Source organism: Scyliorhinus torazame, chromosome 1 (assembly GCF_047496885.1).
Source record: "Scyliorhinus torazame isolate Kashiwa2021f chromosome 1, sScyTor2.1, whole genome shotgun sequence".
Lineage (NCBI taxonomy): Eukaryota > Metazoa > Chordata > Chondrichthyes > Carcharhiniformes > Scyliorhinidae > Scyliorhinus > Scyliorhinus torazame.
In genome coordinates, this window is record NC_092707.1 from 214,649,292 (window position 1) to 214,793,470 (window position 144,179).

General features: G+C 51.3%; 1 protein-coding gene across 3 annotated transcripts; it reads left to right on the plus strand.

Annotated features, from left to right (window-relative positions):
• The first annotated feature begins 29,727 nt into the window (after positions 1–29,727).
• On the plus strand, positions 29,728–101,376 carry LOC140430103 (cornifelin homolog B-like). Of its 3 annotated transcripts, none has more exons than XM_072517628.1 (5): positions 29,728–29,851; positions 37,588–37,712; positions 72,279–72,415; positions 88,025–88,122; positions 101,266–101,376. In XM_072517628.1, coding segments are annotated over exons 2-5 (339 nt in total). In that variant the 5' UTR covers positions 29,728–29,851; positions 37,588–37,609; the 3' UTR covers positions 101,267–101,376. The 3 variants fall into 3 exon arrangements, with proteins under 3 accessions (XP_072373729.1, XP_072373734.1, XP_072373723.1); XM_072517633.1 differs by having other exon boundaries at positions 29,738–29,851; positions 37,558–37,712; XM_072517622.1 differs by lacking the exon at positions 29,728–29,851 and adding an exon at positions 29,900–29,976.
• The last annotated feature ends 42,803 nt before the right edge of the window (positions 101,377–144,179 follow it).

Genomic DNA, 144,179 nt, shown 5'->3' on the forward strand with positions numbered 1-144,179 from the left:
ATAGGTTTGTTAGTGGGGGAGCATTTTGGAGATAGTGACCACAATTCTGTGACTTTCACTTTAGTAATGGAGAGGGTACGTGAAACAGGGCAAGGTTTACAATTGGGGGAAGGGTAAATACGATGTTGTCAGACAAGAATTGAAGTGCATAAGTTGGGAACATAGGCTGGCAGGGAAGGACACAAGTGAAATGTGGAACTTGTTCAAGGAACAGGTGCTACGTGTCCTTGATATGTCTGTCCCTGTCAGGCAGGGAAGAGATGGTCGAGTGAGGGAACCATGGTTGACAAGAGAGGTTGAATGTCTTGTTAAGAGGAAAAAGGTGACTTATGTAAGGCTGAGGAAACAAGGTTCAGACAGGGCATTGGAGGGATACAAGATAGCCAGGAGGGAACTGAAGAAAGGGATTAGGAGAGCTAAGAGAGGGCATGAACAATCTTTGGCGGGTAGGATCAAGGAAAACCGCAAGGCCTTTTACACATATGTGAGAAATATGAGAATGACTAGAGCGAGGGTAGGTCCGATCAAGGACAGTAGCGGGAGATTGTGTATTGAGTCTGAAGAGATAGGAGAGGTCTTGAACGAGTACTTTTCTTCTGTATTCACAAATGAGAGGGGCGATATTGTTGGAGAGGACAGTGTGAAACAGATTGGTAAGCTCGAGGAAATACTTGTTAGGAAGGAAGATGTGTTGGGCATTTTGAAAAACTTGAGGATAGACAAGTCCCCCGGGCCTGACGGGATATATCCAAGGATTCTATGGGAAGCAAGAGATGAAATTGCAGAGCCGTTGGCAATGATCTTTTCGTCCTCACTGTCAACAGGGGTGGTACCAGGGGATTGGAGAGTGGCGAATGTCGTGCCCCTGTTCAAAAAAGGGACTAGGGATAACCCTGGGAATTACAGGCCAGTTAGTCTTACTTCGGTGGTAGGCAAAGTAATGGAAAGGGTACTGAAGGATAGGATTTCTGAGCATCTGGAAAGACACTGCTTGATTAGGGATAGTCAGCACGGATTTGTGAGGGGTAGGTCTTGCCTTACAAATCTTATTGAATTCTTTGAGGTGGTGACCAAGCATGTGGATGAAGGTAGAGCAGTGGATGTAGTGTACATGGATTTTAGTAAGGCATTTGATAAAGTTCCCCATGGTAGGCTTATGCAGAAAGTAAGGCGGCATGGGATAGTGGGAAATTTGGCCAGTTGGATAACGAACTGGCTAACCTATAGAAGTCAGAGAGTGGTGGTGGATGGCAAATATTCAGCCTGGATCCCAGTTACCAGTGGCGTACCGCAGGGATCAGTTCTGGGTCCTCTGCTGTTTGTGATTTTCATTAATGACTTGGATGAGGGAGTTGAAGGGTGGGTCAGTAAATTTGCAGACGATACGAAGATTGGTGGAGTTGTGGATAGTAAGGAGGGCTGTTGTCGGCTGCAAAGAGACATAGATAGGATGCAGAGCTGGGCTGAGAAGTGGCAGATGGAGTTTAACCCTGAAAAGTGTGAGGTTGTCCATTTTGGAAGGACAAATATGAATGCGGAATACAGGGTTAACGGTAGAGTTCTTGGCAATGTGGAGGAGCAGAGAGATCTTGGGGTCTATGTTCATACATCTTTGAAAGTTGCCACTCAAGTGGATAGAGCTGTGAAGAAGGCCTATGGTGTGCTCGCGTTCATTAACAGAGGGATTGAATTTAAGAGCCGTGAGGTGATGATGCAGCTGTACATAACTTTGGTACGGCCACATTTGGAGTACTGTGTACAGTTCTGGTCGCCTCATTTTAGGAAGGATGTGGAAGCTTTGGAAAAGGTGCAAAGAAGATTTACCAGGATGTTGCCTGGAATGGAGAGTAGGTCTTACGAGGAAAGGTTGAGGGTGCTAGGCCTTTTCTCATTAGAACGGAGAAGGATGAGGGGCGACTTGATAGAGGTTTATAAGATGATCAGGGGAATAGATAGAGTAGATAGTCAGAGACTTTTTCCCCGGGTGGAACAAACCATTAGAAGGGGACATAAATTTAAGGTGAAAGGTGGAAGATATAGGAGGGATATCAGAGGTAGGTTCTTTACCCAGAGAGTAGTGGGGGCATGGAATGCACTGCCTGTGGAATTAGTTGAGTCGGAAACATTAGGGACCTTCAAGCAGCTATTGGATAGGTATATGGATTACAGTAAAATGATAGTGTAGATTTATTTGTTCTCAAGGGCAGCACGGTAGCATTGTGGATAGCACAATTGTTTCACAGCTCCAGGGTCCCAGGTTCGATTCCGGTTTGGGTCACTGTCTGTGCGGAGTCTGCACGTCCTCCCCGTGTCTGCGTGGGTTTCCTCCGGGTGCTCCGGTTTCCTCCCACAGTCCAAAGATGTGCGGGTTAGGTGAATTGGCCAATGATAAATTGCCCTTAATGTCCAAATTGCCCTTGGTGTTGGGTGGAAGTGTTGAGTTTGGGTAGGGTGCTCTTTCCAAGAGCTGGTGCAGACACAAAGGGCCGAATGGCCTCCTTCTGCACTGTAAATTCAATGTTAATCTATGATTAATCTAGGACAAAGGTTCGGCACAACATCGTGGGCCGAAGGGCCTGTTCTGTGCTGTATTTTTCTATGTTCTATGTTCTATGCTGCTTAATATTCTGGTCTCGGCCTAATTATGAAAACACATTGTCCTCCGAAAGATAACAAAATGTGTACTCGAGTTGTTTTTAGCCAAGGGCAAGAACATACGTCCTACGTATTTCATCTTACGTACTTTCCAAGGTCTATTTAATATAAACATGCCTGTTTATTTCAAGCTGTTATTTCAGACTATAAAACATGCTGTCTTCAATCAAATCTCAGAGTGCAGCATACTGGCTTTGCAGCTGGAACACTCGCTCTCCGCAAATATATTTGTGTAAATAAATTTCCTTAAATCGAACCTCGAGGGATTTGTCTTTATTATAATTTCCACAACAGTATGTAAAGAGAAAAAAATTAATAAATACTAATGTAGGCCCTTACAGTCCGAAACGGGGGAATTCATAACAGGAAACAAAGAAATGGCTGAGGAGCTAAATTCGCACTTTACATGAATAATGTTACGGAAGTTCTGAGAAACACAGGTTTTAGTGAGGAGCTGAAGGAAATTAGTATTAGTAAAAAACTGGTTTGGGGCAGTTAATGGGATTGAAGGCAGGTAAATCTCCAGGGCCTGATAATCCTCATCCCAGAGTACTTAAGGAAGTGGCCCCAGAAATAGTAGATCCATTGGTGGTCATTTTCCAAAATTCTTTGGACACCAGAATGGTTCCTACAGACTAGAGGATAGCGAATGTAACCCTGCCATTCAAAAAGGGAACTAGAGAGAAAACAGGGAACAATAGATCAGTGAGCCTAACATTGGCAGTTGGAAAATTGCTGGAGTCAATTATCAAGGATTTTATAGCACAGCATTTGGAAAGCAATGGTATAATCAGACATAGTCAGCATGGATGTATGAAAGGAAAATCATGTTTGACAAAATACTAGAATTCTTTGAAGATTTAACTGGTAGAGTTGACCAGGGATGGAGATGATTTATTTAGATTTTCAGAAGGCTTTCAACAAGGTCTCACAAAGCAGATTAATATGTGAAGTTAAAGCGCACGGGATTGAGGGATTGAGATGGATAAAAAGCTGGTTAGCAGACAGGAAGTAAAAAGTTGGAATAAATGGATCTTTTTCCGATTGGCAGGCAGTGACTAGTGGGGTACCGCAAGGATTCTTGCTAGGACCCCAAATGTTCACATTATATATTCATGATTTTGACGAGGGAACTGAAACTCCAGATTTGGAGATTCATAGAATTTACAGTGCAGAAGGAGGCCATTCGGCCCGTCGAGTCTGCACCGGCTCTTGGAAAGAGCACCCCACCCAAGGTTGACATCTCCACCCTATCCCCATAACCCAGCAACCCCACCCAACACTAAGAGCAATTTTGGACACTAAGGGCAATTTATCATGGCCAATCCACCTAACCTGCACATCTTTGGACTGTGGGAGGAAACCGGAGCACCCAGAGGACACCCACGCACACAAGGGGAGGATGTGCAGACTCCGCACAGACAGTGACCCAAGCCGGAATCGAACCTGGGACCCTGGAGCTGTGAAGCAATTGTGCTATCCACAATGCTACCGTGCTGCCTAGATGATACGTAGTTGGTTGGGAGAGTGAGTTGTGAGGAGGATGCAGAGATGCTTCAGCAGGATTTTGACTGGCTGAGTGAGTGGGCACATCCATGGCAGATGCAGTACAATGTGGATAAATGTGACGTTTTGCTTCGGTAACAAAAATAGGAAGGTAGATTATTATTTGAATGGGTCTAAGTTGAGAGAGGTGAATACTCAGTGAGAACCTGGTGTCCTCGTGCATCAGTCGCTGAAAGAAAGCTTGCAGGTACAGCAGACAATAAAGACGGCAAATGGTATGTTGGCCTTCGTAGCGAGAGGATTTGAGTTTAGGAATATAGATGTTCTACTGCAGTCGTATAGGCCATTGGTGAGGCCATACCTGGAATAGTGTGTGCAGTTTTGGTGTCCTTGTCTGAGGAAGGATGTTCTTGCTATGGAGGAAGTACAGCGAAGATTTAACAGGCTGATTCCTGGGATGGCGGATTGTGATATGAGGAGAGACTAAATCAGTTAGGATTATATTCATTGGAGTTGAGAAGAGTGAGAGGCGATCTCATAGCAACTTATAAAATTGTAACAGGATTAGACAGGGTAGATTCGGAAAGAATTTCCCGATGGTGGGGGAGTCCAGAACTAGGGGTCATAGTTTGAGGATAAGGGGTAAACCTTTTAGGGCTGAGGTGAGGAGAAATCTCTTCACCCAGAGAGTGATGAATCTGTGGAATTCGCTACCACAAAGTAGTTGAGGCCAAAACGTTGTGTCATTTCAAGAAAGAATTGGATGTAGCTCATGGGGCTAAAGGGATCAATGGATTTGGGGGGAAGGCAGGATGAGGGTATTGAACTTGACGATCAGCCATGATCATAATGAATGGTGGAGCAGGCTCGAAGGGCCGAATGGCCTCCTCCTGCTTCTAATTGCTATGTTTCTCTATGTAACACAACAGAATAATCCAGTCAGTCTCATTCACAATGTATCCTTAATGAACAACCCAGTCAGTCTCGTTCTCACTCTATTCCAATAAATTAACAGTCAGCCTCATTCTCACTCTATCCCTTTAGAACAATCCAGTCACACTTGTTCTCACTTTCTCCCTATAGAATAATCCAGCCAGCCTCAGTCTCACTCTATCCCTACAGAATAATCCCGTCTTTCTCATTCTCACTGTGCATAAAGAATAATCTAGTCAGTCTCATTTTCTCTCTTTCCCGCTGCAGTCTGTGTGGCGTAGGTACACCCACAGTGCTGTTAGGGAGGGCGTTCCAGGATTTCGACCCAGCGACAGTGAAGGAACGGCGATTATTTGCAAGTCAGAATGGTGTGTTTCTGGGAGGATAATATCTGCTGTTCTTGTCCTTCTAGATGGCAGTGGTTGTGGGTTTGGAAGATGTTGCCAAAGAAACCTTTGTGTGTTCCTGCAGTGTATCTTGTAGATGGTACACAAGGTTGCTACTGTTCGTTGGTGGTGGAGGGTTTGAATGTTTGTGGAAGGAGTACCAATAAAGTGGGCTGTTTTTCCTGGATGGTATCAAACATCTTGAGTGTTGTTGCAGCTGCACTTATCCAGGCAAATGGAGAGTATTCCATCACAATCCTGACTTGTGCCTTGTAGATAATGGACTGGTTTTGGAGTGTCAGGAGGTGAGTCACTGACTTCCACAGCCCCTGATCTGCTATTGTAGCCACAATATTTATATAGCTAGTGTTTCAATGATGGTAATGCCATTGAATTTCAACAGGTGATGGTTTGATTCTCTCTTATTGGAGATGGCCACTGCCTGGTACTTGTGTGGTGTAATTGTTACTTGCCACTTGTCAGCCTGAGCCTGGGTATTGTCCAGTTCTTGCTGTATTTGGCCTGCAATTTTGCCCATGTTCTGCTCTTAATAAAGTTAGTTTACGGCAATGATATTGGTCATCCTGCAACATGAAAACAAGACAGGGGATATGTCTGAAATAACAAAGGTGGAAACTTACTTTTCTTCTGCCGAGCCCAGGTCTTACAACTGGAGAGGAATACACTGAGGATGGAGGCTTGGCACTCCCAAATTTAGGCCTTCTCAGCCAGTTGTTGTTGTTTCTCATCCTGGCACTCAGCTCAAAGGTTCACCTAAAGGCTTGCTGTCAATGATAGAGAAGATTAAAAGGGGTTCCCAAGAGGCCAGTGTCAGAAAACTGCAGGACACCTCGGGCTGGAGATTTTTAGGGTGTATTGAGGGAGACCAATGGGGATTTATAAATTCAGACAAAGATTTTGAATTTTATGTTTAAGGAAGTCAGTGAGGACCAAGGATGATGGAGGAAACATGGTTTGAAGTTTGAAATTATTTGAAATGTCTGAGTTTGGAGGCGGGGGGGGACGACGACCCTTGAGCCTTGAAAGGAGACGAGTGAGAAGAGCCTTTATCAACAAAAGAAAATTTCCAAACGAGTCAGAAAATGTTGAACGTTCTAATGAAGAGTCATATTAGACTTAAAACGGTAACTCTGTTTCTGCATCCACAGATGCTGCCAGACCTGCGCCGTTTTTCCAGCACTTTCTGTCTTTATTTCATATTTCCAGCAGCCGTAGCACTTAGAACATAGAACATAGAACATAGAACAATACAGCGCAGTACAGGCCCTTCGGCCCTCGATGTTGCACCGAAACAAAAGCCACCTAACCTACACTATACCATTATCATCCATTTGTTTATCCAATAAACTTTTAAATGCCCTCAATGTTGGCGAGTTCACTACTGTAGCAGGTAGGGCATTCCACGGCCTCACTACTCTTTGCGTAAAGAACCTACCTCTGACCTCTGTCCTATATCTATTACCCCTCAGTTTAAAGTTATGTCCCCTCGTGCCAGCCATTTCCATCCGCGGGAGAAGGCTCTCACTGTCCACCCTATCCAACACCCTGATCATTTTGTATGCCTCTATTAAGTCTCCTCTTAACCTTCTTCTCTCCAACGAAAACAACCTCAAGTCCATCAGCCTTTCCTCATAAGATTTTCCCTCCATACCAGGCAACATCCTGGTAAATCTCCTCTGCACCCGCTCCAAAGCCTCCACGTCCTTCCTATAATGCGGTGACCAGAACTGTACGCAATACTCCAAATGCGGCCGTACCAGAGTTCTGTACAGCTGCAACATGACCTCCTGACTCCGGAACTCAATCCCTCTACCAATAATGGCCAACACTCCATAGGCCTTCTTCACCACCCTATCAACCTGGGTGGCAACTTTCAGGGATCTATGTACATGGACACCTAGATCCCTCTGCTCATCCACACTTCCAAGAACTTTACCATTAGCCAAATATTCCGCATTCCTGTTATTCCTTCCAAAGTGAATCACCTCACACTTCTCTACATTAAACTCCATTTGCCACCTCTCAGCCCAGCTCTGCAGCTTATCTATATCCCTCTGTAACCGGCTACTTCCTTCCACGCTATCGACAACACCACCGACTTTAGTATCGTCTGCAAATTTACTCACCCACCCTTCTGCGCCTTCCTCTAGGTCATTGATAAAAATGACAAACAGCAACGGCCCCAGAACAGATCCTTGTGGTACTCCACTTGTGACTGAACTCCATTCTGAACATTTCCCATCAACCGTCACCCTCTGTCTTCTTTCAGCTAGCCAATTTCTGATCCACATCTCTAAATCACCCTCAATCCCCAGCCTCCGTATTTTCTGCAATAGCCTACCGTGGGGAACCTTATCAAACGCTTTGCTGAAATCCATATACACCACATCAACTGCTCTACCCTTGTCTACCTGTTCAGTCACCTTCTCAAAGAACTCGATAAGGTTTGTGAGGCATGACCTACCCTTCACAAAGCCATGCTGACTATCCCTGATCATATTATTCCTATCTAGATGATTATAAATCTTGTCTCTTATAATCCCCTCCAAGACTTTACCCACTACAGACGTGAGGCTCACCGGTCTATAGTTGCCGGGGTTGTCTCTGCTCCCCTTTTTGAACAAAGGGACGACATTTGCTATCCTCCAGTCCTCTGGCACTATTCCTGTAGCCAATGATGACATAAAAATCAAAGCCAATGGTCCAGCAATCTCTTCCCTGGCCTCCCAGAGAATCCTAGGATAAATCCCATCAGGTCCCGGGTACTTTTCAGCCTGTCCAGAATTGCCAACACCTCTTCCCTACGTACCTCAATGCCATCTAATCTATTTACCTGGAACTCAGCATTCTCCTCCACAACATTATCTTTTTCCTGAGTGAATACTGACAAAAAATATTCATTTAGTATCTCGCCTATCTCTTCAGACTCTACACACAACTTCCCATCCCTGTCCTTGACTGGTCCTGCTCTTTCCCTAGTCATTCGCTTATTCCTGACATACCTACAGAAAGCTTTTGGGTTTTCCTTGATCCTTCCTGCCAAATACTTCTCATGTCCCCTCCTTGCTCGTCTTAGCTCTCTCTTTAGATCCTTCCTCGCTACCTTGTAACTATCCATCGCCCCAACTGAAACTTCACACCTCACCTTCACATAGGCCTCCTTCTTCCTCTTAACAAGAGATTCCACTTCTTTGGTAAACCACGGTTCCCTCGCTCGGCACCTTCCTCCCTGCCTGACCGGTACATACTTATCAAGAACACGCAGTAGCTGATCCTTGAACAAGCTCCACTTATCCAGTGTGTCCAACACTTGCAGCCTACTTCTCCACCTTATCCCCCCCAAGTCACGTCTAATGGCATCATAATTTCCCTTCCCCCAGCTATAACTCTTGCCCTGCGGTGTATACTTATCCCTTTCCATCCTTAACGTAAACGTCACCGAATTGTGGTCACTGTCCCCAAAGTGCTCACCTACCTCCAAATCCAACACCTGGCCTGGTTCATTACCCAAAACCAAATCCAATGTGGCCTCGCCTCTTGTTGGCCTGTCAACAAACTGTGTCAGGAAACCCTCCTGCACACACTGTACAAAAAACGACCCATCTAATGTACTCGAACTATATCTTTTCCAGTCAATATTTGGAAAGTTAAAGTCTCCCATAATAACTACCCTGTTACTTTCGCTCTTATCCAGGATCATCCTCGCCATCCTTTCCTCTACATCCCTAGAACTATTTGGAGGCCGATAGAAAACTCCCAACAGGGTGACCTCTCCTTTCCTGTTTCTAACCTCAGCCCATACTACCTCGGAAGATGAGTCCCCATCTAGCATCCTCTCCGCCACCGTAATACTGCTCTTGACTAGCAGCGCCACACCTCCCCCTCTTTTGCCTCCTTCTCTGAGCTTACTAAAACACCTAAACCCCGGAACCTGCAACATCCATTCCTGTCCCTGCTCTATCCATGTCTCCGAAATGGCCACAACATCGAATTCCCAGGTACCAACCCATGCTGCCAGTTCCCCTACCTTATTTCGTATACTCCTGGCATTGAAGTAGACACACTTCAAACCACCTACCTGAACACTGGCCCCCTCCTGCGACGTCAAATCTGAGCTCCTGACCTCTATACTCTCATTCTCCCTTACCCTAAAACTACAATCCAGGTTCCCATGCCCCTGCTGCATTAGTTTAAACGCCCCCAAAGAGCACTAACAAATCTCCCCCCTAGGATATTTGTGCCCCGCAGGTTCAGATGTAGACCATCCTGTCTGTAGAGGTCCCACCTTCCCCAGAAAGAGCCCCAGTTATCCAGAAATCTGAATCCCTCCCGCCTGCACCATCCCTGTAGCCACGTGTTTAATTGCTCTCTCTCCCTATTCCTCATCTCACTATCACGTGGCACGGGCAACAACCCAGAGATAACAACTCTGTTTGGTCTAGTTCTGAGCTTCCATCCTAGCTCCCTGAAAGCCTGCCTGACATCCTTATCCCCTTTCCTACCTATGTCGTTAGTGCCAATGTGGACCACGACTTGGGGTTGCTCCCCCTCCCCCTTAAGGACCCGGAAAACACGATCCGAGACATCACGTACCCTTGCACCTGGGAGGCAACATACCAAACGTGAGTCTCTCACGCTCCCACAAAATCTCCTATCTGTGCCCCTGACTATCGAGTCCCCAATTACTAATGCTCTGCTCCTCTCCCCCCTTCCCTTCTGAGCAACAGGGACAGACTCCGTGCCAGAGGCCCGTACCCCATGGCTTACCCCTGGTAAGTCGTCCCCCCCACAAGTATCCAAAGCGGTATACTTGTTTCTCAGGGGAACGACCGCAGGGGATCCCTGCACTGACTGCTTTTTCCCAGTCCCTCTTACAGTTACCCATCTATCTCCAATCTTTGGTGTAACTAATTCCCTGAAGCTGCTATCTATGACCCCCTCTGCCTCCCGAATGATCCGAAGTTCTTCCAACTCCAGCTCCAGTTCCCTAACTCGGTCTTGGAGGAGCTGGAGATGGCAGCACTTCCTGCAGGTAAAATCAGCAGGGACACTAACGGCATCCCTCACCTCAAACATCCTGCAGGAGGAACATTGCACTCCCTTCCCTGCCATCCCTCTAACTTTCTACCAAGATCTGGCTAACAACTAAATTTAAAAAAATTTTATATATTAAAAAAAAATATTAATAACAATAATAAAATATGGTACTTACCTCACACCAAAGGGTTTTATTATTAGGTTAGAGGAGGAGGGCGGGTGGGAGACACTACACGTGTCGTGTCTCGGGTTTCCTCTCCACCAGAATTTATTGGTGAGGGTCTTCCCAGAAGCCCGCGGGTCGACTTCCTGTTCCCGCCTAAAACACTAAAATTTAAAAAATTTGCTTTTATTTCAGCAGAAAATGTTATTACTCAGCATTATTTGAAGTTAAAGTTAAACCACAGCAAGAGGACACAGGGGCTACAAACAGAAGATTAATTCAGGACTGATGTCAGGAAGCACTCTAAATGTGAGAAATTACCAGAATGGGCCCAGGTAGAGTCTTTGCTCAGTGCATTTTTGCGATCTCTGATGGAAAGTTCATTTAAATTTCAAATCTGGTTTTGGAGAGAGGCTAGATGGGTGGGTGGGGGTGTAAGGGAACAGGATTCTACAATTTACCATCGGTTCTATATTGAGAGAGGCTGTGCTGATCAATGGAGCTTGGTATCAAATGACGGCAATGACAGGTTATTAAAATGGGCCAATTCTGAAAAGTGATTGTTGAAATCTGGTTTGGAGGGTGAGGTTAAGCAATCGGTCACACATTTCCATCTTTCCCACTGTGTGGTAAGATCATCATCCGCCTTCACCACACAGTGAAATGAGGAAACCAAGCAACTGAATGGCTGTTAATTGCTAAATCTGCAGAACAGGATGAATGTTTCCACAGAAGCTCCCAGCAGAGCAGACAAAGCTAGGAATGCGTTTAGAGAGGTATGCCCCACCATCCCCTAGTACCCAGCAGAAACAGACAAGGCCAATTTAAATGTAAGAAATATGGCCTCACTGTCGAGTCCTGGTGCCCAGGATTGTACTGTTGGAGGTTATATTGCAGACGGAACTGTGCAGTTAGGTAATTGCCGACTCTAGTTGGAGGCACTGCTGATGGTATGATCATAGGATTATCTAACTACATGACAACTCATGATATCTGACCATGTAGTATCACATCTGATCACATGGCTTCTGGAAAATCTATTTACTCAGATTGCGTGAAACTTGTCAAAACCTGAAATCTTTCAGGCAGCTTGGTTGCTGTCTGCTTCCTCCTGACTTACAGATGTCAGGAGAGTGGTGCAGTTGGGTTCAGGACAGACCGGAGCCTGCCTCGAGTACGTTCATGGCCTAAAATGGGCCTGAGGCAGAACTATACTTTTCTCTGTTGGTGGGTTAAAAACTTGCCCATTTGGAAAGTCAAGTCTAGCAGACAGATTTGCCACCACTCCTATCTTTCTAACACTAACACATTAGAAGGTCAGACTGGAATTAATCATTCGTGCCCATGGTTTATAGAATTACATCAGAATCATGACAGGAAAAGGAGCCATCAGCGCAAGCAGCCCAATGCTGGGGGTCATCCTGCACATGAGCAATATCTTCATCCAATGTTGTTTCCTATCTCTTTATCCTCCATCTAACCTGCTCTTAAATGTTGACATGTGGGGAGTCATTCTCCGACCCCCCGCCGGGTCGGAGAATGGCCGTTGGCCGCCGTGAATCCCGCCCCCGCCCCCGCCGAAGTCTCCGGTACCGGAGATTGGGCGGGGGCGGGAATCCGGCCGCGCCGGTTGGCGGGACCCCTCGCTGGATTCTCCGGCCCGGATGGGCCGAAGTCCCGCCCAGAAATTGCCTGTCCCACCGGCGTAAATCAAACCTGGTATTTACCGGCGGGACCAGGCGGCGTGGGCGGGCTCCGGGGTCCTGGGGGGGGGGGCGCAGGGCGACCTGACCCCGGGGGGTGCCCCCACGGTGGCCTGGCCCGCGATCGGGGCCCACCGATCCGCGGGCGGGCCTGTGCCATGGGGGCACTCTTTCCCTTCCGCCTCCGCCACGATCTCCACCATGGCGGAGGCGGAAGAGACTCTCCCCACTGCGCATGCGCGGGAAACTGACAGCGGCCGCTGACGCTCCCGCGCATGCGCCAGCTGGCGGTGAAACAAACGCCATTTCCGCCAGCTGGCGGGGCGGAAATCCCTCCGGCGTCGGCCTAGCCCCTCAATGTTGGGGCTAGGCCGCCAAAGATGCGGAGCATTCCGCACCTTTGGGCCGGCGCGATGCCCGTCTGATTGGCGCCGGCTTTGGCGCCAGTCGGCGGACATCCCGCCTTTGGGGGAGAATTTCGCCCCAGGTCTCTGCTTCAGTCACTCACTCCAATTGTACATTTCATAACTTCCTAACTCTCTGTTTATCGAAAGACGTTTCTCCTACACATCTTCCAAAATGTCTATTGTTAAATCTTATATTTATATCCCCCTAACCGCCAGAAGAAGCCTGTTTTTATTCAATCTGTTCTATTCCTGTACAATGTTAGGAAATTATTTCAATTCATCCTTTAATCTCTTATGATGCAGAGAACAGGCCCAATGATATCTGCCTTTGAGAAAACAAAATCTGGAAACTAGTATCCAAATGCCTGGAAACAAAACTAGAAACTACTGGATATACTGCACAGGTCAGGTAACCTTTGTTCTATCTCCAGTGTGTTTTGGTCTTATTTGACATTGTCAAAACCTGTTGTACGTTATTTGAGTGAAATTTCCCAGAGTCATCACAGATGAAATCAGAATCAGAGCTGTATTGACTGTCCTGCTTCTGTCCTAACATTCACGGAACACATCATCACAAGGCTATAACTGGAAAATTACAATGAGTACGGGTTTAAAATGATAGATGGAAGTTAAGATGGATAAAGAGGATTGAATGACATGGATAACATGGGTGAAACAACACAAATTCTGGGGATTGAATAAGGGGGATAATGGTGATGTATTGTGGGAAACTGGGGATTGAATGAGCTGAGTAATGGGGATGGTGGGTAAGGAATACACTAACAATGAAAGGTCAGGAGCTTAATGGTGTGGAAAGTTAAATGAATAATAGAGGTTGAAGGTGTGATGATATTGGGGTTGGATTATAGAACAAAGAACAGTGCAGCACAGGAACAGGCCCTTCGGCCCTCCAAGCCTGTGCCGACCATGCTGCCCATCTAAACTAAACTCTTCTGCACTTCCGGGGTCCATATCCCTCTATTCCCATCCTATTCATGTATTTGTCAAGATGCCCCTTAAACGCAACTATCGGCCCTGCTTCCACCACCTCCTCCGGCAGCGAGTTCCAGGCACCCACTACCCTCTGTGTAAAAATCTTGCCTCGTACATCTCCTCTAAACCTTGCCCCTCGCACCTGAACCCTATGCTCCCTAGTAATTGACCCCTCTACCCTGGGGAAAAGCCTCTGACTATCCACTCTGTCTATGCCCCTCATAATTTTGTAGACCTCTATCAGGTCGCCCCTCAACCTCCATCGTTCCAGTGAGAACAAACCGAGTTTATTCAACCTCTCCTCATAGCTAATGCCCTCCATACCAGGCAACATCCTGGTAAATCTCTTCTGCACCCTCTCTAAAGCCTCCACATCCTTCTGGTAGTGTGGCGACCAGAATTGAACACTATACTCCAAGTGTGGCCTAACTAAGGTTCTAGACAGCTGCAACATGACTTGCCAATTTTTATACTCAATACCCTGGCCAATGAAAGCAAGCATGCTGTATGCCTTCTTGACTACCTTCTCCACCTGTGTTGCCCCTTTCAGTGACCTGTGGTCCTGTACACCTAGATCTCGCTGACTGTCAATACTCTTGAGGGTTCTACCATTCACTGTATATTCATTACCTGCATTAGACCTTCCAAAATGCATTACCTCATATTTGTCCGGATTAAATTCCATCTGCCATCTCTCCACCCAAGTCTCCAAACGATCTAAATCCTGCTGTATCCTCTGACAGTCCTCATCGCTATCCGCAATTCCACCAACCTTTGTGTCGTCTGCTAACTTACTAATCAGACCAGTTACATTTTCCTCCAAATCATTTATATATACTACGAACAGCAAAGGACCCAGCACTGATCCCTCCGGAACACCACTAGTCACAGCCCTCCAATCAGAAAAGCACCCTTCCATTGCTACTCTCTGCCTTCTATGACCTAGCCAGTTCTGTATCCATCTTGTCAGCTCACCCCTGATCCCGTGTGACTTCACCTTTTGTACCAGTCTGCCATGAGGGACCTTGTCAAAGGCCTTACTGAAATCCATATAGACAACATCCACTGCCCTACCTGCATCAGTCATCTTTGTGACCTTCTCAAAAAACTCGATCAAGTTAGTGAGACACGACCTCCCCTTCACAAAACCGTGCTGCATCTTGCTAATACGTCCATATGCTTCCAAATGGGAGTAGATCCTGTCTCGAATAATTGTCTCCAGTAATTTCCCTACCACTGACGTAAGGCCCACCGGCCTGTAGTTCCCTGGATTATCCTAGCTACCCTTCTTAAACAAAGGAACAACATTGGCTATTTTCCACTCGTCCGGGACATCACCTGAAGACAGCGAGGATCCAAAGATTTCTGTCAAGGCCTCAGCAATTTCCTCTCTAGCCTCCTTCAGTATTCGGGGGTACATCCCATCAGGCCCGGCGGACTTATCTTCCTTAATATTTTTCAAGATGCCCAACACCTCTTTTTGGATCTCAATGTGACCCAGGCTATCTACACACCCTTCTCCAGACTCAACATCCACCAATTCCTTCTCTTTGGTGAATACTGATGAAAAGTATTCATCTAGTACCTTGCCCATTTCCTCTGGCTCCACACATAGATTCCCTCGCCTGCCCTTCAGTGGGCCAACCCTTTCCCTGGCTACCCTCTTGCTTTTTATGTACGTGTAAAAAGCCTTGGGATTTTCCTTTACCCTATTTGGCAATGACTTTTCGTGACCCCTTTTAGTCCTCCTGACTCCTTGTTAAGTTCTTTCCTACTTTCCTTATATTCCACACAGGATTCGTCTGTTCCCAGCCATCTAGCCCTGACAAATGCCTCCTTTTCCTTTTTGACGAGGCATACAATATCTCTCGTTATCCAAGGTTCCCGAAATTTACCGCATTTATCCTTCCTCAGGAACATGCCGGTCCTGAATTCCTTTCAACTGGCATTTGAAAGCCTCCCACATGTCAGATGTTAATTTACCCTCAAACATCCGCCCCCAATCTAGGTTCTTCAGTTCCTGCCTAATATTGCTATAATTAGCCTTCCCCCAATTTAGCACATTCACCCTAGGACCACTCTTATCCTTGTCCACCAGCACTTTAAAATTTACTGAATTGTGGTCACTGTTCCCGAAATGCTCCCCTACTGAAACTCATTCCCCAATACCAGGTCCAGGATAGACCCTTCCCTCGTTGGACTATCAACACATTGTTTTAAGAAGCTCTCCTGGAGGCTCCTTACAAACTCTGCCCCGTCCAAGCCCCTAGCACTGAGTGAGATCCAGTCAATATTGGGGAAGTTAAAATCTCCCATCACAACAACCCTGTTCCTTTTACTCCTTTCCAAAATCTGTCAACCTATCAGCTCCTCTATCTCCTGCTGGCTGTTGGGTGGCCTGTAGTAAACCCCCAACATTGTGACTGCACCCATCTTATTCCTGATCTCTACCCATATAGCCTCGCTGCCCTCTGAGGTGTCCTCCCGCAGTACAGCTGTGATATTCTCCCTCACCAGTAGCGCAACTCCTCCACCCTTTTACATCCTCCTCTATCCCGCCTGAAACATCTAAATCCTGGAACGTTTAGCTGCCAATCCTGTCCTTCCCTCTACCAGGTCTCTGTAATGGCAACAACATCATAGTTCCAAGTACTAATCCAAGCTCTAAGTTCATCTGCCTTACCTGTTATACTTTTTGCATTAAAACATATGCACTTCAGGCCACCAGTCCCGCTGTTTTCTGCAACATCTCCCTGTCTGCTCTTCCTCAGAGCCATACTGGCCCTATTCCCTAGTGCTCCCTCAATTTTGTCACCTTCTGACCTATTGCTCCGGTACCCACCCCCCTGCCATACTAGTTTAAACCCTCCCGTGTGACACTAGCAAATCTCGCGGCCAGGATATTTATGCCTCTCCAGTTTAGATACAACCCGTCCTTCTTATACAGGTCACACCTGCCCCGGAAGAGCTCCCAGTGGTCAAGATAACGGAAACCCTCCCTCCCACACCAGCTGTTTAGCCACGTGTTTAGCTGCTCTATCTTCCTATTTCTAGCCTCACTGGCACGTGGCACAGGGAGTAATCCTGAAATTACAACCCCAGAGGTCCTGTCTTTTAACTTTCTGCCTATCTCCCTGAACTCCTGCTGCAGGACCTCATGCCCCTTCCTGCCTATGTTGTTAGTACCAATATGTACAACGACCTCTGCCTGTTTGCCCTCCCCCTTCAGGATGCCACTACCCGTTCGGAGACATTCTGGACCCTAGCACCTGACATATGCCTTCTTGACTATCTTCTCCTCCTGTGTTGCCCCTTTCAGTGACCTGTGGACCTGTACACCTAGATCTCTCTGACTGTCAATACTCTTGAGGGTTCTACCATTCACTGTATGTTCCCTACCTGCACTAGACCTTCCAAAATACATTACCTCACATTTGTCTGGATTAAATTCCATCTGCCATCTCTCCACCCAAGTCTCCAAACGATCTAAATCTTGCTATAGCCTCTGACACCCCTCATCGCTATCCGCAATTCCACCAACCTTTGTGTCGTCCGCAAACTTACTAATCCGACCAGTTACAATTTCCTCCAAATCATTTATATATACTACGAACAGCAAAGGTCCCAGCACGGATCCCTGCAGAATGCCACTAGTCACAGCCCTCCAATCGTAAAGCACCCTTTCACTGCTACTCTCTGCCTTCTGTGACCGAGCCAGTTCTGTATCCATCTTGCCAGCTCACCCCTGATCCCGTGTGACTTCAATATGCATTGGAGATTAGGCATGAATATTGAGGGTAGATGATGTGATGGATATTGAGGGTGGATGATGTGATGGATATTGGGGACGAATGGTGTGATGGATATTGAGGGTGCGTGATTTAAAAAAAAAATTCATTTAGAGTATCCAATTCTTTTTTTCCAATAAAGGGCAATTTAGCATGGCAAATTCACCTACCCTGCACATCTTTTTGGACTGTGAGAGTGAGATTCATGCAGGCACGGGGAGAATGTGTAAAGTCTACATGGACACCGACCTGAGAACGGGATCGAACCCGGGTTCTCGGCGCTGTGAGGCAGCAGTGCTAACCACTGCACCACCATGCCAGCACGCCCGGAGGGTGGATGATGTGATGTTTATTGGGGATGGATAATGAGATGGATATTGGGGATGGATAATGAGATGGATATTGGGAATGGATATTGAGATGGATATTGGGAATGGATGTTGTGATGGATATTAGGGATGGATGATGTGATGAATGATGTGATGGATATTGGGAATGGATGTTGTGATGTATATTGGGGAGTACTTGAAAGTGCATGGTAAAATAGGGCTGAGTCAGCACAACTTCATCAAGGTGAAGTCATGCCTGACAAATCTGTTGGAATTCTTTGAGGAGATAACGAGGGAGTGAGACAAGGGAGAGCCAGTGGACGTGATCCATTTGGATTTCCAGAATGTGCCGTATAGGAAGTTGCTAAATAAGATAAGAGCCCATGGTGTTAGGGGCAAGGTATTGGCATGGATAGAGGTTTGGCTGACTGGCAGAAGGCAGAGAGTGGGGATAAAGAGACCTTTTTCAGTATGAGAAGAAGGAATGTCCAGAACCCAGCAGGCTTGGGGCAAGCCCAGACATGTGGGTGTGGTTGGCCGGGCCCCTCTGGCACCGCTCACATTTGTCCTCCACCTCCGGGAAGAACCTGCTCATTCGGGTTCTGGTCAGGTGTGCTCTGTGCACCACTTTGAGCTGCATTAGGCTTAGGCTTGCACAGGAGGAGGTGGAGTTCGCCCTGCTCAATGCTTCGCTCCCGAGTCCCCACCCCACCTCTGTCTCCAATTCGTCCTCCCATTTTGTCTGGTCTCGTCCAGTGGTGTTCGAGCTCTGTCCAGTAGCTGTCCGTATATTTTCTCGCTGCTTGTGCCTATCAGGTCTTCTAGTAGTGTGCTTTCTGGGGCCCCAGGGTACCCCACTGTCTCTTTGCGGAGGAAGTGTTTTATTTGGAGGTGTCTCAATTCCTGTCCTTTTGCTAGTTTCCACTTCCTCGTCAGTTTGACCAGTGTCCCCGACCGTCAATGTGCCCCCGTCCCGCCTCCATCTTTTGAAGGTGGTATCTAGCATGGCTGGGGGGAATCTGTGATTGCGCAGATGGGAGCCATGGGGGACATTTTGGTTATCCCGACGTGTTGTCTCAACTGGGTCCATGTTCTCAGCGTGGCCGCTACCACTGGGCTCATTGTGTATCTTGCTGAGGAGGATGGGAGTGCCTCTGTAGCCAGGGCTCCTTTACAGGAGGCCTCCTCCATCTGTACCCAATCTGTGTTCAGGTTCTTGTACCCATCCCCTCACTCTTTCTGCCGTTGCTGCCCAGTGGTAGTATTGTAGGTTCGAGAAAGCCAAACCCCCTTTGATTTTCCTTCTTTTCAGTATCGGTTTGGGAATTCTCGGGTTCTTACCCCCCACACAAACGCCATGATTAGACTGTCTACGGCTTGGAAAAAGACCATGGGGATGAAGATCATCGATCATAGATCATCGAATTTACAGTGCAGAAGGAGGCCATTTGGCCCATTGAGTCTGCACCGGCCCTTACAAAGAGCGCCCTACTCAAGCCCTCATATCTACCCTATCCCCGTAACTCCCACTTAACCTTTTTGGATACTAAGGGCAATTTATCATGGCCAATCCACCTAACCTGCTCATCTTTGGACTGTGGGAGGAAACCGGAGCACCTGGAGGAAACTCACGCAGACATGGGGAGAACGCGCAGACTCCGCACAGACAGTGACCCAGCCGGGAATCAAACCTGGGACCCTGGAACTGTGAAGCAACTGTGTTAACCACTATGCTACCATGCTGCCTACAGCACAGATCGGGTGGATCTAAATAGGAAGAGGAACCTTGGCAGTACGTTCATCTTGATCATCTGCACTCTCCCCGCCAGGGACAGTGGGAGTGAGCCCCACCGTTGAAAGTCTTTTCTTACTTCCTCCACCAGGCTGGTCAGGTTCCACTTGTGGATCTGTGTCCAGTCTCTGGCTATTGTCCCTCCACTTTGTGTTCACTGGAAATGCCTAATTTTTGCCCAGGCTGGGTTTGTAGCCCGAGAAGCTTCCAAACTCTTTCAGCATTTGCAGTATTGCCTTCAGTCCCTCCTGTGGCTTTGAAACTCTGTGCTCTCTGTCTCCTCTCCGGATTCAAGGGGCAGCCCTGTCTTGTTCCTCTCTGTAGCTGGAAGTATTCAGAGCTGGTGGTGTTAGTTCGGACACTCGCTTTGGGAGCGTTGTGCAGGAGCCTCACCCAAGCGGTGAACCCCGCTCCTAGTCCAGACCGTTCCAGTACCTCGAGGATATAGATCCATTCGACTCTATCGAAGGCCTTTTCTGCGTCCAGGGAGATGGTCACCTCTAGAGTTTTCTCCCCGGGGGGGGGACGGGACCGTGTCACCCGTGGAATACAATGTGGAAAAGTGTGAGGTCATGTACTTTGATGGGAAGAATAGAGACATAGACTATTTTCTAAATTGGGGAACGGCTTTCGAAATCTAAACCACAAAGGGACTTAGGAATCCTGGTTCAGGATTCTCTTAAGGTTAACGTGCAGGTTCAGTTGACAGTTAGGAAGGCAAATGCAATGTTAGCATTCATTTCAAGGGGGCTTGAATACAAGAGCAGGGATGTACTGCTGAGACTGTGGAAGGCTCTGGTCAGATCCTATTGTGCACAGGTTTGGGCCCCATATCGAAGGAAAAAGTGCTTGCCTTGGAATGGGTCCATAAGAGGTTCACAATTAAGGGGGCGATTCTCCGATATGGCGGCAAAGTGTTTGCGCTGTCGTGAACGCCGTTGCGTTTCACGACGGCATGAACAGGGCCCGGGCACGACCTATTCTGGCCCCCATAGGGGGCCAACACGGCGCTGGAGCGGTTCACGGCGTAAAATGGGCGCCGCGCCAACCCACGAATGCGCAGTTGGGCCGCGCCATCCTTCGCATGCGCGGGGAACTTCTTACGCGCGCCAGCCCCGATTCAATATGGCGTGGGTGTTTGGGGGCCGGCCGTGGCGGAATGTAGGCCCGGGGGGAGAGGCCGAGCCACCAATCGGTGGGCCCCGCTCGCGGGCCATACCCCATCGGAGGCTCCCCCCGGTGAAGGAGCCCCCCTCCCCCCCCCCCCCCCCCCCCCCACAGGCCGCCTCCCGAGCATTCCCGCAGAGTTCCCGCCAGCAGCGACCATGGGTGGACGGCGCCGGCGGGACCCTGTCGTGTCGGAGCGACCGCTCGGCCCATCCGGGCCGGAGAATCGCCGCTCACCGTTTGCGGCTCTGGTTTCGGGGGGTGGGAGAATCGCTTGCGGGGGTCGAGGCGGCATGATGCGATTCGCACGGCTCCCCGGTGATTCTCCCACCTGGCCGGGGGCGGCGGGGGCGGGGGGGGGGGGGGGGGGGAATACCGCCCAATGATCCTTGGAATGAAGTTGTCATATGAGAAGCAGTTGAGGACTCTGAGTCTGTACTCATTGGAATTTAGAAGAATGGGGGGGTGGATCTTATTGAGGCTGACAGGATACTGGGAGGCCTAGATATGGACATGGAGAGCATGTTTCCACTAGTGGGAGAAACTAGAACCCGGGGGCACAGCCTCCGACTGAAGGGGCGATCCTTTAAAACAGAGATGAGGAGGAATTTCTTCAGCCAGTGGGTGCTGAGTCTATGGAACTAATTTCCGTAGAAGACTGTGGAAGACAGTCACTGAGTGTCTTTAAGACATAGATAGGTAGGTTCTTGATTAATAAGGGGATCAGGGGTTATGGGGAGAAGGCAGGAGAATGGAGATGAGAAACATGTCAACCGTGATTCAATGGCAGAGCAGACTCGATGGGCCGAGTGGCCTAATTTTGCTCCCATATCGTATGGTTTTATGGATAAAGGGGTGGATAATGTGATGGATATTGTGGATTTATAATGAGATTTGACAATGTGATGTGCTGCGATTACAGGGTATGGGAGCACCTGGATACTAATGTGATCCAGGGAAACACATCTGCAGTCAGTGTCATATCGATCTTAATTTTGATTTATTTCAATTACCGCACGTCAAGGGCAGACTGGTCATGGTCCATGCAGCTACCAACAAAATATGCAGGACAAAGAATCGTCAGAATGAGGATCTAGGCAGCAAATTAAGAAGCAAAACCTCAACAATCATTATCTGTAGATAATTACCTGAGTCACATGCAGAGGATAAATCTCCGATTCGAGATGAATGCCTGGCTCAAAGGCTGGTGTGGGAGAATGGGTTCTGGTTCTTGGGGCACAAACACCAATGCTGGGGAAAGTGGGATCTTTGCCGTTAGGACAGTCTGCACCTCAACCATGTCAGGGCTGATGCTCTAGAGAACCACATAACTCGAGAAGTACAGAGAGTTTTAACCTGAATAGTGGGGGCAAGGGGGTCACATTTGGAAAGATGAGGAGATGTGGGAAACCAAAGAGTGCAGACAGAGCGAGACAAGGCAAAAGAGAAACGTATTATTATGAAGAATGATAAACAAACCATGATCGGAAGGAATAGAGAGTATACATCTAACAATTAATCAACAGATGAGATTAGAGATAATAAAAATAATAGAAGGATAAAACAAAAAGCTCTGTTTCTGAATTCATGTAGCATTTGAAACAAAATAGATGAATTGAGCGCGCACATTGAAATAAATACGTATAGGGTAGCACGGTGGCGCAGTGGTTAGCACTGCTTTCTCACGGCGCCGAGGTCCCAGGTTCGATCCCAGCTCTGGGTCACTGTTCGTGTGGAGTTTGCATATTCTCCCCCTGTTTGCGTGGATTTCGCCCCCACAACCCAAAGATGTGCAGGCTAGGTGGATTGGCCACGCTAAATTGCCCCTTAATTGGAAAAAATGAATTGGGTAATCTAAATTATTAAAAAAATAAAAAATAAGTATGAATTGATAGTCACTACAGAGACAAGACTGCTAGAGAATATGGATTAGGACCTGAATATTGAAGGGTACAAGATCTTTAGGAAGGATGTACAGGTTAGATGGAATGGCCATTCTAAATTGCCCCTGAGTTTCCAAAGGTTAGGTGTGGTTACGGGGTAGGGCAGGGGAGTGAGTCTAGGTAGGGTTCCCTTTCGAGGGCCGGTGCAGACTCAGTGAGCCGATTGGCCTCCTTCTGCACGGTAGGGATTCTATGATTCAATGACAGGAAGCGAGGAAAAGGTGGAGAGGTGGCTTTGTTAGTTAACAATGGTATTAGCACAATAGTAATGTAGGATTGGTTTGAGTAGAGATGAGAAATGGTAACGGCAAGATGATACTTGTGGGAGTGATGTACAAACCTCCTAATTGTAACTGCACGGTAGGGTGGAGCATAAAGGAAGAAATAATTTCAGATTGTCAGGCACTATGATAATCATGGGCGATTTTAATCTATAGTGGTAAAGTCAGATGGGCAAAGGTAACCAAGATGAGGAGTTCATTGAATCTTTTCAGGATCATTGCTTTGGACAGTGCGTTCTGGAGCCAACCAGAGAGCAGGCTGGTAGCAGTTACCATAATAGGATTGCATTTTACATTCAGTTTGAGAGAGACAGGAGTGGGTCTGAGACTATGGGCGGACTTCTCTGTTTCCTGACGCCGATATCGTAATCGGCAATCAGGAAGAGAATCGACTCCGACGCCCAAATCGGGGTGGTGTCAGTTTGACACCGATCAGCCATGCTCCGTCTTCTGAAATGGTGTAATCCTGTCGCGTTGTTGCAATGGCATTGGTGCGTCATCAGCCGTCCCTGCCGCGATGCTCTGCCTCCAATGGGCTGAGTTCCTGACCGCGCAGGACACGTGTGTTCTCAGCAGATGGGAACCCGGTGTGGCGGCTGCGGACTGTGTCCAGTGCCGCAACACTCGGCCAGGATCCTTCCTGAGGGCTGGGGCGACTGGTGAGGGTGGCCTGTGGGGTTGCAGGTGGCGGGCCGGATCCGCATACGGCCGGCGCCATGTTGTACGACGTGACCGCTGCATGTCATCGCCGTGCGCACACGCCAATCTCAGGCTGTTTTTGGTGCGGGAGACGGGAGTTTCACCCGGCGCCGCTGCTAGCCCCTCACCGGTCCTGAAATCGGTGAGGGGTCAGTGCCAATTGTTCGGTCGTTGAACTCCCGCGAATTCGCCATTCCAGCCGGCACTTAGCCGCTGAAACGGAGAATCCAGCCCTTTGTTTTTAAATTTAAATAAGGGCAATTATGAGGGCATGAAATTTGAACTGGCTAAAGCGAATTGGCAAATTATATTAATGGATAGACTAATCGAGTTTCAGTCGCAAACATTTACGGGGATATTTCAGAATGCACAGAGTAAGAAAAAGTCGAATGGATGGGTCCACAATCCATGGTGAACTAGAAAGGTTAATAACAGTAACAAACTTAAAGAAAAAGCTTATAATTGTGTAAAGACAGTTGGCAGGTCAGAAGATTGGACAGAATATAAGGAACAGAAAAGGATGACTAAAGATTAATAAAGAAGAAAAAATTAAGGTACAAGAGAAAGTTAGCCAGAAATATAAAAACAGGGAGTAAGAGTTTCTATACATATTTTTAACAGAAATTAGTTGACAAAGTGATATGGATATTTAGATGGATGGGGAAATGGATATTGTGGATTGATGATGAGGTGGATATTGGGAAAAGATGAGCGGATGGATATTGGAGATAGATAAGGTGATGGATACTGAGGATGGATTGTGAGATGGATATTGGGGATGGATGGCAAGATGGATATTGGGGATGGATATTGGGACGGATAATGAGATGGATATTGAGGATGGATTGTGAAATGGATATTGGGCATGGATGATGAGATGGATATTAAGGGTGGATGGTTTGATGCATATAATAGAAATGGATATTGGGGATGGATAATTAGATGGAAATTTTGAAGAGATGGTTTGATGGTTATTAGGGATGAATTGTGAGATGCATATTGGGGATGAATGGTGAGATGGATATTAGTGGTGGATGATATGATGAATATTAGGAATGGATAGTGAGATGGATATAATGGATGGATAATGGGATGGTTATTGGGCATTGATACTGAGATGGATAGTGGAGATGGATGGTGTGATGGATATTGAGGATGGATGATATGGTGTATTTTGGGGATGAATAATTGAACGGATATCGGGGATGGATAATGTGATGTATATTGGGGGTGGATGATGGGATAGATATTGGGGATGGATGATTTGATGGATATGAGGGTTGGATACTGAGATGGACATTTGGTATGGATGGTGTGATGGATTTTGCGGATAGATGTTAGATGTTAAGCTGGATATTGGGATGGATGGTGTGCATGCCGGATGTGATGGATACTGGGGATATACGGTGAGACTGCGTCATGAAATGTTGCTCTGTTAGTTTTTTCAATTGATTAGCTGGTTATATTTGAATGGGTTGAATAATTTACTAACAAGGCTTCATTTATTTCCAAAGTTAATATGCAAGTAAGGTAAATTACTTGCAACCAAATAAATGTATTTGTTGTACGTTATGTCTCATTTCAGTTCTTGATCTCAATCTTGATCCCCTAAGTACGTTAATGATTTGATAAATTTTGTACCTCTCTCCTTCTGTGTTACGTCGCCACTCCTACAAAATAGAATAAACCTTATAAAAGAAGAAACTAATAAGAAACCTCGTCAGTTAATTAGTCATAATCGAATTGGCTGAAAACTGGCACCTGTGATGCTGAGATCTCTGGAGGAGACCAAGATGGATCATCCACTCAGCACTTCTAGTTCAAGATTGTTGCAAATGACTTGGACGGGATTCTCCGGTCTCTGATGCCGAAATTGCGTTCGGCGATCAGCCGGAGAATCCATGTTGGCACCGAAATCGGGGGGGCGGCGCCACTTTTACAATGCTCTAGGTGTACGCCGCACACTGTCGGGACGGTCTCAGGACGTCACCTGAGACCCTCACCCTGATGCTCTGCTCCCGATGGGCTGAGTTCCCGACGGTGTCAGTCGCGTGTGGTATTTATTTTTGGGATCTCGGCGTGGCGGCTGCGGACTAAGTCCAGCGGCGTCACACGGGGGGGGAGCTGATCCGCGGGCAGGGGGGCTTTGGCGGGGGCTGGGGGCACTGTTGGGGGGTGGTCCAGGGGTGGCGGGCGTGGCCAAAGGGGGTCACTATTTGGCAGGCCAGGTCCACGCGCGGACGGTGCCATGTTGCATGCCGCGGCCGTTGCAGGCTGTCGCCGTGCGCATGCGCGGCCACGGACCCGGCAATTCTCTGGCCCTATCCATAGCTATATCCGGGGTCTCCACGCTGCGTGCCTGATAGCCCCCCCCACCAGACAGAGGATAGGTGGTCATTTTGCACCGTTTGTTCAGTCGTAAAATGCCACTGCTCCCCGCCGGCGTCAGCACTTAGTCTCAAAATATGAGAATCCAGCCCCTTTTCTTTTGCCCTGTGTGGTAATACCAGGTATTGCGGTACTTGAGAGGTGGATGACCACTGGTTAGACCCAGGAGTCTACCATTGGCTGATGTACATAGCTCCGCCCGGAGAGGCAGAGAAAAGAACCGATGCCGTCCCAGCAGCCTTCACTTTCTGTATCGAAGCTGCTGGGCAAGAGTTCTAGCAGATTAAAGCCTATTAGTTATGCCTCACCTTGTCTTGAGAGTAATTGATTGCGCATCAATTTAATCTGCTACAACTTCAGTTGAAAGGATGGATCTCCGTATCAAACCGGAGTGCCTTCAGCTCAGCCCCCACGCGGACAGCTCTGCTGCTATCTTCAAACATTGGCTGGCGTGCTTTAAGGGCTACCGCGACACGGCCGTAGGCACCCCCATGGAAGGACAAAAGATGCATCTCCTACGCTCACGGGTCAGCCCTGGGATCTACCCTCTTATCGAGGAGGTGGAGAATTATGAGGCCACGATCGAGCTGCTAGAAGGAAATTATATCCACCCTGTGAACCAGGTCTACGCTCGTCACCTGCTGGCGACTAGGAGGCAAAGCCCCGAGGAAACGTTGGAAGACTTCTACCCGGCGCTGCTGGTGCTGGGCCGAAACTGTGGCTGCCCGCCAGTTTCGGGGAACGAGCACACAGAACTTTTGATCAGGGATGCTTTCGTGGCAGGTATGACCTCCCCCGCTATCAGCTGAAGGCTCCTAGAAATGGACACTCTGGGACTTGCAGAGGCACGGGCCCTGGCGGGGTCCATGGACATAATAAAAAACGTGTTGTCCTTTGCTCCCGATCGCGCGGCGGCCCCCTGGGCTGCGTGGCACCCCGTAGCGGCAGCCCCTCAGACCTTTCCCCAGACCCCGCAAGCCTGTGCGGCGAGATGGCCCGCTAACACCGCCGGACACCGCAGTTTCTTCTGCGGGCAGGCGAATCATCCCCGCCCGCGCTGCCCGGCCCGCACCGCCACCTGCAAAGGGTGCGGCAAGAAGGGCCACTATGTGGGGATCTGCCAGGCCCGCGCCGTGGCAGCCGTCTCCAGCGACTATCGGCAACCCCCCTTTCAGGACCCGACCGCCCAGCGCTCACCGCCACCCCCCTATCCTAAGGCCATGTGCGACCCGCGGGCGTTTGCCCCCCGGACACCACGCTGGACGGGTGGGTGCCGCCATTTTGTCCCTCGCCGCCGCCATCTTCTTCATCCCCGGACACCATGTGCGACCCATGGGTGACGCCATCTTGGATGGGGCTCCAGGCCCCCATCACAGCCGACTACATGCTGCCCGACCAGAACTCTCCATTACTGCAGCTGGCCTCGGTGACTCTGGACCAGAGTCGGCCCCGAACGCTTGCAAAAGCTACAACGACGATCTCCATCAACGGCAACGAGTCGTCGTGCCTGATCGACTCTGGGAGCACGGAAAGCTTCGTCCACCCCGACACGGTAAGGCGCTGTTCTCTTGTCACCCATCCTGTAAATCAAAGGATCTCCCTGGCCTCCGGGTCACACGCAGTGGAGATAAAGGGGTTCTGCCTCGCGAACCTCACTGTCCAAGGCAGGGAATTCCGTAATTTCCGCCTGTACGTTCTGCCGCACCTCTGCAGAGCCACCCTCCTTGGGCTGGATTTCCAGTGCCATCTGCAAAGCTTGACTTTTAAATTCGGCGGCCCTATACACGTACTTCCTGAACGTGATTGACGAGTACTCCCAGTTCCCATTCGCCATCCCCTGCCCCGACATGACCGCAACCACCGTCATCAAGGCCCTGCATAGCATCTTTACACTGTTCGGGTTCCCCGCTTACATACACAGTGATAGGGGGTCCTCCTTTATGAGCAACGAACTGCATCAATTCCTGCTCAGCAAGGGCATCGCCTCGAGCAGGACGACAAGTTACAACCCCCGGGGAAACGGGCAGGTAGAGAGAGAGAACGGAACGGTCTGGAAGACTGTTCTTCTGGCCATACGGTCCAGGAATCTCCCAGTCTCCCGCTGGCAGGAAGTCCTCCCGGTGGCCCTCCACGCCATCCGGTCACTGCTCTGTACAATCACGAACGTCTCCTTGTTTTCCCAGGAAGTCCTCCTCCGGGACTTCGCTCCCAACCTGGCTAGCGACACCCGGACCCATCCTGCTTCGGAAACATGTGAGGGCGCACAAGTCGGACCCGTTGGTCGAGAGGGTCCACCTGCTGCATGCCAACTCCCAGTACGCCTACGTAGCGTTCCCCGACGGACGCCAAGACGCGGTCTCCCTTCGGGACCTGGCGCCCGCCGGAGCCCCACGTGCACCCGCACCATTGCCCCCACCCCCACCCTCCCCACAGCACCTAACTGGAGGGTCAGTACCCCCGCCGCCCCTGCCTAGGCCCGAACACACACCGACACCCCCTACAGGCGCCTTCTCCCCCTGTCCATCTTTCGTCCCAACAGCGCCGCCTAGGGGTGACGAAGCTGCCTGGGAGGACGACGCCACGTTCCCGGAGTCGCAACTCAGCCAGTGCTTCTCCTCTATTGTCTCCATATAGCCCAGCAATTGTTTTTTACTGCGATAATTATTTTGGTTGAACCTGCCTCCACCGCACTCTCAAGCAGTGCATTCCACATCCTAACCAACCGGCTTTTCCGCGTGTCTCCATTGTTTCTTATGCCAATCACCTTAAATCTGTGCCCTCTGGTTCTTACTCCTTCCACCAATGGGAGCAGTTTCTCCCTGTCTACTCTGTCCACACCCTTCATGATTTTGAACAGCTCTATTCAGTACTCTCTCAACCTTCTCTTCTCCGAGGAAAACTCTCCCAACTTCTCCAAGATATCTACATAATTGAAGTTCTTCATCGTTGGAACATTCTCGTGAATATTTTCTTCACCATCTCTGGGTCTTATTCAGAGTCTCACCCAGGTTTCACTCTCGGATTCTTTTAAAAAAAAAAATTTTATGGGATCTGTTTACGGGGTCGTTTGGCTGGGCCAGCATTTATTGCCTGTCTCTAACTGCCCTCCATTTCAGAGGGCACTTGAGAGTTGCTGTGGGTCTGGAGTCACATGTAGGCCAGACAGGGAGGATGGCAGATTTCCTTCCCGAAGGGACATTCGTGAACCAGGTGGTTTTTTTTAGAACCGTTGACAATAGTTTCATGGTCACCATTAACTTTTAATTCCGAATTTTTATTTTTAATTCCAGATTTCACCCCGATTTGAACCCAGGACCCCAGATCTTGCCCTGGTCTCTGGAATATTAGTCCACTGTGCCACTGCCTCCCCTCAGAGTCTCACACTGGGTTTCACTCGGAGTCTCACTTGGGGTCTCACTCGTGGATTCAGTCTGACTGCTGTTTTCTGTGCTATGACCCTCTGAATGCAGTGGGAACAGACACAATTCTTGCTCAATCCCAGGCTGGGAGTCAGTTGGCAACATTTGTGAGTCGGATAGTTAGTGTGGGTTGTGGACTCTTGCATCAGTCAGAATCGTTCTTCCCACTTCCACTTTCTGATAGTTACAACAACTTCATCACAAATTTCTGGCTCATCAAAATAAACCCTGCGTCTGACAAGTGAGTGATTTACTTTGTTTCGCATTTTAAGGATCTGTCATTTAAATTTATTTCTGGGTAATATTACAGTTTACGTATTTCTGAATGCCTTCCCTTCATCATCTACATACAAAGGATTCAACCAGGTACTTTGTAAATGGTGAGAAGCTGGGAACAGTGATGATCTAAATAGACTGGGAGGGGGGGGAGGGGGCTCTGGGTACATCGATCATTAAAATGTTATGAAGAGGTACAGAAAATAATTAGAATGTTAGTGGAACACTGACCTTGGATTGAGGACTAGAATAGAGAGCAGTGAGAGTCATGCTTCACCACACAAAACCCTGTTTAGACCACACCTGGAGTTACTGTGATGCAGCCCTGGGTGCTCACACACACCAAAAGGAGAGAATGTGATGTATATTTACTAGATTTACCAGAGATACCTGCACTGTAAGAATTTAATTATGAGGAGAGATTTCACAAACTAGGTTTGTATTCCCAGGAATTTAGAAGGTTTAAGGGCGATTTGATCAACGTTTTCAAGATGTTAATGGACTGACAGCTAGAGAATGTATTACTGCTGGTTTGGGAGTCCAGACAAGGGACATGGTCTTAAAATTAAAGCCAGACTTTTCAGGAGTGAAATTGGGAACTGTTACAGACAAAGGGTTATCCAAGTTTGAACCTGCCTTCAACAAGTAGCAATTGGTGAGCATTTAATGTATTGTGTGCAGTTCTGGAATCCACATTACAGGAGGGATGTGGTCGCACTGGAAAGGGTGCAGAGGGGATTTACCAGGATGTTGCCTGGGCTGGAGAGTGTTAGTTATGAAGAGAGATGGGATAGACTTGGATTGTTTTCCTTGGAGCAAAGGAGGCTGAGGGGGGACATGATGGAGAGGTAAAAAATTATGAGGGGCATAGAAACGTTTCTTCTTGGTGGAAGGATCAATGACCGAGGGCATAGATTTAAGGTAAGGGGCAAGAGGTTTAGAGGGGATGCGAGGAAAAACCTTTTTACCCAGAGGGTGGTGGGTGTTTGGAACTTGCTGCCTGGTGGAGGCAGGGACCCTCATAACATTTAAGATGCACTTAGATGTGCAGTTGCAATCCAAGGCATACAAGGCTATGGATCAAATGCAGGAAAATGGGATTGGAATAGTTATGTGGTAGTTTTTGACCGGTGCAGACTGGATGGACGAAAGGGCCTTTCTGTTCTGTAGACCTCTATGGTGCTAGATTTTAAATCCAAGATTGATAGAATCTCTTTACCCAAAGATATTAAGGATTATAGGGCGCAGGAGAGTTCATATGTAGTTAGTTCACAGATCAGCCAAGATCTCATTGAATGGCAGATCAGGCTTGAGGAGCTGAATGAACTGTGTTCCTAAAAGACACTGAACCTTCGCTGGGATCAGCTTCTCCAGGATTATCACTAAGCGGTTAGACCACAGAGAGCATCGTGGCTGACCCCAGCCCTTTGTGCCCCTCTTGTGTCAAAATGTGAGTTCATTGAGGGAGAAATATTCGCGAATCTATACTTGCAGCTATTATGGAGTACAAACATGATATTGACCATCAGTCCTACTTTAGTAGTTCTAGCATCAATTACTGCTCCTTCCGACCAAACCTGATTGGTACACCAGGATGGAGCCAATCTGAGAAACCAAGGAAAGTTGGATACAAGCCTTGTTCTCACTTTACAGCAGAATCGGGATTAAAGGTTCCACTATTTATTTGTACTGCTGCTCCTATTCACTGAGAATATTTCTCCACTTTCCCTAGTCTAAGGTGTCATGGGAGGCTTGTCAAAATCAGCTGTCGTTGTGTAGCTTCCCTGCAGGAGATGCTCTGCAGCCTGTCAGCTGGTTTTAAGCAAGGCGCAAGTGCTGCAGGGGGTCGTGGCCAATTGATGCTTCAGATGAAAATAGACCCACTGATGTTGATGTGCGGGCTTGCTAGCAACTGTTGCTGGAGCAAGAGCCTCACACTCGCTTAATTCCTAATCAGTGGTTAGCAACATTTAAATGTGGGGTGGAATTCTCTGGTCCTCAGCCGCGTGATTCTCGGTGGTGTGCTGTTTGCTGGCGGCAGGATTCTATACTCCCGCCGTTTGTCAATGAGATTTCTCACTGACGCCACGCTACTGGGAAACCCACACGCGGACAGGGGTGCGTTGGCGGCGGGAAAAGTGAATAGCAATGGCTGGAGAATTCAGGCTTGAATTAAGAGGTCTATGTAAGAAGCACTTCTTCACACAAAGGAATCTAGAACTCTCTCCCCCCAAAAGCTGTGAATGTGGACAAATAAAAACGTCCAAAATTGATAGACTTTTGTTCCATAGAAGGAGACCACTCAACTCATCGAGTCTGCATTTACCCTTGGGGTGGTAAGGTTGTTAATTGATTTTTGTTGGTAAGGGTGTTAAGGGTTGTGTTGCGAGAGTGGGTACAATTCTGCTTCCCATTCCTGAGTAGAATGGGCAAAGTTCAGAGACAGAGCAATCCTGATCTAGCTGAATGGCAGGACAAGTTGGAGGGGCTTGAATGGCCCTTCTGCTCCTATATCAAAAGGAGTGAAATATTTGGTTGACTTGCTATAGTTAGAATGCATGTAAAATTGGGAGTTATTCAGCAATCATAATGCATTAAGTTAATGAATATAATGGAGGTCCAGTTGATTGAAGTGTGGCCGTGTCCTGTATTCGGAGCCTTCGTCATTCTCTCAATGTTATAATCCTGCTTTTGTGGCTCTTCTCTGTATTATTATTTTACGACCAATGTCCCAGCCTCAAGTAACATCTAGGGTAGATGATGTGGATACTATCCCATGGTTGATAGAATCATAGGATTCCGGAGGAAACCCACACAGACACTATGCAAGCTCCACACCCGAGGCCAGAATTGAACCCGAGTCCCTGGCGCTGTGAGGCAGTAGTGCTAACCACTGTGCCACCGTGCCACCCACTGTTGGTGGGATCTTGCTGTGCTTCCTACATTACAACAATGCCTACGCTTCAAAATTGCATCAGTGGCTGTAAAACACTTTGGAACATTCTGCTGTTGTGTAAAGAGTTATAGAAATGTAATTGTTCATTTCAATTTTAGGAGGTTTGTGGTTAAAACTATTGCGAAAAGTTCAAACAGTCCTTGTTGAATTCTGGTAACTGGTCAGTTTTAATTTGCAACATCTGGTGATTGATTGCAGAATGTTTTGCAATGTTCCTTTTTTTTCTATAATTCAGGATTTTAATTTTTTTTTACATGCAAATAGGTCATTATCCTTAATTTGAATCTAATTTACGGGTAGGCACCTGATTCACTGGCCTCCTGGGAAGGTCCAGCCCCCCCCCCCCCCCACCCCCCCATCTGGGGGGCTCGCTGGCATGAATTGGCGCAGGTCCTACAAACACATACCTGGCGGCTTGCACTCTGATGGGTAGCAAGGGGCTGAGTGCCATCCCGATAATTGTCTCCACGATGTCGGGAGGGAGGGGGGTCATTCATGAAATGTGGAAATTGTGGAGGGGAGGGTGGGGGGCTTGTGCTGGGCTGAAGTGGCTCAGGTTTTTTCCTGAGTTGGAGGTTTGACTGGTCTTCCCAAAATTAATCCCTTCATAAATGCTTAGAATGCGAGCATTTGCAGGTAATTAAGTCTTTACAGATCCAGAGATAGGGGTAACCCCAGGTTAAAGAGGTGTGAATTGTCTCAAGCCAGGACAGTTGGTAGGATTTCGCAAGCCCAAGCCAGATGGTTGGGGATGAATGTAATGCAACATGAATCCCAGGTCCCAGTTGAGGCCGCACTCATGTGTGTGGAACGTGGCTATAAGTTTCTGCTCGGCGATTCTGCGTTGTCGCGCGTCCTGAAGGCCGCCTTGGAGAACGCTTACCCGGAGATCAGAGGCTGAATGCCCTTGACTGCAGTGTTGAAGAAGATGTCATAGTTTCTCCGCTCCGGGAAAGTACTGGATGACGAAGGGTACTCTGTCGGTTGTGTCCCGTGTTTGTCTTCTGAGGAGGTCGGTGCGGCTTTTTGCTGTGGCGCGTTGGAACTGTCGACAGATCGATGAGTCGAGCGCCATATCCCATTCGTACGAGGGCATCTTTCAGCGTCTGTAGATGTCTGTTACGTTTCTCCTTGTCTGAGCAGATCCTGTGTATACGGAGGGCTTGTCCATCGGGGATGGCTTCTTTAATGTGTTTAGGGTGGAAGCTAGAGAAGTGGAGCATCAAAGAACAAAGAACAAAGAAATGTACAGCACAGGAACAGGCCCTTCGGCCCTCCAAGCCCGTGCCGACCATGCTGCCCGACTAAACTACAATCTTCTACACTTCCTGGGTCCGTATCCCTCTATTCCCATCCTATTCATGTATTTGTCAAGATGCCCCTTAAATGTCACTATCGTCCCTGCTTCCACCACCTCCTCCGGTAGCGAGTTCCAGGCACCCACTACCCTCTGCGTAAAAAACTTGCCTCGTACATCTACTCTAAACCTTGCCCCTCTCACCTTAAACCTATGCCCCCTAGTAATTGACCCCTCTACCCTGGGGAAAAGCCTCTGACTATCCACTCTGTCTATGCCCCTCATAATTTTGTATACCTCTATCAGGTCTCCCCTCAACCTCCTTCGTTCCAGTGAGAACAAACCGAGTTTATTCAACCGCTCCTCATAGCTAATGCCCTCCATACCAGGCAACATTCTGGTAAATCTCTGCTGCACCCTCTCTAAAGCCTCCACATCCTTCTGGTAGTGTGGCGACCAGAATTGAACACTATACTCCGTGAGGTTATCCGTGGGTTTGCGGTAAAGCGAAGTGCTGAGGTGACTGTCCTTGATGGAGATGAGTGTGTCCAAGAATGCAACTGATTTTGGAGAGTAGTCCATGGTGAATCTGATGGTGGGATGGAACTTATTGATGTCATCGTGTAGTCGTTTCAGTGATTCTTCGCCGTGGGTCCAAAGGAAAAACATGTCATCGATGTATCTGGTGTATAACGTCGGTTCAAGGTCCTGTGCGGTGAGGAGGTCTTGTTCAAACTTGTGCATGAAGAATATGCCAACATCTTGGCAGGAATGTTCCCTTCCAGTCGGGGAACACTTCAGCAGTCAAGGGCATTCAGCCTCTGATCTCCAAGGCGGCCTTCAGGATGCGCGACAACGCAGAATCGCCGAGCAGAAACTTATAGCCACTTTCCACACACATGAGTGCAGCCTCAACCGGGACCTGGGATTCATGTCGCATTACATTCATCCCCCACCATCTGGCCTGGGCTTGCGAAATCCTACCAACTGTCCTGGCTTGAGACAATTCACACCTCTTTAACCTGGGGTTACCCCTATCTCTGGATCTGTAAAGACTTAATTACCTGCAAATGCTCGCATTCTAAGCATTGTCTTGCATCTTTGAATTTGTCTATATTTTTGTTTGTTTTATATATAAATGTTTTGGACTTGAATATGGGGGGGCATGATTGGGAAATTTGTAGATGACACAAAAATTGACCATGTAGTGAATGGTGTAGAGGATAGCTGTAAGCTCCAAAATGATATAGATGGGTTGGTGGAAGGGCGATCAAGTGGCAGATGGAGCTCGACATGGATAAGTGTGAGGTAATGCATTTAGGACAGTCAAACAGTACAAGTGAATACAAAATAAACGGGATTATACTGAGAGGGGTAAATAAAATGAGGACACTTATCCCTAAAGAGAGCAGTACAAGTAGATAAGGTTATAAAGAAGGCATATGGAATGCTCTCCTTCATTGACAGAGGTATAGAATCCAATAGTAGGGCTATAATGATGGAGCAGTATGAGACACTGGTGAGGCCACAACTGGGGTATTGTGTGCAGTTCTGATCACCACATTACAGGAAGGATGCAATTGCTCTGGAGAAAATGCAGAGAAGATTTACTAGAATGTTGCCAGGGCTGGAGAATTGTGGCTATGAGGAGAGACTGCATAGGTTGGGATTATTTTCCTTGGAACAGAGAAGGCTGAGGGGTGACATGATTGTGAGGGGTAGAGATAGAGTAATAATAATCTTCATTAGTTTCACAAGTAGGCTTATATTAACACTGCAATGAGGTTACTGTGAAAAGCCCCTAGTCACCACACTACGGCGCCTATTCGGGTACACTGATGGAGAATTAAGAATGTCCAATTCACCTAACAGCTCGTCTTTCGGGACTTGTTGGAGGAAACTGGAGCACCCGGAGGAAATCCACGCAGACACGGGGAGAACGTGCAGTCTCCGCACAGACACAAGTGGGAATCGACTCCGGGTCCCTGGCGCTGTGAAGACAGGAGGACCCTGTTTCCCTCGGCAGAGTTCAAAAACCAGGGGTTATAGATTCAAAATAAGTGGCAGAAGGATTAGAGTGGACATGAGGAAAAGCTTTTTTGCACAGAGAGTATTGGGAGTCTGGAATTCACTGCCCGAGTTGGTGGTGGAGGCAGAGACTCTAAACTCTTTTTAAAAGTACCTGGATCTGCACCTTAAGTGCTGTAAGTTACAGGTGGAGGAAGATGGGATTAGAAAGGGCACCTGGATGTCTTTGGGTCGGCATGGACACGATGAGCTGAATGGCCCCTTTCTGTACTGCATCATTTCTATGGTTCTCTGCTCCAGGGATGACAGCCCCAGGATCGCCACCCTCTCCTCAGAACCCTAGCTTCATGTCCCTGGTGAATGTACACTGCCCACGTTCTAATGCCTTGGGCTGGATTCTCCAAAAATGGCGTTTCGCACCAGACTTTCCTTAAAAAAATTAAGAGCTATTCACCTACCTGCAGGGTCTGGCAGGGCGTCTGCACTTCCGGTTCTAAGTCCGCACATGCGCACGCGGCGGCCTCCAGCAGCCGTGCTGAACGTGATGGCGGACTCAGCCGGCGGACCTGGACCAACAAAGAAGGTCCCAATGATCTGCCCCGCGCCGCTCCATCTAACCCGCCCCATCGCCGCCCCGGCCGCACATAAGGCCCCCCCAGTACTTGATCCCCCCCCCGCCCCTCCACCAGGGCGGCCGCAGGCGGAGTCCGCAGCCGCCGAGCGAGAGTCCCGACCGGCCAGACGTGGTTAGACCCACACCGCCGGGAATTCGGCCGGTCGAGACCGGAGTATCGCTGGGAGGGCCTCTGGCAATGGCCCCCCAGCCGCGTCGCGTAAATCGCGTATGAGCGATTCTCCAAATTGCGGGAGTGCCGCTGGCCCCGATTCGGGCGTAAAAGTGGATTCTCCGTCCCCACCCAAATGCGATTTTGGCGAGGGGCTGTGGAGAATCCAGGCCCCGGTCTATAATGCAGCTACAGAAACCGTACACTAAATCTAACTGTGCCTAACCAGTGTTTTGTACTCTATGCCCTTATTTCTAAAGCTCATCAGAAATATTGACTAATGTTTTTCATGGGGAGAGCAGATTCCTCAGATCACTCGTGAGTTGGCCGACTTTACAGTTCTGGCCTGATTGCTGATGCCTCTGATTGGGCAGAGCGTCAGGAATCAGTCCAGACCAGCCTGAGCACCATTAGGGGCTACCTTGCACTTGTTCTACACAATCTCTGACTCCAACATGTAACTCTCTTTTACAATAATAATAATACAGTTTATTGTTCACTTTGTCCTGTTTAATCAAATCTTGCAGTTTGAAAAGAACCTGAGGCTCTTGCTTTCCCATCAGTGCCGGCCATTCACCCTGTGTTTTTTGCATTTATTTTTGCAGCCCAGATATTCTCTCTGCTCTTTCCCACAGATACCTTGAGGTGTCAGCAGGAATGAGTATAGTCACCCAACAACCCGTTACTGAGCAGCGTCCTAAGATAGGATCTGGATCATGGAGCACGGGACTCTTCAGCCTGGCTGACAATGTACCAATTTGTAAGTATTGTAACCGAGGAAGCCAAGAGTAAGGGTCAGTGTGGAGGAAGGGGGTATGTGGAGATTTACCATGCGGTTCAAGTGCAGTCTCACATACACTTTAAAACTCGGTAGAAATTTGACTTACACTTCTCGGATGCGAAGTAAGAATCTTTTATTGCCTCTACTGATTACAATTGAGAGAAATTTAAATCTATTCTCAGTAAATCCTTGCCTGCAAAGCACTTAAAGAGAAGTAATTTATAAAACAATTTTAACTTTCAAAAATAATACAGAAATGGTTTCTTGCTTAAGGCAAAGACCGCTTGCGCAGACTTCAAGAGTTTTAGAAGGGAAAATATGAAAATAAGGATAGCGAAGTCAAGTAAAAGTATAGATTGATCCGGATAGAAAATTGCTTCCTGAACTTCTATGTTTAAGGAGAATGTTATCAGTCTGACTCCATATATTCGGATATGTTGCATTTGTAGATTTTTGTGTGTGTTGGAATGTGATATGTCCTCTTAATCAATTCTAGTTTTTGCTGGTTTATTGCTGACTGTGCTTCTATCTGAATTCTGAGCAACGGTGTGTTCATGTAGTCATGGCGACCTTGGGTATGCTGCCAATTTGCTATTTAAAACAATGGTCAGTTTATGATCTCAGTAAAAATGTTGCATAAGCTCTAGCTAGTTTCTTTGAATGTTCCAGATCCTGTGTTTTGCCACTGCAAATTCTGTAAGCTGTGTATTTGTAATCTAAATTATGCTTGAAGCTATATGATGAAATTCATCTTAAAATGGATTTTAAACTGGGCTTTAGTTTTTACATTGAAATGGCTAAATCAATTACCCTTTTACCTATTAGAAATGGACAGTTTCCTCCAGGATAGGAGAAACAGCTGAGGTGAGGGCAACGGTGAGGAGCAGGGTGGGGGAGCAAAGGTGATAATGAAGGTCAGGGCAAGGGTCGGGGCATAGGTCAGGGTGGGGTCAAGGGTCAGGTGAGAGCAAACATAAGAACATAATGGTGTAACGGTGGTGTCGAGGACATAGGCTGAGGTGCGGGAGCAAGGTGAGAAACTGAAGGGAGTGGAAGAGGCCTTATCACAACACAGTGATCAACTCACCTCGATGGGTGAGGAGCTGCAGAGGGTGGGCAATAAGGGTCTGCGAGCCAAAGTGGAGGACTTGGAAAACAGACCTAGTGTGGTGAACCACTGTAATAGGAGATGTAAGGTAGGACCTGCACTACAGGTTCGCCGGTAGCTTCCTGCCGGCTGGCTCCGCCCACGGAGAACTGTATAAATATGCATGACCTCCAGTGCCCTGCCATTTCCCCAGCTGCAGCAGGAGGCCACGCATCTGACTGTAATAAAGCCACAGTTGTACCCAACTTTAGTCTTTGTGCAATTGATCGTGCATCAATTTATTACAGTCAGACTTTCCACAGAATGGATATCCGAATTAAACCCGATCGCCTGCAGCTGGATCCGCACTCGCCCGACGCCAGAAAAGACTTTACTCACTGGCTAGCATGTTTCGAGGCCTATATCAACGCGGTGGACCCCGTGCCAACGGAGGCTCAGAAGATAAACGTCCTGTACTCCAGACTGAGCTCCAGCATGTTCCCGTTGATCCAAGAATTACACAAAAGCAATGGAACTCCTTAAGGAATACTACGCTCAGAAGGCGAACACGCTCTTCTTCAGGCATGTACTCGCCACCCGCTCGCAACTACCTGGTGAGTCCATCGAAGACTTCTGACGGGCCCCAATTCCACTCATCCGGGACTGTGACCGTCAGGCCGTCACGGCCGCCGAACACGCAAATCTCCTCATGTGCGATGCCTTCGTGACGGGGATTGTGTCAGACCGCATCCAAGAACGATTACTGGAAGGGGCTATGCTTGAACTGGCGGAGACGAAAACCTTGGCGCTCTCCATGATGGTCGCATCCTGTAACGTACAATCGTACCTCACCCGCCGCGCTGCCCACCCTTCTACCCCTTCCTACCCCTTCTGGACCCCGCCAATGACCTTCTCAGCAGGGGCCCTGCCTTCCCAATATGCCTGCGCCGCACACCGATCCGCGCACCCCGGGGGTCCCCGCTGCTACTTATGCGGTCAGCAGAAGCACCCCTACCAAAACTGCCCGGCCCGCACTGCAGTTTGTAAAGCCTGCAGTAAAAAGGGCTACTTCGCGGCAGTGTGCCAGCCCCGCGCAGTCGCTGCGATCGCGCCCGCTATCGCCCCCCCAAGCCAGACGCACAGTGGGAGCCGCCATCTTCTCCTCCCGGGTTCATGTGCGACCAATGGGCGCCGCCATCTTGTCCTCCTTTGGCCACGTGCGCCCCATGGTCGCCGCCATCTTGTCCCGACCCCGTAATGTGCGCACCATGGGCGCCGCCATCTTGTCCCCCACAGGGTCTCTGGACATCCCGACATCGGAACCGCACACGCTCGCCATTCGAAGCATCCGATGGCTACCCGCAGCTCGCTTCGATGACGCTGGACCAATCTCGCCCGCACAACCTGCCCACGCGTCGACGACGGTTAAAATCAACGGCCACCCGACCTCGTGCCTGCTGGACTCCGGGAGCACCGAAAGCTTCGTTCACCCAGATACAGTAAGGCGCTGCTCCCTCGCGGTCCACCCTGCCAATGAAAGGATCTCCCTATCCTCCGGATCCCACTCCGTCCCGATCCGAGGCTTTTGTACAGTCACCCTCACGGTCCAGGGCGTAGAATTTAGTAACTTCCGCCTCTATGTCCTTCCTAATCTCTGCGCTGCACTCCTGTTGGGCCTGGACTGCCAGTGCAACCTCCAGAGCCTCACCCTCAAATTCGGCGGGCCCTTACCCCCCTTACTGTTTGCGGCCTCGCGACCCTCAAGGTCGATCCCCCCTCCCTTTTTGCCAATCTAACTGCGGATTGCAAGCCCATCGTCACTAGGAGCAGACGGTACAGCACCCAGGACAAGACCTTCATCAGGTCCAAAGTCCAGCGGCTGCTTGAGGAGGGTATTATCGAGGCCAGCAACAGCCCCTGGAGAGCCTAAGTGGTAGTGGGTAAAACTGGGGAGAAATGCAGGATGGTCGTGGACTACAGTCAGACCATCAATCGATACACGCAGCTCGACGCGTACCCCCTCCCATGCATATCTGATATGGTTTATCAGATTGCGCATTACCGGGTCTTCTCAATAATTGACCTGAAATCCGCCTACCACCAGCTCCCCATCCGGAAGTCGGACCGGCCATACACTGCCTTTGAGGCGGACGGTCGCCTCTACCACTTCCTTAGGGTCCCTTTCGGTGTCACAAATGGGGTCTCGGTCTTCCAAAGAGAGTTGGACCGAATGGTCGACCAGTACGGTTTGCGGGCCATCTTTCCGTACTTAGATAATGTCACCATCTCCGGCCATGACCAGCAGGACCACGATGCCAACCTCGATAAATTCCTCCGCACTGCCACTCTTCTCAACCTGACCAACAACAAAGAGAAGTGTGTGTTCAGCACGACCCGGTTAGCCATTCTCGGCTATATAGTCCAAAACGGACTTCTCGGGCCCGACCCCGACCGCATGCGCCTCCTCATGGAACATCCCCTCCCCCACTGCCCCAAGGCCCTCAAACGCTGCCTGGGGTTCTTTTCCTACTACGCCCAGTGGGTCCCAAACTATGCGGACAAGGCCCGCCCACTCATTCAGTCCACCCAATTCCCTCTCACGGCCGAGGCACAACACGCTTTCGCCCGTATCAGAGCAGGCATCGCCAGGGCCGGGATGCGCGCAGTGGATGAGTCACTGCCTGTCCAAGTAGAAAGCGACGCTTCAGACGTCGCCCTTGCCACCACTCTGAACCAGGCAGGCAGACCTGTGGCATTCTTTTCCCGCACCCTTCATTCCTCTGAAATTCGACACTCATCCGTCGAAAAGGAGGCCCAAGCTATCGTTGAAGCTGTGCGGCATTGGAGGCACTACCTGGCCGGTAAGAGATTGACTCTCCTTACGGACCAATGGTCGGTAGCCTTCATGTTCAGTAACACACAGCCGGGCAAGATCAAAAATGATAAAATCTTGCGGTGGAGAATCGAGCTCTCCACCTATAATTACGAGATCTTGTGTCGCCCCGGTTAACTCAACGAGCCCCCAGACGCCCTCTCCCGAGGTACATGTGCCAGCGCACAAGTGAACCAACTCCGGGCCCTACACGACGGCCTTTGTCACCTGGGGGTCACTCGATTGTACCATCTGATCAAAGCTCGCAAGCTGCCCTACTCCGTCGAGGAAGTAGGGACAGTCACCAGGTCTGTGCGGAGGGCAAGCCTCACTTCTACCAGCCGGACCGTGCGCGCCTGGTGAAGGCTTCCCACCCCTTTGAACGCCTCAGCGTGGATTTCAAAGGGCCCCTCCCCTCCTTCGACCGTAACACGTACATTCTCAGTGTGGTCGATGAGTACTCCAATTCCCCTTCGCCATCCCATGCCCCGATATGACGCCTGCCACCGTCATCAAGGCCCTCAGCACCATCTTCACTCTGTTCGGTTTCCCCGCCGACATCCACAGTGACAGGGGATCCTCATTCATGAGCGATGAGCTGCGTCAGTTCCTGCTCAGCAGGGGTATAGCCTCCAGCAGGACGACCAGCTATAACACCCGGGGAAACGGGCAAGTAGAACGGGGGAATGGGGCGGTTTGGAGGGCGGTCCAGCTGGCCCTACGGTCCAGGAACCTCCCAGCCTCTCGCTGGCAGGAGGTCCTCCCTGACGCTCTGCACTCCATCCGGTCACTATTGTGCACCGCCACTAATAACACACCCCATGAACGTGTTTTTACCTTCCCCAGGAAGTCCACATCCGGGGTGTCGCTCCCGACTTGGCTCGCTGCTCCAGGACCGATCCTTCTCCGTAGGCACGTCCGACTCCACAAGGCGGACCTCTTGGTGGGGTTCACCTGCTCCACGCCAACCCTCAATATGCCTACGTTGAGTTCCATGACGGCCGGCAAGATACTGTCTCACTCAGGGACCTGGCACCGTCAGGTTCCACCCCCCCCCCCCACCAATGTGCCACCTCCCACCGCGCCGCCAATATTGACCCCACCAGACCACCCCCCCCTCCCCTTTTACGCACAAGAGGACGAAGAGGACTTTGGCACGCTCCCGGAGTTCCCCGGTGACTGGTCAGCATCAGCACCGCCATCGGGGCCACCTCCACTACCGCCAGCACCGACTTCGCCGCCACCGTTACGCCGCTCCCAACGAAGCACCAAAGCACCGGACCGGCTGAACCTTTGACGGACTCCGGACCGTCAACATGGACTTTTCTTTCCCTACCACAGTACATAATTGCACTAATTGTATATAGTTTCACGTCACCCCCGCCGGACTCATTTTTAACAGGGGGTGAAAGTGGTGAACCACTGTAATAGGAGATGTAAGGTAGGACCTGCACTGCAGGTTCACCAGTACCTCCTGCCGGCTGGCTCCGCCCATGGATAACTGTATAAATATGCATGACCTCCAGTGCCCTGCCATTTAGCCAGCTGCAGCAGGAGGCCACTCATCTGACTGTAATAAAGCCACAGTTGTACCCAACTTTAGTCTTTGTGCAATTGATCATGCATCACCTAGGCAGCAAAATCTGAGGATCGTGGGCCTGCCCGAAGGGGTGGAGGGCCCAAGGCCGACGGAGTATTTTGCCAAGATGTTGGTGGAGCTGTTTAGGAGGGGTATGAACTGGATCAGGCTCATAGGACGTGGAGGCTTAAACAAAAGGCTAATGAGCCGCCAAGAGTAGTGACTATTTGTTCCTATGGGTACCCTGTGAAGGAGAAGGTCCTGTGTTGGGCAAAGCAGAAGCGGGAGGTGCAGTGGGCTGCGGCTGGTATTTTAAAAATTTAATAAATTTAGAGTACCCAATTCATTATTTCCAACTAAGGGGCAATTTAGCGTGGCTAATCCACCTATCCTGCACATCTTTGTGTTGCGGGGGCGAAACCCACGCAAACACGGGGAGAATGTGCAACCTTCACACGGACACGGAAGGGATCGAACCGGGAACCTCGGCGCCGTGAAGCTGCAGGGCTAATCCCCTATGCCACCGTGCTGCCTGGCTGGAGCTGGTATACGTATATACCACAACCTTACTGTGGAGTTGGCGAGGAGGCGGGCAGCATTCGGCCGAGTGAAGACGGCACTGTATAACAGCAGGGTGCGGTTCAGCATAGTGTCCCCAGCTAAGTTGAGGGTGACCTACAACTCTAAAGACTTTTATTTTGAGACAGTAGAAGTGGCGGAGGTGTTTGTGAAGGCAGAAGGACTGGGGCAGAATTGAGAAATGGGACTGAGGGTTGGTCTTCATGGGGTGGGGGGAGGGGGGGGAATGAATGTAGCTCTATTTTTCACTGTATGTTGTTATATGTGCTAAATGAGTTGAAGTTACCTATTTGGACCAGGTAAGAGTTGGGATTCTTTTGCAATGATGGTTCTTTGGAGTTTGTGTGTTTACACTGGGGTGTGTGTGAAGAGGATTTCTTTGTTATCCTGGGACCAGGCCCCGGGCCAGGGGGGGGGGGGGGGGGGGGGGGGGGGGGGATTGGAGGGGAGTGAGGCCTGGGCAGGGGCCTCTATGATGGCTAGCTCAAGCTGGCCAGTGAACGGGAGTGTGGTGGTGGGGGGGGGCTGCGGCCATCAGGGCCTGGTAGAACAGATCTTGGTGGGTCTAAGAGGTGTGAAAAGCTGGGGAAGGGGACTGATACTGGGTGTTTGAGAGAGGAAATGGATGGGAGGATTCTGGGAGGGGGTAGGGGCTTGATGGTGATAATGGCACGGGGCGGGTCAAGCCCAGTTGGCAGGAGAATGGTGGCAAGGAGGGGAGGGGAGTGAGTGACCCCCGGTTCGGATAGTTACGTGGAATGTGAGGGATTTGTTGGAGGGATGATTTTCAGGGTCATCTCGGGGGTAGTGCTCGTGAACTTGGAACCAGGCCCCTAGAAGCCCTTTTCGGGAAGTCAGACCGGCTCAGGAGGCAGACGGGTGCGGGGGCAGATGTTAGCCTTTGCCTCGATGATTGCCCGGAGGTGGATCCTGTTGGGGTGGAGGTCAGCTTCTCCATCCTGTGACACAGCTTGGCGGGGGGGGGACCTACTTGAATTTCTTTGACTCTAGGGAAGGTGAAGTCTCAGCTGAAGGGGATGAAGGAAGGTTTCACAATTCATGGGGCTGTTTATTATGCACTTCCGAGAATTGGTTGCCATTGAATATTAAGGGGAGGAGGGGGGGTGGGGCGCAAATTCTCCAGTCTTTGGATCACCATGGACCGAATGCGACTGAGATGCTGGTTAGGACCCTGTGGAGGTCTTGATATGCTGACCTATGTGGGAATTGCTTTGGAAGTTTAAACTTTTGATAGACAATTTTGCTACCCTAATGGACTCCAAATCTGAGCTAGAGTCGGAGACATTGGACAATTCCGATGGTATTGAGATAATTACCCACAAAACAATAGGCAGAAAAACATAATCAAAATGCACACACTGAAATGCTCCCCCCACCCCGACCAATTACTCACACTGACCCAACTAGACCCCACAACCCTCTAGCCTGGCTATCCGCCCACTACCAGACCCAACTATCTGACGGCGCCCTTTGACCCCCCTGACTACCCCCTCCCCAGCCTGACCCGACTACCCCAACCTCCTGACTACCCACTGACCAGACCTGACACCACCGTCACTGATCACCTAAACTATCCACAAACCCAATCCGAGCACCCCACAAACTCAAGAACCACCTCAGCTTCCTACCCATTTACCTCATCCACCTATCCATTCTGCTACTTTACCCATTGACTCATTCATTCACTCCCCCATTCGCTAACATTCACATTGGATATTTAAATGGACTATACACCAGCTAGTGTTGTACTAAGGGGGCATGTTCCATCTTTCCTTGTGTCAACTCTGCTCGGGCCGACCTCTCTGAGAGACACTCCAAATCTGGGAGTAGCGGCTTTGAAAGGCACCAGAGAAAACAGAATAGAATCACTACAATGCAGAAGGAGGCCATTTAGCCCATCAAGTCTACACTGACCCTCTGAAAAAGCACCCTACCTAGGCCCAATCACACACCCTATCCCCGTAACCCCATACCCCCACCACACCTACACATTTTTGGATATAAAGGGCAACTTTAGCATAGCTAATTCACCTAACCTGCACATCTCTGGGCTGTGTAGATGGGGGTGTTGCTCTTTAAAGTCGCCAATATGATGTTATGTCCCAACAGCGTCACCAATACTGTGGGTGTTTCTATTTATCTTGGTGAACCACAAGCCTTCCCTTATATCGATCAAATGACCACACACCCAGTTAGTTAGTTCAAAAGATGGTTTATTTTGACATGCAAACACAATATCTACTATGAGTTAAACTACACCTATCAGCTACAATAACCTATACTTAACTTCCGGGCGACCGGCACTGTGCAAATGGATAAAGGCCTTTATCTGGATTTCATGTGGCTGATTTGAAGAAAGTGGCTTTGTCTCTGCTGGGCTCACCCGTCAGGTAGCGATCGTTGGTCTTGAACTTGGCTGGCTGTTCCTGCTGCAATTGGGTTGGCACAGGCCGGATCCAAAAGAGACCGAACACATGGGTGTGTCTCCTTTTATCCCTCTGGGATTTCGCGCTCTTTGGGGCGGTCCTTAATCTTGGACCCAATAGTTCGACAGGGCTCTGATCACTGCCTTCGATTTCGGCCATTAAAGGGGCGGGTGCCTTGGTGGCTGGGCGGGTCCTTAGCGGTCATTAACCTTGGCGGTTCAGCTCTCTGAGTAAAGGGAGTGGCGCCGATCAGTCTGTGGCTGTATCGGTTTCTTGATTGGGGTCCTATTGTTCTGGGGAACAGGCCATTAAAATGCAAACGAGCGGGGGTTTTGATCAGGTCTAGCTACCTGCGTTTCAAATACACAGAAGCTCTGTATCTGTCTGAGTCCTGGGTTGGCCATAATTCCCATGGTCCTTTGCAGATGGCTGTATCCCGTCCTCTTGATCCTGAACGCGAAGCTTGGTGGATCACACTATTGATCCCTATTCATCCTTTGTGTACTGATCACCCTTGGTCAAGGCAAGGTTCTACACTAGTCTATCCTATGTTTTGGGGCATTTACCTAACATTTATTAACACATCATAAATTATTAATTTCTAACGGGTCACTACAAAACATTTCACTATTAAACATTTAACTTATCCGTACAGTTGATTACTAACTAACACTATCTAAGCTACACTCATGCTGCTGGCGAATATCAAAAAGAACTTATGTACAGTACAAAAAATTTAAACAGCAGCATCACATTTCTACTTAATCTGGTAAAGTTACAGAGGTACATGGTTTTAATTCTTAGCAGCAGTTAATACATTTGTTCAGTTTTGTTGAATTCCGAAGAAGGGGGCTGGGTGTGTATATATCGGGGACCGGGAGACTTTTGCTCGCCATTTACGGAGTCGGAGTGTCTGAATGACACTGCAGATTATTGCAATTACTAGAAGGGCCTCTACTGTGTATGAAAGGGGGTACCATTTGGCAATGTTTTCGCACCAAGTGGGGGTTTCGGTGTCTGTCTTTGTGTGTAGTATGGTGTCCGGGCTAGGGGTGTCATGTTGTGTGTAGTGTTCGGGCCTGGTGTGGGGTACATTAAAATAGTCCGTTGTGCACGCAGTTGCAGAAGTCCAGCGATGATCAAAACTCATGTCAGCGGTCCTTGCTTCATCCTGTCTTCTGTCTTCCATCTTCCGTGTATTCCTGGGGGTGCAAGCATAGTATCTGTTATTATCTTTGGTTAATATCTCGTTTTATTTGTCTTTCTCTCCTATCTCCAATTTACCCATTATGATCGTCACCATGTGTGACACCCTCATTTTTTTTTTAAAAATAACATTTTGAGAGACAATAAATGCACCTTAATACTTAGTATTAGTCTCTTTCTCATCATCTGGACACCTCAGGGTTCTGTACCAAACAGTGTTGTAAAAGCATTACTCAAACAAGAGTTAGTATCTGAATCATCACCATCTCCCGGTTGCCAGACTCGTGTCTGCCGTTTTTGTGCCATGGGTGTGGGCCGTTGGATAATCCGAATCGTCGTGTCTTGTCAGTCTCCAAGAGTTGTTGCGGTGCCAAAGAGGGGCTTGTTTGTCATGAGGCGTAGGGGCGGTGGGAGTGGAGGGCAAGCTACCGTCGTCGGGCGGTGGCTGTGGAAGAGAATATAGGGGGCCAAAGATATCTAAGTTGTGGTTCCAGGGGCTGGGGTGACTGGGGGCAGAGAAATTTCACCAGTGGTCAGGGATAGTGATCAATCCGGGGAGGCTGTCGCTGTCGTCGGAGTCAAGTTCAAGGTGAAAGTCTGTACCTGTGGGCGGAGACAAGTTCGGGTCTGTGGGTGTGGACGTGCTGGTATGGCTGGGGGAAGATCGCCGTAGCGTCGGACTAGGTTGTCGATGGGCGGGGAGTAATCGTCACCTATTGCCAGTGGTGGGAGTGGCTACATTGGGATCCGTAGACTTTGAGTTGGTTGATGTGGAACCAACCAGTTTTACCGTTGGGGTATGTTATCTTGAACACGGAGGGGCTCACGTTGTCGGAAATGGAGTAGGGTCCTGCAAATTTGGGGGAGAGGAAAGAACTGGGGTTGTAAAGTGAATCCATTACTTGCTGACCAACTGTGTACTCTACGGGGTGGATGGTTTTGTCAAAGCAGGCTTTACTCTGCTTCCTTCTAGCGCCTAGTTGGACAGCTGCAGTGAGCTGTGCTGCTTTAATATTATCTGTAACCTATTGGACTGCTTTTTCGTGGGTGAGGGCGGTTACTGTCGTGCTTGCCAAATCGAGACCTAATAAATATTCAATTCCCTTCATGGGCCGTCCGGTCATGTGAGTGTGGAGGGTGAAACCTGTGGAACTGGAAACGGTGTTCCGAATAAACATAAGGGCAAATGGGGGAACTGTGTCCCATGTGGTATTATTCTGTTGCACCATCTTCCTAATGGTCGCTTTTAAAGTGCGATTCATTCTCTCAACAATGCCGCTGGATTGGGGGTGATATGCTATGGGGAATTTTTGCCTGGTTCCAAAAATCGTGAAAAACGGGACAAGACAGTTTCAGACCATCCTGGACAAGTTCGATAGACACTGTGAAGTGGACACCAATTAAATCTTAGAGCACTACATATTCAAACAACGTCTTCAAGGTAAAGATTAATTTTTCAATGCCTTCTTAACTAGCCTCCGCCTGCTAGCGCTGTCCTGCAACTTTTGTGATATTGCTGACTCCATGATCAGAGACCAAATCGTGTTTGGAGTTCACTCTGATCCTCTGAGAGAGCAGCTCTTAAAAATCAAGCATATGACCCTGCCAGTCGCGATTGAAACATGTACAGCGCATGAGCAGGCAAAAAATCGTTATTCCCAATACAAATCGGCTGAAAATGAGAAATTTGCCTCCCACGAGGCAATGAGTGTGCAGGCCATCTCCCGGATGCAGCGCCCCAGCATTGAAGACAGCGGCCATCTCGCGCTCTTTTCCCGGAGCCCCCGCATGCGCGATGCGAACAGGATAACGAAGCGGCCGACACCCACACTGCGCAGATGCAGACATCTGCCGACCACACTGCGCATGTGCGACGATGTACCCGTGTCACAACACCGACATCATGACGTGCCCGAACTGTGGCAACGCCCACTTAAAGGGACACTGCCCTGCAAGAGGCAGGCGATGTTTAAACTGCGGGAAGCCTGGACACTATGCAGCCTTGTGCAGGTCTGCACCATCAGTCAGAGGCCAGCGCTCCTAATTCCGACGACGGCGCGTCCAGAATGTGCAACGACGATTACAGGATTCTGATCCTGGCAGTACACCGGATCCAGAGGACGAGTGCCTGGAGTCCACCTACCGAGTGGGCATCATTACCACACGTGAACATGCCACACCTAACTCATCTCGCATTCAGTCCACCCTCGCTGTGGATTCGGAGGACGAATGACGTGCGGTGATGGAGGTCAACCGCTGCTCCATCCAGTTCAAGCTGGACACAGGTGCTTCTGCCAACTTCCTCTCACAGGCAGATTTCAAACGCGTCAAGAAGCCCCCCAAGATCCTTTCAGCAGCCTGCAGGCCCCTGGACTATAACTGCAATGCCATCACGGCACTGGGGTCCTGCCATCTACTCGTCTCCAACCGGAGTACCCATGCACGGCTAAGGTTTGAAATTGTCAAGCCGGACAGGGCATCCCTACTGGGCGTGCATGCCTGCATAAAGCTAAACCTGGTGCAGCGGGTTTATTCAACAACATCCTCCAACATGGATCTTCAAGCTGGCATTGACGACATCCTCGCTCAGTATCCAGATGTGTTTGATGGGATGGGCACTTTGCCATATCGGTACAAGATGCTACTGCAACCTGATGCCAAGCCAGTGGTCCATGCACCAGGCCGGGTCCCGGCTCCGCTGAAGGAGCACCTGAAGGAACAGCTCAAGGAGCTGCAGCAGCAGGGGATCATTTCCAGGGTAACCGAACCGACTGACTGGGTCAGCTCGATGGTGGTGATTAAAAAACCCTCTGGAGACCTGCGCATCTGCATTGATCCCAAGGATCTCAACCAGAATATAATGCGTGAACACTACCCCATCCCGAAGCGGGAGGAACTCACCAGTGAGATGGCACATGCACGGTTTTTCACAAAGTTAGATGCATCACATGGATTCTTGCAAATCCAGCTGGATGAGTCCAGCAGAAGGCTCTGCACCTCCAACACACCGTTTGGCAGGTACTGCTATAACCGTCGCATCGTCTCGGCATCGGAGATATTTCATCGCATCATGGAGCAGTTGATGGAGGGCATCGAAGGGGTGCGTGTGTACGTGGATGACGTCAGCATATGCCACGACCGCTGAGGAGCATGCTTCCCGTCTCCAACAGGTATTCCGCTGTGTCCATGCCAATGGTCTGAAGCTGAACAGGGCCAAATGTTGCTTTGGCATGTCGACACTCAAGTTCCTAGGAAACCAGCTCCCTCAGCAGGCCGTGCGCCCGGACACAGACAAGGTCAAGGCCATCGCAGTCATGAAGGTCCCGGAAGACAAGAAGGCGGTATTGCGCTTCCTGGGCATGGTCAATTTTCTGGGCAAGTTCATCCCAAACATGGCCTCACACACCACGGCCCGACGAAACCTAGTGAAGAAGTCCACTGCCTTTGAGTGGAAGGTGGCCCATCAGGCAGAGTGGTTGGAGCTGAAAGCCAAGCTCACCACTGCACCCGTATTGGCATTTTTCGACCCAGACAGGGAAACGAAAATCTCGACAGATGCGAGCCAGGATGGCATCGGTGCGGTCCTGCTGCAACGCAATGACACCTCATCCTGGGCACCGGTAAGACTATGACCTGGTCTACACGCCTGGCAAGGAGATCATTATTGCCGACACACTGTCCCGCTCCATCACTGTGCCTTGTGAACCACTCAACGTCATCCGGCAAATTGAGTCACAGGTTGAGTCACAGGTGCAGCTGTGTGCTAGCACCCTCCCGTCATCTGATGAGAAGGTGATTCGTATCCGTGAGGAGACAGCCAAAAAAAACCTCTTGCAGCGTGTTATGCAACACCTAGCCAATGGCTGGCAAAAAGGGCAGTGCCCTCAATTTTTCAATGTAAATGACGACCTGACGGTGGTTGATGGTATCCTCCTCAAACTGGACCGGATTATAATTCCACACAGTCTCCAGAGCTTGATGCTCCATCAAATCCATGAGGGCCACCTGGGTGTGGAAAAGTGCAGACGCAGAGCCAGGCAGGCTGCCTACTGGCCCGGGATCAGCCAGGACATCGCGAACATGGTCCTGAACTGTGCGACCTGTCAACGCTTCCAGCCAGCGCAGAGTAAGGAGACACTTCAGCAGCATGAACTCATAGAACATAGAACATAGAACGATACAGCGCAGTACAGGCCCTTCGGCCCACGATGTTGCACCGAAACAAAAGCCATCTAACCTACACTATGCCATTATCATCCATATGTTTATCCAATAAACTTTTAAATGCCCTCAATGTTGGCGAGTTCACTACTGTTGCAGGTAGGGCATTCCACGGCCTCACTACTCTTTGCGTAAAGAAACTACCTCTGACCTCTGTCCTATATCTATTACCCCTCAGTTTAAAGCTATGTCCCCTCGTGCCAGCCATTTCCATCCGTGGGAGAAGGCTCTCACTGTCCACCCTATCTAACCCCCTGATCATTTTGTATGCCTCTATTAAGTCTCCTCTTAACCTTCTTCTCTCCAACGAAAACAACCTCAAGTCCATCAGCCTTTCCTCATAAGATTTTCCCTCCATACCAGGCAACATCCTGGTAAATCTCCTCTGCACCCGCTCCAAAGCCTCCACGTCCTTCCTATAATGCGGTGACCAGAACTGTACGCAATACTCCAAATGCGGCCGTACCAGAGTTTTGTACAGCTGCAACATGACCTCCTGACTCCGGAACCCAATCCCTCTACCAATAAAGGCCAACACTCCATAGGCCTTCTTCACAACCCTATCAACCTGGGTGGCAACTTTCAGGGATCTATGTACGTGGACACCTAGATCCCTCTGCTCATCCACACTTCCAAGAACTTTACCATTAGCCAAATATTCCACATTCCTGTTATTCCTTCCAAAGTGAATCACCTCACACTTCTCTACATTAAACTCCATTTGCCACCTCTCAGCCCAGCTCTGCAGCTTATCTATATCCCTCTGTAACTTGCTACATCCTTCCACACTGTCGACAACACCACCGACTTTAGTATCGTCTGCAAATTTACTCAGCCACCCTTCTGCTCCCTCCTCTAGGTCATTGATAAAAATGACAAACAGCAACGGCCCCAGAACAGATCCTTGTGGTACGCCACTTGTAACTGAACTCCATTCTGAACATTTCCCATCAACCACCACCCTCTGTCTTCTTTCAGCTAGCCAATTTCTGATCCACATCTCTAAATCTCCCTCAATCCCCAGCCTCCGTATTTTCTGCACTAGCCTACCGTGGGGAACCTTATCAAACGCTTTACTGAAATCCATATACACCACATCAACTGCTCTACCCTCGTCTACCTGTTCAGTCACCTTCTCAAAGAACTCGATAAGGTTTGTGAGGCATGACCTACCCTTCACAAAGCCATGCTGACTATCCCTGATCATATTATTCCTATCTAGATGATTGTAAATCTTGTCTCTTATAATCCCCTCCAAGACTTTACCCACTACAGACGTGAGGCTCACCGGTCTATAGTTGCCGGGGTTGTCTCTGCTCCCCTTTTTGAACAAAGGGACGACATTTGCTATCCTCCAGTCCTCTGGCACTATTCTTGTAGCCAATGATGTCATAAAAATCAAAGCCAAAGGTCCAGCAATCTCTTCCCTGGCTTCCCAGAGAATCCTAGGATAAATCCCATCAGGCCCCGGGGACTTATCTATTTTCAGCCTGTCCAGAATTGCCAACACCTCTTCCCTACGTACCTCAATGCCATCTATTCTAATAGCCTGGGTCTCAGCATTCTCCTCCACAGCATTATCTTTTTCCAGAGTGAATACTGACGAAAAATCGAAACCTCTCCGTGGTCCAAGGTTGGCATCGACCTCTTTCATGCAAATGGTCGTGATTACGTGTTAATCATTGATTACTTTTCCAATTACCCTGAAGTTGTGAAGCTCTCAGACCTCACATCTCGGACCGTCATCAAGGTCTGTCAGGAGACGTTCTCCAGGCATGGTATCCCACTCTCTGTCATGAGTGACAATGGCCTGTGCTTCAGCAGCCATGAATGGTCTCTGTTTGCCCAGTCGTATCAGTTCAAACATGTCACTTCCAGCCCACACTATCCGCAGTCAAACGGAAAAGTTGAGAAAGGGGTGCACATAGTGAAGCAGCTCATCTGCAAGGCCGCAGATTCTGCTTCTGACAGCTACCTCACGCTGCTTGCATACAGGGCGACCCTACTGTCCACTGGCATGTCGCCGGCTCAACTCCTGATCAACAGGGACCTGCGAACGACACTTCCAGCCATACATGTGCCCAACCTGGATCACCTCCCAGTGCTGCAGAAGGTGCAGCAACTCCTAGACCAGCAAAAACAGGGCTACGATGCTCATGCCACCGATTTGCCCGTGTTATCCCCGGCAGACACTGTTTGGGTCAAGATCCCTGATGGAGGCTGGTCAGCTCCAGCTGTCGTTGTTCGACAGGCTGCCCCCCGCTCATCTGCTGTGCGTCTGGCTGATGGTTCTGTTGTGCGACGAAACAGACGGGCACTGCGCAAAGTTGCCTGCCCACAACCACATTCTTCTCAGTTTCCTTCTGTTGTTTTGCCACCTCCTGATACCTCGACTCACGAGGCCATCAGTCAGGCTTCAATCCCGCCCATCAAGCTGCTGTCGGCCCCACCACCACCTCTCCAGTGGTCGACCAGGATCAGGCGCAAGCCACAGAGACTGGACTTATGAACATTTGTTCTGTTTGCTATGTTTGGTGTTCTTGCATTAGACAGCTATTTTCACGTGTACATATGTTCACATCCACTGCATGTATAGATGTTAATATTGGCCTATTCTTGTAAATACGTTCACATATGTCATCCAAACATTAAAAAAAAGGGGAGATGTCATGATATACAGAACGAAGTCTTACAACACCAGGTTAAAGTCCAACAGGTTTGTTTCGATGCCACTAGCTTTCGGAGCGCTGCTCCTTCCTCAGGTGAAGGAGCAGCGCTCCGAAAGCTAGTGACATCGAAACAAACCTGTTGGACTTTAACCTGGTGTTGTAAGACTTCGTACTGTGCTCACCCCAGTCCAACGCCGGCATCTCCACATCATGATATGCAGACACACATATAATGATATAGAGACAAGCAGCTAATGGACACAGAGAACAGGACATGACCAATAAGCAGGCAGGACAATCAGGGGTGGGATCTGACTATAAAAGACACAAGGCACTCACACTCCACCTCTTTTCACTGATGAACATCTAGAGAGTCAGTCAAGGGTGTTGTTACAATCTCACACCTCCACCACGTGGCTAAGAACTAGTCTGGTTCAGTAGACAGAGTAACCACACTTAAGTTAGCAGAGAATCGAACTCACAGAGAACTGTGCAAACTGTGCTATTAGTTTAATAAACCTGATTGAACTAACTTCAAGGTCTGGAGTATCTTTCTGATCTAAGCTGCATCCAGTTGCAGCCAGTGTTAGACCAGTGTACTTAACACAACAATAGGGGGCTGGGAAGCTTCCGTCTAAAACCTGTTTGAGGGTGTTGTCTGCCTTTTGGGCCTGAGATAGATCCTCAGTGTTGGTCTGGGAAACCTGGACTGAGTGGATCGGTTCGCTTTCGAGGGGCTGCCAAAAGTGACCATGGTGTGATCTTGCCTTAGCTAGGGATCTGCCTTTACATTACCAGGTGAGGATGAGCGATGATGGTTTCTCACTTTAATTATACCGTATGTGCGGTCTGAGGCTGTCCTGAGAATGTGCTTTAACAACGGGGCAGAGGGTAGGGGTTTTCCATCGGCTGGAACAAAACCTTGAGATTGCCACAGGAGCAGGAATTCTGTTAAGCTGTTGCACACATACAGGCTGTCCGAGTGTATGTCTGCGGGAGTTGGAAAAGAGTCGGGGTGCTGACTTACATAGGCTATGGCTGCGAGTTCTGCTGCTTGTGAACCTAGGTGGCCGGGCAATTTTAAAGCGATTTCTTCCAGTGGGCGTCCCTGCGCATCTTCTACAAACATTCCACAACCAGTTATCATCTCTCCATTTTCGATCGTGGAGGAACCGTCTACATGAATCTTTAAAGCATTCCCTGTGGCTTGGGAATACTGTGTTTTACTGCCTGCTCGTGGGTGTAGTGACTTTGGGATAAAGGCTCCTGTGTGGCATTGGGCTGCTATGATCTGGCACTCATGTGGGGTCCCTGCATATTGGAGATTATCGGCTAGAAATGTGTGGGTTTTGGTGCGTTTTACCGTAATGTCCCTGTCTTGTAACAGTAGTGTCCAGAGAGCTGCTCTGATTTGGCTGACTGAACCGTCCTTTAATCTACCCTCTAGTAATAGTTGCGTGGGGGTGTGCTCAGTCAAGATCGTGCCTGGGTTAAGGCCTGTGATGTACGCAAAATACTGTACTGCCCAAAAGACTGCAAGCAAGTGCCGTTCGAAGGCTGAGAATCCTTGCTCTACGGGGTCTAATACTTTTGAGGCATAGGCTACGGGTCCTAAGCGATCATGTCTTTCCTGCAGGAGTACTGCTGATAGGGTTCGGTCGGTGGTTGCTACTTCTATGGCATAGGGCGAGTGTGGGTCTGGAACTTGTAAAGCGGGGGCTGTGCCTAGGGCGCGTTTTAATTCATCGATGGCGTCTGTGTGCTGCGGAAGCCATTCCCATGAGGCGTTCTTTTTAAGGAGCTCTGAGAGTGGGGCTGCTTTTGTGGCAAAATCATCTGTATGGTTTCTGCAATATCCTACTAAACCGAGGAATGACCAGAGTGCAGTGACATTTTGGGGCAGGGGCAATTTAACGCTGGACTCAATTCGTTTCTGTTCAATTTCTCTCTTCCCGTGGGTGATGATGGTGCCTAAGTAAAGAACCTTTTCCTTTAAAATCTGGGCCTTTTTGGGGTTGACTTTGCATCCAATGGATTGCAAAAGGCCTAATAATTCCAACAGGAGCACTACATGCTCCTCTTTTGTTTCCATTTGTAGGAGTAAATCGTCCACATATTGTGTAAGGCATTCAGGTCGGGAAAATTTAGAAAGTCCGTTGGCCAATTGTCGGTGGAAAATCGAGGGGGGGTTGTGGAATCCTTGCAGGAGGCATGTCCACGTGTACTGCTGCCCTTGAAATGTAAACACAAAATAATACTGACAGGCCTTGTCTAGTTGGATGGACCAAAAGTCATTGCTGATGTCCAGCACTGTGAAGTACTTTGCCAGTACTCCCTGCTTGAGCATGGTCTCGGTTCTCGTGGCAACGGTGGGGGCTGCTAAAGGGGTTACCTTGTTAAGTTCTTGGTAGTCGATCGTTAGTCGCCATGAACCATCGGGCTTTTTTACGGGCCAAATTGGGGCATTATTTGTGGACGCTACGGGCTGAATTACTCCTTGGTCGAATAAATTATCAATAACCTTTGAAATCTCACCCTCAGCTTGCTGTGGGAAACCGTATTGCTTTTGTGGCTTTGGATCGGGACCTGAAATTGTGACCGTACCTGGGATCTTCCTACAATAGTGTTTGTGTTGTGCGAACGAAGCTTTGTGTTTTATGAGGACCTCTCTAATCGTCTGGTCTGCACTAATTGTTTGCGGATTAAACCAATAGTCTCCTACTGACCAAATCCTGTGTTCATAATCCCCTACTGTGAGCGTAGCGGGGGCCCTAGCTGTTTTGGCCATTCGCCATACACATTGGTTTACTGGGTCAAACAAAAGCTCATAAAATGCTCATAATATGGGCAGCTCATAAAATGTGCTCGGCTGTTTGGAGTAAGTCAACTAAAACGACTGTGTCTGGTGCTAATGTTCCCTATCTGAATGGCTACGCGAGCTGTGATGTATCCTTGCTGTACGTGGCCGGTAAATCCACTCAGGGCGATGTTGTCTGTGGTGGCCCATTTGTCACGATAGTGTCTGTGGTGGCCCATTTGTCACGATAGTGTCTGTGGTGGCCCATTTGTCACGATAGTGTCTGTGGTGGGCCATTTGTCACGATAGTGTCTGTGGTGGGCCATTTGTCACAATAGTGTCTGTGGTGGCCCATTTGTCACAATAGTGTCTGTGGTGGCCCATTTGTCATGTTGGAACATAGTGGAGGAGTTTAAAGTGGTGCGGGACCCTCCTGTGTCCCAGAGAAATTCGATTGGATGTCCCCGGACTGTGCCAATTGGTCTGCCTGATTTGTCCCAGAGTGTGTCGCAGACCCAAGTTGGGGAGTCCGAACACCGTCAATCTGTGGAACTGATCGCTAAATCGTCTGGACGGGCGCTAACACTATGCATGGGCCTAACATTGCTCCTAGGTGGGGGGTTTGGTTGTTGGTGTCAGTGCTGGTTCTGTCGGCATTCGCGGGCGTAATGTCCCATGTGTCCACAATTATAACAACCTCGTGGTACCTGTGCTCTGGGGTGCTGTCCCTCGTGTATGCCCTTGTTTATCCATGCTGGGTCCTGGCTAGTCCTAACCGGGTGCATGTTTGCTTCTAACTCGTCTTGATCTGTCTGTCTGTGAAGGGATTGTTCCCATGATCTGGAGAGTCATTTCAATACCCACACTTCATTGTGTGTGTGGTCTGCGTGGTCGTAGTTTACACAAGCCTTTTGACCTGCCTCTGTGGCATGCGAGACTAAGGTGCCAGACCATTTAGTGGTGTCCTCCTCACTTAGGTGTGCACGGTTCAATTGTCCGTAAACTGCAATGAATGCAAAGGCGACCAGCAAATGCGGTCGGGTGTTCTCCCTTCTTTTGCCTGCAGTGATTTAAACCCTCAACTGGATCTCCTTTGTTATACCCGATGGCATCTAATATGGCCGTTTTCATTTCCTGTAAGGTTCCTCCTGCTACATTTTGGGGTTCGGGCAAAGCTGACCTTACGGACTGGCTAAGGCTCATAACTATGAGTTTGACTTCCTCTCTCGTCTCGGCCGTACACAACTTTTTGTTGGCGCACCTCCTCAAAGAAGCTGTGTGGGTCTGCGCTGGGCTGGAATGGATTAATTTTCGTGCAAGCTTCTCTTAATTGGGTTATGGATAGTGGGGTGGTGTAAACAAAATCAGGCTCATCCTGATCCGATGACTTGGGTTGGGTGGTAACCGGATTCATGGGGGTCAAATTGTGAGTGGGGGTGTGTGCTACCTGTGCAGTCGGTGCTGCGGGTGCTTTTCTTTTCGGGGCGTGGGGGGACTCGATTCTGATTTCCCGTGTCCTCTACATATCTTTGGGCGCTTTCGTTTAATTCTTGCCAATTGGGAGCATCTTCCTCATCTAAATTCTGGCCAAAAGTATATCTAAATCCATTCTGCACTGAGAGCAGTGACTGCAGTTTCTCTATCTGTTGTCGGCATTTTGCATGGTCTACTGTACTCTGTCTCTGTTCTTTCGTGGAGCTGTGGAGCGCTCGCAAAGCTGCTTTTAAATCCGTGCATTGACTACTTAGCTGGCCTACCTGCTGTTCTGGTTCTGTTTCTTCTCTTACCAGGACTGCGCGCTGTGTATCTTGGTAGACTTTATCGTACTGGGTCTGAAAGCTGCTAAGGTGAACTAAACAAGATTGGTGTGCACGTTTCACATCAGCCATCTCCCTACGGAGCGTCTTCACAACCTCCTCTTGTGCCTAGCAACTGTGACAAACAGAACACTATTGCCATCGGCTTTCGGACCTTTGCTACATTTTTCTTGTGGACCTCACTTAGGTTGTCCCACCAAGTTTGTCCTATGCTTCCTGGACCTGACTCATCATTTGCACAAATATTGGACCAAAGGGGCCATCCTTTCCCCTTCAAATACTTTCTCAACTCTTCCTCCCATATGGGGCATTGCTCTGCTCTGTTGGTCACTGCGGCCTCGGGGTCCTGTGGGTTCATAGTGGCCATTGCTTCTAATATCTCTTTTGCTCTACCTCTAATATCTCTTGCTCTACTTTTAACTTCTCTTTCCCTACCTTTAATTTGGGACAGGGGAATAAGGCGGCGATTCGAACAGCGGGTATGACCTAAGCTATTTTCCGGTTCACAATTCTCCCGACAGTTTGACACAATGCTAGCGAGTTTACCTTACTTTCCCTGTTAAGTACGCATGCAGGTTAGTACACACTTCCAAAATTCAGTTATTTGGTCGATATGGGGCTTGCACTTGTGGTTCTTTCTCTTTCACGCAATTGGATTCAAAGTTTGTGGGTTCCTTCGGAGTGACAAAGTTACTTCTAATCGAGTCCCATCACAGTTCGCCAATATTGTTGCTCTTTAAAATCGCCAATATGATCTTATGTCCCAACAGCGTCGCCAATACTGTGGGTATTTCTATTTATCTCGGTGAACCACAAGCCTTATCGATCAAATGACCATACAACCAGTTAGTTAGTTCAAAAGATGGTTTATTTACATACACAAGAGTTACCTCGACATGCAAACACAATATCTATTCCGAGTTAAACTACACCTATCAGCTACAATAACCTATACTTAACTTCAGGGCGACCGGCACTTTGCAAATGGATAAGGCCTTTATCTGGATTTCACGTGGCTGGTTTGAAGAAAGTGGCTCTGTCTCTGCTGGGCGCATCCGTCAGGTAACGATCATTGGTCTTGAACTTAGCTGGCTGTTCCTGCTGCAATTGGGTTGGCACAGGCCGGATCCAAAAGAGACCGAACACATGGGTGTGTCTCCTTTTATCCCTCTGGGATTTCGCGCTCTTTGGGGCGGTCCTTAATCTTGGACCCAATAGTTCGACAGGGCTCTGATCACTGACTTCGATTTCGGCCAATAAAGGGGCGGGTGCCTTGGTGGCTGGGCGGGTCCTTAGCGGTCATTGACCTTGGCAGTTGGGCTCTCTGAGTAAAGGGAGTGGCGCCGATCAATCTGTGGCTGTATCGGTTTCTTGATTGGGGTCCTATTGTTCTGGGGAACGGGCCATTAAAATGCAAATGAGTGGGGGTTTCGATCAGGTCTAGCTACCTGTGTTTCAAATACACAGAAGCTCTGTATCTGTCTGAGTCCTGGGTTGGCCATAATTCCTATGGTCTTTTGCAGGTGGCCATCTCAGATGGCTACAGGGGTAGAGTAGTTGATGTAGTTTATATGGATTTCAGCAAAGCCTTTGACAAAGTCCCACAAGGGGCACTTAAGAAGGCATATGGGATACAGGTGATTTGATAAGGTGGATTCAAAATTGGCTTAGCTATAGGAGACAGAGGGTGATGATAGGTGGCTGCTTTAATGATCGGAAGCCAGTGAACAGTGATGTACAACAGGGATCCGTGCTGCGGCCCCTATTGTTCGTCATTTATATAAACAGCATAGATGACTATATGGGGGGTACGATCAGTAAGTTTGTGGATGACACAGAGATTGGCCAGGTTGTTAACAGTGAGGTTGAGTGTCTTGGGTTACAGGAAGATATAGATGAGATGGTCAAATGGACAGATAAGTGGCAGATGGAATATAACCCTGAAAAGTGTGAGATGATACACTCTGAAAGGAGTAACTTGACAAGAGGTATTCAATGAATGGCCTGACACTGGGAAGTTCCGAGGAACAAAGGGATCTTGGCGTGTTTGTCCATAGTACTGTTAAGGTGGAAGGCAAGGTTATTGGGTGGTGAAAAGGGCATATGGGACAGTTGTTACGTAATTTGGGCATTCTTAATTCTCCCTGAGTGTACCCGAACAGGCACAGGAATATGGTGACTAGGGGCTTTTCACAGTAACTTCATTGCAGTGTTAATGTAAGCCTACTTGTGACAGTAAAGATTATCATAAAATTATTATTATTGCCTTTATCGATCGAGGCATAGATTACAAATGTAGGGAGGTGATGTTGGAGTCATATAGAACTTTGGTGAGGCCACAGCTGGAGTATTGTGTGCAATTCTGGTCATTGAGAGGAAGGATGTGATTGCACTGGAGGGGGTGCAGAGGCGATTATAGAAACATAGAAAATAGTAACAGGGGGAGGCCATTCGGCTCTTCGAGCCTGCTCCGCTATTCATCATTATCATGGCTGATCATCCAACTCAGTAGCCTAATCCCGCCTTCCCCTCCATCTCTCCTCATACAGCAGTCCTGCCATCCTAGGAATCAGTCCGGTAAACCTTCGCTGCACTCCCTCTAGTAATGAACATCCTTCCTCAGATAAGGAGACCAAATCTGCACACAATATTCCAGGTGTGGCCTCACCAAGACCCTGTATAATTGCAGCAAGATATCCCTGCTCCTGTACTCGAAACCTCTCACAATGAAGACCAACACCAGGGATTCACCAGGATGTTGCCTGGGATGGAACATTTAAGTTATGAAGAGAGGTTGGATAGGTTGGGTTGTTTTCTCTGCAGCAGAGAAGACTGAGGGGCGACCTGATCAAGATGTACACGATTATGAGGCACATGGACAGGGTGGATAGTGAACAGCTGTTCCCCTTAGTTGAAGGGTCAGCCACATGGGGCCACAAGTTCAAGGTGAGGGGTAGGAGGTTTCGGAGAGGATTTGAGGAAAATCTATTTTACCCAGAGGGTGGTGACGGTCTGGAATGCGCTGCCTGGGAGGGTGGTAGAGGCGGGTTGCCTCACATCCTTTAAAATGTACCTGGGTGAGCACTTGGCGCATCATAACATTCAAGGCCATGTGCCAAGTGCTGGCAAATGGGGTTAGGTAGGCAGGTCAGGTGTTTTTCATGTGTTGGTGCAAACTCGATGGGCAGAAAGACTTCTTCTGCACTGTATTATTCTGTGATCTTTGGACTGTAGGAGGAAACTGGAGCATCCGGAGGAAACCCACGCAGACATGGGGAGAAAGTGCAAACTCCATACGGTCACCCAAAGCTGGAATTGAACCCGGGTCCCTAGCGCTGCTAACTGTTGTGCCACTGTGTCACCCCCAATTGTGTCCTTAACTTTTCTGCCTGCGTCCTATAACTGCAAACTGCCTTGTTTATCAAAGAACTGCCAATGCAAAAAAGAACAAAGTACAAAGAAAAGTACAGCACAGGAAAAGGCCCTTCGGCCCTCCAAGCCTGCGCCAACCATGCTGCCCGTCTAACCTAAAACCTTCTATATTGCCGGGGTCCGTATCCCTCTATTCCCATCCTATTCATGTATTTGTCAAGATGCCCCTTAAACGTCACTATTGTATCTGTTTCTACCACCTCCTCCGGTAGCGAGTTCCACGCATCCATTACCCTCTGTGTAAAAAACCTTCCCTCGCACATCTCCTCTAAACTTTGCCCTTCGCACCTTGAGCCTATGTTCCCTAGTAAGTGGCTCTTCCACCTGTTACCTGGTACGCGGTACATACTCGTGCGACTCGGCCAACGTTGTCTACCTCATACGATGCAGGAAAGGATGTCCCGAAGCGTGGTACATTGGCGAGACCATGCAGATGCTGCAACAACGAATGAACGGACATCGCGCAACAATCACCAGGCAGGAATGTTCCCTTCCAGTCAGGGAACACTTCAGCAGTCAAGGGCATTCAGCCTCTGATCTCCGGGTAAGCGTTCTCCAAGGCGGCCTTCAGGACGCGCAACAACGCAGAATCGCCGAGCAGAAACTTATAGCCAAGTTCCGCACACATGAGTGCGGCCTCAACCGGGACCTGGGATTCATGTCGTATTACATTCATCCCCCACCATCTGGCCTGCGAAATCCCACCAACTGTCCTGGCTTGATACAATTCACACCTCTTTAACCTGGGGTTACCCCATCTCTGGATCTGTAAAGATTTAATCACCTGCTAATGCTCGCATTCCAAGCATTGTTTGGCATCTTTGAATTTGTCTATATATGTGTTTCTGGAACATACCTCTTCATTCACCTGAGGAAGGAGCAGCGCTCCGAAAGCTAGTGACATCGAAACAAACCTGTTGGACTTTAACCTGGTGTTGTAAGACTTCATACTGTGCTTACCCCAGTCCAATGCCGGCATCTCCACATCATAGTAATCAAGTAATCTACATAAAAGTATTCACTAATTTAAATTACACATGCTGCTGCTATCTATTATTAACTATGCTGTGAACCATCTCTCTTACACTCTACTGTCTAGGAACTCCAGGTTATAACTACCCAAGAACCTCTGAGTTCTCATATTTATAGGGGGAACTAGTGGTGCCCTCTAGTGGTTGTGGTACACAGAGATGTAGTAATTAATCCTTTACTTGTCTTGTTATGGGCAAGGGTTTAGAGAACCCCAAAGCATATCATGGAGTTCACCTGACCCACAACTTTTAATAGATTGTGGTATGGGGAGCACACGGCCCACTCTACAGGTGTGGTACAGCAGAAATGGAAAAGTATTTTTTTAAGCTTTGGATACTTGTGGGGGGGGGGGACTTACCAGGGGTAAGCCATGGGGTACGGGCCTCTGGCACGGAGTCTGTCCCTGTTGCTCAGAAGGGAAGGGGGGAGAGGAGCAGAGCATTAGTAATTGGGGACTCGATAGTCAGGGGCACAGATAGGAGATTTTGTGGGAGTGTGAGAGACTCACGTTTGGTATGTTGCCTCCCAGGTGCAAGGGTACGTGATGTCTCGGATCGTGTTATCCGGGTCCTTAAGGGGGAGGGGGAGCAGCCCCAAGTCGTGGTCCACATTGGCACTAACGACTTAGGTGGGAAAGGGGACAAGGATGTCAGGCAGGCTTTCAGGGAGCTAGGATGGAAGCTCGGAACTAGAACAGAGTTGTTATCTCTGGGTTGTTGCCCGTGCCACGTGATAGTGAGATGAGGAATAGGGAGAGAGAGAGCAATTAAACACGTGGCTACAGGGATGGTGCAGGCGGGAGGGATTCAGATTTCTGGATAACTGGGGCTCTTTCTGGGGAAGGTGGGACCTCTACAGACAGGATGGTCTACATGTGAACCTGAGGGGCACAAATATCCTGGGGGGGAGATTTGTTAGTGCTCTTTGGGGGGGTTTAAACTAATGCAGCAGGGGCATGGGAACCTGGATTGTAGTTTTAGGGTACGGGACAATGAGAGTATAGAGGTCAGGAGCACAGATTTGACGTCGCAGGAGGGGGCCAGTGTTCTGGTAGGTGGTTTGAAGTGTGTCTACTTCAATGCCAGGAGTATACGAAATAAGGTAGGGGAACTGGCAGCATGGGTTGGTACCTGGGACTTCGATGTTGTGGCCATTTCGGAGACATAGAGAGAGCAGGGACAGGAATGGATGTTGCAGGTTCCGGGGTTTAGGTGTTTTAGTAAGCTCAGAGAAGGAGGCAAAAGAGGGGGAGGTGTGGCGCTGCTAGTCAAGAGCAGTATTACGGTGGCGGAGAGGATGCTAGATGGGGACTCATCTTCCGAGGTAGTATGGGCTGAGGTTAGAAACAGGAAAGGAGAGGTCACCCTGTTGGGAGTTTTCTATAGGCCTCCAAATAGTTCTTGGGATGTAGAGGAAAGGATGGCGAGGCTGATCCTGGATAAGAGCGAAAGTAACAGGGTAGTTATTATGGGAGACTTTAACTTTCCAAATATTGACTGGAAAAGATATAGTTCGAGTACATTAGATGGGTCGTTTTTTGTACAGTGTGTGCAGGAGGGTTTCCTGACACAATATGTTGACAGGCCAATAAGAGGCGAGGCCACGTTGTATTTGGTTTTGGGTAATGAACCAGGCCAGGTGTTGGATTTGGAGGTAGGAGAGCACTTTGGGGACAGTGACCACAATTCGGTTACGTTAATGATGGAAAGGGATAAGTATACACCGCAGGGCAAGAGTTATAGCTGGGGGAAGGGCAATTATGATGCCATTAGACGTGACTTGGGGGGGATAGGTTGGAGAAGTAGGCTGCAAGTGTTGAGCACACTGGATAAGTGGAGCTTGTTCAAGGATCAGCTACTGCGTGTTCTTGACAAGTATGTACCGGTCAGGCAGGGAGGAAGGCGTAGAGCGAGGGAACCGTGGTTTACCAAAGAAGTGGAATCTCTTGTTAAGAGGAAGAAGGAGGCCTATGTGAAGATGAGGTGTGAAGTTTCAGTTGGGGCGATTGATAGTTACAAGGTAGCGAGGAAGGATCTAAAGAGAGAGCTAAGACGAGCAAGGAGGGGACATGAGAAGTATTTGGCAGGTAGGATCAAGGAAAACCCAAAAGCTTTCTATAGGTATGTCAGGAATAAGCAAATGACTAGGGTAAGAGTAGGACCAGTCAAGGACAGGAATGGGAAGTTGTGTGTGGAGTCTGAAGAGATAGGCGGGATACTAAATGAATATTTTTTGTCAGTATTCACTCAGGAAAAAGATAATGTTGTGGAGGAGAATGCTGAGACCCAGGCTATTAGAATAGATGGCATTGAGGTACGTAGGGAAGACGTGTTGGCAATTCTGGACAGGCTGAAAATAGATAAGTCCCCGGGCCTGATGGGATTTATCCTAGGATTCTCTGGGAGGCCAGGGAAGAGATTGCTGGACCTTTGGCTTTGATTTTTATGTCATTATTGGCTACAGGAATAGTGCCAGAGGACTGGAGGATAGCAAATGTGGTCCCTTTGTTCAAAAAGGGGAGCAGAGACAACCCCGGCAACTATAGACCGGTGAGCCTCACGTCTGTAGTGGGTAAAGTCTTGGAGGGGATTATAAGAGAAAGATTTATAATCATCTAGATAGGAATAATATGATCAGGGACAGTCAGCATGGCTTTGTGAAGGGTAGGTCATGCCTCACAAACCTTATCGAGTTCTTTGAGAAGGTGACTGAACAGGTAGACGAGGGTAGAGCAGTTGATGTGGTGTATATGGATTTCAGTAAAGCATTTGATAAGGTTCCCCATGTTAGGCTACTGCAGAAAATACGGAGGCTGGGGATTGAGGGTGATTTAGAGATGTGGATCAGAAATTGGCTAGCGGAAAGAAGGCAGAGGGTGGTGGTTGATGGGAAATGTTCAGAATGGAGTTCAGTTACAAGTGGCGTACCACAAGGATCTGTTCTGGGGCCGTTGCTGTTTGTCATTTCTATCAATGACCTAGAGGAAGGTGCAGAAGTGTGGGTGAGTAAATTTGCAGACGACACTAAAGTCGGTGGTGTTGTCGACAGTGTGGAAGGATGTAGCAGGTTACAGAGGGACATAGATAAGCTGCAGAGCTGGGCTGAGAGGTGGCAAATGGAGTTTAATGTAGAGAAGTGTGAGGTGATTCACTTTGGAAGGAATAACAGGAATGTGGAATATTTGGCTAATGGTAAAGTTCTTGGAAGTGTGGATGAGCAGAGGGATCTAGGTGTCCACGTACATAGATCCCTGAAAGTTGCCACCCAGGTTGATAGGGTTGTGAAGAAGGCCTATGGAGTGTTGGCCTTTATTGGTAGAGGGATTGAGTTCCGGAGTCAGGAGGTCATGTTGCAGCTGTACAAAACTCTGGTACGGCCACATTTGGAGTATTGCATACAGTTCTGGTCACCGCATTATAGGAAGGACGTGGAGGCTTTGGAGCGGGTGCAGAGGAGATTTACCAGGATGTTGCCTGGTATGGAGGGAAAATCTTATGAGGAAAGGCTGATGGACTTGAGGTTGTTTTCGTTGGAGAGAAGAAGGTTAAGAGGAGACTTAATAGAGGCATACAAAATGATCAGGGGGTTAGATAGGTTGGACAGTGAGAGCCTTCTCCCGCGGATGGAAGTGGCTGACACGAGGGGACATAGCATTAAACTGAGGGGTAATAGATATAGGACAGAGGTCAGAGGTAGGTTCTTTACGCAAAGAGTGGTGAGGCCGTGGAATGCCCTACCTGCAACAGTAGTGAACTCGCCAACATTGAGGGCATTTAAAAGTTTATTGGATAAGCATATGGATGATAAGGGCATAGTGTAGGTTAGATGGCTTTTGTTTCGGTGCAACATCGTGGGCTGAAGGGCCTGTACTGCGCTGTATCGTTCTGTGTTCTATGTTTTATAAGCAAAACAATGTTTATTCTATGAACTCAAGTTAACCGTTTTGAAACATACAGTGAACATCTTAACAACCATCAATTCAAATACAACCCCCGAAGACTACAACACGAAGTAATCCTTTAAGCTTTCCTTTTTAACATCCATACGATGTAAAAACAAAACCTTTATCAGAAGCACATCAGGTTAAAGTCACTACTGAAAACATTTATAATTCTGAATTTACCAAATGATCAAGAGATAGTCTTTTCATGGCTGAGAGATCAACAGTACAACTGCTCTGTCTGGCTTCAGCTCCCCTACTCAAAACTAAACTAAAACACACCCTGCAGCAAACAACCTAAAACGAAAGTAAAAAACTGACCGACAGCCCAGCTCCACTCACTCTGACATCACTGCAGTAGTAAACACCCATTTCTTAAAGGTACTCTCACTACAGATATTTATATACACACCCATTTATAAACACCCATTTCTTAAAGGTACTCTCACTACAGATACTTCTGTACACACCCATTTATAAACACCCATTTCTTAAAGGTACTCTCACATGACAGTCCACATATATACATATCATTACACCACCCTTGGAAAAGGCTTCGAACTATCGATTCTGTCCATGCCCCTCATAATTTTGTAGACTTCTATCAGGTCGCCCCTTAACTTCTGTTGTTCAAGTGAGAACAAACGCAGCCTTGAATATATTCAATAAGCCAGCCTCAACTGGTCTCTGTGAACGAGAATTCCTCACACATCCCTACTCAGCTCAGACTTAAGCGGGAAACCTGTTAAATATGAACTGTGACCTCTTCTTCTAGATACTGTGCTGAAAGAAACTTATGTCGAGATTTGCAGTGAGCATGGCTGGAGTGTGGGAAATTCAGCAGTGAGCAGGATGGGCAGTGAGCTGGGGTTAGGAACCCGATCACAGTGATATCCTTCCTCACAATCCCTGGAGAAATCAGTCAAGCCACAGTGTGAACTCACACTGGAAAACTAGTCAATTGTAAAACGGGCAGCTCCTGAATGTAAGAGCTGTGGGTGAGAGAACGGGAAGAATGCTATACACCAATGGGACGCAATGTGAGCTGCCCCAAAGCAACTACAAAAACACCAACACAATCCCCACACCCTCAATAAACACTGTCACATTCCCCTCAACCTCTGTAACACTGTCACACTCCCCTCGTCATCTGTAACACTGTCACACTCCCCTCGTCCTCTGTAACACTGTCACACTCCCCACATCCTCTGTAACACTGTCACACTCCCCACATCCTCGATAAATACTGTCACATTCCCCTCAACCTCTGTAACACTGTCACACTCCCCTCATCATCTGTAACACTGTCACACTCCCCTCGTCCTCTGTAACACTGTCACACTCCCCACATCCTCGATAAATACTGTCACATTCCCCTCAACCTCTGTAACACTGTCACACTCCCCTCATCCTCTGTAACACTGTCACACTCCACCCGTCCTCTGTAACACTGTCACATTCCCCTCATCCTCTGTAACACTGTCACACTCCCCCCGTCCTCTGTAACACTGTCACATTCTCCTCATCCTCTGTAACACTGTCACACTCCACCCGTCCTCTGTAACACTGTCACATTCCCCTCATCCTCTGTAACACTGTCACACTCCCCCCGTCCTCTGTAACACTGTCACATTCCCCTCATATTCTGTAACACTGTCACACTCCCCTCATCATCTGTAACACTGTCACACTCCCCTCATCCTCTGTAACACTGTCACACTCCCCTCATCCTCTGTAACACTGTCACACTCCCCTCGTCCTCCGTAACACTGTCACACTCCCCTCGTCCTCTGTAACACTGTCACACTCCCCTCATCCTCTGTAACACTGTCACACTCCCTTCGTCCTCTGTAACACTGTCACACTCCCCTCGTCCTCTGTAACACTGTCACACTCCCCTCATCATCTGTAACACTATCATACTCCCCTCAACCTCTGTAACACTGTCACACTCCCCTCGTCCTCTGTAACACTGTCACACTCCCCTTGTCCTCTGTAACACTGTTACACTCCCCTCAACCTCTGTAACCACTGTCACACTCCCCTCAACCTCTGTCAACACTGACACACTCCCCTGGATCCTCTATAAACACTGGCACACTCCCAGGATCCTCTGTCAACACTGGCACACTCCCCTGGATCCTCTGTCAACACTGGCACACTCCCCTGGATCCTCAGACAACAGTGACACACTCCCCTGGATCCTCTGTCAACACTGGCACACTCCCCTGGATCCTCTGTAAAGACTGACACACTCCCCTGGGTCCTCTTTAAACACTGGCACACTCGCCTGGATCCTCTGTAAACACTGACACACTCCCCTGGATCATCGGTAAACACTGGCACACTCCCCTGGATCCTCTGTCAACACTGACACACTCCACTGGATCCTCTATAAACACTGGCACACACCCCTGGGTCCTCTGTAAACACTGGCACACTCCCCTGGATCCTCTTTAAACACTGGCACACTCCCCTGGATCCTCTGTAAACACTGACACACTCCCCTGGGTCCTCTGTAAACACTGACACACTCCCCTGGGTCCTCTGTACACACTGGCACACTCGCCTGGATCCTCTGTAAACACTGACACACTCCCCTGGTTCATCTGTAAACACTGGCGCACTCCCCTGGATCCTCTGTAAACACTGACACACTCCCCTGGACCCTCTGGCAACACTGCCGCACTCCACTGGATCCTCTATAAACACTGGCACACTCCCCTGGATCCTCTGTCAACACTTGCGCACTCCACTGGATCCTCTGTAAACACTGACACACTCCCCTGGATCGCCTGTAAACACTGACACACACCCCTGGATCCTCTGTAAACACTGGCAAACTCCCTTGGATCCTCTGTCCACAGTGGCACACTCCCCTGGATCCTCTGTAAACACTGACACACTCCACTGAATCCTCTATAAACACAGGCACACTTCCCTGGATCCTCTGTCAACACTGACACACTCCCCTGGATCCTCTATAAACACTGGCGCACTCCCCTGGATCCTCTTTAAACACTGGCACACTCCCCTGGATCCTCTGTCAACACTGACACACTCCCCTGGATCCTCTGTCAACACTGACACACTCTCCTGGATCCTCTGTCAACACTGAAACACTCCCCTGGATCCTCTATAAACACTGGCACACTCCCCTGGATCCTCCTTAAACACTGGCACACTCCCCTGGATCCTCTGTCAACACTGACACACTCCCCTGGATCCTCTATAAACACTGGCACTCTCCCCTGGATCCTCAGTCAACACTGACACACTCCCGTGGAACCTCTGTCAACACTGACACACTCCACTGGATCCTCTATAAACACTGGCACACTCCCCTGGATCTTCAGTCAACACTGGCACACTCCCCTGGATCCTCTGTCGACACTGACACACTCCCCTGGATCCTCTGTAAACACTGACACACTCCCCTGGATCCTCTATCAACACTGGCACACTCCCCTGGATCATCTGTCAACACTGGCACACTCCCCTGGATCCTCTGTCAACACTGGCACACTCCCCTGGATCCTCTGTCAACACTGGCACACTCCCCTGGATCCTCTGTCAACACTTGCACACTCCCCTGGATCCTCTGTAAACACTGACACACTCTCCTGGATCCTCTGTAAACACTGACACACTCCCCTGGATCATCTGTAAACACTGACACACTCCCTTGGATCCTCTGTAAACACCGGCACACTCCCCTGGATCCTCTCTAAACACTGACACACTCCCTTGGATCCTCTGTAAACACTGGCACACTCTGCATGACCCTGTGTTGACATTCCATCTTCCCAGGTGAGGGAATGTCCTTTTCTGTGACAGTCCATTTGGAGTTGGTGCTGTGATGCTGAGTTACTCCTGATATGGAAATGTAAGAGCCGTGAGGTGATGATGCAGCTGTACAAAACTTTGGTAAGGCCATATTTGGAGTACTGTGTACAGTTCTGGTCGCCTCATTTTAGGAAGGATGTGGAAGCTTTGGAAAAGGTGCAAAGAAGATTTACCAGGATGTTGCCTGGAATGGAGAGTAGGTCTTACGAGGAAAGGTTGAGGGTGCTAGGCCTTTTCTCATTAGAACGGAGAAGGATGAGGGGCGACTTGATAGAGGTTTATAAGATGATCAGGGGAATAGATAGAGTAGGCAGTCAGAGACTTTTTCCCCGGGCGGAACAAACCATTACAAGGGGACATAAATTTAAGGTGAAAGGTGGAAGATATAGGAGGGATATCAGAGGTAGGTTCTTTACCCAGAGAGTAGTGGGGGCATGGAATGCACTGCCTGTGGAAGTAGTTGAGTCGGAAACATTAGGGACCTTCAAGCAGCTATTGGATAGGTACATGGATTACGGTTAAATGATATAGTGTAGATTTATTTGTTCTCAAGGGCAGCACGGTAGCATTGTGGATAGCACAATTGCTTCACAGCTCCAGGGTCCCAGGTTCGATTCCGGCTTGGGTCACTGACTGTGCGGAGTCTGCACGTCCTCCCCGTGTCTGCGTGGGTTTCCTCCGGGTGCTCCGGTTTCCTCCCACAATCCAAAGATGTGCGGGTTAGGTGAATTGGCCAATGATAAATTGCCCTTAATGTCCAAATTGCCCTTGGTGTTGGGTGAAGGTGTTGAGTTTGGGTAGGGTGCTCTTTCCAAGAGCCGGTGCAGACTCAAAGGGCCGAATGGCCTCCTTCTGCACTGTAAATTCAATGATAATCTATGATTAATCTAGGACAAAGGTTCGGCACAACATCGTGGGCCGAAGGGCCTGTTCTGTGCTGTATTTTCTATGTTCTATGTTCTATGTAAATGAAAGGCTTGAGAAATGATGGATACTGAATGAGGAATTTTTCTTCCCACAGGTGTTCTTGGGGCTCTCTGCCCCACCATCCTGGGCTGTCGTGTAGCCCGGGATTACGGGGAGAATGTCTGCCTGCCATTCGCTCCCGGGGGTCTTGTTGCCCTCAGAACTCACATGAGAGTTTCCTATAATATTGAGGTAGGTGAATGATCTCCTCTCACTCTTTCCCCATCCCTCACTCCAGCCTCTACCCATCTGTAACATCACCTCAGGTATTTATTGATCTGGGGACAGGTGCCGGACCCTTTCACTTCAGAGCTTGTGTCAGTGTTCAGACCAACTGACAGGTTCAGACCAACTGACCACCTCAGGCTTGCTGACCGGCTCAGACTCGCTGACCGGCTCAGACTCGCTGACCGGCTCAGACTCGCTGACCGGCTCAGACTCGCTGACCGGCTCAGACTTGCTGACCGGCTCAGACTCGCTGACCGGCTCAGACTCGCTGACCGGCTCAGACTCGCTGACCACCTCACTCTCACTGACCACCTCACACTCACTGACCACTTCACACTCACTGACCACCTCACACTCACTGACCACCTCACACATACTGACTACCTCACACTCACTGACCACGTCACACTCACCGACCGGCTCAGACTCACTGACCACCTCACACTCACTGACCACCTCACACTCACTGACCACCTCACACTCACTGACCACCTCACACTCACTGACCACCTCAGACCCACTAACCACCTCAGACTCACTGACCACCTCAGAATCACTGACCACCTCAGACCCACTGACCACCTCAGACCCACTGACCACCTCAGACCAACTGACCACCTCAGACCAACTGACCACCTCAGACCAACTGACCGGCTCAGACTCACTGACCGGCTCAGACTCACTGACCGGCTCAGACTCACTGACCACATATAATATACATTGTTATGGGCGAGGCAATTTCAGAACCCCAAAATGGATCATGGAGTTCATCCAACCGCCCCCTTTAATGTATTGTTGCTTGTCCGAGCACACGGCTTGTTCTCCAGGAGTGGGATTGCAATTATGGACACATGGGTTTTTAAACACAAAACAAAATCTACGAACTCAACTTAACCCTTTTAAATAAACATTGGATCTCTTAACACCCCTTACTTCAAAGATAACCCCGAAAATATTATGGAGTTTACTTTGGAGAAATGTGAGGTGATTCACTTTGGAAGGAATAACAGGAATGCGGAATATTTGGCTAATGGTAAAGTTCTTGGAAGTGTGGATGAGCAGAGGGATCTAGGTGTCCATGTACATAGATCCCTGAAAGTTGCCACCCAGGTTGATAGGGTTGTGAAGAAGGCCTATGGAGTGTTGGCCTTTATTGGTAGAGGGATTGAGTTCCGGAGTCAGGAGGTCATGTTGCAGCTGTACAAAACTCTGGTACGGCCGCAATTGGAGTATTGCGCACAGTTCTGGTCACCGCATTATAGGACGGACGTGGAGGCTTTGGAGCAGGTGCAGAGGAGATTTACCAGGATGTTGCCTGGTATGGAGGGAAAATCTTATGAGGAAAGGCTGATGGACTTGAGGTTGTTTTCGTTGGAGAGAAGAAGGTTAAGAGGAGACTTAATAGAGGCATACAAAATGATCAGGGGGTTAGATAGGGTGGACAGTGAGAGCCTTCTCCCGCAGATGGAAATGGCTGGCACGAGGGGACATAGCTTTAAAACTGAGGGGTAATAGATATAGGACAGAGGTCAGAGGTAGGTTCTTTACGCCAAGAGTAGTGAGGCCGTGGAATGCCCTACCTGCAACAGTAGTGAACTCGCCAACATTGAGGGCATTTAAAAGTTTATTGGATAAACATATGGATGATAATGGCATAGTGTAGGTTAGATGGCTTTTGTTTCGGTGCAACATCGTGGGCTGAAGGGCCTGTACTGCGCTGTATCGTTCTATGTTCTATGTTCTATGTTCTAACACTAAATAATCCTTCAGTTATTCCTTTCAAATCCATGAGACTTTAAACAGAAACACATCAGGTTAAAGGCTTTAGTATTATGAGTTTAAATCACCCAAATGATCCAGAGATAGTCTTTCATGGCAGAGATCACAGCAGATCCAGCTCACTGCAAACACAGACACTCCCCAGCTCTTTTCAAACTGAAACTAAAAAACTGCAAAATGGCTGATCTAAAGCCCAGCTCGACCCACACTCTGACATCACTGCATTTCTTAAAGGTACATTGCTTAAACATCCAGTTCTTAAAGGCACTTTCACATGACACCTCCCTCCAAGAAAAAAAAATAAACCATCAACTTCAAGATGGTTTCATTTTTCACTTTTGCATCATCCATTAAGAAATGTACACAGTATTATACCTTTTCATTTAAAAAAAAAACAACACGCACAAACAGGTATAATAATATAGTCCATTTTTCTTTGTTCTTCTTCCTCCAACCGAAATTCTTCTCGATTAACAGTCTCTTTGAAAAAAGTCTCTGCACGATCCATCCATTCCTCTACTCCTCGGCATTTCTCTTTAGAATCAGATACTTTAGTTCAATCTGCCCACAGATCCCCTTGCAATTCTCCAACACAGGAGCATTGGTTATCACAGCTTTCAGGCAGTCAAATGCCTGTTGAAAGTCCGCTGTCCATTGACATTTTTTAGGTTTCTTCAGCAATTCCATCAGTGGAGCAAGCACGCTGCAAAACTTTTGCACAACTGTTCAATCAAATTCATTCATGATAAGAAATCCCTATTTCCCTTCATCTTGAGGGTATCGGAAACTCCGCAAGGAAGGTGATTCGGGCTTCTCCAAATTCACTTTCGGCTAGGTTCATCACCAAACCCGCCGCCTGAAGTCGAGCGAAGAACTCAATACGATGTTTTAAATGTTCTTTCCATGTCTGGAAGTTGTAAATAAAAGCGGATTGTCCCAATTTCTCAATGCAATCCTTCAAACGCGGGATAGGATAAGAGTCCGCTCTTGTAACTGCATTCACCTTTCGATAGTCCACACACAACCGTTGGGTACCGTCTGGTTTTGGTACCATCACTATGGGTGAGCTCCATTGGCTGCAACCCACTTCAATTATGCCATTCTTCAGCATACTCTCAATCTCTCTGTTAACCTGTGCCAATTTTAAAGGATTAAGTCTAGATGGATGTTGTTTGATTGGAACAGCATTTCCCACATCTACATCATGTATAGCCATTTTAGTACTTCCCAATTCATCTCTACAAACTTGCCCATGTGATATCAGTAACTCTTTCAGGTCAGTTCGTTTTTCCTCTGGAAGGTAACTTAACAATTCATCCCAACTTTTAAGAACATCCTCATTTTCCAATTTAATTTGAGGTATGTCAAATTCACAGTCATCTGGATTTGGTTTGTCACTTTCATCCACCTGCATATGTACAGGTCTCCATTTTCTCATCAAGACATCACTTTTACGGTAATAACACTCTGGTATCCTCTCAGATCCCTCTTCCGTATATGCTTTCTGATACATCCGTTTTATTTCTACATCTTTCTGTTGTAACTCCGTCAATTTTCATGAACTAAAAATATCCGCCTCATCCTCCACCTGTTCTTGTTCTTTTTCAACCATCTGATCAAAAATCGTTTCTGATAATTGCACTTCAACTTCATCTTCACTCTTTGATTTCTCCTCTTGTCTTAACCTATGACTTTGCGATCGGGTTACGACACAATCCGGAAAAGTCCCAGGATATTCGTCCTTCAACCCTTCAGTTGTCTGATTTTCCACTGGCTTATCAACCACAGTAGGCATCACTCCCACCTGCGATCCAGTTATATCATTACCCAAGATAAACTGTATTCCTGGACAAGATAGTTTCTCTATTACTCCTACTACCACTTTGCCACTCTTCACTGGACTTTCCAACCTTACCTTATATAATGGAACGCTACTCCTCTCATCCTGAATTCCACATATGACCACCTTTTCTGGCAACATTCTTCCCAAACTACATAATTCCTCATTTCTTACCATTAAAGATTGACTAGCCCCTGTATCTCTTAAAATTGTGACTTCTTTACCTGCTCCTCCTGATACACATGAGCAAACTTTACCCACACAAGTAAATTCTTTAAAGACATCTGACACCTTCTGATCAATTACTTCCTGAACAGGCTGTACAATCATTTGCACCTCCTTCGCTTCCCCTGGGCTTTCCTTTACCACTCTAACAAATCCCACTGTTTTATCCTGTTTTACCACATCAGCCTTCCCAGTGCTTTTCTTCAACCACCAACACTGTGACTTTACATGGCCTAGTTTATTACAGTGAAAACATTTGAAACTTTTCATCTCTTTTCCACCCTCCTGGATTTCTTTTTTTAATCTGAGGTACACTCTCTTTATTGTCTCCCATCAGATCATCTTTACCTTTACCACTTGAGTATTTCTCATGCCCCCAGTTTCTATCCCTCACTGGCTGAAACTGATGTCGGAAACCAATCTTTGATTTATGAACTAATTCATAATCATCTGCCATTTCTGCTGCTAATCTCGCAGTTTTAACCCTCTGTTCTTCCACATGAGTTCTCACTGCATCAGGAATTGAATTTTTAAACTCCTCCAAAAGTATAATTTCTCTGAGAGCTTCATACGTTTGGTCTATTTTCCTTATCCACCTATCAAAATTACTCTGTTTGGTTAAGCCTTTCAAACGCCATATATGTTTGACCAAATTCTTTCCTTAAATTTCTAAACCTTTGTCTGTAAGCTTCAGGCACTAGCTCAAATGCACTTAAGATGGATTTCTTCACCTCCTCATACGTTCCAGGTACCTCCTCCGGTAGTGATGCAAACACTTCACTAGCTCTACCTACCAACTCTGTTTGAATCAGTAACACCCACATGTCCTGTGGCCATTTCATTTGTTTAGCTACCTTCTCAAATGAAATGAAAAAGGCTTCCACTTCCTTCTCATCAAACCTTGGCAATGTTTGGACATATTTAAATAGATCCTCACCAAGCCTTCGACTATGACGCTCTTTCTCACTATCCTCATCACTATCATCCAACCAGAGATAGATCCAGCTCACTGCCAACACAGACACACCCCAGCTCTTTTCAAACTGTAACTAAAAAACTGCAAAATGGCTGATCTAAAGCCCAGCTCCACCCACACTCTGACATCACTGTATTTCTTAAAGGTACATTGCTTAAACATACATTTCTTAAAGGCACTCTCACATGACAATATGTTATATAAGATTGCAACAGGATCTTGACCAATTGGGCCAGTGGGCTGATGAATGGCAGATGGAGTTTAATTTGGATAAATGTGAGGTGATGCATTTTGGTAGATCAAATCAGGGCAGGACCTACTCAGTTAATGGTAGAGAGTTGGGGAGAGTTATAGAACAAAGAGATCTAGGGGTACAGATTCATAGCTCCTTGAGGGTGGAGTCGCAGGCGGACAGGGTGGTGAAGAAGGCATTCAGCATGCTGGGATTTATTGGTCAGAATATTGAATACAGGAGTTGGAACGTCTTGTTTAAGTTGTACAAGACATTAGTCAGACCACACATGGAATACTGTGTTCAGTTCTGGTCACCCTATTATAGGAAGGATATTGTTAAACTAGAAAGAGTGCAGAAGAGATTTACTAGGATGCTACCAGGAGTTGATGGTCTGAGTTATAGGGAGAGGTTGGGTAGGCTGGGACTCTTTTCCCTGGAGCGTAGGAGGCTTAGGATCTTATAGAGGTTTATAAAATAATGAGGGGTGTAGATAAGGTAGATAGTCGACATATTTCCCAAAGGTAGAGGAGTCTAAAATTAGAAGGCATAGGTTTAAGGTGAGAGGACAGAAATAGAAAAGAGACCAGAGGGGAAATTCTTCACACAGAGGGTGGTGAGCATCTGGAATGAGCTGCCAGAGGCAGTGGTAGAGGCGGGTACAATTTTGTCCTTTAAAAAGCAGTTAGACAGTTACATGGGCAGGGTGGGTAGAGAGGGATATGGGCCAAATGCAGGCAAGTGGGATTAGCTTAGTGATAGAAACTGGGCAGCACGGACCAGTTGGGCCAATGGGCCATTTCCATGCTGTAAACCTCTATGACTCTATGACCATTTCAGACGCACTCACTGACCACCTCCCACTCGCTGACCACCTCCCACTCACTGACCACCTCCCACTCGCTGACCACCTCCCACTCGCTGACCACCTCCCACTCGCTGACCACCTCCCACTCGCTGACCACCTCCCACTCGCTGACCACCTCCCACTCGCTGACCACCTCCCACTCGCTGACCACCTCCCACTTGCTGACCACCTCCCACTCGCTGACCACCTCCCACTCGCTGGCCAGCTCACACTCACTGGTCGGCTCACACTCACTGGCCACCTCACACTCACTGGTCACTTCACACTCACTGGCCACCTCACACTCACTGACCACCTCACACTCACTGACCACCTCACACTCACTGACCGGCTCACACTCACTGACCGGCTCACACTCACTGGCCACCTCACACTCACTGGCCACCTCACACTCACTGACCGGCTCACACCCACTGGCCACTTCACACTCACTGGCCAGCTCACACTCACTGGCCACCTCACACTCACTGGCCACCTCGGACTCACTGACCACCTCGGACTCACTGACCACCTCACACTCACTGACCACCTCACACTCACTGGCCAGCTCAGACTCACTGGCCAGCTCACACTCACTGGCCAGCTCACACTCACTGGCCACCTCGGACTCACTGACCACCTCGGACTCACTGACCACCTCGGACTCACTGACCACCTCACACTCACTGACCACCTCACACTCACTGGCCACCTCGGACTCACTGACCACCTCGGACTCACTGACCACCTCACACTCACTGACCACCTCACACTCACTGGCCAGCTCAGACTCACTGGCCAGCTCACACTCACTGGCCAGCTCAGACTCACTGGCCAGCTCAGACTCACTGGCCAGCTCACACTCACTGACCACCTCACACTCACTGGCCAGCTCAGACTCACTGGCCAGCTCAGACTCACTGGCCAGCTCACACTCACTGACCACCTCACACTCACTGGCCAGCTCACACTCACTGGCCAGCTCACACTCACTGACCACCTCACACTCACTGGCCAGCTCAGACTGACTCAGACAACTACCCAGCTCAGGACGCTCTGATCAGCTCATCACGTTCTAATCTTTGATTGGATTTCTCTGAGGATTGGGTTAGATTGGCGATTGAAGGTCATCGGTACAACAATGAACCAACATTGCCAGTGACTTCTCACAGTAGACTGGTTTGGGCCAAAGAAAGACCTTTATATCCATGGCATCATCACACCCAGTGCGTTCAACACTTACTAATTACTGGCTGTACCCCCTCCACTAATCACTGGCTGAGCCTCATCCACCAATCACTGGCTGAGCCTCCTCCACCAATCACTGGCTGTGCCTCCTCCACCAATCACTGGCTGTGCCTCCTCCACCAATCACTGGCTGTGCCTCCTCCACCAATCACTGGCTGTGCCTCCTCCACCAATCACTGGCTGTGCCTCCTCCACCAAACACTGGCTGTGCCTCCTCCACCAATCACTGGCTGTGCCTCCTCCACCAATCACTGGCTGTGCCTCCTCCACCAATCACTGGCTGTGCCTCCTCCACCAATCACTGGCTGTGCCTCCTCCACCAATCACCGGCTGTGACTCCTCCACCAATCACCGGCTGTGACTCCTCCACCAATCACCGGCCCTGTAAACTAGTGGACCAGACTCAAGGGACCAAATGGCCTCCTATTTGTCCAATGACCTGAATTTTCCAATGGATTTGGACTCTGATGTTGGGGTGCAGAGTGAAACCCGAGAATGAGTCGGCAGTTTTACTGCAGGGAACCTGTAAAACCACCATCCAATTAAGGCTCCTAATGCTGCTGGCCCAATCAGAATGAGTCGCACAGGAGATGCAGTCAAGAGCGCTGGGGTGGAAGCCCTAACTGATTGTCAGTCTATCTCCTTCTCCAATTCCTTACAGAGACCAACATGGAGGGTGTTGTTGGGCCCACAGAGGTCGTCCTTGTGCTGCTGATGACAGCCCAGGCAGCCGGAGAAGGCATCAACACTGGCTGGAGGCAGCACCCCATGTGCAGGGGGCAGCTGCACACCCTGAAGACCCAGTCGCCAATCAGGCTGCGGAGGAACCCAGAGGGGGACGCCAGCGATGGCCCAAGATGTACAGGTGTCGTTGGTCTTTTGAGAAGATCACAGATAGCATGTGGCGCTGGAGATTCCGTCTCAACAAAGACAGTGCGGCACCTGTGCCACCCTGTGGAGGAGGGGGACACCTTCTCCCGGTGTCACCAAGGTCATTGCAGCCCTGAACCCCTATGCCACTGGTTCATTCCAGGGCCTGAGCGGGGACTTGTGCGGCATTTCCCAATCTACACCCCACAAGAACATCCATAAGGTCATGGATGCCCTATATGGCCAGGCTGCAAGATTCTCCGCCATTGCTAGGATGTCCCAGGACTGCGGGGCAATCGATGGCAAGCATGTGGTCTTGCGTGCACAGGGACATCAAAGAGTGCCATTCGTTAACAGCAAGGCGTCCATTCCCTGAATGTTCAATGCGTGTTCCCGCCCTGCCCCCCCAGAACAGCCCCCACCCCCCCACCCCGAGACTACCCTGTTCCACCCTCCCAGAGTCTGTGTAACATCACCCCAGTGTGTCGGCACTGTCAGCGGGTCGATATACAAGGCAGGAGAGTGTTGATAACTCACTGTGAGGTTAACTTTGGTGCTCCTCAGTTTATGCCAGTCTGTCGCCTGTCTTTCTGCAGACAGTGCGCTCACACCCATTTCTGAACAGGGTCTGTATTGGGGGTGTTGGACCACTGTGCCCGGGGAAGGGGGGAGCAGCGGTCAACAGGAGTTGGAAGTGCAGGCAGACCCGCTGTGAAGGTTAATGTGACAGAGACTTCACATGTATCAGGTGTTACATGTGTTCATTATGAACATTTGGCATTACCATTCCTCCTAGCTATAGATAGTGCCCCCACACCCAGTGCCCAATCAGTGATCCTCAATCTTCTTGGTCTCATGTGGTCTAGTGCTACGTCTAGTGTGTCCCCAGGATGCACATCAGAAGTGGAGGCAGCCTGATGCTTTTTGCGCCCTGTGGCCTTTGATGCCTTGGCAGACATGCTTTGGGAGGGCCTGGAGCCGAAGGGCCCCGGCCAACTTACCAATGTAATTGGCTTCATTATGCCACCCTGTTCTGCCTGCTGCCCTTGAGATGCACTAGTGGCAGGATGAGGGGGATTAGGAAGAACTGGAGACTACCATCAGTTCATTCGTGGCAGGCCCCATGTTGGGCTCCAGTGCTTTCTGGGATGGAGGTGCAGCTGGAGTGAGCTCCGGAGGCCCATGCGTCATCTGGCTCTGCCAGTCCTGACGGCTCCCCATTGTCCACACCATGGTGTCAACACCCTCAGTGATGATCCTCAGTGACTGGGCCATGCTCTGCGGTGCCCCGGCAATGTCCACCTGTGTCTGGCACATGTCCCTCAGCGACAGGAGTATGATCTCAAGGCCCTCAGTCATGGTCATCGCAGACTGAGCCATGCCTTGGACACCACCACTCAAGGCATGGACATCATGCTCCAGGTTTTCCACTGCGGTCGCCACCCTAACAGTGTTGGCCTCGGTCCCACGCATTGTCGGCATCATCTCCTGCGACCGTAGCCTTTTCGGCTCTTCCAATCAGCTATGCACTCCCTGAATTGTCATGGACATCATTCCTGAATGTGACGGCTGTCTCCTAGCATCTGGATCAGCTCTGGGATAACCTTGTCCAGAGGCTCAGATCTGACTATGAATCAGCTGAGTACTGGGATCCAGCAGACCTCCGACTGCTGCCTCCCTTGGATGTTCCTGCCTCCACCTGCTGTGCATCAGAAACTGTGTGATGCTCACCAGATTGTGCCCCAGAAGCCTGACAACTAATGTCGCCCACCGAGGTGTGTCCCTGCGTTGGTGAAAGATGCGGGTGATTGCTGTGACTCCTCCCTGGTGGTCTCCTCGGAACTCTCCTCTGAGATGGCCTCTTGGGTGGCACGGGGGGGAAACGACTCTGGAATGGCCCGGCTCCATCAGATGGTGATCCTGCGAGAGAATGGATATGTGGTCAGTGAGAGGGATGGATCATTTTGTCTGACATGAACAACTCACTTGAGGCAGGCCATCTGGGTGAAGGGGCAGTGGATCCTCACCTCTTGCAGGCCAACCTCACTGTCGGTGACTGCATCTCCTCGCACCCTGCGATTTTATGGGCCCGTTTCTCATCGGAAGTGAAGACTCAGCTCTCTTGCCACTTATCAGCCCAAGCCTGGATATTGTCCAGGTCTTGCTGCATTTGGGCATGGACTGCTTCAGTATCTGAGAATGGTGCTGAATATTGTGAAGTCATCTGCAAACACCCCCACTTCTGACCTAATGATGGAAAGAAGGTAATTGATGAAGCAGCTGAAGATGGTTCGGCCAAGGGCACCACCCTGAGATATTCCTGCAGTGATGTCCTGGAGCTGAGACGATTGACCTCCAATCACCACAACCATCTTTCTTCGTGAATGGCATGACTCCAACCAGCGGAGAGTTTTCCCCCTGGTTCCCACTGGCTCCAGTTTAGCTCTAATGCCATACTCGGTTAAATGCTGCCTTGATGTCAAGGGCAGTAACTCTCACCTCACCTTTGGCATTCAGCGCTTTTGTCCATGGCCTTAAACATGCACCCACAGACCCCCCCATATCCGCCAATAACCCTACATCTAACCTCCACGATGGGGCTGAGTGGAGTCCGACTCCAAAACCAAATCCATCAGATTCGGGGCCATGAGACCATCAGATATAGGAGCAGAATTAGCCCATTTGGCCCATCAAGTCTGCTCAGCCATTCAATCATGGCTGATATCATGGCATGATCCTCGATGACAATGGCCAAATACTCTGCTTCTCACTCATGGACCCAAGGGAGAAAGAGAATTCTTTACCCTCTGGGTGCATGAACCACCACAGATTTGCATCCCTAGCTGTTCCATAAACACTAACAGCTTCTTCGCTAACCCTGAAAGAATCAATGATTTTGGCTTAGAACGATCCAACTTCGGATCAAGTATGCAATTTAAATTTCCCAAAATCAGGAACGGAAGGGCAGCACGGTGGCGCAGTGGGTTAGCCCTGCTGCCTCACGGCGCCGAGGTCCCAGGTTCGACCCTGGCTCTGGGTCACTGTCCGTGTGTAATTTGCACATTCTCCCTGTGTTTGCGTGGGTTTCGCCCCCACAACCCAAAAATGTACAAGGTAGGTGGATTGGCCACGCTGAATTGCCCCTTAATTGGAAAAAATGAATTGGGTACTCTAAATTTAAAAAAAAAATTTTAAATCTGGAATGGAAGCCAAGAACTTCCTCAAAAATGCAATACTGTCCCAATTCAGGACATATACATTAACCAATGCCAAAGACTTGGTGACCATCACGTTCCTGCTGTACGTGTGTGCCACGACCTTGTCGGCCGAAAACAGAACCATTTATTAATTAAAATTGCCACCCCCCCCACCCCCTGACGTTGAAGCCCAAATGAAAGACCAAGCTCACCCACCCTTTCCGCAGTGTGGTCTGGTCCCCCACCCACAGATGAGTCTCCTGCAAAAATACCACATCAGCCCTCAGATTATTTTCTTTAGGAGAGAGAAAACTCTTGACCTTTTACCAGGTCCCCCCAAACCCCTATCGCTCCAGGTGACCGACCAAATCGAGGACCTCCCACTTCCCTCTCAACCTGGAGTCAGACATTTCCACCGTGAAGGATTATCAATCTCCTGCCCAAAGGATGTAGGCCCAAGGCCCATCCAAGATGGCTGCCAAACCCACCCATAAAGTTAAACAAAGGAACCTCCATAGTCACCATCAGAAAATTAACCCTCCCCCTCCCCTGAACCAGATCCCAACTAAATATACATGTTAATTACATTCCAAACAACAAAACCCCCCCTAATCAACCCCAACAAAACAAAAATGCTAGGCTCATTAAACCACAAAAAACAGGTCCAACAGGTTGCAGCCTCTCCCTCCATCTCGCTCCCGTTCGGTAGCTAAAATTTTTCTGCCCCTACCCCGGACAGAAAAATAAGAACAAAACACCCCTCTAGGTCTGCTCCCTGCTGACTAGGCCATGAATCCCCAAGGTAAGTTATTTATACTTACAGTTCTGATGTTTGGCCCCTCCAGGTCCACTCTTCCTCCGCTCTCCAAGGTGAGTTATTTACACTCACAACTCCGATACTATGCCCCTCTGGGTCCGCTCCCCGTTGACTAGGCTGTGATTCCCCAAGATAAGTTATTTATACTCACAGCTCCCATTCACCGCCTCTCTGGATCCGCTCCACGGTGACTAGGCCGCAAATCCCTGAGGTAAGTTATTTATACTCACAACTCCAATACACTGCCCATCTGGGTCCGCTCTACCTCCACTTCCCAGTGACTAGATCGCGAATCCCTGAAGTAAGTTATTTACACTCACAGCTCTCTTGCTCCACCCCTCTGGGTCTGCTCCTCGCTGACTAGGCAACAAATTCCAGAGGTAAGTTATTTATACTCACAGCTCTGATGCTCTGCCCCTCTGGGTCCACTCCCCGGTGACTAGGCCGTGATACCGAAGGTAAGTTATTTATACTCACAGCTCCGTTACTCCGCCCCTCCGGGTCCACTCTACCTCCACTTCCCGGTTACTAGGCCGCAAATCCCCAAGGTATGTTATTTATGCTTAGAGCTCTGATGCTCTGGTCCTCTGGGTCCATTCTACTTCTGCTTCCTGGTGACTTGATGTTTTAGGACTGTTGCTATCTCTCCGCTCTCTGGCCTTGGTCTGTTCCTGCTCCCACTGACCTGTGGATTGGCCATGATAAATTGCCCTTAGTGATCAAATAGGTTAGAAGGGGTTATTGGGTTACGGGGATAGGGTGGAAGTGAGGGCTCAAGTGCGTCAGTGCAAACTCGATGGGCTGAATGACCTCCTTCTGCACTGTATGTTCTATGTGGGAAATAAAACACTGCAAGACCTCCCTCCCCCACTTCCCTAAACTCCTGCACTTAACTCAACTCCAGAGCCTCACTCACTGTAGCTCGCAGTCAGTACAGCCTGCATCTGTGAGCCTGTTTTTATACACTCAGACCACACTTCTGTCCCTTCTTTCATCTCTTTAATATATGGTTTTTGGTCACCATATCTAATATATTCTTTGATTAAATGTCAAATCCTTTGATTACTCTTCTCTGAATGAAACCCTGGAAGGTTTTTCTGAATAAAAGCACTTTATAAATGTAGGTTTTGTCTTACTGAGGGATATGGCGAGGTGTGTCAAATGGTTTAATGGATGGGGTCAGTCAGATGGATTGAGGATTGAACAAAGAGGGCAGGTGAGTTGGGTCAACCATATTTCCAGGATGCTGAGGACATTTTGAGGAGGATGGGAATGTTTTATGAACATAGGCATGAACATGCAAATTAGGAGCAGGAAGAGCCCCTCGAAACTGCTCCACTATTTTATAAGATCAATACTGATCTGATTGTGGCCTCTTCTGACCTGCTGCTCTAGATATTAACTCCTTTGCCCATGGTTATTGCTGCACATTTTTCACAAGCCACAATTATTTCTTCCTTATTCTACAGTGCCGTTCCTGTTAGGGTCCTATAAACTCTTCCCACAAGTGACTTCCTGGGCTGGATTCTCTGATTCTGGGGTTATGTCCCCTCGCTGGCGTGGGAACGGTTACGCCATAAGAAATGGTGTAAAACGGCCACCGAATCCCCGTTTTGCCGGGGGCTAGCATGCCGGCAGCGTAGAGCACCCGGCTCTAGCTGCCAATATGGCCCGGAGAGCTGCTGGGTCCATGGCATGCACACGGCGGCGGCCTGCACCGGCTGCACCGGGGTACATGGTGGAGGCTGCTCGCAGAGCCGGCCTGCGAAATAGTGCCCCACCTCTGGCAGGCTCACACGCCCCGGACTACACCACTCTGTGCCCCAGCCAAAGTCCCCCCCTGCCCTCGCATCGGCCCTCCCCCAACTGTGGCGGCGCTGGACTGAGTCCGCAGCCGCCATGCAGAGTTCCTGACGGATTCGACCATACGCAACTCACGCCATTGGGAACTCGGCCGGTCGGGGGCGGAGCATCGGGGGGGCAGGCCTCAGGCAATGTCTTGAGGCTGTCGTTATGTGGCATGGCATACTCTGCGAGAACACCGCTTTGGAGGGGGCGGAGCATCGCGAAAGCGGCGTCGCCCCCAATTTGGTCGGAAACTATGATTCTCCGGCCGATTGCCGAATGCGATTTTGGTGTCGGAGACCGGGGAATCCAGCATATCTTTACAATTTTTTCTCTCTACCAAATTTGATTCTACATCTTGATCTTTAAAACAAAGGTGATCTCTCCCCATTGTACTGCCATCCTTAATTTACAGAGCTACCTCACCACCTTTTTCTACCTTCTTGTCCTACTGCACGTCAAGGAGCCTAGAATATTCAGGTCCTAGACTTGGTTACCTCGCAGCCACGTCTCGGTAATGGCTATAAGGTCATACCCGTTTATTTCTAGAAAAGCGACAATTCATCCATTTTGTTACAACTGTCACACTTATTCTGATACAGAGCCTTTAATTCTGCCTTTTCACTATTTCTGAAATCTCTGGTCTTATCTGTGGTGCACCCATAGTTTTGTGTGCATTGTTCTTCCCTGCAACACTCTTATCATGACCCTTATTACTACCTTGCTCTCTTGCTGTGTTTTCTCCCTTTAAATTATATATTCCCTCAATTGACCCCTCACCCCACTATGACTGGCCACAGTAAGATTCAGGTGAAAACCGTCCCAACGGTACAGCTCCCATTTTCCCCAATACTGGCGCCGTTGCTCCCATGAATTAAAACCCATTTCTCCCACATCAATCTTTGAGCCACACATGCATCTCTAATCTTATTTACCCAATCCCTATTTGTTTATGGCTTTGGTAATAATCCAGATGATTTGTGGTTCTGCTTTTTCAGTCAGCCCTAGTTGCTCACACACCTTCAGAAGAACCTCCTTCCAAATCATATGGGCAGCACGGTAGCACAGTGGGTAGCACAGTTGCTTCACAGCTCCAGGGTCCCAGGTTCGAATCCGGCTTGGGTCACGGTCTGTGCGAAGTCTGTACTTTCTCCCCGTGTCTGCGTGGGCTTCCTCTTGTGCTCCAGTTTCCTCCCACAGTCCAAAGATGTGCAGGTTAGGTGGATTGACCATGCTAAATTGCCCCTTAGTGTCCAAAAAGGTTAGCTGGGGTTACTGGGTATGGGGATAGGGTTGCGGCATGGACTGAAGTAGGGTGCTCTTTCCAAGAGCCGGCTCAGACTTGATGGGCCAAATGGCCTCCTTTTGCACTGTAAATTCTATGATTCTATGTCATTGGTACCTACGTGTGACACGACCACAAGATCGGGATCAGTCAGCATTCCTGTTCTAAATGACGTTGTAGATCCAGCGCCCTCTGCTGGACTGTGTGTGTTTGTATAACAAATGAAAACAGGATTAGACATGGCCGTGATTCTTCCCTGGTTGAAAAGCCATTGGTAGGAACTGTCCTAGCAGACTGATAAAGCATTTCCCTTGGGGGAAATGTTGGTGAATTTGGAATATTTTGCACATCTTCTTGTCAATGTGTATTTAAAAGGAAGGACTATTTATAATTTCCATTCTCCATGTTACAGGGAACAATTTGCAATGACGCTTTGATGATGCTGTTCTGTGGCCCCTGTGAACTCTGTCGAATGGCTCGTGAGTTGCATCACCACAATGGACAGGGCTGGTAAGAGAAGTAGCAGCCTCCTTTTAAAACATTTTTGTGTGTTATTTATCCAATTGAGGGGCAATTTATTGTGGCCAATCCACCTACCCTGCACATCTTTGGGTTGTGGGGGTGAAACCAACGCAGACACAGTGGACATGTGTAGACTCAACATGGACAGTGATCCAGGGCCGGGATTGAACCCGGCTCCTCAGCGCCGTGAGGCAGCAGTGCTAACCACAACGCCAGCAGCTTCCTTTTTGACAGAAACTGCCCCCTTTCTCCCAGCTCTCTGGGTGGGTGAAGATGCCATCAGCACTAACTGAATGTCTGCAGCTTCCCTAAGAACCTATTCTTCCTGAGGAACCAGGTTGGCATACACTGTGGGATCATAGCAAACACCATCCTGCCCTTAGCTGGTGCTTCAATCATAGACAACAGAGAAACAGGCCATTCCCCCTTCGTGCTGTGTCCATGCTTTCAAAGAGCTGTCAAGTGAATCGCGTTCATAGAATCATAGAATCCCTACAGTGCAGAAGGAGGCCATTTGGCCCATTAAGTCCCCACCAACCCCCTGAAAGAGTACTTCACCCAAACCTACTCCCCCACCCGATCCCAGTAATTCCACCTAACATACACATCTTGCGACACTAAGGGACAATTTATCATGGCCAATCCTCCTAACCTGCTCATCTTTGGACTGTGGGAGGAAACCGGAGCACCCGGAGGAAACCCACGCAAACTCGGGGAGAAAGTGCAGACTCCACACAGGGTTGGAATTGCTGTACTTTTCTTTGTTCTGTGTTCTAACCCGGGTCACTGGTGTTGTGAAGCAGCAGTGCTAACCACCATGCCACCTCTTGGTGAGGGCACCACCGTTGCCCTCCTCTTTCCCTCTAGCCCTACAAATATTTCCATTTTGGTACTTATCTATTTCCTTTTTGGAAATTATTATTAGATTCACCTCCACTGCTCACTGAGGGAGGGAATTCCAACTCGCTGCATAAAGAAACTCTCCTCTGCTCCCCCTACTTTGCTTTTCCTAATTATTTGATATCTGTGTCCCTGGTTTGCCAACTCTCCTCTTGCCCACAACTGTTTCTCCTTAATTACTCTGTCAAAAACCTTCCATCATTTGAACACCTCTATTCCATCTCCCCTTAAGCTTCTCTGCTCTCGGGGTAATAGTTAGAGTTTATCTGGTCTTTATCCACTTTACTACAGAATAGACTGAGAATAATCAGGCTGGCTTTTACTCGCCCTGTTAGTTTAAACCTGTATCCAACCAAGATTAGTTAATTCTGGGTGGACAGGGAACTGGAACTGGGTCCACAAATCTGGATCACAGTCCTCACTCAAGGTGAATTGGGGCAGATGGTAGTGTGGTGATAATACTACCAGCCTCGTAATCTTGACTAATGCCGACCGGCGCCGCAGCGACCGCGCCGATGCGATTGGCGCCGATTCAATCGATGGCCCAGCGTCAGAGCGACGTGGCGGGATTCGCACGCGCCCCCCCACCCCCACCCCCGGCGATTCTCCGACCCAGCGCGGGCTGGGAGAATCCCGCCACTGAAGTCTGTGGCCCTTGGTTGCCCAATAATTACAGGTTTGTAAATGTAAACACAATTACTTCTTATTTATAACAAGAACTATAATGAAATGTGCAGCAAATACACAAGCACACACGGGACAAACAAACAAAGAGGGAAGAGAAGGGTGAAAATAATAAGGATGAAAGTAAAAAGATAAGAGTCTTTGTTTCATATGAGTGGTTCTAGTACCTTTCTTCTCTTCAAACTTTGCTTTCAGTTCAAGGTTTTCACTGCAGATTCATTTAGACCGCGGCAGTTTCAGAAAAAGAGCTGCTTTTCTGGAGTAAACATGAAGTAGAGAGAGCTGGTCCTTTCCTTTGAGCATCAAGGATTCAAAGTCTTCTTTCCTTAGGTCTCTGGAAATCATCGCACTTGGGCAGAATCCAATCACAACCTGTTACCAGGCTGAATACACCATTTTGGCCAATTCATTGACCACCAGCCAACCAATCAAACCGAATTCCACCCCATCTCTCGGGTCCCACAGAGTCTGAGTTCTGTTGTCCAAAGCTAACAGTGTTCTCTCCTGTAACTTCTGAATTCCTTATTCTTTCCACTACTTGACTTAAAACATATATGTTCATCAAGCATCCATGGATCAAAAACGATAATGGTAAAATAAAGAGAGGGCAAATAAGGGAATCAGCAGGAATGACCTTTATGTCAAATAGTATGTTAGCTTTTGTTACAAAGAAAGTCTTGAAGAACTCTTCCTACAATTATACACGTCATTAGTGAGATCACATCTGAAGCATTGATTACAGATTTGGTTTTGATACATAAGGAAAAGCAACCTGCTCCAGACGGAGTGCACCAAAGGTTCACTAGACATGTTCCTGGGATGAGAGGATTGTCCTATGAGGAGATTTGGTCAACATTCCCTGATGTGTAGAAGAATGAAAGTTGATCTGATAAAACACATACATTTCTTGAGGCTTGATAGGACAGAGACTGCTAAAATATTTTTCCTTGGCCAGGGAACCTAGAACATGGGGTCACAATCTCATAATGAAAAGGCTTAATTATTTAGGACTGAAATTAGGAGAAATTTCTTGACTCAAAGAGTTTAGATTCTTTGCAATTCTCGACCCTAGAGAGCTGTAAATATTCAATTGTTGAATATATTTAAACCAGATGCCAATAGAATATTGGATATAAAGGGAATTATGGGACATGAGGATAGTGAAGGACAATAGACTCAAGGTGGATGAGGATAGTGAGGAAGGATGAAGATGAGGTAGTTGAGATGGATGAGGATAGTGACAGAATTTGGAGTTGAGGTGGATGAGGATAGTGAGAGAGGATGAAGTTGAAGTGGATGTATATAGTGAGGGAGGATAGAGTCGAGGTGGATGATGGAGTTAGCATGGATCAGAATAGTGAGGGACGATGGAGTTGAGGTGGATGAGGATAGTGAGGGAGGCTGGAGTTGAGGTGGATGAGGATAGTAAGGGATGATGGGGATGTGGTGGATCAGGATAGTGAGGGACGACGGAATTGAGGAAGATCAGGATAGGGAGGGAAGATGACGGAGTTGAGGTGGATCAGGATAATGAGGGAGGATTGATTTGAGGGGTCATGTGATGGTGTGGGAGGATGATGTTGAGGTGCATCAAGATAATGAGGGACTATGGAGTTGAGGTTGATGAGGATAGTGAGGGCAGGGGAGTCAGGATGCATCAGGATAGTGAGTGACAATGGGCTTGAGGGGGAACTTGATAGTGTGGGAGGATGGTGTTGAGGTGCTTTAGGAGTTGGGCTGGATGAGGATAGTAAAGGACGAAGGAATTGAGGTAGATCAGAATAGTGAGGGACGATGGAGTTGAGGTGGATGTGGATAGTGAGGGAGGATAGAGTTGAAGTGGATGAGGATAGTGAGAGAGGATGGAGTCAAGGTGGATCACAACATTGAGGGCTGATAGGGATGTGGTGGATCAGGATAGTGAGGGATGGTGGTGTTGATGTGGATCAGGATAGTGAGAGACGATGGAGTTGAGGATAAGGATAGTGAGGGAGGATGGATATGAGGGGAAGCCTGAGAGTGAGAGAGGATTGTGTTGAGGTGCAGCAGGATAATGAGGGACTATGGAGTTGAGGTGGATCAGAGAGGTGTGGTAGGATGGAGTTGAGGTGGGTGAGGATAGTGAGGGAGGATGGAGTTGAGGTGGGTGAGGACAGTGAGGGAGGACGGAGTTCAGGTGGATCAGCATAGTGTGGGAGGATGGATTTGAGGTAGATCAGGGTAGTGAGGGACTATGGTGTTGAGGTGGATGAGGATAGTGAGGAAGGATATGGTTTTGAGGTGGATGAGGATAGTGAGGGGGAATGGATTTCGGGGGGAACCTGATCATGTGGAAGGATGGTGTTGAGGTGATCAGGATAGTGAGGAAGGATGATGGGGTTGAGGTGGATGAGGATAGTGAGGGATGGAGTTGAGGCATATCAAGATAGTGAGGAATAATGGTGTTGAGGCAGATGAGGAAAGTGAGGAAGGATGGAGTTGAGATGAATGAGGATAGTGTGGGAGTAGATTGTGAGGGAGGATGAAAGTGTGTGGGAGGTGAATTGTGAGGGAGGATGGAGTTGAGGTGAATCTGGATAGTGAAGGACAATGGAGTTGAGGTGGATCATGATAGTGATGGTGGTTTGGGAGCATGAAGAAAGATTGAGTTGAGGTGGATCGGGATAGTGAGAGAGAATGGAGGTGAGGCGGGTTCGGATGGTGAGGGAGGATGGAGTGGAGGTGGGTGAGGACAGTGAGAGTATATGGAGTGGAGGTGGATGGTGATGGAAGGAGGATGCAGGTGACTAGGAGGAAATGGATAATGAGGGATGATAGAGTTGGTGTAGAGGCAGTGGCATGGTGATATTGTCACTGGACTAGTAAACCAGAGACCCAGAGAAATGCTCTGGGGACCCGGTTTCGAATCCCACCACTGCAGATGGTGAAATTTGAATTCAATAAAAATCTGGAATTAAAAGTCTTATGATGACCATGAAACCGTTGTCTATTGTCATTTAAATCAATCTGGTTCACTAATGTCCTTCAGGGAAGAAATCTGCCATCCTTACCTGGTCTGGACAACATGTGACTCCAGACCCACATCAATGAGGTTAACTCTTAATTGCTCCTCAAGGGATGGGCTATAAATGCTGACACATAATGTGGGAGGAGGGAGTTGGGAGGGACGAGCAGAGTGAGACGGATGGAGTTAAGGTGGAAAAGAATAGTGAGGGATGATGGAGTTGAGGTGAATGAGTATTGTGAGGGATGATGGAGTCGAGGTGGGTCGCTGTAGTGAGAGAGATGGAGTTGAGGTGAATCAGGATGATGAGGGATAGTGAAGGAGTTGAGGTGGATGAAGATGGTGTGGGAGGATAGATTGGATAGTGAGGGAGGATGGAGTTGTGGTGGATCAGGATAGTGAGGGAGGGTGATGGAGTTGAGGTGGATCAGGGTAGTGTGGGAGAGGATAGATTGGATAGGGAGGGAGGATGGAGTGGAGATGAATGGAGTTGAGGTGGATCAGGATAGTGAGGGAGGATAGATTGGGGGAGGGAGGATAGATTGGATAGGGAGGAAGGATGAAATGGAGATGAATGGGGTTGAGGTGGATCAGGATAGTGAGAGAGGATGGAGTTGAGGTGGATCAGATTAGTGAGGGAGGAAAGAGGTGAGTAGGAGAAGGTGTATAGTGAGGGAATGTTGAGGTGGATCAGGATAGTGAGGGACGGTGGAGTTGATGTGGATCACGAATGTGAGGGAAGGTTGAGTTGAGGTGGATCAGGCTCAAAGGACCAAATAATCTTCTCACTCCCCTCAAAGGATCTTCCGGTCCCACCAAAGTCAACCCCCTGTGGCGGGTTGTGCAGCAGCACAGCTGGTGTGCAACACATGGGAGGTTCCTCATAAGACAGTCCCTTTGTTGCAGGAATCACTCCCGTGAATCTTCTCTGCACAGTTTCTATTGCAATTATATCCGACTGTACATATGCGGTCTCAGTAACGCCCTGCACACTTTTATACTCCCTCCCCCTTCCAATAAAAACCAACATTCCATTTGCCCTCCTCATTACTTGCTGAACCTGCATCCTAACCTTTTGTGATCCATGGATCAAAGAATCCAGAATTATTACAGCAAAGAGAAGGATCGTGTTTCCACCAGCTCTCCATTGGAGCATCACGACTTATTCTCCTGCGTTTTCTCCATACCCCTGCACATAATGTCCTCTTGAATGCCTCAATTGAGCCTGCCTGCACCACACTTCCAGGCTGTGCATTCCTGACCTGAACCATTCGCTGTGTGAAAAAGCTGTTTCTCACGGCACATTTGCTTCTTTTTCAGATACTTTGAATATGTGCAAACTCATTCTTGATCCTTTTATGAGCTGGAACAGTTTCTGCCTATCTTCTCTGCCCAGACTCCTCATGAATTTGACCATCTCTGTTAAATCTCCCTTAACCTCCTTCTCTCCAAGGAGATCAGTCCCAAACTCGCCAATCTGCCCTCATAACTGAAGTTTCTCATCCCTGGAAACATTTTGGTAAACCTCTTCTGCACTATGTCCAATGTGTTCACGTCCTTCCTATAGTGTAGCGCCCAAAACTGTACACAATATTCCAGCTGAGGTCTAACCACTGACTTGTATAAGTTCAGTATAACTCTTTGCTCTTCTACTCTATGCCCCTATTAATAAAGTCCAGAATACCCAATGCTTTATTAACTATTCTTTCCACCTGTCCTGGATAGAAACATACACAAAAAATAGAAGCAGGAGGAGGCCATTCGGCCCTTCGAGCCTTCTCTGCCATTCATTATGATCATGGCTGATTATCAAGTTCAATATCTTGATCCAATCTTCCCCCATATCCTATGATCTCTTTAGCCTCCTTCTTGAAATTACACAATGTTTTTGCCTCAACTACTTTCTGCTTTTATCAATTAGTTTTTATCAATCTTTTTCTCTTTACATGCCTATAGAAATTTTTACAGTCAGTTTTTATGTTGCCCGCTAGCTTACTTTCATTTTGTATTTTCCCCTTTTTAATCAATCCCTTGGTCCACCTTTGCTGAATTTTAAATTGTTCACAATCCTCAGGTCTATTGCTTTTTCTTGCTAAATTGTATGGCTCTTCTTTGAATCTAATACTATCTCTAATTTTCCTTGAAAGCCATGGTTTGGCTAGTGTTCCCGTTCTACTCTTGCGCCAAATAGGAATAAAGAAGTTTTATAATAATCTTTATTAGTGTCACAAGTAGGCTTACATTAACACTGCAATGAAGTTACTGTGAGAAGCCCCGAGTCGCCACATTCCGGCGCCTGATCGGGCACACTGAGGGAGAATTCAGAATGTCCATTTCACTAACAGCACGTCTTTCGGAACTTGTGAGAGCAAACCGGAGTACCCGAAGGAACCCCATGCAGACACAGGGAGAATGTGCAAACTCCGCACAGACAGTGACCCAAGCCGGGTATCGAAACCAGGTCCCTGGCGCTGTGAAGCAACAGTGCTAACCACTGTTCCACCCTGAGGTTCACCCATTTGTTCCTTGAATGCCTGCCATTGCCTGTCTGCTGTCCTTCATTTCAGTAATGTTTCCCAGTCGGTCATTGCCAACTATGCCTCTTACCATCATAGTTATCTTTGAGATTCAGGACTCTGGTCTCAGAATTAACTGTCTGACTATGCACCTTGATAAAGAATTCTACCATATTATGGTCACTCATCCCCAAGGGTTCTCTCACAACTAGGTTGCCAACTAAACCTTTCTCATTGCACAACACCCAATCCAAGATGGCCTGATCCCCTGTTGGTTCCTCAATGTATTGGCCCAGAAAACCATCCTATATACGCTCCAGAAATTCCTCTTCTATTGCACTGTGACTAATTTGACCATAGGAGCGGAATTAGGCCACTTGGCGCCATTCAATTATGGCTGATATTTTTCTCATCCCCATTCTCCTGCCTTCTCCCCATAACCCCTGATCCCCTTATTAATCAAGAACCTATCTATCTCGGTCTTAAAGACACTCAGTGACTTGGCCTCCACAGCCTTCTGCGGCAAAGAGTTCCACAGATTCACCACCCTCTGGCTGAAGAACTTCTCCTCATCTCAGTTTTAAAGGATCGTCCCTTTAGTCTGAGATGATGTCTTCTGGTTCTAGTTTTTCCTTTCAGTGGAAAGATTCTCTCCACGTCCACTCTATGCAGGTCTCGCAGTAACCTGTAAGTTTCAATAAGATCCCCCCCCCCCCCCTCTCATCCTTCTAAACTCCAATGAGTACAGACCCAGAATCCTCAACCATTCCTCATACGACAAGCTATTCATTCCAGGGATCATTCTTGTGAACCTCCTCTGGACCCTTTCCAAGGCCAGCACATCCTTCCTTAGATACAGGGCACAAAACTGCTCACCAAACTGTAAATGGGGTCTGACCAGAGTCTTCATAGAATTTACAGTGCAGAAGGAGGTCATTCGGCCCATCGAGTCTGCACCAGCTCTTGGAAAGAGCACCCTACCCAAGGTCAACACCGCCACCCTATCCCCATAACCCAGTAACCCCACCCAACACTAAGGGCAATTTTGGACACTAAGGGCAATTTATCATGGCCAATCCGCCTAACCTGCAGATCTTTGGACTGTGGGAGGAAACCGGAGCACCCAGAGGAAACCCACACACACACGGGGAGGATGTGCAGACTCCGCACAGACAGTGACCCAAGCCAGAATCGAACCTGGGACCCTGGAGCTGTGAAGCAATTGTGCTATCCACAAGGCTACCGTGCTGCCCATGTCTTATACAGCCTCAGCAGTTCACCCCTGCTTTTGTATTCTAGCCCTCTTGACAGGAATGCTAACATTGCATTTGCCTTCTTAACTGCCGACTGAACCTGCACATTAACCTTAAGAGAATCGTGAACAAGGACTCCCAAGTCCCTTTGTGCTTCTGATTTTTTAGAAAATAGTCTATGCCTAAATCCCTCCTTCCAAAGTGCATAACCTCACACTTTTCCACATTGTATTTAATTTGCCACTTCATTGCCCATTCTCCTAGCCTGTCCAAATTCTTCTGAACCCCCTTGCAATCCTTCTGCAGCCCCCTTGCTTCCACAATACTACCTATCCCTCTACAGATCTTTGTATCATTTCTTCCAGATCATTAATGTTGATTGTGAAAAGTTGTGGTCTCAGCACTATACCACTAGACGGCTGCCATCCTGAAAAAGACCCCTTTACTCCCACTCTCTGCCTTCTGCCAGTCAGCCTATCCTCTATCCATGCCAGGATCTTACCCTGAACACCATGGGCTTTTAACTTATTTAACAGTCTGCAATGCAGCACCTTGTCAAAGGTCTTCTGGAAATCTAAATAAATCACATCCACTGGTTCTCCTTTGTCTAACTACCCTGTTACCTCCTCAAAGAACTCACCCAATCTATATGCAGATTTCAGTCACCCATAATCACAGATGTTCCTTCATCACATGCATCTCTGATTTCCTGTCTAATGCTATTCCCAACATTACCACTGCTGTTTGGTGGTCTGTACACCATCCCTATGAATGTTTTTTGCCCCTTGATGTTCCTTAACGCGACCCAGACAGATTCCACATAGTCTGTGCTAATATCTTTCCTCAATATTTTATGAATGTTTTCCTAATCAACAATGCAGCACCCCCAAGTTTGCGTGGGTTTCGCCCCCACAACCCAAAGATGTGCAGGTTAGGTGGATTGGTCACGCTAAATTGCCCCTTTATTGGAAACAATTAATTGGGTACTCTAAATTTATAAAAAAGAAACGATGCAGCACTAGCACCTTTTCATTTCTGTCTGTCGTTCCTAAAAACTAAATAGCCCTCAATGTCAAGTTACCATCCTTGGTCACCTTAGAGCCATAGCCCTGTAATCCCAACTATATCATAACCCTTTACCTCTACCTGCGCAACTAATTCATCCATTTTACTTTGAATGCTCTGTGTGATCAGGTACAAGACCATAAGGCTGGTCCTTTTAGCATTCCTTTACCCATCCTACTATTTTTTATTTTATTTACAGTGTTATTATCTGATACAGGCCCTTGATTTCTCTGCCTAGCACTTTCTTATTCTCCTTACTGTCTTTTTCTCTTGTTCTTGATTTCCCCTTATCTGAATCCTTACATAGGTTCCCACCCCCCTGCCATATTAGTTTAAACCCTCCCCAACCACTCTAGCAAGTACCAACCCCCCCTCCCCCCACCAAGAACACCAGCCCCGGTCCTGCCCAGGTGTAACCCGCCCAGTTTGTACTGATCCCACCTCCCCCAGAACCGATCCCAATGCCTACGAAATCTGAAACCCTCCCCCTCACCCCATCTCTTCAGCCATGTATTCATCCGATACATCCTACTATTTTGACTGTGACTAGCACATTGCACTGGTAGTAATCCTGAGATCACTACCTTTGAGGTCCAACTTCTGAACTTTCGACCTAACTCCCTATATTCTGCTTTGAGGACCTCATCCCTTTTTTACCTATGCCGTTGGTACCGATATGCACCACGACCACTGGCTGTTCATCCTCCCCCTGCTGAATGTCCTGGAACTGTCCTGAGTCATCCTTGACCCTAGCACCAGGGAGTCAATTCATTTTCCATCTTTCCCCTAATTCTGGGGGAAGGGATGAATAAATCAGTGAATATTGATCACGTACGGTAGCACCGTACATGGTCGCAGTTCTCCTCAAAAACTCAGTGAACCCTTCTGGGTCATCTTTGCAGGAGGGACATTGGGCCATGATCAAACATAGCTCATGGGGTTTAAAAGCCTGCCACACCTCAATGAATGGGTCATCATTATCACCAGCATGGGGGTTAATAACACTCCTAATGGGATAATTTGCAGGGGGAGCTGGTGGCGGAAAAGTTTCCTCCTCCTTACGTTGGAGTGATAAATCAAGAAGAGCCTGATTGACAGAGGTGAAGGGTTGTTCCATATCCACGGCTTGCGCATGTGACCGAGTTGCTACGGGTGACGCGTCAGCAGGAGTTTCATTGGCAGTGAGACCATAAGGGGGAGTCTGGACTTGGGACAGTGGAATTGTAGGGCCAGGGCGTGCAGGATGAGGGTGGGGTCCAGGGGTCAACTCCTCCTCCTCTTCTGTGTCGCCTGAGAAGGGAAACAGTGGCATGCCAGAGCAACTGGGAGGATCCTCCTTTCGTTTAATCTGATGGGCTAGCCCTACCTGCCGGTTGAAGATTTCTTATTTTCGCTTTGTTGTTTATGCTTCCTATCCCAAAGTTCACATTCCAATTTTAAAGTCTCCCAATTTTTTGTTTTACCATCCACACAATCATCAATCCCTTTTCTGCGGGCGTTATCTCTCCAACTCATTAATAGTGATTGTTCGTGGCGCTTAGTGGACTGTTTTTTCCACTCTGAAATTAAAGATTTCCATTTGAAGCTGGCGTTTCTCTCCCAAATAGCTTTCTCTGCAGCAATGCAATTATCGTAGTTCCAAGTGCCACCCAGTGGCCAAATATCGTTACCCAATTTATTGTTCAGCGCAGCAGATAATCTTCTGAAATTACGTTCTTGAGAAGGGATCTCAGAACACATAAAAAATAGAGGGGAATTTCCCCCGGTTTTGTCTAAACTCTGTCCCATAATGTCAGTAAAATGTGTCCCTGGCAACAAAAAATGATCAAAAAAAATCCCTGGTACCAAATCAAATTGCTGGGTCCCTGACCCAAACTTAAGCCTGTGTAACAAGAGGTCCCTGACCTAAGGCTAACCACAATAGGGGTCCCTGATCCTAAGTACTCGACTAACAGTCCAATTTAGATACGGGCACCGTCACCTGTTAGTTACTTCTGTCAGGGATGAGGGGTCAAACCACCGATCCGAGAGAGAGAGAGAGAGAGAGACCAAGGTTAATCTTAACTTGTGCCGGCGTCCGTCTCTTCCCTCCAGATCGTGGCTCGATCACTTCTTCAGTCCCCCACAGAATTCACTCAGGGTATTGGTAACTGCACGCTTGCGGCAAATGTTGAAGTCAATATTTTCCTGCTTCTGTAGTAGAAAGATTCAACAACGCTCGTTAAGGCAAAATAACAAGGCTTTATTTACGAAGAGACTGCATGCAGTAATGGCTGAGACTGGAGGTCAGAGAGCAGTTAGTCCAACTGCTGATTCCTTCCCAAGTCTGCCCTTTCACAGAGACTTAGCTCAGTATTTATACATTATCATTATCAGGATTGCGTGACTACAGCTTAGTCAGGAATTCGATCAGAAGTACAAACATAAGCAATATCATAAAACAGACCAAACCTTGCTGACCTTCTTGGGCTCTTTGTCGCATCATTCATACCATTATCTTGTCCTTGGAGGGAACATTAAAAGGTCGGAGGAGACTTTCCTTCCTGACCTCATCTTGTCTTATTCATACGGCCCTGGGTTATGAGGAGTTAGTCTTATCAGGAGTTGCCGAGGTCAGGTATTTTGGAATGGTTTGACCTTCTCTGATCTTATTCAGACTTCAAGTTATGCGGAGTCGGCCTTATCAGTCTTACAGGGGTCTGGAATGGTTAGGGCAGCATTTCTTACAGGGGTCTGGTGAGCTGTCAGCATTCTTTACAGGGGTCTGGTGAGCTGGAATGAATAGGTCAGCTTTTCTTACATTGTATCAAACATTTTGACCAGTCTTCCCATTGACCAGTATTCCCATCATGCCATTACTTTATTCGTACCATATCACACGCTTGCCGCTTTTTCTAAGGACAAAGCCAGCTGCAATGCTTGTTTGCAATCCAGCTCATCCTCTGCTAACAGGACATAATGTATTGCTAAATTATGTATTCAGCAAACCAACCGGTCTTGGAGCATCTCATTTAGCATCAGACCAAATTCACAAGTCTCTGACAATCACCTTAATCTTGTTAAAAAGTTTGTAACTGACTCCCCAGTGTCTCGGAATGCTGAGTAAAACTGGTACCTTCGCAGAATCAGAGATGGCTTGGGTCATAGTACTCTTTTACTAAGTCCATCAATTCCTGGAAAGTTTTCGTGTCCGGTGCACTCGGTAAAGTGAGACTGCGCATAATGGAAAAAACTGCCGGCCCACACGGTCAGCAGAATGTCCCGTTGCTTTTCATCCAGAATGATATCATTTGCTCTAAAGAAGTACTTCATCCACTCTACATATCTGGCCCAGTCTTCCACTGCAGAGTCAAAAGAGTCAAACTTCCCGAATAAAGGCATTTTGCCTGTCAGTGGCTTACCTTTAATATGCGGCAGCTGTTGACAGAACACAGGCCCTCTGCATTATTGCTTCAGTAACAAACACACAGTCATTGCTTCACTTCTGGTTATTATCCAAGAATCCTAATTCTAAAATATGCACCTGGGCACTGACTAAGGACAGGATTGATATTAACTGCCAGGCCTTCATGATATATCCAGTCAAAACTCAATGTGTAGGCTCAAGCTTGCGAAAAGGTACCTTTATCAAGAGAATGATTGACACCCACGAAAGAATGGGGAAGAGAACAAGGTTTGAGACTATAACGCTGACTTTTGTTTGTTACAGATACTGCACAGAAGGAACAAGTCTCCTCATGAAGATCGGCTTGCACTCAGATACAGATTCAATGTGTAATCATTGTGTATCTTAATAAAGTTTATTCCTATCAGATACAAAGGAATGTGTGCTGGTCCTATTCTAACTTTTCCCATCTCCGACTATCCCCAGCTCCGACTATCCCCAGCTGCGACTATCCCCAGCTCCAACCATCCCCAGCTCCGACTATCCCCAGCTGCGACTATCCCCAGCTCCAACCATCCCCAGCTCCGACCATCTCCAGCTGCGGCTATCCCCAGCTCCAACCATCCCCAGCTCCGACTATCTCCAGCTGCGACTATCCCCAGCTCCGACCATCCCCAGCTCCAACCATCCCCAGCTGCGACTATCCCCAGCTCCAACCAACCCCAGCTCCGACCATCTCCAGCTCCAACCATTCCCAGCTCCGACTATCCCCAGCTCCAACAATCACCAGCTCCGACCATCCCCAGCTCCAACCATCCCCAGCTGCGACTAACTCCAGCCCCAACTATCCCCAGCTCTGACCATTCCCAGCTCCGACTATCCCCAGCTTCGACTATCCCCAGCTCCGACCATCCCCAGCTCCAACCATCCCCAGCTCCAACCATCCCCAGCTCCGACTATCCCCAGCTTTGACTATCCCCAGCTCCGACCATCCCCAGCTCCGACTAATAATGATCTTAATTGTCACACGTATGCTTACATTAACACTGCAATGAAGTTATTGTGAAAAGCCTCCAGTCACCACATTGCGGCGCCTGTTCGGGTACAGAGGGAGAATTCAGAATTCAGAGGGAGAATTCCAATTCACCTAACAGCATGACTTTCGGGACATGTGCTACCATGCCTCAGCTCGGACAATCCCGAGCTCCGACTATCCCGTGCTCCGACGATCTCCAGCTCCGACTATCTCCAGCTTCGACTATCCCAGCTCCGACTATCTCCAGCTCCGACTATCCCCAGCTCCGACTATCTCCAGCTCCGACTATCCCCAGCTCCGACTATCCCCAGCTCCGACTATCTCCAGCTGCGACTATCTCCAGCTCCGGCCATCCACAGCTCCGACTATCCCCAGCTCCGACTATCCCCAGCTCGGACTATCTCCATCTTCGACACTCTCCAGCTCCGACTATCTCCAGCTCGGACAATCCCCAGCTCCGACTATCTCCAGCTCGGACTATCTCCAGCTCCGACTATCCCCAGCTCTGACTATCCCCAGCTCCGACCATCCCCAGCTCCGACCATCCTCAGCTGCGACCATCCCCAGCTCCGACCATCCCCAGCTCGGACAATCCCCAGCTCCGACTATCTCCAGCTCGGACTATCTCCAGCTCCGACTATCCCCAGCTCTGACTATCCCCAGCTCTGACTATCCCCAGCTCCGACCATTCCCAGCTCCAACTATCCCCAGCTGCGAACATCCACAGCTCCGACTAATAATAACCTTTATTGTCACAAGTAGGATTACATTAACACTGCAATGAAGTTACTGTGAAAAGCCCCTAGTCACCACATTGCGGCGCCTGTTCGGGTGCAGAGGGAGAATTCAAAATGTCCAATTCACCTAACAGTTCGTCTTTCGGAACTTGTGGGAGGAAACCGGAGTACCCAGAGGAAACCCACACTAATACATGGAGAACGTGCAGACTCCGCACAGACAGTGACCCACGTGGGAATTAAACCCGGGACCCTGGTGTTAAGCTGCTAACCACTGTGCTACCATGCCCTAGCTCAGACAATCCCCAGCTCCGACTATCTCCAGCTCCGACTATCTCCAGCTGGGACTATCTCCAGCTCCGACTAGCGCAAGAGGATAGACAGTCGGGAGAGTGAAAACTGAGCGAGAGGAGACAGCCGGGAGACGCAGTGGTTGCTGGATAAGTGTTTTATTTTTACCTGTATTTAAGTTGGGCAGTTCCTAAACCCTAGACACTCCACTTGTAGTGTCCCCCACCCTTCCACCTCCTCTAACCTAAGCGGGTGTGTGAATATCAGGTAAGCTCTTTCTTTCTTTTTCTTGTTTTTACCGCAAGTTATCTAGGGGGGATGGCAGGGAAGGCAGTGCAATGTTCCTCCTGTGATGCTCGATCAGTAACTCCTGAGGCGAGACTGGAGACAATTGAAGGCTTTATTGCACTAGATGTTTCCCCCAGCAGCGCAGGTATAGAATGCGGCTGCTGGGGAGACACAAGCTCTTATATTCTGCCTTACTGGGCGGAACCAGCAGGCAGGCTTCACCAATGAAAATAGCAGTCTCAGGTACCTCCTACACCAATGGTCTTACAGCATTATTCAGGGTATCGTAATACCCCTAATACCGACTACCACATCCTGCAGAATGTTTTAGGTGAGGGACGCCGTCTGTGTCCCTGCTGATTTCACCTGTGGGAAGTGCACCCATCTCTAGCTCCTCAGAAACCGTGTTAGGGAACTGGAGCTCGAGCTGGATGAACTTCGGATCATTCGGGAGGCAGACGTGGTCATAGATAGTAGCTTCAGGGATGTAGTTACTCCGAAGAATGAAGATAGATGGGTGACAGTGAGAGGGGCTGGGAGGGAGCAGTCAGTACAGGGATCCCCTGTGGTCGTTCCCCTTAGTAACAAGTATACCGCTTTGGACAATGGTTGGGTGGGGGGGAGGGGGACTTACCAGGGGTAAGCCACGGTGACCGGATCTCCAGCACTGAATCCGTCCTTGTTGCTCAGAAGGGAAGGAGGGAGAGGAGGAGAGCAATAGTTATTGGGGACTCGATAGTTAGAGGGACAGATAGATGGTTCTGTGGCAATGAAAGAGACTCACGGATGGTATGTTGCCTCCCGGGTGCCAGGGTCCATGACGTCTCGCACAGTGTTTTCAGAATCCTTAAAGGGGAGGGGGAGCAGTCACAACTCGTGGTACAAATCGGTACCAACGACATAGGTAAGAGAAGGGACGGGGATTTAAAACAGGAATTTAGGGAGCTAGGGTGGAAGCTGAGAGCCAGGACAAACCATGTTGTCATCTCTGGTTTGTTGGCGGTGCCACGTGCTAGCGAGGTGAGGAACAGGGAGAGAGTGCAGATAAACACGTGGCTGCAGGGATGGTGTAGGAGGGAGGGTTTCAGTTACATGGATAATTGGAGCACATTCTGGGGAAGGTGGGACCTGTACAGACAGGACGGTTTGCACCTGAACCAGAGGGGCACCAATATCCTGGCAGGAAAATTTGCTACGGCTCTTCGGGGGGGTTTAAACTAATTTGTCAGGGAGATGGGAAAACGAGCTGTAGTCCAGAAGCCAGTGTTGAGAGTAGTGAGATACTGAGGAGGGTGTCAAGGTCGCAGGAGTGTACCGGCAGACAGAAAGGTGGGTTAAAGTGTGTCTACTTTAATGCAACGAGCATCAGCAATGAGGTAGGTGAACTTGGAGCATGGATTGGTACTTGGGACTACGATGTTGTGGCCATTACGGAGACATGGGTAGAACAGGGACAGGAATGGTTGTTGGAAGTTCCGGGGTATAGATGTTTCAGTAAGAGTAGGGAAGATGGTAAAAGAGGTGGAGGAGTAGCATTGTTAATCAAGGATAGTTTAACGGCTGCAGAAAGGCAGTTCGAGGGGGATCTGCCTACTGAGGTAATATGGGCTGAAGTTAGAAATAGGAAAAGAGCGGTCACATTGTTAGGAGTTTTCCATAGGCCCCCAAATAGTAATAGAGATGCGGAGGAAGAAATTGCAAAGAAGATTATGGATAGGTGTGGAGGTCTCAGGGTAGTTGTCATGAATTACTTTAACTTTCCAATTACTGATTGGAACCTCTATAGGTTGAACAGTTCGGATGGGGCAGTTTTGCACAGTGTGTGCAAGAGGGCTTCCTGATACAATATGTGGATAGGCCGACAAGAGGTGGGGCCACATTGGATTTGGTACTGGGTAATTAACTGGGCCAAGTGTTAGATTTGTTTGTGGGAGAGCACTTTGGAGATTAGGTGTCTTTCACTATTGCAATGGAGAGGGATAGGGCCATACGGCAGGGCAAGGTTTATAATTGGGAGGGGTAATTATGATGCGATTAGGCAAGAATTAGGGAGCATAAGATGGGAACAGAAACTGTCAGGGAAAGGCACAAATGAAAAGTGGAACTAGTTCAAGGAACAAATACTGCGTGTCCTTGATAGGTGTGTCCCTGTCAGGAAGGGAGGAAATGGCCGTGTGAGGGAACCATGGTTCACAAAAGAGGTTGAATGTCTTGTCAAGATGAAAAAGGAAGCGTATGTAAGGATGAGAAAACAAGGTTCAGTTGGGTCGCTTGAGGGTTACAAGGTAGCAAGGAATGAGCTAAAAAAAAGGGCTTAGGAGAGCTAGGCGGGGGCATGAGAAGTCCTTGGCGGGTCGGATCAAGGAAAACCCCAAGGCTTTTTACTCTTATGTGAGAAATAAAAGAATGACCAGGGTGAGGTTAGGGCCGGTCAAGGACAGGAGTGGGAACTTGTGCATGGAGTCAGAAGAGATAGGAAAGGCGTTGAATGAATACTTTTCTTCAGTGTTCACCGAGGAGAGGGCAGCACGGTAGCATAGCGGTTAGCGCAATTGCTTCACAGCTCCAGGGTCCCAGGTTCGATTCCCGGCTGGGTCACTGTCTGTGTGGAGTCTGCACGTTCTCCCCGTGTGTGCGTGGGTTTCCTCCGGGTGCTCCGGTTTCCTCCCACAGTCCAAAGATGTGCAGGTTAGGTGGATTGGCCATGCTAAAATTGCCCTTAGTGTCCAAAATTGCCCTTAGTGTTGGTTGAGTGGGGTTACTGGGTTATGGGGATAGGGTGGTGTGGGCTTGGGTAGGGTGCTCTTTCCAAGAGCCGGTGCAGACTCGATGGGCCGAATGGCCTCCTTCTGCACTGTAAATTCTATGAAATCTATGAGAGGGGCTATGTTTTTGAGGATGAGAGTGTGATACAGGCGGGTAGGCTGGAGGAGGTAGATGTTCTGAGGGAAGATGTATTAGCAATTTTGAAAAACCTGAGTGTCGACAAGTCCCCTGGGCCAGATGGGATGTATACTAGGATTCTTTGGGAGACAAGGGATGAGATTGCAAAGCCTTTGGCTTTGATCTTTGGGCCGTCACTGTCCACGGGGATAGTGCCAGAGGACTGGAGAGTGGTGAATGTTGTTCCTCTGTTCAAGAAAGGAAATAGGAATGACCCTGGTAATTAGAGGCCAGTTAGTCTTACTTCGGTGGTCGGTAAGTTAATGGAAAGGGTCCTGAGGGATAGGGTTAATGACCATTTGGAAAGATGCAGCTTAATCCGGGGTAGTGAACACGGATTCGTGAAGGGTAAGTCTTGCCTCGCAAATTTGATTGAATTCTTTGAGGAGGTAACTAAGTGTGCAGATGAAGGTAGAGCAGTTGATGTCGTATACATGGATTTCAGTAAGGCGTTTGATAAGGTTCCCCATGGACGGGTCATGAAGAAAGTAAGGAGGTGTGGGATAGAGGGAAATTTGGCCAATTGGATAAGTAACTGACTATCACATAGAAGACAGAGGGTGGTGGTGGATTGAAAATTTTCAGACTGGAGACCAGTTACCAGCGGTGTACCACAGGGATCAGTGCTGGGTCCTTTGCTATTTGTGATTTTTATAAATGACTAGGAGGAGGGGGCTGAAGGGTGGGTCAGTAAATTTGCTGATGACACCAAGATTGGTGGAGTAGTGGATAATGTGGAGGGCTGTTGTAGGCTGCAAAGAGACATTAATAGGATGCAGAGCTGGGCCAAAAAATGGCAGATGGAGTTTAACCCTGATAAGTGTGAGGTGATTCATTTTGGTAGGACAAATTTGAATGCGGATTACATGGTCAACGGCAGGGTTCTGAAGAATGTGGAGGAACAGAGAGATCTTGGGGTTCAGGTGCATAGATCTCTAAAGGTTGCCATTCAAGTGGATAGAGCCGTGAAGAAGGCGTACAGTGTGTTATCGTTTATTAACGGAGGGCTTGAGTTTAAGAGCCGGGGGGGTAATGCTGCAACTGTACAGGACCCTGGTGAGACCACATTTGGAGTATTGTGTGCAGTTTTGGTCACCTCACTATAGGATGTGGAAGCATTGGAAAGGGTGCAAAGGAGATTTACCAGGATGCTGCCTGGTTTGCAGGATAGGTCTTATGAGGAAAGGTTGAGAGAGCTGGGTCTTTTCTCATTGGAGCGAAGGAGGATGAGAGGCGACTTAATAGAGGTTTATAAGATGATGAGGGGGATAGATAGAGTGGACGTACAGAGACTATTTTCTTGGGTGGATGTAGCTGTTACAAGGGGGCATAACTATAAGATTCAGGGTGGGAGATACAGGAGGATTGTCCGAGGTAGGGCCTTTACTCAGAGAGTGGTTAGGGTGTGGAATGGACTGCCTGTTGTGATAGTGGAGTCGGACACTTTAGGAACTTTCAAGCGGTTATTGGATAGGCACATGGAGCACACCAGAATGACAGGGAGTGGGATAGCTTGATCTTGGTTTTGGACAAAGCTCGGCACAAAATAGAGGGCCGAAGGTTCTGTTATGTGCTGTACTGTTCTATGTTCTATCCCCAGCTCAGATTATCCCCAGCTCAGACAATCCCCTGCTCCGACTAATCCTAGCTCCAACTATCCTCAGCTCCAACTATCCCCAGCTCCGACTATCTCCAGCTCTGATCATTCCGAGCTCCGACTATCTCCAGCTCCGACTATTCCCAGATGCGACTATCCCCAGCTGCGACTTTCCCCAGCTGCGACGATCCCCAGCTGCGACTATCCCTAGCTCCGACAAACTCCAGCTCCGACTATTCCCAGATCCGACTATCCCCAGCTGCGACTATCCCGGGCACCGACTATCCCCAGCTCCGACTATCCCCAGTTCCGACTGTCTCCAGCTGCGACTATCCCCAGTTCCGACTGGCTCCAGCTGCGACTATCTCCAGCTCCGACTGTCCTTGGCTCCGACTATCTCCAGTTCCGACCATCCTGAGCTCCGACTATCTCCAGCTCCGACTATCCCCAACTCCGATTGTCCCCAGCTGCGACAGTTTCCCGCTGCGACTATCCCGGGCACCGACAAACCCCAGCTCCGACCATGCCCAGCTCAGACCATCCAAAGCTGTGACCAGTCCAAGCTCTGACTATCTCCTGCTCGGACAATCCCCAACTCCGACTATCCCCAGCTCCGATTATCCCGAGCTCCGACTTTCCCCAGCTCCGCCTGTCCCGAACTCCGATAATCCCCAGCTCCAAATATCCCTAGCTCCGACTATCGCCAACTGCGACTATCCCCAGCTCCGACTATCCCCAGCTCCGACAATCTCCGGCTCCGACTATCCCCAGCTCCGACTATCCCCAGCTCCGACTATCCCCAGCTCCGACAATCTCCGGCTCCGACTGTCCCGAGCTCCGACTATCCCCAGCTCCGACTATTGCCAGCTCTGACTATCCCGAGCTCCGACTATCCCCAGCTCCGACTATCCCCAGCTCCGACTATTGCCAGCTCTGAGTATCCCCAGCTCTGACTATCCCCAGCTCCGACAATCCCCAGCTCCGGCTATCCCCAGCTCCGACTATCCCCAGCTCCGACTATCTCCAGCTCCGACTATCTCCAGCTGTGTCTATTCCCAGCCCCGACTATCCCCAGTTCTGACCATCCCCAACTCCGACTACCTCCAGCTCCGACTGTCCCCAGCTGCGACGATCTCCAGCCCCGTCTATTCCCAGCTCCGACTATCCCCAGTTCCGACCATCCCCAACTCCGAAGATCCCCAGCTCCGACTATCTCCAGCCCCGTCTATTCCCAGCTCCGACTATCCCCAGTTCCGACCATCCCCAACTCCGACTATCTCCAGTTCCGACTATCCCCGACTCCGAGTATCCCCAGCTGCGTCTATCTCCAGCTGTGCCTATTCCAGACTCCAACTATCCCCAGCTCTGACTATCCCTAACTCCAACTATCGCCAACTGCGACTATCCCCAGCTGCGACTATCCCCAGCTCCGACAATCCCCAAATCCGACTATCCCCAGCTCCAACTATCTCCAGCTGGGATTATTTCCCGCTGCGAATATCGCCAACAGCGACTATCCGCAGCTCCGATTAACCCCAGCTCCGACTTTCCCCAGCTCCGACTGTCCCGAACTCCGATAAACCCCAGCTCCGACTATCCCCAGCTCCGACTATCTCCAGCTCCGACTATCTCCAGCTGTGAATATCGCCAACTGCGACTATCCGCAGCTCCGATAATCCCCAACTCCGACTATCCCCTGCTCCGACTATCCCCTGCTCCGACTATCTCCAATTGCGACTATCGCCAACTGCGATTATCGCCAACTGCGACTATCTCCAGCTCCGACTGTCCCCAGTTCCGACTATCCCCAGCTCCGACTCTCTCCAGCTCCGACTGTCCCCAGTTCCGACTATCACCAGCTCCAACTATCTCCAGCTCCGATTATCCCCAGCTCCGACTATCCCCAGCTCCGACTATCCCCAGCTCCGACTATCCCCAGCTCCGACTAACCCCAGCTCCGACTATCCCCAGCTCCGACTAACTCCAGCTCCGACTATTCCCAGCTCCGACTATCCCCAGCTCCGACTGTCCCGAACTTCGATTATCCCCAGCTCCGACAATCTCTGGCTCCGACTGTCCCGAACTTCGAGTATCCCCAGCTCCGACTGTCCCGAACACCGACTATCCCCAGCTCCGACTGTCCCCAGTTCCGACATTCTCCAGCTCCGACTGTCCCCAGTTCCGACTATCTCCAGCTCCGACTAACCCCAGCTCCGACTATCCCCAGCTCCGACTATTCCCAGCTCTTGATATCGCCAGCTATGACTGTCTCCAGCTCCGACTATCCCCAGCTCCGACTGTCCCGAAATTCGATTATCCCCAGCTCCGACAATCTCCGGCTCCGACTGTCCCGAACTTCGACAATCCCCAGCTCCGACAGTCCCGAACACCGACTATCTTCAGCTCCGACTATGCCCAGCTCCGACTATCCCCAGCTCCAACTATCACCAACTGCGACTATCCCCAGCTCCGACTATCCCCAGCTCCGACTGTCTCCAGCTCCGACTATCCCCGGCTCCAACTATCCCCAGCATCCGACTATCCCCATCTCCGACTATCCCCAGCTCCGATTATCCCCAGCTCTGACTTTCCCCAGCTCCGACTTTCCCCAGCTGCGCCTATCCCCAGCTCCGACTATCCCCAGCTCCGACCATCCCCAGCTCGGACTATCTTCAGCTCCGACTATCTCCAGCTGCGCCTATCCCCAGCTCCGACAATCTCCAGCTCTGACTATCTCCAGCTGCGCCTATCCCCAGCTCCGACTATCCCCAGCTCCGACTATCCCCAGCTCCGACTATCCCCAGCTCCGACTATCTCCAGCTGTGTCTATTCCCAGCCCCGACTATCCCCAGTTCCGACCATCCCCAACTCCGACTATCTCCAGCTCCGACTGTCCCCAGCTGCGACGATCTCCAGCCCCGTCTATTCCCAGCTCCGACTATCCCCAGTTCCGACCATCCCCAACTCCGATGATCCCCAGCTTCGACTATCTCCAGCCCCGTCTATTCCCAGCTCAGACTATCCGCAGTTCCGACCATCCCCAAATCCGACTATCTCCAGTTCCGACTATCCCCGGCTCCGACTATCCCCAGCTCCGTCTATCTCCAGCTGTGCCTATTCCAGACTCCAACTATCCCCAGCTCTGACTATCCCTAACTCCGACTATCGCCAACTGCGACAATCCCCAGCTCCAACAATCTCCAGCTGCGATTATCTCCAGCTCCAACTTTCCCCAGCTCCGACTGTCCCGAACTCCAATAATCCCCAGCTCCGACTATCCCCAGCTCCGACTATCCCCAGCTCCAACTATCACCAACTGCGACTATCCCCAGCTCCGACTATCCCCAGCTCCGACTATCCCCAGCTCCGACGATCCCCAGCTCCGACTGTCCCGAACTCAGACTACCTCCAACTCCGACTGTCCCCAGTTCCGACTATCCCCAGCTCCGACTGTCTCCAGCTGTGACTATTCCCAGCTCTGCCTATCCCAGTTCTGACCATCCCCAACTCCGACTACCTCCAGCTGCAATTGTCGCCAACTGCGACTATCCCCAGCTCCGACTATCCCCAGCTCCGACAATCTCCGGCTCCGACTGTCCCGAACTTCGACTATCCCCAGCTCCGACTGTCCCGTACTCAGACTACCTCCAGCTACGACTGTCCACAGTTCCGACTATCCCCAGCTCCGACTGTCCCCAGCTCCGACGATCCCCAGCTCCGACTATCCCCACCTCCGACTATCTCCTGCTCCGACTATCTCCAGCTCCGACTATCTCCAGCTCCGACTATCTCCAGCTCCGACTATCGCCAGCTCCGACTATCCCCAGCTGCGGCTATCCCCAGCTCCGACTACCTCCAGCTGTGCCTATCTCCCGCTCCGACTATCCCCAGCTCCGACTTTCCCCAGCTCCGACTATCCCCAGCTCCGACTATCCCCAGCTCCAACTATCTCCAGCTGCGACTATCCCCAGCTCCGATTATCTCCAGCTGTGCCTATCCCCAGCTCCGACTCTCCCCAGCTCCGACTTTCACCAGCTCCGACTTTCCCAAGCTCCGACTATCCCTAGCTCAGCCTATCCCCAGCTCCGACTAACCCCTGCTCCGACTACCCCCAGCTGCGACTACCCCAGCTCCAACTATCTCCAGCTCAGCCTATCCCCAGCTCCGACTATCCCCAGCTCCGACTATTCCCAGCTCCGACTAACCCCAGCTGCGACTATCCCCAGCTCCGACTCACCCCAGCTCCGACTAACCCCAGCTCCGACTATTCCCAGCTCCGACTAACCCCAGCTGCAACTATCCCCAGCTCCGACTCACCCCATCTCCGACTATTCCCAGCTCAGGCTATCCCCAGCTCCGACTGTCCCGAACTGCGATTATCCCAAGTTCCAACTATCCCCAGCTCCGACTATCCACAGCTCCGACTATCCCAAGCTCCGACTATCCCCAGCTCCGACTATCCCCAGCTCCGACTGTCCCGAACTCCGATTATCCCCAGCTCCGATTATCCCCAGCTCTGTCTATCTCCAGCTCCGACTATCTCCAGCTGCGACTATCTCCAGCTCCGACTATCTCCAGCTCCGACTACCTCCAGCTCCGACTGTCCCCAGTTCCGACTATCCCCAGCTCCGACTATCCCCAGCTCCGACTATCTCCAGCACCGACTATCTCCAGCTCCGACTGTCCCCAGTTCCGACTATCTCCAGCTCCGACTATCCCCAGCTCCGACTATCTCCAGCTGCGACTATCTCCAGCTCCGACTATCTCCAGCTGCGACTATCTCCAGCTGCGACTATCTCCAGCTCCGACTACCTCCAGCTCCGACTGTCCCCAGTTCCGACTATCCCCAGCTCCGACTATCCCCAGCTCCGACTATCTCCAGCACCGACTATCTCCAGCTCCGACTGTCCCCAGTTCCGACTATCTCCAGCTCCGACTATCCCCAGCTCCGACTATCCCCAGCTCCGACTATCCCCAGCTCCGACTATCTCCAGCTGCGCCTATCCCCAGCTCCGACTATCCCCAGCTCCGACTATCTCCAGCTCCGACTATCCCCAGCTCCGACTATCCCCAGCTCCGACTATCTCCAGCTGCGCCTATCCCCAGCTCCGACTATCCCCAGCTCCGACTATCTCCAGCTCCGACTATCCCCAGGTCCGACTAACTCCAGCTCTGACTATCTCCAGCTCCGACTATCGCCAGCTCCGACTATCCCCAGCTGCGACGATCCCCAGCTCCGACTATCCCCAGCTCCGACTATCCCCAGTTCGGACCATCCCCAACTCCGACTCCCTCCAGCTGCAACTATCGCCAACTACGACTATCCACAGCTCCGACTATCCCCGGCTCCGACTATCCCCAGCTCCGACTATCCCCAGCTCCGACTGTCCCGAACTCCGATTATCCCCAGCTCCGACTACCTCCAGCTGTGACTATCCCCCGCTTCGACTATCCCCAGCTCCGACTTTCCCCAGCTCCGACTATCCCCAGCTCCGACTATCACCAGCTCCGACTATCTCCAGCTGCGACTATCCCCAGCTCCGATTATCTCCAGCTGTGCCTATCCCCAGCTCCGACTATACCCAGCTCCGACTATTCCCAGCTCCGACTAACCCCAGCTGCGACTATCCCCAGCTCCGACTAACCACAGCTGCAACTATCCCCAGCTCCGACTCACCCCAGCTCCGACTATTCCCAGCTCAGGCTATCCACAGCTCCGCCTGTCCCGAACTGCGATTATCCCAAGCTCCGACTATCCCCAGCTCCGACTGTCCCCAACTCCGACTATCCCCAGCTCCGACTGTCCCGAACTCCGATTATCCCCAGCTCCGATTATCCCCAGCTCTGACTATCTCCAGCTCCGACTATCTCCAGCTCCGACTATCGCCAACTGCGACTATCCCCAGCTCAGATTATCCCCAGCTCGGACTATCCCCCGCTCCGACTATCCCCAGCTCCGACTATCCCCAGCTCCGCCTATCCCCAGCTCCGACTATCCCCAGATCCGACTATCCCCAGATCCGACTATTCCCAGCTCCGACTATCTCCAGCTCCGACTATCTCCAGCTCCGACTATCTCCAGCTCTGACTATCTCCAGCTCTGACTGTCTCCAGCTCCGACTATCGCCAACTGCGACTATCCCCAGCTCCGACTATCCCCAGATCCGACTATTCCCAGCTCCGACTATCTCCAGCTCCGACTATCCCCAGCTCCGACTATCTCCAGCTCCGACTATCTCCAGCTCCGACTATCTCCAGCTCTGACTATCTCCAGCTCCGACTATCTCCAGCTGTGTCTATTCCCAGCTCCGACTATCCGCAGTTCCGACCATCCCAGACTCCGACTACCTCCAGCTGCAACTATCGCCAACTGCGACTATCCCCAGCTCCGACTATCCCCAGCTCCGACAATCTCCGGCTCCGACTGTCCCGAACATCGACTATCCCCAGCTCCGACTGTCCCGAACTCAGACTACCTCCAGCTCCGACTATCTCCCGCTCCGACTGTCCCCAGTTCCGACTACCTCCAGCTGCAACTATCGCCAACTGCGACTATCTCCAGCAGCGACTATCTCCAGCTCCGACTATCCGCAGCTTCGACTGTCCCGAACTCCGATTATCCCCAGCTCTGACTATCTCCAGCTGCGCCTATCCCCACCTCCGACTATCTCCAGCACCAACTATCTCCAGCTCCGACTATCCCCAGCTCCGACTATCTCCAGCTCCGACTATCCCCAGCTCCGACTATCTGCAGCTCCGACTATCCCCAGCTCCGACTATCTCCAGTGTGTCTATTCCCAGCTCCGACTATCCCCAGTTCCGACCATCCCCAGCTCCGACTATCCCCAGTTCCGACCATCCCAAACTCCGACTATCTCCAGTTCCGACCATCCCCAGCTCCGCCTATCATCACCTCCGACTATCCCCAACTCGGACTATCCCCAGCTCGGACTATCCCCAGCTCCGACTATCTCCAGCTCCGCCGACCCCAGCTCCGACTATCCCCAGCTCCGACTATCCCCAGCTCCGACTATCCCCAGCTCCGACTATCCCCAGCTCCGACTATCCCCAGCTCCGACTATCTCCAGCTCCGTCTATCACCAGCTCCGACTATCCCCAGCTCCGACTATCCCCAGCTCCGACTTTCCCCGGCTCCGACTATCCCCAGCTCCGACGATCCCCAGCTCCGACTGTCCCGAACTCCGATTATCCCCAGCTCCGCCTATCCCCAGCTCCGACTATCCTCAGCTCCGACTACCTCCAGCTGTGCCTATCCCCAGCTCCGACTATCCCCAGCTGCGACTATCCCCAGCTCCGACTACCTCCAGCTGTGCCTATCCCCCGCTCCGACTATCCCCAGCTCCGACTTTCCCCAGCTCCGACTATCCCCAGCTCCGACTATCACCAGCTCCGACTATCTCCAGCTGCGACTATCCCCAGCTCCGATTATATCCAGCTGTGCCTATCCCCAGCTCCGACTTTCCCCAGCTCCGACTAAACCCAGCTCCGACTACCCCCAGCTGCGACTTCCCCAGCTCCGACTATCTCCCGCTCAGCCTATCCCCAGCTCCGACTATACCCAGCTCCGACTATTCCCAGCTCCGACTAACCCCAGCTGCGACTATCCCCAGCTCCGACTAACCACAGCTGCAACTATCCCCAGCTCCGACTCACCCCAGCTCCGACTATTCCCAGCTCAGGCTATCCACAGCTCCGACTGTCCCGAACTGCGATTATCCCAAGCTCCGACTATCCCCAGCTCCGACTATCCCCAGCTCCGACTATCCCAAGCTCCGACTATCCCCAGCTCCGACTATCACCAGCTCCGACTATCTCCAGCTGCGACTATCCCCAGCTCCGATTATCTCCAGCTTTGCCTATCCCCAGCTCCGACTTTCCCCAGCTCCGACTAACCCCAGCTCCGACTACCCCCAGCTGCGACTACCCCAGCTCCGACTATCTACCGCTCAGCCTCTCCCCAGCTCCGACTATACCCAGCTCCGACTATTCCCAGCTCCGACTAACCCCAGCTGCGACTATTCCCAGCTCCGACTAACCACAGCTGCAACTATCCCCAGCTCCGACTCACCCCAGCTCCGACTATTCCCAGCTCAGGCTATCCACAGCTCCGACTGTCCCGAACTGCGATTATCCAAAGCTCCGACTATCCCCAGCTCCGACTATCCCCAGCTCCGACTATCCCAAGCTCCGACTATCCCCAACTCCGACTATCCCCAGCTCCGACTACCCCCGGATCCGGCTATCCCCAGCTCCGACTATACCCAGCTCCGACTGTCCCGAACTCCGATTATCCCCAGCTCCGACTATCCCCAGCTCCGACTATCCCCAGCTCCGACTACCTCCAGCTGTGCCTATCCCCCGCTCCGACTATCCCCAGCTCCGACTTTCCCCAGCTCCGACTATCCCCAGCTCCGACTATCCCCAGCTCCGACTATCCCCAGCTCCGACTGTCCCGAACTTCGACTATCCCCAGCTCCGACTGTCCCGAACTCAGACTACCTCCAGCTCCGACTGTCCCCAGTTCCGACTACCTCCAGCTGCAACTAACGCCAACTGCGACAATCTCCAGCTATGACTATCTCCAGCTCCGACTATCCCCAGCTTCGACTGTCCCGAACTCCGATTATCCCCCGCTCCGATTAACCCCAGCTCTGACTATCTCCAGCTGCGCCTATCCCCACCTCCGACTATCTCCAGCTCCAACTATCTCCAGCTCCGACTATCCCCAGCTCCGACTATCTCCAGCTCCGACTATCCCCAGCTCCGACTATCTCCAGCTGTGCCTATCCCCCGCTCCGACTATCCCCAGTTCCGACCATCCCCAGCTCCGACTATCCCCAGCTCCGACTAGCTCCAGCTCCGACTATCCCCAGCTCCGACTAACCCCAGCTCCGACTACCTCCAGCTCCGTCTATCCCCAGCTCCGACTATCCCCAGCTCCGACTATCCCCAGCTCCGACTATCCCCGGCTCCGACTATCCCCAGCTCCGACTATCCCCAGCTCCGACTGTCCCGAACTCCGATTGTCCCCAGCTCCGACTATCCCCAGCTCCGACTAACCACAGCTGCAACTATCCCCAGCTCCGTCTCACCCCAGCTACGACTATTCCCAGCTCAGGCTATCCACAGCTCCGATTGTCCCGAACTGCAATTATCCCAAGCTCCGACTATCCCCAGCTCCGACTATCCCCAGCTCCGACTATCCCCAGCTCCGACTATCCCAAGCTCCGACTATCCCCAACTCCGACTATCCCCAGCTCCGACTATCCCCGGCTCCGACTATCTCCAGCTCTGACTATCCCCAGCTCCGACTGGCCCGAACTCCGATTATCCCCAGCTCCGACTATCCCCAGCTCCGACTATCCCCAGCTCCGACTACCTCCAGCTGTGCCTATCCCCAGCTCCGACTATCCCCAGCTGCGACTATCCCCAGCTCCGAATACCTCCAGCTGTGCCTATCCCCCGCTCCGACTATCCCCAGCTCCGACTTTCCCCAGCTCCGACTATCCCCAGCTCCGACTGTCACCAGCTCCGACTATCTCCAGCTGCGACTATCCCCAGCTCCGATTATCTCCAGCTTTGCCTATCCCCAGCTCCGACTTTCCCCAGCTCCGACTTTCCCCAGCTCCGACTAACCCCAGCTCCGACTACCCCCAGCTGCGACTACCCCAGCTCCGACTATCTCCAGCTCAGCCTATCCCCAGCTCCGACTATACCCAGCTCCGACTATACCCAGCTCCGACTATTCCCAGCTCCGACTAACCCCAGCTGCGACTATCCCCAGCTCCGACTAACCACAGCTGCAACTATCCCCAGCTCCGACTCACCCCAGCTCCGACTATTCCCAGCTCAGGCTATCCACAGCTCCGACTGTCCCGAACTGCGATTATCCCAAGCTCCGACTATCCCCAGCTCCGACTGTCCCGAACTGCGATTATCCCACGCTCCGACTATCCCCAGCTCCGACTATCCCCAGCTCCGACTCTCCCAAGCTCCGACTATCTCCAGCTCCGACTATCCCCAGCTCCGACTATCTCCAGCTCCGACTATCCCCAGCTCCGACTATCTCCAGCTGTGTCTATTCCCAGCTCCGACTATCCCCAGTTCCGACCATCCCCAGCTCCGACTATCCCCAGCTCCGACTAGCTCCAGCTCCGACTATCCCCAGCTCCGACTATCCCCAGCTCCGACTATCCCCAGCTCCGACAATCCCCAGCTCCGACTATCCCTGGCTCCGTCTATCCCCGGCTCCGACTATCCCCAGCTCCGACTATCCACAGCTCCGACTGTCCCGAACTCCGATTATCCCCAGCTCCGACTATCCCCAGTTCCGACTATCCCCAGCTCCGACTACCTCCAGCTCCGACTACCTCCAGCTGTGCCTATCCCCAGCTCCGACTATCCCCAGCTGCGACTATCCCCAGCTCCGACTATCCCCAGCTCCGACTACCTCCAGCTGTGCCTATCCCCGCTCCGACTATCCCCAGCTCCGACTACCTCCAGCTGTGCCTATCCCCCGCTCCGACTATCCCCAGCTCCGACTTTCCCCAGCTCCGACTATCCCCAGCTCCGACTATCACCAGCTCCGACTATCTCCAGCTGCGACTATCCCCAGCTCCGATTATATCCAGCTGTGCCTATCCCCAGCTCCGACTTTCCCCAGCTCCGACTAACCCCAGCTCCGACTACCCCCAGCTGCGACTACCCCAGCTCCGGCTATCTCCCGCTCAGCCTATCCCCAGCTCCGACTATACCCAGCTCCGACTATTCCCAGCTCCGACTAACCCCAGCTGCGACTATCCCCAGCTCCGACTAACCACAGCTGCAACTATCCCCAGCTCCGACTCACCCCAGCTCCGACTATTCCCAGCTCAGGCTATCCACAGCTCCGACTGTCCCGAACTGCGATTATCCCAAGCTCCGACTATCCCCAGCTCCGACTATCCCCAGCTCCGACTATCCCAAGCTCCGACTATCCCCAACTCCGACTATCCCCAGCTCCGAATATCCCCGGCTCCGACTATCCCCAGCTCCGACTATCCCCAGCTCCGACTCTCCCGAACTCCGATTATCCCCAGCTCCGACTATCCCCAGCTCCGACTATCCCCAGTTCCGACTACCTCCAGCTGTGCCTATCCCCAGCTCCGACTATCCCCAGCTGCGACTATCGCCAGCTCCGACTACCTCCAGCTGTGCCTATCCCCCGCTCCGACTATCCCCAGCTCCGACTTTCCCCAGCTCCGACTATCCCCAGCTCCGACTATCACCAGCTCCGACTATCTCCAGCTGCGACTATCCCCAGCTCCGATTATCTCCAGCTTTGCCTATCCCCAGCTCTGACTTTCCCCAGCTCCGACTAACCCCAGCTCCGACTACCCCCAGCTGCGACTACCCCAGCTCCGACTGTCTCCAGCTCATCCTATCCCCAGCTCCGACTATACCCAGCTCCGACTATTCCCAGCTCCGACTAACCCCAGCTGCGACTATCCCCAGCTCCGACTAACCACAGCTGCAACTATCCCCAGCTCCGACTCACCCCAGCTCCGACTATTCCCAGCTCAGGCTATCCACAGCTCCGACTGTCCCGAACTGCGATTATCCCAAGCTCCGACTATCCCCAGCTCCGACTATCCCCAGCTCCGACTATCCCAAGCTCCGACTATCCCCAACACCGACTATCCCCAGGACCGACTGTCCCGAACTCCGATTATCCTTAGCTCCGATTATCCCCAGCTCTGACTATCTCCAGCTCCGACTATCCCCAGCTCCGACTATCTCCAGCTGCGCCTATCCCCAGCTCCGACTATCTCCAACTCCGACTATCTACAGCTCCGACTATCCCCAGCTCCGACTATCCCCAGCTCCGATTATCCCCAGCTCCAACTATCCCCAGCTCCGACTATCTCCAGCTCCGACTATCCCCAGCTCCGACTACCTCCAGCTGTGTCTATTCCCAGCTCCGACTATCCCCAATTCCGACCATCCCCAGCTCCGACCATCCCCACTTCCGACCATCCCCAACTCCGACTATCTCCAGCTCCGACTATCTCCAGCTCTGACTATCGCCAACTGCGACTATCCCCAGCTCAGACTATCCCCAGCTCGGACTATCCCCTGCTCCGACTATCCCCAGCTCCGACTATCCCCAGCTCCGCCTATCCCCAGCTCCGACTATCCCCAGATCCGACTATTCCCAGCTCCGACTATCTCCAGCTGTGTCTATTCCCAGCTCCGACTACCGCAGTTCCGACCATCCCCGACTCCGACTACCTCCAGCTGCAACTATCGCCAACTGCGACTATCTCCAGCTCCGACTATCCCCAGCTCCGACAATCACCGGCTCCGACTGTCCCGAACTTCGACTATCCCCAGCTCCGACTGCCCGAACTCAGACTACCTCCAGCTCCGACTGTCCCCAGTTCCGACTACCTCCAGCTGCAACTATCGCCAACTGCGACTATCTCCTGCAGCGACTATCTCCAGGTCCGACTATCCGCAGCTTCGACTGTCGCGAACTCCGATTATCCCCAGCTCCGATTAACCCCAGCTTTGACTATCTCCAGCTGCGCCTATCCCCACCTCCGACTATCTCCAGCTCCGACAATCTCCAGCTCCGACTATCCCCAGCTCCAACTGTCTCCAGCTCCGACTATCCCCAGCTCCGACTATCTCCAGCTCCGACTATCCCCAGCTCCGACCATCTCCGGCTCCGACTATCCCCAGCTCCGACTATCTCCAGCTGTGTCTATTCCCAGCTCCGACTATCCCCAGTTCCGACCATCCCCAGCTCCGACTATCCCCAGTTCCGACGATCCCCAACTCCGACTATCTCCAGTTCCGACCATCCCCAGCTCCGCCTATCATCACCTCCGACTATCCCCAACTCGGACTATCCCCAGCTCGGACTATCCCCAGCTCCGACTATCCCAGCTCCGCCTACCCCAGCTCCGACTATCCCCAGATCCGACTATTCCCAGCTCCGACTATCCCCAGCTCCGACTAGCTCCAGCTCAGCCTATCCCCAGCTCCGACTATACCCAGCTCCGACTATTCCCAGCTCCGACTAACCCCAGCTGCGACTATCCCCAGCTCCGACTAACCACAGCTGCAACTATCCCCAGCTCCGACTCACCCCAGCTCCGACTATTCCCAGCTCAGGCTATCCACAGCTCCGACTGTCCCGAACTGCGATTATCCCAAGCTCCGACTATCCCCAGCTCCGACTGTCCCGAACTGCGATTATCCCAAGCTCCGACTATCCCCAGCTCCGACTATCCCCAGCTCCGACTATCCCAAGCTCCGACTATCTCCAGCTCCGACTATCCCCAGCTCCGACTATCTCCAGCTCCGACTATCCCCAGCTCCGACTATCTCCAGCTGTGTCTATTCCCAGCTCCGACTATCCCCAGTTCCGACCATCCCCAGCTCCGACTATCCCCAGCTCCGACGAGCTCCAGCTCCGACTATCCCCAGCTCCGACTATCCCCAGCTCCGACTATCTCCAGCTCCGTCTATCCCCAGCTCCGACTATCCCCAGCTCCGACTATCCCCGGCTCCGACTATCCCCAGCTCCGACTATCCCCAGCTCCGACTGTCCCGAACTCCGATTATCCCCAGCTCCGACTATCCCCAGCTCCGACTATCCCCAGCTCCGACTACCTCCAGCTGTGCCTATCCCCAGCTCCGACTATCCCCAGCTGCGACTATCCCCAGCTCCGACTATCCCCAGCTCCGACTACCTCCAGCTGTGCCTATCCCCGGCTCCGACTATCCCCAGCTCCGACTACCTCCAGCTGTGCCTATCCCCCGCTCCGACTATCCCCAGCTCCGACTTTCCCCAGCTCCGACTATCCCCAGCTCCGACTATCACCAGCTCCGACTATCTCCAGCTGCGAATATCCCCAGCTCCGATTATATCCAGCTGTGCCTATCCCCAGCTCCGACTTTCCCCAGCTCCGACTAACCCCAGCTCCGACTACCCCCAGCTGCGAGTACCCCAGCTCCGACTATCTCCCGCTCAGCCTATCCCCAGCTCCGACTATACCCAGCTCCGACTATTCCCAGCTCCGACTAACCCCAGCTGCGACTATCCCCAGCTCCGACTAACCACAGCTGCAACTATCCCCAGCTCCGACTCACACCAGCTCCGACTATTCCCAGCTCAGGCTATCCACAGCTCCGACTGTCCCGAACTGCGATTATCCCCAGCTCCGACTATCCCCAGCTCCGACTATCCCCAGCTCCGACTATCCCAAGCTCCGACTATCCCCAACTCCGACTATCCCCAGCTCCGAATATCCCCGGCTCCGACTATCCCCAGCTCCGACTATCCCCAGCTCCGACTGTCCCGAACTCCGATTATCCCCAGCTCCGACTATCCCCAGCTCCGACTATCCCCAGTTCCGACTACCTCCAGCTGTGCCTATCCCCAGCTCCGACTATCCCCAGCTGCGACTATCCCCAGCTCCGACTACCTCCAGCTGTGCCTATCCCCCGCTCCGACTATCCCCAGCTCCGACTTTCCCCAGCTCCGACTATCCCCAGCTCCGACTATCACCAGCTCCGACTATCTCCAGCTGCGACTATCCCCAGCTCCGATTATCTCCAGCTTTGCCTATCCCCAGCTCCGACTTTCCCCAGCTCCGACTAACCCCAGCTCCGACTACCCCCAGCTGCGACTACCCCAGCTCCGACTGTCTCCAGCTCATCCTATCCCCAGCTCCGACTATACCCAGCTCCGACTATTCCCAGCTCCGACTAACCCCAGCTGCGACTATCCCCAGCTCCGACTAACCACAGCTGCAACTATCCCCAGCTCCGACTCACCCCAGCTCCGACTATTCCCAGCTCAGGCTATCCACAGCTCCGACTGTCCCGAACTGCGATTATCCCAAGCTCCGACTATCCCCAGCTCCGACTATCCCCAGCTCCGACTATCCCAAGCTCCGACTATCCCCAACACCGACTATCCCCAGCTCCGACTGTCCCGAACTCCGATTATCCCCAGCTCCGATTATCCCCAGCTCCGACTATCCCCAGCTCCAACTATCCCCAGCTCCGACTATCTCCAGCTGCGCCTATCCCCAGCTCCGACTATCTCCAACTCCGACTATCTCCAGCTCCGACTATCCCTAGCTCCGACTATCTACAGCTCCGACTATCCCCAGCTCCGACTATCCCCAGCTCCGACTACCTCAAGCTGTGTCTATTCCCAGCTCCGACTATCCCCAATTCCGACCATCCCCAGCTCCGACCATCCCCAGTTCCGACCATCCCCAACTCCGACTATCTCCAGCTCCGACTATCTCCAGCTCTGACTATCGCCAACTGCGACTATCCCCAGCTCAGACTATCCCCAGCTCGGACTATCCCCCGCTCCGACTATCCCCAGCTCCGACTATCCCCAGCTCCGCCTATCCCCAGCTCCGACTATCCCCAGATCCGACTATTCCCAGCTCCGACTATCTCCAGCTCCGACTATCTCCAGCTCTGACTATCTCCAGCTCTGACTATCTCCAGCTGTGTCTATCCCCAGCTCCGACTATCCCCAGCTCCGACTATCCCCAGCTCCGACTATCTCCAGCTGTGTCTATTCCCAGCTCCGACTACCGCAGTTCCGACCATCCCCGACTCCGACTACCTCCAGCTGCAACTATCGCCAACTGCGACTATCTCCAGCTCCGACTTTCCCCAGCTCCGACAATTTCCGGCTCCGACTGTCCCGAACTTCGACTATCCCCAGCTCCGACTGCCCGAACTCAGACTACCTCCAGCTCCGACTGTCCCCAGTTCCGACTACCTCCAGCTGCAACTATCGCCAACTGCGACTATCTCCTGCAGCGACTATCTCCAGCTCCGACTATCCGCAGCTTCGACTGTCCCGAACTCCGATTATCCCCAGCTCCGATTAACCCCAGCTCTGACTATCTCCAGCTGCGCCTATCCCCACCTCAGACTATCTCCAGCTCCAACTATCCCCAGCTCCGACTGTCCCGAACTCAGACTACCTCCAGCTCCGACTGTCCCCAGTTCCGACTACCTCCAGCTGCAACTATCGCCAACTGCGACTATCTCCTGCAGCGACTATCTCCAGCTCCGACTATCCGCAGCTTCGACTGTCCCGAACTCCGATTATCCCCAGCTCCGATTAACCCCACCTCCGACTATCTCCAGCTCCGACAATCTCCAGCTCCGACTATCCCCAGCTCCAACTATCTCCAGCTCCGACTATCCCCAGCTTCGACTATCTCCAGCTCCGACGATCCCCAGCTCCGACTCTCTCCAGCTCCGACTATCCCCAGCTCCGACTATCTCCAGCTGTGTCTATTCCCAGCTCCGACTATCCCCAGTTCCGACCATCCCCAGCTCCGACTATCCCCAGTTCCGACGATCCCCAACTCCGACTATCTCCAGTTCCGACCATCCCCAGCTCCGCCTATTATCACCTCCGACTATCCCCAACTCGGACTATCCCCAGCTCGGACTATCCCCAGCTCCGACTATCCCAGCTCCGCCTACCCCAGCTCCGACGATCCCCAGATCCGACTATTCCCATCTCCGACTATCCCCAGCTCCGACTAGCTGCAGCTCCGGCTATCCCCAGCTCCGACTATCCCCAGCTCCGACTATCTCCAGCTCCGTCTATCCCCAGCTCCCACTATCCCCAGCTCCGACTATCCCCAGCTCCGACTATCCCCAGCTCCGACTATCTCCAGCTGCGCCTATCCCCAGCTCCGACTATCCCCAGCTCCGACTATCTCCAGCTCCGACTATCCCCAGCTCCAACTATCCCCAGCTCCGACCATCTCCAGCTCTGACTATCTCCAGCCCCGACTATCCCCAGCTCCGACTATCGCCAGCTCCGACTATCCCCAGCTCCGACTATCTCCAGGTGTGTCTATCCCCAGCTCCGACTATCCCCAGCTCCGACTATCTCCAGCTCCGTCTATCCCCAGCTCCGACTATCCCCAGCTCCGACTGTCCCCAGCTGCGACTATCCCCAGTTCCGACAACCTCCAGCTGTGCCTATCCCCAGCTCCGACATTCCCCAGCTCCGACTATTCCCATCTCCGACTATCCCCAGCTCCGACTATCTCCAGCTGCGACTACCCCAGCTCCGACTATCTCCAGCTCTGACTATCCCCAGCTCCGACTAACCCCAGCTCCGACTACTTTCAGCTGCGACTACCCCAGCTCCGACTATCTCCAGCTCAGTCTATCCCCAGCTCCGACTATCCCCAGCACCGACTATCCCCAGCTCCGACTGTCCCGAACTCTGATAATCCCCAGCTCCGTTTATCCCCAGCTCTGACTATCTCCAGCTCAGATTATCCCAAGCTCCGACTATCACCAGCTCCGACTATCCCCAGCTCCGACTATCCCAAGCTCCGTCTATCTCCAGCTCCGACTGTCCCCAGTTCCGACTATCTCCAGCTTCGACCAACCCCAGCTCCGACTATCCCCAGCTCCGACTATCCCCAGCTGCGACTATCCCAAGCTCCGTCTATCTCCAGCTCCGACTGTCCCCAGTTCCGACCAACCCCAGCTCCGACTATCCCCAGCTCCGACTATCCCCAGCTGCGACTATCCCAAGCTCCGTCTATCTCCAGCTCCGACTGTCCCCAGTTCCGACTATCTCCACCTTCGACCAACCCCAGCTCCGACTATCCCCAGCTGCGACTATCTCCAGCTGCGCCAAACACCAGCTCCGACTATCCCCACCTCCGACTATCTCCAGCTCCGACTATCTCCAGCTCCGACTATCCCCTGCTCCGACTATCTCCAGCTCCGACTATACCCAGCTCCGACTATCTCCAGCTCCGTCTATCCCCAGCTCCGACTATATCCAGCTCCGACTATCCCCAGCTCCGACTATCTCCAGCTGTGTCTATTCGCAGCTCCGACTATCCCCAGTTCTGACCATCCTCAGCTCCGACTATCCCCAGTTCCGACCATCCCCAACTCCGACTATCTCCAGTTCCGACCATCCCCAGCTCCGCCTATCCCCAGCTCCGACTATCCCCATCTCGGCCTATCCCCTGCTCGGACGATCCCGAGCTCCGACTGTCCCCAGCTCCGCCTATCCCCAGCTCCGAATATACCCAGCTCCGACTATTCCCAGCTCCGACTAATCCCAGCTGCGACTATCCCCAGCTCCGACTAACCACAGCTGCAACTATCCCCAGCTCCGACTCACCCCAGCTCCGACTATTCCCAGCTCAGGCTATCCACAGCTCCGACTGTCCCGAACTGCGATTATCCCAAGCTCCGACTATCCCCAGCTCCGACTATCCCCAGCTCCGACTATCCCAAGCTCCGACTATACCCAACACCGACTATCCCCAGCTCCGACTGTCCCGAACTCCGATTATCCTTAGCTCCGATTATCCCCAGCTCTGACTATCTCCAGCTCCGACTATCCCCAGCTCCGACTATCTCCAGCTGCGCCTATCCCCAGCTCCGACTATCTCCAACTCCGACTATCTACAGCTCCGACTATCCCCAGCTCCGACTATCCCCAGCTCCGATTATCCCCAGCTCCAACTATCCCCAGCTCCGACTATCTCCAGCTCCGACTATCCCCAGCTCCGACTACCTCCAGCTGTGTCTATTCCCAGCTCCGACTATCCCCAATTCCGACCATCCCCAGCTCCGACCATCCCCACTTCCGACCATCCCCAACTCCGACTATCTCCAGCTCCGACTATCTCCAGCTCTGACTATCGCCAACTGCGACTATCCCCAGCTCAGACTATCCCCAGCTCGGACTATCCCCCGCTCCGACTATCCCCAGCTCCGACTATCCCCAGCTCCGCCTATCCCCAGCTCCGACTATCCCCAGATCCGACTATTCCCAGCTCCGACTATCTCCAGCTGTGTCTATTCCCAGCTCCGACTACCGCAGTTCCGACCATCCCCGACTCCGACTACCTCCAGCTGCAACTATCGCCAACTGCGACTATCTCCAGCTCCGACTATCCCCAGCTCCGACAATCACCGGCTCCGACTGTCCCGAACTTCGACTATCCCCAGCTCCGACTGCCCGAACTCAGACTACCTCCAGCTCCGACTGTCCCCAGTTCCGACTACCTCCAGCTGCAACTATCGCCAACTGCGACTATCTCCTGCAGCGACTATCTCCAGGTCCGACTATCCGCAGCTTCGACTGTCGCGAACTCCGATTATCCCCAGCTCCGATTAACCCCAGCTCTGACTATCTCCAGCTGCGCCTATCCCCACCTCCGACTATCTCCAGCTCCGACAATCTCCAGCTCCGACTATCCCCAGCTCCAATTGTCTCCAGCTCCGACTATCCCCAGCTCCGACTATCTCCAGCTCCGACTATCCCCAGCTCCGACCATCTCCAGCTCCGACTATCCCCAGCTCCGACTATCTCCAGCTGTGTCTATTCCCAGCTCCGACTATCCCCAGTTCCGACCATCCCCAGCTCCGACTATCCCCAGTTCCGACGATCCCCAACTCCGACTATCTCCAGTTCCGACCATCCCCAGCTCCGCCTATCATCACCTCCGACTATCCCCAACTCGGACTATCCCCAGCTCGGACTATCCCCAGCTCCGACTATCCCAGCTCCGCCTACCCCAGCTCCGACTATCCCCAGATCCGACTATTCCCAGCTCCGACTATCCCCAGCTCCGACTAGCTCCAGCTCCGACTATCCCCAGCTCCGACTACCCCAGCTCCGACTATCTCCACCTCAGCCTATTCCCAGCTCCGACTATACCCAGCTCCGACTATTCCCAGCTCCGACTAACCCCAGCTGCGACTATCCCCAGCTCCGACTAACCACAGCTGCAACTATCCCCAGCTCCGACTCACCCCAGCTCCGACTATTCCCAGCTCAGGCTATCCACAGCTCCGACTGTCCCGAACTGCGATTATCCCAAGCTCCGACTATCCCCAGCTCCGACTGTCCCGAACTGCGATTATCCCAAGCTCCGACTATCCCCAGCTCCGACTATCCCCAGCTCCGACTATCCCAAGCTCCGACTATCTCCAGCTCCGACTATCCCCAGCTCCGACTATCTCCAGCTCCGACTATCCCCAGCTCCGACTATCTCCAGCTGTGTCTATTCCCAGCTCCGACTATCCCCAGTTCCGACCATCCCCAGCTCCGACTATCCCCAGTTCCGACGAGCTCCAGCTCCGACTATCCCCAGCTCCGACTATCCCCAGCTCCGACTATCTCCAGCTCCGTCTATCCCCAGCTCCGACTATCCCCGGCTCCAACTATCCCCGGCTCCGACTATCCCCAGCTCCGACTATCCCCAGCTCCGACTGTCCCGAACTCCGATTATCCCCAGCTCCGACTATCCCCAGCTCCGACTATCCCCAGCTCCGACTACCTCCAGCTGTGCCTATCCCCAGCTCCGACTATCCCCAGCTGCGACTATCCCCAGCTCCGACTATCCCCAGCTCCGACTACCTCCAGCTGTGCCTATCCCCGGCTCCGACTATCCCCAGCTCCGACTACCTCCAGCTGTGCCTATCCCCCGCTCCGACTATCCCCAGCTCCGACTTTCCCCAGCTCCGACTATCCCCAGCTCCGACTATCACCAGCTCCGACTATCTCCAGCTGCGACTATCCCCAGCTCCGATTATATCCAGCTGTGCCTATCCCCAGCTCCGACTTTCCCCAGCTCCGACTAACCCCAGCTCCGACTACCCCCAGCTGCGACTACCCCAGCTCCGACTATCTCCCGCTCAGCCTATCCCCAGCTCCGACTATACCCAGCTCCGACTATTCCCAGCTCCGACTAACCCCAGCTGCGACTATCCCCAGCTCCGACTAACCACAGCTGCAACTATCCCCAGCTCCGACTCACACCAGCTCCGACTATTCCCAGCTCAGGCTATCCACAGCTCCGACTGTCCCGAACTGCGATTATCCCCAGCTCCGACTATCCCCAGCTCCGACTATCCCCAGCTCCGACTATCCCAAGCTCCGACTATCCCCAACTCCGACTATCCCCAGCTCCGAATATCCCCGGCTCCGACTATCCCCAGCTCCGACTATCCCCAGCTCCGACTGTCCCGAACTCCGATTATCCCCAGCTCCGACTATCCCCAGCTCCGACTATCCCCAGTTCCGACTACCTCCAGCTGTGCCTATCCCCAGCTCCGACTATCCCCAGCTGCGACTATCCCCAGCTCCGACTACCTCCAGCTGTGCCTATCCCCCGCTCCGACTATCCCCAGCTCCGACTTTCCCCAGCTCCGACTATCCCCAGCTCCGACTATCCCCAGCTCCGACTATCACCAGCTCCGACTATCTCCAGCTGCGACTATCCCCAGCTCCGATTATCTCCAGCTTTGCCTATCCCCAGCTCCGACTTTCCCCAGCTCCGACTAACCCCAGCTCCGACTACCCCCAGCTGCGACTACCCCAGCTCCGACTGTCTCCAGCTCATCCTATCCCCAGCTCCGACTATACCCAGCTCCGACTATTCCCAGCTCCGACTAACCCCAGCTGCGACTATCCCCAGCTCCGACTAACCACAGCTGCAACTATCCCCAGCTCCGACTCACCCCAGCTCCGACTATTCCCAGCTCAGGCTATCCACAGCTCCGACTGTCCCGAACTGCGATTATCCCAAGCTCCGACTATCCCCAGCTCCGACTATCCCCAGCTCCGACTATCCCAAGCTCCGACTATCCCCAACACCGACTATCCCCAGCTCCGACTGTCCCGAACTCCGATTATCCCCAGCTCCGATTATCCCCAGCTCCGACTATCCCCAGCTCCGACAATCCCCAGCTCCGACTATCTCCAGCTGCGCCTATCCCCAGCTCCGACTATCTCCAACTCCGACTATCTCCAGCTCCGACTATCCCTAGCTCCGACTATCTACAGCTCCGACTATCCCCAGCTCCGACTATCCCCAGCTCCGACTACCTCCAGCTGTGTCTATTCCCAGCTCCGACTATCCCCAATTCCGACCATCCCCAGCTCCGACCATCCCCAGTTCCGACCATCCCCAACTCCGACTATCTCCAGCTCCGACTATCTCCAGCTCTGACTATCGCCAACTGCGACTATCCCCAGCTCAGACTATCCCCAGCTCGGACTATCCCCCGCTCCGACTATCCCCAGCTCCGACTATCCCCAGCTCCGCCTATCCCCAGCTCCGACTATCCCCAGATCCGACTATTCCCAGCTCCGACTATCTCCAGCTCCGACTATCTCCAGCTCTGACTATCTCCAGCTCTGACTATCTCCAGCTGTGTCTATCCCCAGCTCCGACTATCCCCAGCTCCGACTATCCCCAGCTCCGACTATCTCCAGCTGTGTCTATTCCCAGCTCCGACTACCGCAGTTCCGACCATCCCCGACTCCGACTACCTCCAGCTGCAACTATCGCCAACTGCGACTATCTCCAGCTCCGACTTTCCCCAGCTCCGACAATCTCCGGCTCCGACTGTCCCGAACTTCGACTATCCCCAGCTCCGACTGCCCGAACTCAGACTACCTCCAGCTCCGACTGTCCCCAGTTCCGACTACCTCCAGCTGCAACTATCGCCAACTGCGACTATCTCCTGCAGCGACTATCTCCAGCTCCGACCATCCCCAGCTCCGACTATCCCCAGTTCCGACGATCCCCAACTCCGACTATCTCCAGTTCCGACCATCCCCAGCTCCGCCTATCATCACCTCCGACTATCCCCAACTCGGACTATCCCCAGCTCGGACTATCCCCAGCTCCGACTATCCCAGCTCCGCCTACCCCAGCTCCGACTATCCCCAGATCCGACTATTCCCAGCTCCGACTATCCCCAGCTCCGACTAGCTCCAGCTCCGACTATCCCCAGCTCCGACTACCCCAGCTCCGACTATCTCCACCTCAGCCTATTCCCAGCTCCGACTATACCCAGCTCCGACTATTCCCAGCTCCGACTAACCCCAGCTGCGACTATCCCCAGCTCCGACTAACCACAGCTGCAACTATCCCCAGCTCCGACTCACCCCAGCTCCGACTATTCCCAGCTCAGGCTATCCACAGCTCCGACTGTCCCGAACTGCGATTATCCCAAGCTCCGACTATCCCCAGCTCCGACTGTCCCGAACTGCGATTATCCCAAGCTCCGACTATCCCCAGCTCCGACTATCCCCAGCTCCGACTATCCCAAGCTCCGACTATCTCCAGCTCCGACTATCCCCAGCTCCGACTATCTCCAGCTCCGACTATCCCCAGCTCCGACTATCTCCAGCTGTGTCTATTCCCAGCTCCGACTATCCCCAGTTCCGACCATCCCCAGCTCCGGCTATCCCCAGTTCCGACGAGCTCCAGCTCCGACTATCCCCAGCTCCGACTATCCCCAGCTCCGACTATCTCCAGCTCCGTCTATCCCCAGCTCCGACTATCCCCAGCTCCGACTATCCCCGGCTCCGACTATCCCCAGCTCCGACTATCCCCAGCTCCGACTGTCCCGAACTCCGATTATCCCCAGCTCCGACTATCCCCAGCTCCGACTATCCCCAGCTCCGACTACCTCCAGCTGTGCCTATCCCCAGCTCCGACTATCCCCAGCTGCGACTATCCCCAGCTCCGACTATCCCCAGCTCCGACTACCTCCAGCTGTGCCTATCCCCGGCTCCGACTATCCCCAGCTCCGACTACCTCCAGCTGTGCCTATCCCCCGCTCCGACTATCCCCAGCTCCGACTTTCCCCAGCTCCGACTATCCCCAGCTCCGACTATCACCAGCTCCGACTATCTCCAGCTGCGACTATTCCCAGCTCCGATTATATCCAGCTGTGCCTATCCCCAGCTCCGACTTTCCCCAGCTCCGACTAACCCCAGCTCCGACTACCCCCAGCTGCGACTACCCCAGCTCCGACTATCTCCCGCTCAGCCTATCCCCAGCTCCGACTATACCCAGCTCCGACTATTCCCAGCTCCGACTAACCCCAGCTGCGACTATCCCCAGCTCCGACTAACCACAGCTGCAACTATCCCCAGCTCCGACTCACACCAGCTCCGACTATTCCCAGCTCAGGCTATCCACAGCTCCGACTGTCCCGAACTGCGATTATCCCCAGCTCCGACTATCCCCAGCTCCGACTATCCCCAGCTCCGACTATCCCAAGCTCCGACTATCCCCAACTCCGACTATCCCCAGCTCCGAATATCCCCGGCTCCGACTATCCCCAGCTCCGACTATCCCCAGCTCCGACTGTCCCGAACTCCGATTATCCCCAGCTCCGACTATCCCCAGCTCCGACTATCCCCAGTTCCGACTACCTCCAGCTGTGCCTATCCCCAGCTCCGACTATCCCCAGCTGCGACTATCCCCAGCTCCGACTACCTCCAGCTGTGCCTATCCCCCGCTCCGACTATCCCCAGCTCCGACTTTCCCCAGCTCCGACTATCCCCAGCTCCGACTATCCCCAGCTCCGACTATCACCAGCTCCGACTATCTCCAGCAGCGACTATCCCCAGCTCCGATTATCTCCAGCTTTGCCTATCCCCAGCTCCGACTTTCCCCAGCTCCGACTAACCCCAGCTCCGACTACCCCCAGCTGCGACTACCCCAGCTCCGACTGTCTCCAGCTCATCCTATCCCCAGCTCCGACTATACCCAGCTCCGACTATTCCCAGCTCCGACTAACCCCAGCTGCGACTATCCCCAGCTCCGACTAACCACAGCTGCAACTATCCCCAGCTCCGACTCACCCCAGCTCCGACTATTCCCAGCTCAGGCTATCCACAGCTCCGACTGTCCCGAACTGCGATTATCCCAAGCTCCGACTATCCCCAGCTCCGACTATCCCCAGCTCCGACTATCCCAAGCTCCGACTATCCCCAACACCGACTATCCCCAGCTCCGACTGTCCCGAACTCCGATTATCCCCAGCTCCGATTATCCCCAGCTCCGACTATCCCCAGCTCCGACTATCCCCAGCTCCGACTATCTCCAGCTGCGCCTATCCCCAGCTCCGACTATCTCCAACTCCGACTATCTCCAGCTCCGACTATCCCTAGCTCCGACTATCTACAGCTCCGACTATCCCCAGCTCCGACTATCCCCAGCTCCGACTACCTCCAGCTGTGTCTATTCCCAGCTCCGACTATCCCCAATTCCGACCATCCCCAGCTCCGACCATCCCCAGTTCCGACCATCCCCAACTCCGACTATCTCCAGCTCCGACTATCTCCAGCTCTGACTATCGCCAACTGCGACTATCCCCAGCTCAGACTATCCCCAGCTCGGACTATCCCCCGCTCCGACTATCCCCAGCTCCGACTATCCCCAGCTCCGCCTATCCCCAGCTCCGACTATCCCCAGATCCGACTATTCCCAGCTCCGACTATCTCCAGCTCCGACTATCTCCAGCTCTGACTATCTCCAGCTCTGACTATCTCCAGCTGTGTCTATCCCCAGCTCCGACTATCCCCAGCTCCGACTATCCCCAGCTCCGACTATCTCCAGCTGTGTCTATTCCCAGCTCCGACTACCGCAGTTCCGACCATCCCCGACTCCGACTACCTCCAGCTGCAACTATCGCCAACTGCGACAATCTCCAGCTCCGACTTTCCCCAGCTCCGACAATCTCCGGCTCCGACTGTCCCGAACTTCGACTATCCCCAGCTCCGACTGCCCGAACTCAGACTACCTCCAGCTCCGACTGTCCCCAGTTCCGACTACCTCCAGCTGCAACTATCGCCAACTGCGACTATCTCCTGCAGCGACTATCTCCAGCTCCGACTATCCGCAGCTTCGACTGTCCCGAACTCCGATTATCCCCAGCTCCGATTAACCCCAGCTCTGACTATCTCCAGCTGCGCCTATCCCCACCTCAGACTATCTCCAGCTCCAACTATCCCCAGCTCCGACTGTCCCGAACTCAGACTACCTCCAGCTTCGACTGTCCCCAGTTCCGACTACCTCCAGCTGCAACTATCGCCAACTGCGACTATCTCCTGCAGCGACTATCTCCAGCTCCGACTATCCGCAGCTTCGACTGTCCCGAACTCCGATTATCCCCAGCTCCGATTAACCCCACCTCCGACTATCTCCAGCTCCGACAATCTCCAGCTCCGACTATCCCCAGCTCCAACTATCTCCAGCTCCGACTATCCCCAGCTCCGACTATCTCCAGCTCCGACTATCCCCAGCTCCGACTATCTCCAGCTCCGACTATCCCCAGCTCCGACTATCTCCAGCTGTGTCTATTCCCAGCTCCGACTATCCCCAGTTCCGACCATCCCCAGCTCCGACTATCCCCAGTTCCGACGATCCCCAACTCCGACTATCTCCAGTTCCGACCATCCCCAGCTCCGCCTATTATCACCTCCGACTATCCCCAACTCGGACTATCCCCAGCTCGGACTATCCCCAGCTCCGACTATCCCAGCTCCGCCTACCCCAGCTCCGACTATCCCCAGATCCGACTATTCCCAGCTCCGACTATCCCCAGCTCCGACTAGCTGCAGCTCCGACTATCCCCAGCTCCGACTATCCCCAGCTCCGACTATCTCCAGCTCCGTCTATCCCCAGCTCCCACTATCCCCAGCTCCGACTATCCCCAGCTCCGACTATCCCCAGCTCCGACTATCTCCAGCTGCGCCTATCCCCAGCTCCGACTATCCCCAGCTCCGACTATCTCAAGCTCCGACTATCCCCAGCTCCGACTATCCCCAGCTCCGACCATCTCCAGCTCTGACTATCTCCAGCCCCGACTATCCCCAGCTCCGACTATCGCCAGCTCCGACTATCCCCAGCTCCGACTATCTCCAGGTGTGTCTATCCCCAGCTCCGACTATCCCCAGCTCCGACTATCTCCAGCTCCGTCTATCCCCAGCTCCGACTATCCCCAGCTCCGACTGTCCCCAGCTGCGACTATCCCCAGTTCCGACAACCTCCAGCTGTGCCTATCCCCAGCTCCGACATTCCCCAGCTCTGACTATTCCCATCTCCGACTATCCCCAGCTCCGACTATCTCCAGCTGCGACTACCCCCAGCTCCGACTATCTCCAGCTCTGACTATCCCCAGCTCCGACTAACCCCAGCTCCGACTACTTTCAGCTGCGACTACCCCAGCTCCGACTATCTCCAGCTCAGTCTATCCCCAGCTCCGACTATCCCCAGCACCGACTATCCCCAGCTCCGACTGTCCCGAACTCTGATAATCCCCAGCTCCGATTATCCCCAGCTCTGACTATCTCCAGCTCAGATTATCCCAAGCTCCGACTATCACCAGCTCCGACTATCCCCAGCTCCGACTATCCCAAGCTCCGTCTATCTCCAGCTCCGACTGTCCCCAGTTCCGACTATCTCCAGCTTCGACCAACCCCAGCTCCGACTATCTCCAGCTCCGACTATCCCCAGCTGCGACTATCCCAAGCTCCGCCTATCTCCAGCTCCGACTGTCCCCAGTTCCGACCAACCCCAGCTCCGACTGTCCCCAGTTCCGACGATCTCCACCTTCGACCAACCCCAGCTCCGACTATCCCCAGCTGCGACTATCTCCAGCTGCGCCAAACACCAGCTCCGACTATCCCCACCTCCGACTATCCCCAGCTCCGACTCACCCCAGCTCCGACTATTCCCAGCTCAGGCTATCCACAGCTCCGACTGTCCCGAACTGCGATTATCCCAAGCTCCGACTATCCCCAGCTCCGACTATCCCCAGCTCCGACTATCCCAAGCTCCGACTATCCCCAACACCGACTATCCCCAGCTCCGACTGTCCCGAACTCCGATTATCCCCAGCTCCGATTATCCCCAGCTCCGACTATCCCCAGCTCCGACTATCCCCAGCTCCGACTATCTCCAGCTGCGCCTATCCCCAGCTCCGACTATCTCCAACTCCGACTATCTCCAGCTCCGACTATCCCTAGCTCCGACTATCTACAGCTCCGACTATCCCCAGCTCCGACTATCCCCAGCTCCGACTACCTCCAGCTGTGTCTATTCCCAGCTCCGACTATCCCCAATTCCGACCATCCCCAGCTCCGACCATCCCCAGTTCCGACCATCCCCAACTCCGACTATCTCCAGCTCCGACTATCTCCAGCTCTGACTATCGCCAACTGCGACTATCCCCAGCTCAGACTATCCCCAGCTCGGACTATCCCCCGCTCCGACTATCCCCAGCTCCGACTATCCCCAGCTCCGCCTATCCCCAGCTCCGACTATCCCCAGATCCGACTATTCCCAGCTCCGACTATCTCCAGCTCAGACTATCTCCAGCTCTGACTATCTCCAGCTCTGACTATCTCCAGCTGTGTCTATCCCCAGCTCCGACTATCCCCAGCTCCGACTATCCCCAGCTCCGACTATCTCCAGCTGTGTCTATTCCCAGCTCCGACTACCGCAGTTCCGACCATCCCCGACTCCGACTACCTCCAGCTGCAACTATCGCCAACTGCGACAATCTCCAGCTCCGACTTTCCCCAGCTCCGACAATCTCCGGCTCCGACTGTCCCGAACTTCGACTATCCCCAGCTCCGACTGCCCGAACTCAGACTACCTCCAGCTCCGACTGTCCCCAGTTCCGACTACCTCCAGCTGCAACTATCGCCAACTGCGACTATCTCCTGCAGCGACTATCTCCAGCTCCGACTATCCGCAGCTTCGACTGTCCCGAACTCCGATTATCCCCAGCTCCGATTAACCCCAGCTCTGACTATCTCCAGCTGCGCCTATCCCCACCTCAGACTATCTCCAGCTCCAACTATCCCCAGCTCCGACTGTCCCGAACTCAGACTACCTCCAGCTTCGACTGTCCCCAGTTCCGACTACCTCCAGCTGCAACTATCGCCAACTGCGACTATCTCCTGCAGCGACTATCTCCAGCTCCGACTATCCGCAGCTTCGACTGTCCCGAACTCCGATTATCCCCAGCTCCGATTAACCCCACCTCCGACTATCTCCAGCTCCGACAATCTCCAGCTCCGACTATCCCCAGCTCCAACTATCTCCAGCTCCGACTATCCCCAGCTCCGACTATCTCCAGCTCCGACTATCCCCAGCTCCGACTATCTCCAGCTCCGACTATCCCCAGCTCCGACTATCTCCAGCTGTGTCTATTCCCAGCTCCGACTATCCCCAGTTCCGACCATCCCCAGCTCCGACTATCCCCAGTTCCGACGATCCCCAACTCCGACTATCTCCAGTTCCGACCATCCCCAGCTCCGCCTATTATCACCTCCGACTATCCCCAACTCGGACTATCCCCAGCTCGGACTATCCCCAGCTCCGACTATCCCAGCTCCGCCTACCCCAGCTCCGACTATCCCCAGATCCGACTATTCCCAGCTCCGACTATCCCCAGCTCCGACTAGCTGCAGCTCCGACTATCCCCAGCTCCGACTATCCCCAGCTCCGACTATCTCCAGCTCCGTCTATCCCCAGCTCCCACTATCCCCAGCTCCGACTATCCCCAGCTCCGACTATCCCCAGCTCCGACTATCTCCAGCTGCGCCTATCCCCAGCTCCGACTATCCCCAGCTCCGACTATCTCAAGCTCCGACTATCCCCAGCTCCGACTATCCCCAGCTCCGACCATCTCCAGCTCTGACTATCTCCAGCCCCGACTATCCCCAGCTCCGACTATCGCCAGCTCCGACTATCCCCAGCTCCGACTATCTCCAGGTGTGTCTATCCCCAGCTCCGACTATCCCCAGCTCCGACTATCTCCAGCTCCGTCTATCCCCAGCTCCGACTATCCCCAGCTCCGACTGTCCCCAGCTGCGACTATCCCCAGTTCCGACAACCTCCAGCTGTGCCTATCCCCAGCTCCGACATTCCCCAGCTCTGACTATTCCCATCTCCGACTATCCCCAGCTCCGACTATCTCCAGCTGCGACTACCCCCAGCTCCGACTATCTCCAGCTCTGACTATCCCCAGCTCCGACTAACCCCAGCTCCGACTACTTTCAGCTGCGACTACCCCAGCTCCGACTATCTCCAGCTCAGTCTATCCCCAGCTCCGACTATCCCCAGCACCGACTATCCCCAGCTCCGACTGTCCCGAACTCTGATAATCCCCAGCTCCGATTATCCCCAGCTCTGACTATCTCCAGCTCAGATTATCCCAAGCTCCGACTATCACCAGCTCCGACTATCCCCAGCTCCGACTATCCCAAGCTCCGTCTATCTCCAGCTCCGACTGTCCCCAGTTCCGACTATCTCCAGCTTCGACCAACCCCAGCTCCGACTATCTCCAGCTCCGACTATCCCCAGCTGCGACTATCCCAAGCTCCGTCTATCTCCAGCTCCGACTGTCCCCAGTTCCGACCAACCCCAGCTCCGACTGTCCCCAGTTCCGACGATCTCCACCTTCGACCAACCCCAGCTCCGACTATCCCCAGCTGCGACTATCTCCAGCTGCGCCAAACACCAGCTCCGACTATCCCCACCTCCGACTATCTCCAGCTCCGACTATCTCCAGCTCCGACTATCCCCTGCTCCGACTATCTCCAGCTCCGACTATACCCAGCTCCGACTATCTCCAGCTCCGTCTATCCCCAGCTCCGACTATATCCAGCTCCGACTATCCCCAGCTCCGACTATCTCCAGCTGTGTCTATTCGCAGCTCCGACTATCCCCAGTTCTGACCATCACCAGCTCCGACTATCCCCAGTTCCGACCATCCCCAACTCCGACTATCTCCAGTTCCGACCATCCCCAGCTCCGCCTATCCCCAGCTCCGACTATCCCCATCTCGGCCTATCCCCTGCTCGGACGATCCCGAGCTCCGACTGTCCCCAGCTCCGCCTATCCCCAGCTCCGAATATACCCAGCTCCGACTATCTCCAGCTCCGACTATCCCCAGCTCTGACTATTCCCAGCTCCGACTATCCCCAGCTCCGACTATCCCCAGCTCCGACTATCTCCAGCTCTGACTATCTCCAGCTCCGACTATCCCCAGCTCCGACTATCCCCAGCTCCGACTATCTCCAGCTGCGCCTATCCCCAGCTCCGACTATCTCAAGCTCCGACTATCCCCAGCTCCGACTATCTCCAGCTGCGCCTATCCCCAGCTCCGACTATCCCCAGCTCCGACTATCTCCAGCTCTGAGTATCTCCAGCTCCGACTATCCCCAGCTCCGACTATCTCCAGCTCCGACTATCCCCAGCTCCGAATATCTCCAGCTGTGTCTATTCCCAGCTCCGACCATCCCCAATTCCGACCATCCCCAGCTCCGACCATCCCCAGTTCCGACCATCCCCAACTCCGACCATCTCCAGCTCCGACTATCGCCAACTGCGACAATCCCCAGCTCCGACTATCCCCAGCTCAGACAATCTCCGGCTCCGACTGTCCCGAACTTCGACTATCCCCAGCTCCGACTGTCCCGAACTTAGACTACCTCCAGCTCCGACTGTCCCCAGTTCCGACTACCTCCAGCTGCAACTATCGCCAACTGCGACTATCTCCAGCTGCGACTATCTCCAGCTCCGACTATCCCCAGCTTCGACTGTTCCGAACTCAGATTATCCCCAGCTCTGATTAACCCCAGCTCTGACTATCTCCAGCTGCACCTATCCCCACCTCAGACTATCTCCAGCTCCGACTATCTACAGCTCCGACTTTCCCCAACTCCGACTATCTCCAGCTCCGACTATCACCAGCTCCGACTATCTCCAGCTCCGAATATCCCCAGCTCCGACTATCTCCAGCTGTGTCTATTCCCAGCTCCGACTATCCCCAGTTCCGACCATCCCCAGCTCCGACTATCCCCAGTTCCGACCATCCCCAACTCCGACTATCTCCAGTTCCGACTATCCCCAGCTCCGCCTATCATCACCTCCGACTAGCCCCAACTCGGACTATCCCCAGCTCGGACTATCCCCAGCTCCGACTATCTCCAGCTCCGACTATCCCCAGCTCCGCCTACCCCAGCTCGGTCTATCCCCTGCTCCGACTATCCCCAGATCGGATTATCCCCAGCTCCGACTATCCCCAGCTCCGACTAGCTACAGCTCCGACTATCCCCAGCTCCGACTATCCCCAGCTCCGACTATCTCCAGCTCCGTCTATCCCCAGCTCCGGCTATCTCCAGCTGCGCCTATCCCCAGCTCCGACTATCTCCAGCTCTGACTATCCCCAGCTCCGACTATCTCCAGCTCCGACTATCTCCAGCTCCGACTATCCCCAGCTCCGACTATCTCCAGCTCCGACTATCCCCAGCTCCGACTATCCCCAGCTCCGTCTATCCCCAGCTCCGACCATCTCCAAGTGTGTCTATCCCCATCTCCGACTATCCCCAGCTCCGACTATCCCCAGCTCCGACTGTCCCGAACACCGACTATCCCCAGGTCCGACTATCCCCAGCTCCGACCATCCCCAGCTGCGACTATCCCCAGCTCTGACAACCTCCAGCAGTGCCTATCCCCAGCTACGACATTCCCCAGCTCCGACTGTTCCCAGCTCCGACTATACCCAGCTCCGACTATCTCCAGCTGCGACTACCCCCAGCTCCGACTATCTCCAGCTCTGACTATCCCCAGCTCTGACTAACCCCAGCTTCGACTACTTTCAGCTGCGACTACCCCAGCTCCGACTATCTCCAGCTCAGTCTATCCCCAGCTCCGACTATTCCCAGCTCCGACTATCTCCAGCTCCGACTATCTCCAGCTCTGACTATCTCCAGCTCTGACTATCTCCAGCTCCGACTATCCCCAGCTCCGACCTTCTCCAGCTGTGTCTATTCCCAGCTCCGACTATCCGCAGTTCCGACCATCCCCGACTCCGACTACCTCCAGCTGCAACTATCGCCAACTGCGACTATCCCCAGCTCCGACTATCCCCAGCTCCGACAATCTCCGGCTCCGACTGTCCCGAACTTCGACTATCCCCAGCTCCGACTGTCCCGAACTCAGACTACCTCCAGCTCCGACTGTCCCCAGTTCCGACTACCTCCAGCTGCAACTATCGCCAACTGCGACTATCTCCAGCTGCGACTATCTCCAGTTCCGACTATCCCCAGCTTCAACTGTCCCGAACTCCGATTATCCCCAGCTCCAATTAACCCCAGCTCTGACTATCTCCAGCTGCGCCTGTCCCCACCTCCGACTATCTCCAGCTCCAACTATCTCCAGCTCCGTCTATCCCCAGCTCCGACTATCTCCAGCTCCGACTATCTCCAGCTCCGACTATCCCCAGCTCCGACTATCTCCAGCTGTGTCTATTCCCAGCTCCGACTATCCCCAGTTCCGACCATCCCCAGCTCCGACTATCCCCAGTTCCGACCATCCCCAACTCCGACTATCTCCTGTTCCGACCATCCCCAGCTCCGCCTATCATCACCTCCGACTATCCCCAACTCGGACTATCGCCAGCTCGGACTATCCCCAGCTCCGACTATCCCCAGCTCCGCCTGCCCCAGCTCCGACTATCCCCAGATCCGACTATCCCCAGCTCCGACTATCCCCAGCTCCGACTAGCTCCAGCTCCGACTATCCCCAGCTCCGACTATCCCCAGCTCCGACTATCTCCAGCTCCGTCTATCCCCAGCTCCCACTATCCCCAGCTCCGACTATCCCCAGCTCCGACTATCCCCAGCTCCGACTATCTCCAGCTGCGACTATCCCCAGCTCCGACTATCTCCAGCTCCGACTATCCCCAGCTCCGACTATGCCCAGCTCCGACCATCTCCAGCTCTGACTATCTCCAGCTCCGACTATCCCCAGCTCCGACTATCTCCAGGTGTTTCTATCCCCAGCTCCGACTATCCCCAGCTCCGACTATCCCCAGCTCCGACTAGCTCCAGCTCCGACTATCCCCAGCTCCGACTGTCCCGAACTCCGATTATCCCCAGCTCCGACTATCCCCAGCTCCGACTATCCCCAGCTCCGACTACCTCCAGCTCCGACTACCTCCAGCTGTGCCTATCCCCAGCTCCGACTATCCCCAGCTGCGACTATCCCCAGCTCCGACTATCCCCAGCTCCGACTACCTCCAGCTGTGCCTATCCCCCGCTCCGACTATCCCCAGCTCCGACTACCTCCAGCTGTGCCTATCCCCCGCTCCGACTATCCCCAGCTCCGACTTTCCCCAGCTCCGACTATCCCCAGCTCCGACTATCACCAGCTCCGACTATCTCCAGCTGCGACTATCCCCAGCTCCGATTATATCCAGCTGTGCCTATCCCCAGCTCCGACTTTCCCCAGCTCCGACTAACCCCAGCTCCGACTACCCCCAGCTGCGACTACCCCAGCTCCGGCTATCTCCCGCTCAGCCTATCCCCAGCTCCGACTATACCCAGCTCCGACTATTCCCAGCTCCGACTAACCCCAGCTGCGACCATCCCCAGCTCCGACTAACCACAGCTGCAACTATCCCCAGCTCCGACTCACCCCAGCTCCGACTATTCCCAGCTCAGGCTATCCACAGCTCCGACTGTCCCGAACTGCGATTATCCCAAGCTCCGACTATCCCCAGCTCCGACTATCCCCAGCTCCGACTATCCCAAGCTCCGACTATCCCCAACTCCGACTATCCCCAGCTCCGAATATCCCCGGCTCCGACTATCCCCAGCTCCGACTATCCCCAGCTCCGACTGTCCCGAACTCCGATTATCCCCAGCTCCGACTATCCCCAGCTCCGACTATCCCCAGTTCCGACTACCTCCAGCTGTGCCTATCCCCAGCTCCGACTATCCCCAGCTGCGACTATCGCCAGCTCCGACTACCTCCAGCTGTGCCTATCCCCCGCTCCGACTATCCCCAGCTCCGACTTTCCCCAGCTCCGACTATCCCCAGCTCCGACTAACACCAGCTCCGACTATCTCCAGCTGCGACTATCCCCAGCTCCGATTATCTCCAGCTTTGCCTATCCCCAACTCCGACTTTCCCCAGCTCCGACTAACCCCAGCTCCGACTACCCCCAGCTGCGACTACCCCAGCTCCGACTGTCTCCAGCTCATCCTATCCCCAGCTCCGACTATACCCAGCTCCGACTATCCCCAGCTCCGACTATCTCCAGCTGCGACTATCCCCAGCTCCGACTATCTCCAGCTCCGACTATCCCCAGCTCCGACTATGCCCAGCTCCGACCATCTCCAGCTCTGACTATCTCCAGCTCCGACTATCCCCAGCTCCGACTATCTCCAGGTGTTTCTATCCCCAGCTCCGACTATCCCCAGCTCCGACTATCCCCAGCTCCGACTAGCTCCAGCTCCGACTATCCCCAGCTCCGACTATCCCCAGCTCCGACTATCCCCAGCTCCGACTATCCCCAGCTCCGACTATCCCCGGCTCCGACTATCCCCAGCTCCGACTATCCACAGCTCCGACTGTCCCGAACTCCGATTATCCCCAGCTCCGACTATCCCCAGCTCCGACTATCCCCAGCTCCGACTACCTCCAGCTCCGACTACCTCCAGCTGTGCCTATCCCCAGCTCCGACTATCCCCAGCTGCGACTATCCCCAGCTCCGACTATCCCCAGCTCCGACTACCTCCAGCTGTGCCTATCCCCCGCTCCGACTATCCCCAGCTCCGACTACCTCCAGCTGTGCCTATCCCCCGCTCCGACTATCCCCAGCTCCGACTTTCCCCAGCTCCGACTATCCCCAGCTCCGACTATCACCAGCTCCGACTATCTCCAGCTGCGACTATCCCCAGCTCCGATTATCTCCAGCTTTGCCTATCCCCAACTCCGACTTTCCCCAGCTCCGACTAACCCCAGCTCCGACTACCCCCAGCTGCGACTACCCCAGCTCCGACTGTCTCCAGCTCATCCTATCCCCAGCTCCGACTATACCCAGCTCCGACTATTCCCAGCTCCGACTAACCCCAGCTGCGACTATCCCCAGCTCCGACTAACCACAGCTGCAACTATCCCCAGCTCCGACTCACCCCAGCTCCGACTATTCCCAGCTCAGGCTATCCACAGCTCCGACTGACCCGAACTGCGATTATCCCAAGCTCCGACTATCCCCAGCTCCGACTATCCCCAGCTCCGACTATCCCAAGCTCCGACTATCCCCAACACCGACTATCCCCAGCTCCGACTGTCCCGAACTCCGATTATCCTTAGCTCCGATTATCCCCAGCTCTGACTATCTCCAGCTCCGACTATCCCCAGCTCCGACTATCTCCCGCTCAGCCTATCCCCAGCTCCGACTATACCCAGCTCCGACTATTCCCAGCTCCGACTAACCCCAGCTGCGACTATCCCCAGCTCCGACTAACCACAGCTGCAACTATCCCCAGCTCCGACTCACCCCAGCTCCGACTATTCCCAGCTCAGGCTATCCACAGCTCCGACTGTCCCGAACTGCGATTATCCCAAGCTCCGACTATCCCCAGCTCCGACTATCCCCAGCTCCGACTATCCCAAGCTCCGACTAT

Excerpts from the sequence above, each read along its gene's own strand:
- LOC140430103 (XM_072517622.1), top strand. The coding sequence starts at position 29,936 with ATGCCTTCCCTTCATCATCTACATACAAAGGATTCAACCAG. Across the intron at positions 29,977-37,587 it reads CATACAAAGGATTCAACCAG|ATACCTTGAGGTGTCAGCAG; the intron begins GTACTTTGTAAA and ends TCTTTCCCACAG. Across the intron at positions 72,416-88,024 it reads GAGTTTCCTATAATATTGAG|GGAACAATTTGCAATGACGC; the intron begins GTAGGTGAATGA and ends TCCATGTTACAG.